The 126,262-nt window shown below is 45.3% G+C and overlaps 4 protein-coding genes and 1 non-coding gene across 7 annotated transcripts; 1 reads left to right on the forward strand and 4 right to left on the reverse strand.

Moving 5' to 3' along the window:
- Nucleotides 1–19,094: 19,094 nt before the first annotated feature.
- TRNAA-UGC (transfer RNA alanine (anticodon UGC)) lies at nucleotides 19,095–19,167 on the reverse strand. Its single transcript has one exon. It is a non-coding gene; the product is annotated as a tRNA-Ala (tRNA).
- A 1,990-nt stretch (nucleotides 19,168–21,157) lies between these two features.
- On the reverse strand, nucleotides 21,158–22,603 carry FAM209A (family with sequence similarity 209 member A). The gene is made up of 2 exons (XM_059898032.1): nucleotides 22,355–22,603; nucleotides 21,158–21,421 (listed from the first exon to the last, which is right to left on the reverse strand). The coding sequence occupies exons 1-2, from the start codon at nucleotides 22,601–22,603 to the stop codon at nucleotides 21,158–21,160; spliced, it is 513 nt and encodes a 170-aa protein (XP_059754015.1).
- A 2,221-nt stretch (nucleotides 22,604–24,824) lies between these two features.
- On the reverse strand, nucleotides 24,825–66,884 carry RTF2 (replication termination factor 2). Of its 2 annotated transcripts, none has more exons than XM_059897734.1 (9): nucleotides 66,727–66,884; nucleotides 62,571–62,665; nucleotides 61,319–61,412; nucleotides 59,451–59,590; nucleotides 55,118–55,196; nucleotides 29,684–29,797; nucleotides 26,448–26,502; nucleotides 26,245–26,340; nucleotides 24,825–25,447 (listed from the first exon to the last, which is right to left on the reverse strand). In XM_059897734.1, the coding sequence occupies exons 1-9, from the start codon at nucleotides 66,793–66,795 to the stop codon at nucleotides 25,272–25,274; spliced, it is 918 nt and encodes a 305-aa protein (XP_059753717.1). In that variant the 5' UTR covers nucleotides 66,796–66,884; the 3' UTR covers nucleotides 24,825–25,271. The 2 variants fall into 2 exon arrangements, with proteins under 2 accessions (XP_059753717.1, XP_059753716.1); XM_059897733.1 differs by having other exon boundaries at nucleotides 24,825–25,450.
- LOC132348771 (beta-1,3-galactosyl-O-glycosyl-glycoprotein beta-1,6-N-acetylglucosaminyltransferase 7) lies at nucleotides 35,245–46,578 on the forward strand. Its single transcript, XM_059896632.1, has 4 exons — nucleotides 35,245–35,332; nucleotides 40,582–41,610; nucleotides 42,550–42,645; nucleotides 46,327–46,578. The coding sequence occupies exons 1-4, from the start codon at nucleotides 35,317–35,319 to the stop codon at nucleotides 46,548–46,550; spliced, it is 1,365 nt and encodes a 454-aa protein (XP_059752615.1). The 5' UTR covers nucleotides 35,245–35,316; the 3' UTR covers nucleotides 46,551–46,578.
- Nucleotides 66,885–74,498: 7,614 nt separating the features above from the next.
- Nucleotides 74,499–118,892, reverse strand: CASS4 (Cas scaffold protein family member 4). Of its 2 annotated transcripts, XM_059896767.1 has the most exons (7): nucleotides 118,766–118,892; nucleotides 96,924–97,346; nucleotides 92,562–92,663; nucleotides 82,481–82,564; nucleotides 79,943–81,250; nucleotides 78,689–78,766; nucleotides 74,499–75,671 (listed from the first exon to the last, which is right to left on the reverse strand). In XM_059896767.1, exons 1-7 carry the CDS (start codon nucleotides 118,799–118,801, stop codon nucleotides 75,261–75,263), a joined length of 2,442 nt encoding a protein of 813 aa, XP_059752750.1. In that variant the 5' UTR covers nucleotides 118,802–118,892; the 3' UTR covers nucleotides 74,499–75,260. The 2 variants fall into 2 exon arrangements, with proteins under 2 accessions (XP_059752750.1, XP_059752749.1); XM_059896766.1 differs by lacking the exon at nucleotides 118,766–118,892 and having other exon boundaries at nucleotides 96,924–97,406.
- Between the last annotated feature and the right edge of the window lie 7,370 nt (nucleotides 118,893–126,262).

A 126,262-nucleotide genomic window follows, 5' to 3' on the forward strand; every position in this document is an offset into this window, starting at 1 on the left:
CATGCTTGGTCTTGTGTGTGTGCTGAAATTAACAGCTGGAGGCCAACAACATGAAACCTGGAACTCTGGTTTGAGAGTGATTTCATTCATTCACTCACTCATTCATTCATCGGTATTGAACCAGCCCCTAGTAGGGGCCAAACACTTGGAATACAACTCATAGTGAGGCCAAGGGGGGTCAAAATATGCTATAGCCAGCCTCCTCCTCCATTTCTCAAGCCATCCTAAGTGACGACGATGATAATTATGATATGAATGAAACAAATCTAGCCAAGGATGTGTTTACAATTCCAGAAGATGGTGTTGTGATTTAATATGTGAAAGGCAGAAGCCAATTCTGTAATCTATCACTGGAATAACTGACCACCCATGTGGAAGAAAAGAACTCGGTTTCTATAAAACCCAGTTAAGTATCTTTTTACGTGAGCAAGGTATACTTTTTATTAATCAAGTCTCTGCTTTTATTTCATTTTCTGATGATCTGTCCCAATCAGCTAATCACATCAGTCACATATCAGGTAAAGATTCGTGTTTTTCTTTAAATATTTATTTATTTATTTATTGGCTGCGTTGGCGCTTAGTTGCGGTGAGCAGGCTTCTCTCTAGTTGTGGTGCATGAGCTCAGTAGTTGTGGCGTGTGGGCTCCAGAGCGCATGGGCTCTGTAGTTGTGGCATGCGGGCTCTGCAGTTGCGGCTCACGTGCTCAGTCATTGTGGCGCGCGGGCTTAGTTGCCCCATGGCACGTGGGATCCTAGTTCCCCAACCAGGGATCAAACCCGTGTCCCCTGCATTGGAAGGTGGATTCTTAACCACTGGACCATCAGGGAAGTCCCAAGATTTGTGTTTTTCTAGTGCTATACAACTGTTTATATTTAGACCTCATTTCTATGAACCTGTAACAAGGAAGGCAAGTAAAAGCGGTGTGCTTGTTGTGCAAACACAGCTTTTGTGATCCCTCCTCAGGGAAGAAAGGAGCTTATGGCTCAGTTTTTAGGTCTGATTTGATTTTGTTTCCTTTGGGGAGGATGAGACAGGGAGGGCTTCCTGGAGGAAGGGACATTTAAGTCAAGCCAGAAGGATGAGTAGGACCTAACCAGAGGTGGGGAGCAGGGTAGGGAAGGGTAGACCAAGAAGGCAGCAGCAAGTGCAAAGGCCTGGAGTGGAAAGAACATTCTGGAACCCGAGAGCCTGTCAGCATATCAGGGACACAGAGTGCACCCTGCGGGGGTGGCCCTGGAGTCGGGACAGGCAGCGAGGGGCCAGGCTCTGAAGGGTTGTGTAAACTGAGTTAAGGCAGTTAGACCTCCCCTCAGAGCCCTAGGGAGCATGAAATGGCTTTAAGCGGGGACTGACCTGATTCGACTTTCGTTCTAGAAAGATGCCAAGGGCAGCAGTGTGAGAAATGAGGGCTGGGGATCATGCAGGAGACTGTCACATCACCCAGGAGGGCATTGACTGTGGCCTGGCCTCAGGTGGCAAAGTGAGGACGAAGAAAGTGGGGTTGGAATTGACAGCCGGTGGCTGATTGGATGGGAGCTTAAGGGAGGAAGAAGAAGAAGAGGCAAGGGTGTCGGCTCGGGCGTCTGGGTTGAAGGGCGGTACCATTCCTGGAGCTGAGGAGGCCTGGGGCGGAAACAGGTGGGGCAGAAGACAACGCGAGGTTTCATTTGGACACGTTCAGTGTGGAAAGCCCACGAGACATCCAAGTAGGGGTGTCAGGTAGGCGATCAATCTGTGAGGTGACAGCAGGACCCGAGGGTAAGTGTGGGAGCCCTCAGCCGCCAGGTCACATTTAAAGCCTTGGCGGTGGATGAGGTCATCCCGTGAGAGCCCAGTGATGAAGTAGACTAGGGCGAGCCATGCGGAACCCAGCATTTAGAGGGCGGGGAGGAGCGGGGCCCATGACAGAGGCTGAGAAACCACAAGCGTGTCACGGAAGGAAGGAAAGGAGGGAGCTTCTGGAAGAAAAAAGTGGTCAGCTGTGTGGAGTGCAGCTACGAAGTCTCATCACATGAGGACATGAGCAGGTCCTTTGTATATTGTAACATGGTTGTAGGTGCCCCTGGTGAGAGAGAAGCCGGGGGTGGGGCAGGGGGCTGGAGAACGGGTGGGAACTGAGGACATGGAGAAAAGTTTGTCTGTGAAGGAAAACAGATAAATGAGGGTGGACGCAGGTGGGGCTCACAGAGGTCAGAGTGCTCTGTTCTCTTTTTAATAAGGAAGCAGTGCCGCAGGCTGATGAGATGCAGGGGGAGAGAGAAATGGAAAATTTGGGAGAATGGAGAGAATAATTAAGGACCTGAAATCCTGGAGAAAGTCACAAAGGGTGGGACCTGGAGCAAGATGGGGGATCGGCCTTAGGTCAGAAGAGCAGGTTGTATGTTTCCTCCATAAACCAGGAGAAACGGAGGAAGAAGGGGACCCAGGAAGGAGCAGGCAGGGATGCCCGCAGGACCGCACCCTTGGGCCCTGCATTTGGGAAGCAGATGTCTCTTGGCAGGACGTGGCTTGTCTCTGAGGTCTGAAGCAACTGGCCCCAGAGATGAGTCGACTTGGCCCCAGAATGGAGACCCAACCCAAGGCGAACGCCCTGGCTCACCCGCTCCGAGGTTGGCGGCTCGCTCCCCGTGAAGGCTGTACACGTGGGAGCTCCACCCAGCCAGAGGCAATCCAAATGAGGCCCCAGAGAAAGTGGTTTCCAGGGGGATTCTTTAGCAACACTTCAGGTCTTGTCTCTGCAGGGAAGAGGAGAAACTCACAAAGGATCTTAATCTTCCCTTAATCCTGCCTAGTGCCTGCGTTCACACTGCCTGTCCTGCTTAGTTAGGTTCTTTTGAAAAGGCATCAACTGACATTGGGAATTTAAAGAAAAAAAGGGGGGAGGGGGAGGGAGGAAGGGAGGAGGGGAGGAGAGAATGAGAGCAAAGGAGGAAGATTCCTTAATGTCAGGCGTTTGAAGGGGAGAAGCTTCCAGAGTGACTTATTCCATCCTTCCATATGCAGCCACGCTGTGTGCAGGCGGGCAGGGACGCTGGCAGCTGCTCCCTGCACAGAACCTCAGCTCAGTCTGGAGATGCAACCAAACCCGAACCCTGGCACCAGGCCCGCTCCAGCTCTAGGTCAGCATAACTATCACAGCTTTCCTCTGGGGTGCACGGAAGCCAGGTGCTTTCATCGCTGCCCAACGACTCCAGAATTACCCTTGTTCTGCAGCTGGAGGACCAAGGCTAAAGAATGGTAAGCACCCCAGCTTGCCTGGTCAGGGAGCTGCAAAGCCAGAATCCAAGCCTCTCTGAAGGCAAGGAGGGCACGATGCTCAAGGTCCTATGACTCTTGCTAACTGTGCAGCCTTAGAAAGGTTGCAAAGGACCTACCTCATAGGGTCATTCTGAGGTTTAAATGAATGTATGCTTATGAAGTACATAGGAAACATCCTATGTGCCGCATGATGTTTGGTTATTATTATTGGGGGATATCGCCCCCCCACCCCATCTCCATCAGCACCCCCATAGCAAGGCAATCCAAATAAGGATACACTCAAAATAAAGAGGGCGCATTCTAAGAAGACACTGCTTCAAGACAAATCCCTCATATTTAAAGTACATTGCCATGCCTAACCCCTCCTTCTCAGAAACTAGCATTTCAGGAACTGTCAGTCTATATTTAAAAAAAACATTTTTATTATTATTTTTTTTGGCCCTCTCCAGGCATCCTACACTTCCAGCACCCCCAGGTGTTCACCAACCCAGAAGGTCTCTGAATCCCATCCTTCAGCCGGTTTTATGGAGGTTCCATTATGTAGGTACGATCGAGTAAATCATTGGCAACCAGGTATTAACTCAACTTCCAGCCCCACTCCCTTCCCCAAAGGCCAGTGGGTGGAGCTGGAAGTTCCATCCCTCTAAAAAGGTGGTTGGTTCCCCTTGGCAACCAACCCCACCCCAGCCTCCCATCCTGAGGCTACCCAGGAGCCCCAGTCACCAGTCATCTCATTAGCATACAAAAAGACATTTTTCACTCCAGAGATTCCAAGGGTTTTAGGAGCTATGTGCCTGGAAATGGGGGGCAGAGACAAAATATGTATTTCTTATTATGTCACAGCATCTTAAAATGAGTAAGGAGGTATTTGGAAGAATCGTTTATTTACCCAGAATTCTCTGGCAGGGGGGCATATTGGGGTTCTCTCTCCTTGTCTCTTCCATGTGACGCAAGCTGAGCCAATCAGAGCCCTTCCCTGGGATTTTTCAACTTGAACTCTTGTAGTTCCTCCCTCCTACCCTTCAGGGAGGAAGACTTACAAATCTAATTGGGTCAAATTCTAAGACACTTGAGTATGATTTACTAATGGGCCAGGTCACTGTCACTTAAAACAGCAGCTCCTGACCCCAGCAGTTCTAGCTTTCAAGTTCTACATCCTTGTTTCTCATCCCTTGGCGTGATTCACCCCTGGTGGCCAGGTGAAGGTTGACTGGCAGTTGGCAGGAGATGAAAGGCTATCCTTTTTCTCCATCTTCACATGTAAGCCAAGAGGTACCCCCCTATTTATCAACAATTAGAGTTCAGTTTATCACCAGAGTTCTGCCAAAAGTCCAGTTAATAATAATGAAGCTGGTCTTCCCTGGTGGTCCAGTGGTTAAGACTTCATGTTTCCACTGCAGGGGGCATGGGTTCTATCCCTGGTTGGGAAACTAAGATCCCACATGCCATGCAGCGCCGGCCAAAATAATAATAATAATAATAAAGCTGACTTTTAATTTGCCTTTGCCTCTTGTAGTGGGTGGACCTTAAGGGGAAGGAGTGGATTGGGCTAAAACAAGACTCAGGCATTCCTGGAATGACATGCCCAGCAGGGGCCCTTGCCACTTCCTTTGGGGAAACACTTCTCCTTGAATCTGTCATATGATTCATCATTGCTGTGAATCACAATATCCCATCCTCTTGGCCATGGAGAAGGGCATAAGTCCCAGATCTGGCCAATCACAGTGTCTCATTTCACTAGCCATAGTGGTTGGTCCAGGAGTGGGACATGTGACCCAAGCAGAGTCAATCAGATTCCTTGACATTGGGGAAGGAGATTTGACTTTGAGGTAGACACTAAAAGGATGGTGAGAAAGGATGTTGACACTCCATATTGATTATCCTGAGTCCTGGCTGTATATAAGAATTACCTCATGGGCTTGTTTAGAAACACAGGTTCCCAGGTGAGATCAACTGAATCAGAATCTCAGGTAAGGAAGGAGGTGGGAATCTATATTTTTTCATCAACAACCTAGGTGACTTTTATGTAGCCCGCCTGGGCTAACCTCAGAATTAGGAATCATTGATTTATGATGCAAAGAAGCCTAGCTATAAAATGAAGAATTTCATCACCTGCCTGAATATCTTTAAGGTACCAATCATCCATATAGTCCAGGATTGGCCAAATTTCCCTCTTGATCTCTTTTTGTTGGACAATTAATTTTAAAATGGTTGCATGGGGGTTGAGTTATGTGTGTATTTCTCCATGTACCTGTTGTAACGACAAACAACAATATTTCTGTTTTTCATTTCTCTTGAAAGACTCTGTCTTTGAACACCACACTGCATGGAGAATGCATGATATGGGGCCCAAGTTCGTCCTACAGGGTTATTCATGTTTACCTCCTTGACCGTGGGCTGGTGGCTATGTTTGTTTGTTTGTTTGCCCAGTCTAAGATTTCCTAATTCTATAATGACCATGTATCATTTTACAACCACAGGGAAAAAAAAAAAGTTTAAAATAAATTTTAAACAAACTCCAAAGCCCCCCATACATTTTTTAAAAAGGCAATGCTATAAATCTGAAAAATGATTATAATGGTTGCCTCTTACTTCTTTCTGGCTTTTCCAATCCATCTAAAAGTTGGTTGGGAGATGACACCTGCATTTGGGATGTTTGACATGATAAATGCAGGGGTATAGCCAAGCTTGAGAGTTTGGGCTTTTCAAACACCACTGTTGGTACAAGAAACACTCTCCTGGCTCAGGAGGGGAAAGGCTCATCTTTTTCAGGTGAAAATGCTATGAGGAAACTTGGCAGAAGTCCAAGGTTATAGGGCCCAAAGACTCTAATTCCTCTTTTATGAAAAAAAGAAATGCCTAAGAGGCAACACTTTCCAAACAATTAACTTGCCCGTGGGCCCCCAGGGGTCCTGGATGACAAAGAGCCCCATGTTCCCTGCAAATCCAGGTAAGGTTTCTACCTAAGAAAAGTAAACCCAGAGGAGAATCTGGAGGGTGCCTGGGAACTAGAAAAACTGGTTCAAGCTTCTGTCTTGAATCCTTGATTGAACCTCCTTGATTCAACAAGAAGACCCCTGCCCAGTTTGATGTATCATGACCCCAGGCAAGCAAGAGATTCTTTAGCACAGCTTAAACTGTAATTAAGGGGGAAAATTTTCAAGGAGCTCCTTGTAAACAGCTTGATGTGGTTGGGACCAGGTTGCAGGGACCTGCAGGGACTGTCCTGGACCATCAGGACAGGGCCCGTGGGTTTCCTGAGTATGTGGCCTACTTTATGGGTTTGCAAAGCCGCAAGTTCTTGAGTCAGGAGACATGCCTGAGAATATGTCCGTTTTTCAGCCCTTCAGAGCTTAGAGACCAGGGCCGGGCCGGGAGAGAAGTCAGGCAGGGCTTTGGGGACACTTGTCCCACTGCTTCTCAAATTCAGGTGTCTTCCTTAACAAACTCATTTTTGAGAACATTTGCCAGGGAAATAAATGTCCTCAGGAGAGCAGCTTTGGAAAAGTCTATGGAAGGGAAGCAAAATGCAGTCACTAAAAATGGTGGTGAGGAAGGGTGTTTACTCACTTGGAAGACGTTCCTAGTATACGACAGGGTTGGCAAACATTTTCTGTAAAGGGCTAGATAGGAATTTTAGAGTCTGCGGTACATATTGTCTCAAAAGCAGCCACAGGCAATATGCGAATGATATGGCTGCTGTCACTACAACAGTGAAGTTGAGCAGATGTGACAGAGACCAGATGGCCCTCAGAGCCCAAAATATTTACTATTTCTGGCCAATTACCGAAAAAGTGTGTGGACCTCTGAGTATGCCGGGTGGATTACAAGTCAATGAAGGAAGGAACTCCGGAGAAGAAGCATTCCTACTCTTTCATTGTCAAGATGAAAGAATTGACTCAAAGATGGAAACCACTGGCCACCATCACCACCTGAGCCAGGCAGCCCACGGAAGCGACTTGCTGTCTCCGGCATGCTGGCTCACATCCTCCACACCGCCCCACCCCCGCCCCCTGCATCTAAGCTGCGAGCACCTCCCTTTGGGCCCTCCCTGATCTGGCCCCAGCTACCCCTGAGCATGAACCCCACCACTCCAGGCTTTCACTTTACATTCTCATATAGACGGTATTTCGTGTCCCTTCCGCATTTTCCATCCGTCCTTCCTCTGGAAACAAGTGCCCCCGCTTTCCTCCATGCCCCTGCTCCCAGCCCACATGTCTCCCCAAGTTGAGCCTCCAGGCCGAGGACGGGGCTTGTGACCTAGGCCTAAGCCAATCAGCACTCTGCTTTCACCTCAGCCAGTGCGATTGGTCAGGGATGGGCAGATGATCTAGAAAGAGCCAATGAGAGGCCATGAGACGTTTGACAAGGAAGCCAAAGGAAAGATCTCCATGGCGGTGGCCTCAGGAGCTCCGGGCAGCCTTTTTGCAAGCACGAGGGAAGGCTGGTCTGAGAATGAAGTCAAGATAATAGAAACTGGGCTTCCCTAGTGGTGCGGTGGTCAAGAATCCGCCTGCCAATGCAGGGGACACGGGTTCGAGCCCTGGTCCGGGAAGATTCCCACATGCCACAGAGCAATGAAGCCCGTGCGCCACAACTACTGAGGCTGTGCTCTAGAGCCCGCGAGCCACAGCTACTGAGCCCATGTGCCACAACTACTGAAGCCCGTGCGCCTAGAGCCCGTGCTCTGCAACAAGAGAAGCCACCGCAATGAGAAGCCTGCACACCGCAACAAAGAGTAGCCCCCGCTCGCCGCAACTAGAGAAAGCATGCGCGCAGCAACGAAGACCCAACGCAGCCAAAAATAAATAAATAAAATAAATTTATTTTTTAAAAAAAGGAAATAAAAATTTCCTTTTCCAGGAAAGAGGGTATATGTGGCAAATTTCCCCCAAATTACAAAAATAAAATAAAATAAAATGCTGAGCAGAGGGTATTATCAGCATCCTCATCTGGGCTAGGAGAGTTGATCACAGCTGGGAACCTCCCTCCATTGGGTAACTGTTGAAACCACCGCATGGCTGGCGTCTCGGCGGAACCCGCAAGTTTCAGGAATCGGTTCCCAGAAGATAGCGGCCGCTCCCACCCCGACTGCCCCCACCCCGCTGCCCCCAACGCACCCATTTCCACCACTTGTCCCAACGTCTCCCCTTTACGTGAAAGGTTCAGAGGAAGATAAAGCTGACGGTGCAGACTCTCAAAGCAGAGGTCGCGGCGGCCAAGGGAAAAGCAGCGTCTCCAGGCCACACCTGGAAACTATGAGAACTTTCTCCTCCCTGCGCTCATGATGCCCTCCCTTCCCAGAGGCCTGACTCAGTGGGAGCAGGTCCAGTTCCAATCACTCATGCATCGCTGTGGGCCAGGCACGCAGCAGTGATTCAGACAAAACTCTGTGCCTGCTTGGAGCTTACAGTGCAGTGAGGGAGGGAGAAAACAAACAGATATGGGTAGATAAGTAGGGTGATGGCGTAATAACGATGAAGGAGGTAAGGTGATATGATTAAGAACGAGAGAGCTAATAGCCCAAAGGTGCAAACAACCCAAATGTCCATCGATGGACAAATGGATAAACCAAATGTGGTCCATCCACGCAATGGAATATTATTCAGCCATGAGAAGGAACATGATACATGCTACAGACAACAAGAGGCTGCACGTGTATGACTCAGTTTATGAGAAATGTCCAGAAGAGGCCAATCCGTAAAGACAGAAAGTAGATTAGTGGTTATCAGTGGCGGGGCAGGGATGGAGAGGGAGTGCTAATGGGTATGGGGCTGGATTTTGAGGCGATGAAAATGTTTAAAGTGGACTGCGGTGACGGTTGCACATGCCTGTGACTCTACAAAACATGCCATTCAGTTGTATGCTGTGAGTGGATTGTATGGGATGTGAATTATACCTCAATAAACTGTTAAAAAGCGTGAATGGGAGTTGAAGGAGAGTCCTCCCTTATCACCTCTCTGTAGAGGTGACCTTACCATTCAAACTGGTCAGAAGGCAAGTACGACTTTCAGGATCTTCTACTTCTCTTTTCCCAAGATTTTTAAAAAAGATTAAAAAAACCTTTTTTTAATTTTTTGGTAGCACCACGCGGCATGCGGGATCTTAGTTCCCTAACCAGGGATCAAACCCGTGCCCCCTGCAGTGGAAGCGTGAAGTCTTAACCACTGGACCACCAGGGAAGTCCCTAAAAAGATTTCTTATTGAAGAATAGTTGATTTAACTTTTTTGCCAAGATTTTGTCTCTTGTGTCCACCAAACACTGGACAAGTCACCATGGGTTGCCTGGTAACATACAAGGTGCCCAGATAAACTTGAATTTCAAATCAACAAAGAATAAAATTTTAGTATAAGTATGTCTCAAATATTGCACGGAATATACTTATACTAAAATTATTCAGGGACTTCACTGGGGGTCCAGTGGTAAAGAATCCGCCTTCCGATGCAGGGGACGCGGGTTCAATCCCTGGTCGGGGAGCTAGGATCCCACATGCTGCGGAAACTAAGCCCGCGCGCCACAACTACTGAGCTCGCGCACCACAACTACTGAGCTCACGTGCCTCAACTAGAGAGCCTGCGTACGGCAAAACTACAGAGCCCATGTGCCCTGGAGCCGCGTGCCACAACTAGAGAAGAGAAAACGCATATGCTGCAACTAGAGAGAAGCCCGCGTGCTGCAATGAAAGATCCTGCATGCCTCAACGAAGATCCCGCGTGCTGCAACTAACACCCAATGCAGCCAAAAATAAATAAATAAATTAATTAATTAATTAATTAAAAAAAATTTTTTAAAAATAAAATTATTCATTGTCATTGTGTGTCTGAAATTCAAATTTAAGGGGGCATCCTGTATTTTTATTTGCTAGATCTGGCACCCCAGGGTGGAAAGCTATTAGAATCTAGAATCAGCCTTTGATTCAAAGCCTCCTCCAAGCTTGCTCCAGGGGTGCTGATGCCATCCCCACCACCCACCATGATTTGGGGCCTACAAGGATGTGAAGAGCAGGTGTGAGGTGCAGGGTGGGTTCCCTCACTCAGGGCCTCCCACTGTCGCCCCCCGTTTCACTGATGAGGAAACGTAAATTCAATAAGGTGGGTCCCAAGTCCAAGTTCCCAGGCAGGACGTCATGGAGCCAGTGGCCCCTGCGTGACTCCAGAGCCCAGAGCTCTTTGCCGGAACAGCTGTGAGGGTCAAATTAATTAGATGAAGTTTGTGAAGCCCCCAGTGAGCCCTGCTTGCAGGAGGGTTCCAGGAAACGGTGACTTTTACCCATGAGTGTTGACGGTCTGTTAATCAGAGGGGAACAGGGGGTGGGGAGGGGAACACCGCGAGGGGTAAAGAGAATGACTTCTGTTGAGCCAGTGTCTGGTGAATAAAATGAGCCCACAGAAGCCTCTGTGGCGTTTCCTTTCCCTCAGGTGTGCACGAACCCCTCCAAAGCTGCCCTCGTCTTTCCCAGACCAGTTTTAGAGGCAGACACAGGTCTGGGGGGCCTCACGGCCTTGGGACGCTGCCGCTGAGAGAGAGGATCCGAGCTGACTTGGAGGAGACTTTGCCAGCACTGGTCACCCGGCTGCAATTCCTGGGCAGCTCCCTGGAACAGCCTAGAATCAGGGCATACCTCCCCCTGTGAAGGTGTCCTCTTCTCCCACGCTAGGAAGAGGAGAGCAACTCACCCCCGGAGGTGGAGGGCTGGCACTGAGATGAGTCTGCGTAAACAACCTCAGCACCATAACCCTTATCTTCCGTTTGTTTCCCCCATAGATTTCCTGGATGCATCCCCATGATCTGTCATCCCTCAAAGCTCAAACCCTCTTTCCTTTGTTAAAATGGTCTATGACTTCCCGAATCTAACCACATCTTTGGGTTTCACTTTTTTTCTTTGAACTGCTGTGCACGTAAGTATTGGTAAAAAATGTATGCCTTTTCTCTTGTTAATTTAGGAGAAAAGGCATACATTTGTTAGTTTAATTCACAGGTCCCCATGGACTGAACCTAAGAGGGTGGAGGAGAAGTTTTTCCTCCATAACATAGATCATACGGTATGTGGTCTTTTGTGTCTTCATTACTTTTTTTTTTTTTTTTTTAAGTCTTTGTTCCTTTTTATGGCTGAATAATATTCCATAGTTTGGGTATTCCACACTATTAATCCATTTACCAGATGATGGACATTTGAGTTTCCACTTTTTGGCTATTATGAATAATGCTGTTATGAACATTCATGTACAAATTTTGTGTGGACGTATGTTTTCATTTTTCTTGGTGGACGCCTAGGAATGGAATTGCTGGGTCATATGGTGAGTCTGTATATGTAACACTTTGAGGACATGCCAGACTTTTTTTCAAAAGTAACTGCATAATTTTACATTTCTGCTGGCAATGTGTAAAGATTCCAATTTCTCCACATCCTCACCAACACCTCCTATTGTCTGCCTTTTTGATGACAGCCATCCTAGTGGGTACAAAGTGGTGTCTCATTGTGGTTTTGATTTGCATCTCCCTGATGACTGATGATGAGCATCTTTTCATGTACTTATAGGCCATTTGTACATTTCTTTGAAGAAATGTCTCTTTAAGTCCTTTGCCCATTTTCAGTTGGGTTTTTTTCTTTTCACTGTTGAGTTGTGAGTTCTTCACGTATGCTTAATACTAGATCCTTGTCAAATATATAATTTACAAATATTTTCTCCCATTCTCTGAGTTGTCTTTTCACTTTCTTATAGTTTCCTTTGGAGCGCAAAAGCTTTTAATTTTGATGAAGTCCAACTTATCTATTTTTCTTTGGTTACTTGTGCTTTGGGTTGCATTGCCTATGTAATCAGAAAAAAAGGAAACATTTTTTATAAAAATAGGCCCAGACACTATGCAGTTTATTTAGTTGACAACATTCTTGTCCTCAAGGAGCTAACACTCGGCTGACATTCCTTGGGACTCACTGTCAGTGGTTAAAAAGCGCTCTGTCTTCATCTTGGGTACTTTTCCAGGTTGCTGGGCAAAGTCTTTCATATTCTGATGAACCAGATGGCCCTTTAAACAGCTCAGAATTTAAGTGGGATGAGTCATCACTTAACTGTACTTAGAAATTCTAAAATAAGTCACGTGTAAGCCACTGCAGGGTTTTTGTTTTCAGTGCCTTGCCTGGCTGTGCTTTCAGTGTTTGCTGACTGTGGAATAAACCCAAACACTGGCAGATGGCGGTTGTACGGCCTGAAGTGGGAAGCATCAAATCCTGCCCAATCTAGGGAAATAGGTACCATATGTGTTCGTAATAACAAAACACTGGAGAGCACCCAGACATCCACCAGCAGGGAACTGGTTAAATTATGGTACATCCAAACTCTAGAATAAGAGGAGCCAAAATCTATTAAAAATAGAGTATTTAAAATGTTGGGGAGAAAAAAAAGGAAAACTAAAATAATAATAATAATAAATAAAGAAAAAAAAAGACAAAAAAATGTTGGGGAGGAAAGCTCTTCCTCTACTCTCTTATGCTCAGTAAATAGGGGTTTATGAATTAAACTAATAAAAGATGAACAGAAGACAATTTTTACTAACATTTGTGTGCACAGGAGTTCACAGAAAAGAAGTGACAATCGAAGAAGCAGGTAGACTCAGGGGCTTATATACCATTTTAACAAAGGAAAGAGGGTTTAGGGTTCAAGGGACAAACTGTGGGGAAGTGACTAGGAAATATATGGGGGAAACTAATGGAAAACAGGACTGTTCTAGTCAGGTCTGTTTATGCAAATGCATCTCGGTTTCGACTCTCAGTCTTTGATGGTAAGAGTCACTGTTCTCCCCCTGGTGTGCGGGGAAGGGGGGCACCTTCCTCAGTGGGAAATTTATGTCCTGCTTTTAGGCAGAAAAGGGGAGGGCGGACAACTCTTCCTGCCTCAACTGCCCTCAGCTCAAAATAATCCTTATGCCAAAGTGGCACATTTGGGGACAGCATATCCGTTAAGGAGCCAATCACAACACAAATGAAGGTATAATTAAGTATGGAGGTCAGCCCTCTGAAGGAAGCGGTGGGTTTCTAGGAGAACCTCAGGCCCTTTGCACTTGCTTTTCCCATCACTGGGTCCTCACCTCACACAGGTTTGTTCAAAGTGTCCTCTGAAAGGTCTTCCCTGACCATCTGGCACAAGAGACCCCTCCTCTGGAGTATTTTTCTTCACAGCACTTAGCCGCTCCTGAATGCTGTTGTATATTTTTATGTGTTTATAGCCATTGTCTGTTTTTCCTAATTGTCTGACAGCCCCTAATAATACTGTAGGATTTGATTACCTTTGCATTCCTGGTGCCCAGAGGGGGCTTGGCCTTTTTGAAGCTGAATAATACTCAACGCATGTATAAGACACATTTTGTTCACCCATTCATCCATCCATGGACACTTAGGTTGCTTCTACTTCTTGGCTGTTGTGAACAACACTGCTATGAGCCTGGGTGTGCAAACATCTCTTCCAGATCCTGCTTTTAATTCTTGGGGGTATATACCCACAAGAGGATTTGCTGGATCACATGGAAATTCTATTTTTAAGTGTTTGGGGAACTTCCATACCGTTCTTCACAGTGGCTGCACCATTTTACAGTCTCTTTCTCGAGAGCAGCCTCTAAGGTGTGTGAGTTGGTTCTCCCTGTGGTCCACGTCCGCTCATCCCTGTATCCTCAGCACCCACTGCCACGTTCGCACAGCGAGATGCTCCTGAGTCCTGGCTGAATGATGAACAGATAAATGACGGAAGGAAGGATGAGCGAGTGAAGGGGAGAGGGTGCTTCTGGAAGAACGAAGTGGCCGGAAGGCACTGGTCCAAGTGAGAGGCAGAGCTCCTGCAGCGTCTGCCGGATGTCTAAGTCCACACACACTGGGGAGGGAAGGGTACTCAGCAGACTCACGGTCTCTTCAAGTTGAAGGAATCCAGAAGTTTGCCCAATAAAGGCAGGCGCTTTCCTGAGGGCGCCAGGAGTGACCTCAAGGCTGGGGAGGCCTCTCTCTCGCCTGCACGGGGAGCGAGGGTCTGGTGGGAGGAGGAGGAGGAGGGGCTCGTAGTGAGACCAGGCTCTGCCCTCAGGAGCTTAGAGCCTCCCCTTTGTCTCCAGGGTGCTACATCTCCCGGGTCACCACCCTCGGGCAGGTCCCCGCTGGGCCCCCTCCCCTGGGTGTCCCTGACACCTAGAGAATGGAAGACAGGAGAGCCTGGGCCGCAGCGGGTCCTCCCACGGCCACTGCCCCCTCCTCTCCATCACATTTCCTTTTTATGGGTTTTCAAGATGGAAGGGAATCTAGTTTCTTCACCTCCTGGGGTAACATGCTAGAGGTGTCTTCATGTCCGCACCATGGCTGAGAAGGGCTCAGGGCAGAGGGAGAGGGAATTTTTGAAGCGGCAGATTCACGACTCATGCAATATAAGACGATCATGTGTCAAAAACGTGACTCAACTCACTGGTTAAGGAGGGGTCAGTAGGACGGTACAGCGGGTTCAGAGGAGGCTTCAAAGGACCGGAAGCCAATGGGAGGACAGACAGACAGATGCAGAGCTGCACAACTAACTGTGTCCCCTACATGAGATCCACCTGCATTTTGATAAACACCGAGGCATCGTGTATTACCCATTTTCTACAGTTTACAGAATTGTTAAGTGGCCCAAAGACAATGGAAGGCAGAGGTCACCCAGCAGGGCCCCTGAAAGGTGCCTCGTCTCCCACAGGAAGCCTCATCTCCCCCCCATCTGTCGTCCCCATGTCCCCCACCCCCAAGGGCCCCTGAAAACAGAGACCAACAAAGCCCAGATCAGGTGCGGCCCGGGCTGGGCCGTTTGGAGACACCTGGAGAATGGGTGCATCTCTGTCTGGGGAGTGGGGGAAGGAGGGTTTCCACAGTCTCCCCACGGCCCTCATCTCTCTAGGAGGGAAACTCGAGTCCTGCCGGTGGCCTCGAGGCACCCGCTCCCTGTGTCCCACCTCATCCCCTCCCTCACTCGGCCCCAAGTACGGGACCCCCAGCAGCTCACCTTGAGGCCTGGCACTCCTGCCTCAGGGCCTTTGCACTTCCCCTTCCCGTCCTCCTCATCTCCTCGCGGGTCCTCAGGGCTGACTCCCTCCAGTAAGGGCTTCTCAGCAGCCGTTCCCCGACCACACTAAGATCCTAAACCAACATTCACTCACTGACCCCCAAACCCTGCTCTCCTTCCTTGTTTTACCTTTCTCTCTAGTACATGGGCCCACCTGACAGCCCACATATTACACTTATGTACGTGTTTCTTGTCTCTCCCCCAGTGGAATGCAAGCTCTGTGCCGGCAAGATGTTTGCTTGCTTGTTTTTATCTCCTCATGCCCAGAGCCTGGAACAGTGCATAGAACAAACACTTGAACGAATGAGTGAATAATCAAACGACAAATGTTCATTGTTAACAAAAAGTAATGTTTTCATTACTACCAGTACAATGAATGCCAGTTGCTAACTGGGATAAAAGTGTTATGACAGCTACTACTTCAACTCACACATGACTGTTATCGAGGGCCCTTGAAAACGAAATCTTCGGGAAACGAGAGCGCTGTTCCCTGTGACGGGCTTTGTCTGCCACCTAGTGGAAATTGTCAGTAACTGCAAGCCATGCAAAGCGTTCTAAGAACGGCATTTCGGGCAGCTGAAAAGCTGTGTTGGCATCCCTGATGAGAACGCAACTCAGCACAGCCCTTCTGGAGAGAAATTTAGCAATGCCTAACAAAACCACACATGCGTTCACCCTTCTCCCCACCAGGCCCACTCCTAGGAACCTACCCTGAAGATACATCTCCAACACCATAAAAATAAGTATGCACAAGGTTATTCACTGCATCATTATTTGTCATTTCAAACTACTGGAAGCTACCTGAATGTCTGCATATAAGACAGGGGCTGAACAAACACAATGGAGCACTCTGCAGCGGGAAAAAAGAATGAGAAAGACCCCCTAAGAGCCACTTTGAAGGGATTTCCAAGAACCTTCTGGTAAGTGGAAAAAGCAAAGCCCCAAAGAATTTGGAAAGCTTGCTGTCCTTCACGTCGGAAAGAAGGGGTATAAGAAATTACACACGCATCTGTTCATTTGTGCAAGAGAAAGACAGGAAGGATAAAACAGAAACCAAAGAGGCTGATCACATCACTACAGGGCTTTGGGGAGGCAGGAGGGTGTGGGATCCGGGTAGGGATGAGGAAAGAGTGGCAGTTCCCCGGGTGTATCTTCTTCTAAATCTTTGACTCTTAGTGGAAGCCAAAACATGCACTTCCCATGTGACCCAGCGACCGCAACCCTGGGCATTTATACCAGAAAGATGAAAATGCGTGTTCACGTAAAAACCTGCACACGATTCTTCGTAGCAGCTCTGTAATTATAACCGAAACCTACAAGAGACCAAAACGTCCCCCACACCGCAGGCAGAGGGTTCCACGGACTCAGCAGCAGACAGGCTGGCACATGAGACTACCTGGATAGATCTGAAGGGCCTTATGTCGAGTGAAAGAAGCCAGCCTCACAGGTCACACACCGTAGGGGACTTCCCTGGCGGTCCAGTGGTTAAGACTCTGAGCTCCCAATGCAGGGGGCTCGGGTTTGATCCTTGGTCAGGGAACTAGATAGATCCTGCATGCCGCAACTAAGAGCCCGCGTGCTGCAACTAAGGAGCTTGTGTGCCGCAACTAAGAACCGGTGCAGCTAAATAAATACATAAATATGAAAAAATAAATAAAAGGTCACACACTATATGATTTCATTCACATAACATTCTTGTAAGGACAAAAATCATAGAGATGGGGACTTCCCTGGTGGCGCAGTGGTTAAGAATCCACCTGCCAATGCAGGGGACACGGGTTCAATCCCTGGTCCAGGAAGATCCCACATGCGCAGAGCAACTAAGCCCGCGAGCCACGACTACTGAGCCCACAAGCCACAACTACTGAAGCCCGCGTGCCTAGAGCTCGTGCTCCACAAAAAGAGAAGCCACTGCAGTGAGAAGCCCGCGCACCGCAATGAAGAGCAGCCCCCACTCGCCGCAACTAGAGAAAAAGCCTGTGCACAGCAACGAAGACCCAACACAGCCAAAAATAAATATAAAATAATAAATAAAATTTTAAAAACATCACAGAGATGGAAACTGATTGGTGGTTGCCAGGGGTTGGGGGTCTCTGCTGGGATGGTGGAGTGGTGGGTCCACGCCTCCACACCCGGGATAAAACAACACAGAACTCCCCACACACATTGTTGCAATGTCAGTCTCCTGGTTTTGTGACTGTACTCAAGTTATGTAAGATGTAACCACTGGGGAAAACCAATGCGGAAAACTAGGCCAAGCGTCTAAGGAGATACTCTGCTACTTTTGCAACTTCCTGTGAATCTACAAATTTCAAAATAAAATGTTAGAGAATATGATTATGGGTCAAACAAACATGCCGGGGTGGGGGGAGGTTTGGTCCCTGAGCCAACACTTTGTAACCTCTGGTTTCAAGGAGCAGGGTATCCCTGTTCGTGATCCTCTGCCAGTATTCCTTTGGTCCCATTCCCCTGGTTCAGAGGCTGGTCACTAGGCCAGAGGGAGCGTGGATGTGTCATCCGAGGCATCAGAAACAGCAGATGGAAAAAGTCTGTGTGTGTGTGTGTGTGTGTGTGTGTGTGTGTGTGTGTGTGCTGTATTGATTTTCTACTGCTGTGTAATAAACTACCACAAAGCCACTTAGTGGCTTCAAACAACACACATTTATTATCTCACAGTTTCTGTGGGTTGGGAGTCTATGTTCTGGTAGGTGGGCTCATATGCTCAGGGTCTCACCAGACTGGGATCCCCTCTGACTCGGGGGCCTCCACCAGGTCACTGGTTGCTGGTGGAGCCCATGTCCTTGCAGTTGTATGGCTGAGATTCCGGGTTTCTTTTCTAGCTGTTGACTGGGGACCATTCTCAGATCCTCAAGGCTGCCCTCACGTCCCTGCCCCACGACCCATCACCTCGCGTATGGCAGCGGCCTCTTCAGGCCCCCAGGAGAGGGTCTTGGCTACGAATTCTGCCAACCACCCGAGTGAACCTCCTCTGACAGAGACAGCAGGTGTAGACAACTACAGCGATCCCGCGGCTACGATCTGCTGAGTCACCGCGGAGTGTGGTAACACTGGGGTTTGAGTTGACACTGGAACAACAGAGGTGAGCAGCTTTGTGGAGCTCCGGCTTCTCCATCTATATCTAACGCATTTTTGCCTGAAAATATTGCATGAAATGGGCTGGGGTGAGGAAACACTGTTTTCCAGGCAACACCGAGGTCTGCAAAGCTCTGTGTTAGGGCGAGGCAAAGACCCGGGACACTATTTTATGGGAATTGCTAAATCCAATTGTACAGCAGATTTCGTTCTCATTTATGTCCTCGATCGAATTGCTATAAGGCATTTTGATGTTTTGCTCTTTCTTAGGATTCCCATCATTAGCTGGTAGTGACCTGGACAAAACTAGACACAAAAACATGATATGAAATTACATTTTTGCCTATCAGACAAAGAGGGGATATTTGTGAAGGTTATTGAATACATTGGTTCTCAATGAACACCTTTTCTGGTTGTTAACATATAAATAAGATTAGCATAAACTAGGATTGGCAAACTTTTCCTGTAAAGGGCTAGTTAGTAAACATTTTCAGCTTTGGGGACATAATGGTTTCTGTGCAGTAATTCAGCTCTGCCACAGAGCACAAAAGCAACCATAGGCAATATGTAAATGGATGCAGCTGTGTTCCAATAAAGATTTATTTATGGTCACTGAAATGTGAATTTCATGTAATTTTTTTTTTGGGCCTCACCTCGTGGCTTGCCGATCTTTGTTCCCTGACCAGGGATCGAACCCAGGCCCTCGGCATTGCAAGTGCCAAGTCCTAATCACTGGACCGCCAGGGAATTCCCGAACTTCATGTAATTTTCATGTCATGAAATACAATTCATCATTTGATTTTTTTCAACCATTTAAAAGTATAAAAACCATTATTAGCTCATGGGCTGTACAAAAACAGGCAGTGGGCTGATCTGGCCCGTGAGCCATGGTTTGGCAACCTTTACATTATCTCTATTCTAATCTAAAATGTGCCCCATGTTGACATCACAGGTTAAAACCAAAGTCTTTTTTCCTTATCTGCATTTCTTCAGAATGTGCTGTGAAAATAACTCACATAGTCCCATTTGCTTGAAAACACCCAGAAAGAGTACGGAAGGCACAAAGGAGGCGTCTCAGCGCCTTCCAGTTTTTCCATATCCTGGAAGTTGAAGTTTCGGCAACAAGTAAAGGGCTCAGGGACCACTTTTCAAAGGTAGCGTCACAGTTATGAGAGGGGAAGAGATGGCCGGCTCTGATCTGAGGTCTCTTCCCGAGCACGTATGTGCGACTGATCCTGAGGACTGTGCCCCAGCGATGAGGATGAACTCTGTGAGCTCTTCGTGGCTGGGAAGGAAGGTGATGGAGAGTCAAGCCCACTTTAATTTGGACTGAAGTGGAAATAAGGGAATTTCCATGGTCTCGCACAGCTGACGTCTCTGCCCAGGCCTGCACCTGCAGGTCTCTTTTTTTTTTTTTTTAAGATTTTTTTTTTGATGTGGACCATTTTTTTAAAAGCCTTTATTGAATTTGTTACAATATTGCTTCTGTTTTATGTTTTTTTTTTTTGCCGCGAGGCGCATGTGGGATCTTAGCTCCCTGACCAGGGATCAAACCCGCACCCCCTGCATTGGAAGGCAAAGTCTTAACCACTGGACTGCCAGGGAAGTCCCTGCACTTCTCTAAAACTACCAGGCTGGCCTAGATTAGGGGTCCTGAGCTAAGAGAACAGCCTGGAGTAAGTGTAGTTTCCATTAGCCATACAAACATGCCAAAATACCCATATTTTAAATAAGTATTATAAAGAATATTCATATTGACCAATTTGGGAACCCTGGTTAGCTCATCTATATATCCAAATTACATTAAAAACATGGTTTGAGGGCTTCCCTGGTGGCGCAGTGGTTGAGAATCTGCCTGCCAATACAGGGGACACGGGTTCGAGCCCTGGTCTGGGAAGATCCCACATGCCGCAGAGCAACTAGACCCGTGAGCCACAACTACTGAGCCTGCGCGTCTGGAGCCTGTGCTCCGCAACAAGAGAGGCCGCGATAGTGAGAGGCCCGCGCACCGCGATGAAGAGTGGCCCCCGCTTGCCGCAACTAGAGAAAGCCCTCGCACAGAAACGAAGACCCAACACAGCCAAAAATAAAATAAATTAATTAATTAATTCAAAAACAAAACAAAACAAAACATGGTTTGATTCTCCATTTTTCTTAATCCACTTAGACACATGTAACTGTTAGTTTTGTAGTAGAAAAGTCAATGCATGGGACCCATGAGACAGTGAATAAGATGACTTTTCTGGTGGTAAGAAAATGAAATGATTCTAGAATCCACCATCCTCTTGACACACACACCTCCTAACAATCATTTTTATCATTTTAAAACCTATAAAGTTGTCCTTTGTAATATATCATAAAGATAAAAAAGGTTCTGTCTTTTGCAAAAATAGCTACTATAAAGATAGTTATTATGACAATAATATCAGCATCTTACCCCAAATTTCCCAAGCCTTATTCTACAAGGGCCATGGCACAGTGGCCAAGAATGTCACCCTACACTAATGTCACTGTCCATACACTTCTCACCACCCTCAGCTCTAGAGGAAGTGAGGGAGGCAAAAACAAAACAATAACTGCTATGGCTACTGGCCTCGCACTTTTTTCAAGCTTAAAAAAAGAGAAAGGAAAAAGGTCCCAAGTTCGAGAATTCTTTTTCTTCAGAATAGTTTTATTAGTTTGCATACGGTTTGTCAACACTCAAATTTTCCTCTCCTACTTTGACACACAAATCCACTCACTCGGAGTCTTCTTCGCCCCATATCTCATATATTGTAATATTATTGTGTGGGTCTGCAGGCACCTCTGAGTTCTGAAACTTGAGGTTACCGCCAGTTGCCATGGCGGCTTTCAGATTCCGCACCTTGGACATGAATTTCACAAGGTCCATCTCGAGCTGGGTTAAGGTATTGAATGCATAGTCTTTGTTGGGGGAAGCATTTTGATTTTTCTTTATTGGAGAGTGAAATGAACAGCCTCGAAGGGCAGGAGGATTCTTCTGCTCCTGTCAAGAAAGATATTCAGGGTGAATAATACTGTTGATGTTGCTGGTTTTGACACAATTCTAAGAGAGCTGGGCTCACCTAAGAGAAGTTGGCTCTAGCATTGATCTAGCCCAGGGATTGGCAAACGATGGCCAAATCCAGCCCACCAGCTTTTTTTGTTAATAAAATTTTATTGGAACACAGCCAGGCTCGTTCATTGGCATATTGTCTATGGCTGCTTTCATGCTCAAACAGCAGAGTTGAGTCCTTGCAACAGAGACTGAATGGGCTGCAAAGCTGAAAATATCAACTATCTGGCCTTTTACAGAAAAGGTTCGCCAACCCCTGCTCCCATCAGTTTGGACACAGAATCCTGAAGCGGTGGGTTTGTCCAGGAGCAAACATGCTGCTGTATTTCTCTCCCTTCCCCTTCTCAGAGCTGTTCAGCCACTTTATGGACAGGCCGTTACCTCTTTACACCTCTGACCCTTTACGACAGGTCTTTTCCTTTACCTGGGATAATGATACCATTTCCATTCAGTTCAGCAACTTGTAATGATTCAAACGCTAGGGAAATTAAAAATCAGGGGCAGTGAATCTGCCTCCATAAATAATGTTGACCTGAAACACGCCAAGTTCTTGAATCTATCCTCAATTTGAAAAATCTGATTTAACAGGATAAATATTGAGCCAAGGTTTTAGTTGCCCAGTAAACAGAAGGTGGTCTTCAACTATGAGTCCCCACGTCTGTGAGTTAAGATCTACCGTCCTCCCTAAGGACACGTCGGGAAATGAGTTAGCCAGCGTTTCTCAGGACCAGAAGTAGGTACTCTGTATTCAAATTCGTTGTACTTAACGGTCTTGCCTGTAACAACCAGAGCATGTGTTCCTCTGAGTCTGAGCTTTCTGAGATGGAATCAATGTGGTGTGAAAAACGGAGCCATCCTTACCTTATCCTTCTCACTATCTCCTCGAAACTTTAGCATCATATACAGCACGACAACGAAAAAAAGCCAGAGCCACTTGCTCCCAAGCCAGCCCTGGGCATGCTCTGGGAGATTCTGCCGAATTCGAAAGTGCCCTCCGCAAGGCACCTTCCCCTGGGGTTCTCTGGCTTTATCCCTCAGAGAAGAAAACATAAAGGCATAGCCACAGGAGAGGCACAGAGGAAAGAACAAGAACCATTTCAGCATCCGCATGGTGAGCAGAGATGGGGGACAAAGTGGCTCATGGTGGGTTGGTCTGCCCTTGCACCCGGAAACTGGGGACCAGGGCTGGGCTGGGCGGTTGGTGATGTCACAGAGGCCCTGAGCCAGAACCAGCTCTGGCCATTGTGATGACTTCAGGGCAGAGGATAAAGAGGCTCGCAGGGGTCGCCTGGGAGTAGGGCTTAAAGGGAAATGGCGAAATTTCCAGCGGGCAATAAAAAGAGAGGCGGGGAGTGATAGAAGGCCATCTCCTTGCCAGTATGTTCTTTCTGACCCTCATGCTCTACTGGGAGAGTCCATCTATTTTTGTTTTTCTATTTGTTGACTGCAGACGCTGTGGTGAGCAGAGCAGACCGGGCATGTGCCCCTGTGGAGCTGAGAGCCTAGTGGGAAGAAAGATATTAAACCAGAGGCTAAAAAAAAAAAAAACCACCAAAAAACCAGAGGCTACAGACTAGGAGCCACTGATGTACTTTGTTTGGCCTATACTCTTTCTGAAAATGATTATTTGCCAATATTTAAATGTCGGTGGGGGGAGGGTTTCACTTTGAAAGGCCAGATTTCAAAGGAAACTAAGTTTCCTTTGAAAAGTATGGACGATCTGGTAACATGGGGGCCCCTCTCTGCTGGAGCTGAGTAGCAACCGCCCCCCTAGGTGGCCATGTTTTCTCCACAGTCCCCACCACTCCCTATCGCCTCACAGTTACGCTCATTGACTTCACCTGAGTGTGCAATGCCTGAGTTAATTAAGAGTATCATTTATTTCATTAAAATTGTGATAAGGGGACTTCCCTAGTGGTCCAGTGGTTAAGACTGCACAGTCCCAATACAGAAGGCACGGGTTCGACCCCTGGTTGGGGAACTAAGATCCTGCATGCTGCACGGTGTGGCCAAAAAAGAAGAAATAACTTTTGTGATAAGAACAGAGAGCTTTAAGAGAACACAAGGGGGCAGCTCTAGGTTGGTTCAGGTAGGAAGGCTTTCCTGAAGAAGACATTCAGGTAGAATGTGAGGGATGATCAGGAGGAGGCGGGATAAAATGGGGACGTGGTTGGCATCAGGCAGGTGTGAAGACTCTGAAGCGAGAGGGGCACAGCCTGCAGGACGACAGAGGCCGCTGCCAGGAGTACAGCCAGGGCTCACTGGCCAGTGCACTTGAAACCATCAGTTTCTAAAAATGACATGAAACAAAAAGTCCTGACTAATGGAACACAGGGCGTGTACCTGTTCTGCTGGGTCACCTGATTCACACTTATTCCCGGGGAATAAATCCTTCTGCTGGATATAACCAAGGGTCCACCGGGTGCCTGCACTGTGCCTCTAACTGTGTTGAGTGATGGAGAAGTTCTGTGAGACGGTTTGAAACCAGGAGGGGAGACGCAGAGTGGGATCCAGCCGCACAGACCGCCCTGGGGCACATGCTCCCCCAGCTTGGGGTGGGGACGTGGGGCTCCCTGCGGAGAGCACCTGTGTAGGGCTTACGGGGGCGTGAGGCCCAAGGGTTGGTTAGGAAATAGGCACGGCTGTTATAACCAGACTTGCCTGTATGTAAATGTATATAAATGCTGATCTGGGAAAGAAAATAGATAATTTTCAGGTTTGTTCTGGAAAAGTCCACAACAGAAATTCACTGACGTTAAGATCATTCTGATTAAAATGCCTCTATATTCACAATGTCAACACGTCCTCGGGTCCAGCCGTCCACCCTGTTGCGGCACAGGACCCGGGACGGAGCAGGCTGCGTCCGGCCTCCACCCCCTCCCCAGAATCCTCCCTCTGAGGCTGCCCCCTCCGGCCTCCGACCTTCCTCTCCCAGCTCCTTTGCCTGCTTTTTTAAAAAAATGTATTTTACTGAAGTACAGCTGACTTACAATGTTGTGTTTCCTTTGCCTGCTTTTTAATGGAAACCAGGGCCCTGGGTCTGGTATAAAGAACCATCTCAATGATACAACTGTCTCCAGAAAGGCAATGTTGAACCTGGATGTTCCTGATTCTTGGTCTCATAGGAGAATTTCATTAATTATTCACTTCAACACACTTTATGGATAAGATACACCAATTTTATGCACAGTTTCCCCCTTTTATAATCTTCTGCTGAGAGGGAAAGTGGAATTGACATGATGTCATAGAACTACTATCGCTATCAGTGCAATGGCCGCAATTTTCTTACTCAACGCTCGGGGAAGAAAGAAGAAAAATACAGAGACGAGAGCAAGAGCAGACTTTAGACTTTATTTTCGTATGAAATCATCGGGTGCCAACTAAATCTCCTCTCTCATCAAGGCGATCTGCAAGGAAGGCCCCTCAGTCCCCTCCCTGGCGCTGAGACGAACCCTCCTACAGCCCTGCAGGCGGAATGCACTTCAAACTCGTCCTTCCTCAAGTTCGGTTTCAGCTGGCTTGTTTAATTAACCGCCGCGAGCAAAACCATGAGAATCTGAGTCAAGATGAGCCAACCACATACCCGTGAGGAATCTGGAGTCTTTAATTATTTTAAGCATAAATAGCGCGGCCAGCGTGCTTTGGCCGGGGAAGGTCCACACGCACAGGGGGAGGCGGTGAGCGGAGAGGGCGACAGGGCGGGGCCGGCGGGGTTACCGAGCCCCCATCTTGCCCTGCCATGCGAGCTCTGAGGTGCGCCGAGGCCGCGCCCCGGGCCTCAGAAGCAGTAGGACGTGTGGGTGACCCAGTGGGCCGACTCCTCCTTGGAGCGCTTGGCGGAGCTGTGGGTTGTGAAAAGGGACTTGTAAGCTTCTGACTCTCCGCTGTCGGCAATGGACCTCTTCATGGCTCCACATGGAGGCTTCCCGGCTTTTCCGGAAGAGCTCCCGTGTGCTGCTGGAAAAATGAAAAGCCCAAAACTTTAAAGCTGGGACTACGTCACATCCTCAAAAGTTCATTAATCCCAGGAATTTCCTTCCTGCTTTCTGGGGATGAATGTTGAAATACGTTATCTCAATCGACAAGTCCTAAAAACAAATGAAGCTACTGTATTTAAAATCACACTAATCACTACTTGCTATACATTCTCGGCACTGGTCCCAGCTCCGGGGATGACGTACATGAGATGCTGAGGCCAGGTGGCTGAGGTGTGTGTCTGGGGGACTGGGACCCATGAACACTCTGGAGGACGATTACACCACAGGATTACACACTCCTTTACCGCATCAATCTGTGCTTTTCTTCTTTGTGAAATAAATACTATTTTCTTTGTTAAAGGCAGTGAGTTTCGGGAGAAAGGCACTAAATTCTGGACTATCCAGCAGATAGAATGGCTCTCGGTCAAGAGCAGGCGGAGGAAGGCCGGCTCGAGTGCACACGTGGTGCACAGCGAGCCCCAGCCTTAAATTAGGGAACGCTCGCGTCAGGCCTCGGCGCCCCGTTAGCCTGGCCCCAAGTGCAGATTCCACAGGGAAACTGGCATTTGCGCCCACACCCCTTCCGTCCCGAGAGGGCTCCTGCTCTAAGGTGAATCAACTGTTTCTTAGTTACCCCCCAAGAGAGCTCAGTGAACTATTTAGAGACACCATTAGGACGACCTTGAGTTCTCGAATTCACGCGAGCAAAACCGTGATGCACCCACGCAGGTTCTCAGCTGTCTAGTGGCCCACTGCCGTCTCAATAGGACCCACCTGCACTTCTGGGAGCCGAGGTGCTTTTCTTCTCTTGAGAATCAAGGCTGGTTTCTTCGGGCTTCCCTGTCTTCATTTTTGATGGTCCTGGGGCTTCTGTGAAAAAACAAAGTAAGCAAAACAAAACAACATCAGGAACTTATTTAGGAAACAGGCCTATGGCCTTATTTTTGCTAAAATAAGGAGCTCTTTTAGCATCTTACCTTCACTGACATCTGATTTTGAGAGAGACTCTGCCACCTTGGGTTTCTTTGTTTTCTGTGAAAAGAAAGGGGAGGGCGGACACGTGCTCAGATGCACTGATTTCGGAGTCAGTGTGGCTCCCGCCAGTCCGGGAGCCCAGAGAGGCCGACACGGGTCACTCAGGCCAGGGCTCCCGCTGAAGACGACTCTGATCCTCTGCCCTAACCTCGGGCCTCCCCACGTGTTTCCAGTTGCGCACTCTCGCCTCACGTGACACACATCCGCAGAGATCCGCTCGGCTGTACAGTTACATTCCCAAACCACCTCCTCAAAACACCTCAACGCAGAGGACAGGTTTCAGTGGGAACAGTCAGCGTTCGCGGTGACGACTGCACACAAGAGGGCGGTTAACTGGATAATAACACAAGTCCAGCCAGTACTGAACCTTAACCCTTCCGGGAAGACTTCTTCAAAGTTGTCCAGCTGCTTTGACATTTGTGTAGTTAACTGTAAGGACTTGAGGCCTGTACTAAAGAACACTTTAGCCGATTCTCCTCAACTCTGGATTACTTGTTAGAATTCGGTCACTCGTAATAGTTAAATTGGTCAGCAAAAATTTAAGAAATGAAACAAACCATTCTAAAACCACACAGCTGATTCAGTCACAGAAAGGACAAACAGGACTTACGTTCACTCAGAGAATTTACTTTAAACGTGCCGTTTTCCTAAGCATGCAAAAGGTGGCGTTAAAGATACGCAGCCTAAACGCTTCAGAAGGCTCCCATCACTAGAAAACATCAAAGACCTTGCTCGGGCAGTGGCCCTGAACCTGTACTATATACATGCTACGTGATCTGTAACACTTGCATAAAACATAAACACGTCCTGCTCATTTCACACATGCAAGACATGCATTCAAATTTGTGAGGGTAACACCTCATTCTTCAAAAAAAAAAAAAATGCAGAAAACTGCTAATTTCTAAGCCCTCCATTCACAGCTGAGGTTATCTGAAAAGCACGAGTAATGAGGCCTTAGACAGGAAATGCTATGCCCTGTCTCCAGCTGCGGGTACATTGGGGAAATATTTTGGTTTCCTGGTAGCCGTCTCTAGGAAGCATTCTTAGAAGGTCCGGGGAGTATTCTGCGGAGAGGGGCATGCTAGTTCCACCAGGCTTTGAACAACTTGGCAGGAAGCCTGGGACAGAGGGGACAACTCACTAAAGTAAGAAGAAGGCTAATGACCACACCAATGTCTCTAGGAGCTTCCGTTACAATACAATTTTTCCCTTTTGTGCTTCTTAAAAACTGAACTTGATCAATAGTAGCAACAGAGAACAAGCAGATCCTTTTCGGTAAATGTCGTCAAAAATATCTCAAACTCCTATTCACTTCTAAACCCGAACTCACCCCTTTAAATGACAGAGCGTCTCTTTATTTCTCATGAATATTGTAATAACCTCGTACAAGACCGCTTCACGGAGTACTTCCACTGGTATTTGATCACAAAAGCTGGGCACAATTCCTTGTACTACAGAACCATTCATACACATTATTTATTTTCCTCAGTGAAGCTTTCAAAGGAGGAAATGCCAGTGGTTTGGCTCTTTCTGAGAACTCTGGACCCATACACAATAACAACACTGCTATCACATTCTCAGCTTTTTAAAGCCTCATGACCATGAATTACATATTATTCCAGGGTGATACGGTCTTGCGCTTTCCTCTATTATGATTTTAAAAAGTGAAAAACCTGGGCTTCCCTGGTGGCGCAGCGGTTGAGAGTCTGCCTGCCAATGCAGGGGACACGGGTTCGAGCCCCGGTCTGGGAAGATCCCACATGCCGCGGAGCAACTAGGCCCGTGAGCCACAACTACTGAGCCTGCGCGTCTGGAGCCTGTGCTCCGCAACAAGAGAGGCCGCGATAGTGAGAGGCCCGCGCACCGCGATGAAGAGTGGCCCCCGCTCTCCGCAACTGGAGAAGGCCCTCGCACAGAAACGAAGACCCAACACAGCCATAAATAAATAAATAAATAAATAAATTTATTAAAAAAAAAAAAAAATGTGAAAAACCTGACAAATCTTTAATTCTTACGTCACTGGTAAATGCACGCCAGTAGCCCAAAACCAGGCAGGCTATTTTTCTTCACAGTTTTATGTCCTCAGGATCCTGAAACTAAGTTTCTAATACTTTAGGCATTCTTTTGCCTTAATTCTGATGACATGAATTTTCTCCCACATTTACCCTGAACCTTTTTTTTTTCTTTTTTTAAAGAATGAAAAAAAGACCATGGCTATCATCTGTAAGTACTCAAGAAAGAACAAAATCTACTACTGGACCCAGAGTCAATGACACACTGAATGGTTTCTCAGCTGATCAACTGTTCTGAGCCTGCTCAGCACATCAGACCATTAAGCACTGATTCCACTGCTTATGGACCTGGGCGCAAAGCAAAGCCTTCACCCCAACACCCCCGACCCAGAGCGCCGGGCACCAGCAAGCATCGCCGGGGCGTCACTCAAAACCGGGGCCAGGGGAGGCTCAGGACGGCCAGGCCGGCGGCTTCCACAGTGGGAAGGCTGCTCGGCTCCTCACTCCAGGGAGTGCAGGGAGGGTGTGTGTGTCTGCGTGTGTGTGTCTGCATGTGTGTGTGTCTGCATGCGTGTGTGTGTCTGCGTGTGTGTCTGCATGCGTGTGTGTGGGTGCGCGTCTGCATCTGCACTCCCAGGAGTGGGTGGGAAGCACAGGCCCCGGGCTCCCCCCAGATCTCTAGGATGTTCAAACCTGGGCCGCACAGACTCTCCAGAGGTGCTGGGGGTGGTGACTTTCACTCCTCCTCAGTTTCACAAGGTGTGACACCGAGCCTCTTACACTCAGTGCCCGCGCAGCAATCGTGGTGGCCGCCTTGCCCTCCGGACGCACTCTGGGCGGACTTCACAGGCCTGAGCTTTTCTACCCTCCTGCCCACACCTGCCCCCTGCAGGTGGCGTCACCCCCCGCCCCCCTTCACCGATGAGGTAGCCGAGCGCAGAGCAGACCACTGAGCCCAACCCAGCGAGGGCGTTAATCTTCTAGAGCCCGGGCCCGCCTGGTCATAAAAACTGCCTCGATCACGGCAAACCCCAAACCAGCGCCAGCAGCACAGCCAGCAGGTTTGCGACGGGCTCTGGAGCAGAGGCCGCAGCTGGGCAGGACCTGCAGACTTGACTCGCGCCCAAACTCGGGAAGGCAAAGAACCGAGCCTGGGACTCCGGTACCTTTCCCAGCTTGGCTCGCAGCCTCCTCGCCTCCATCCTTCTCTCCAGCGTTGCCACGTCCTCCTTGGTGCCATTGAGCACGATGACGTCGTCCTCCTGGAAGGCAGCCCCGCACTGAAGAGGACGAAAGAGAGAAGACAGATTCCGTCACCACGCGGAAAGCAGCTACCCTCAGACCCTCACTCTTAGCCCAACCACTGGTCCTCAAGCTCTTGGGAAATTCCTGTTGTTTCCCCACCTGCACCTTGGCTTGGCCGGTTTTTGACCCCGAGCCCTGCTTGGGAAAGTTTCTGTGTACAGTTAGCATGGCAGGCCTGCCTGCCAGACTGGCCCTGGCTGGTGTCTAGGCACTTGGATTTCTGGAGGGTTCCTCCCACTTCCTAATTGTGTTGGGCTTCTTTGCTTACAGGCCTCCCCACTGGACCCGACCTCCAGGGGCCCCATGCAAAGACCCAAGCACGGGGTGGATGTTTAGGAAACGTCTGTTGAAGGAATCATCAGCAATACTTACTGAACACCTACTGCTGGCTCATCTCATGAGGACTGACTTCATAAGAGCCTGTGACACTCACACACAGCTGAGCCAAGGCTAAAAGCAAGAGGCTGGGGGATCTCACATTCCAGACAGAGGTTTGCAACCTAGACCTTCCATCAGGATCTCCTGGGGGATCCCTGAGACCCACCGCCAATTTCTGATTCAGGAGTTCTAGGGTGGGACCCACTAATTTGCATTTCTAATGTTTTCTCAGGTCATGCAGATGCTGCCTGTGGGGGAACCAGGCTTTGAGAACCACTGTTCTAGAGTTTAGGAAGTTGGCCAATTAGGGTAAATGGGCTAAATCCCAGCAGGAGAGGGGAAGGACCATGCCGGAGGCATGGCCTGCATTTCAGCCCTTTCCTGGGCTGCAGCTGCCCACTGTCATGCCCACAGGGGTGCTGCATTTTCAATTGCTCCCTGGGGAGGCAGCCCTGCTGAGGACAGTGTTTGGGCCAGCATCCATTTCGGGGTTTGTTTCCCTCTTCCTGTGGGTTCCCCAGAGTCCCTCTGCCTAGACCTCGGCCTCAGTCACCGCCTCTGTTAAATGGGGATAAACTGAACTCCCAGCATGATCGGGTTGAGGCAAGAATTAAGGGTAACGCCGTAGAATTAAGGGTAACGCCGTAGGGAATGGAGCCCAGAGCTGGGCACTGAACGCTCAACCATCACCAGTTTTGCATTTTCCTAACACAGATGGAGCTCCAAGTTCCAGCCCTCAGCATCGTGTCTCTAACTAGCTTCCCTAGGCAGAAGCATCGCATAACCTGAGTTCCTCATCCATGGATTCAACCAACTTCAGACAGAAAATATTTGGGAAGAAAAAATTTTCCAGAAAGTTCTAAAAAGCAACACTTGAATACTATGTAAATAGTTGCCACGTACCACTGTAGGGCGCGGCAACTATTTACATAGACCACCAACTATTTACGTAACATTTACACTGTATTTACAACTATTTCCATAGCATTTACATTATATTAGGTATTATAAGTAACCTGAAGATGACTTAAAGTAAAAGGGAAGATGGGTGTCGGTTATATGCAAACGTTACACCATTTTATATAAGGGGCTTGAGCATCTGCGGATTTCAGTATATGCGGGAGTCCTGGGCCAATCCCCCCAGCCCCCCAACCGATAGGGAGGGATGACAGTACGCGCTGCTGCATTTTCCTCGCTGGGAGTCGTGCCCCCTCGTGGAAGGGAGAAAGCGTAAGGAAGCCTCACGCGGATTCCTCTAGACTCTGCCTGGGTCCCTGCCCCTTACCATCTGAGGGCTACACAGCCCTGCTGGGTCACTGGACAAACCTGGGCCGTGAGGACGGCTGTATACCGAGTCCACGCCCAGAATCTCTCTGACAGAAAACATTCTCAGCACAAGAAAAGCCACGCAACTGCTCTTTTTCTTGAAAGTTGACACCGCTTTCCCAGCACCTCCTAACACACAGAGGAGCCGGCCACCGTCTGCTGACTCTCCTTGGCCGCTGCCTTAGCTGGGTTACTTACTGGGGCTCTGTGGACAAAACCTACAGCTCTAGGTCAAAGTCGGAGAACAGAGATGCCGGGAGGCCAGGGGAGGGGAACGGCCCCTCTGCAGGGGACGGCTGCCTGGGAAGCCCCGGGCTGTGGGAGACCGGGGCAGAGCCTTCCCCTGGGGGCTGTCCTCCTTGGAGAGAGAAGGAAAAAGAATCTGCGGGAACAGAATCAGGTGGTAGATAAGGCCCCGTGGGGCTTGGGGCTGGGGCTCTGGCGTCAGTAACCCTCCTCAGCGCATCTGCTGCCCGGCTCCGTCACAGCCCTCGTCCTCCTCCCCCGCGGGCTTTCTGCACCTCTTTCCACCACTCTTGCTGCCCGGGTCTGGCCTATCGTGCCAGCGGTCCGCAGCCTCCTTCCCTGCACACGACTGTTTAGTTGTCTACGTGTGACGGTGGGCCCTGTCTTGTACCCGAGTTGTAGTCCTAGAGTTGAATCAGCTGCTAATAACAACACTGAGCCAGGAACCTTGCACATTAAAACTTGAGATATCTTGCTCTTTGTCTCCAAAATTCAAAAAATCCACTAATACCAAACCCACCCCTCAAGGCCTCAACTGCCTGGACCTGAGCGGGCAGCCCCTGGGGACGGCAGCACGTGGCCCTCCCTCCAGCTACAGGCCCCTCACTTGTTCTGGGATCATGCCTGACCTCACTAGGCTTCTGCTGGAACCCAGGGCCCTACGTGGAGTGGCCCGTCCCTGGAGGCGAGTAAAACCAGGGCAGGAAGCAGGTTTCTGCCACGATGTCAGCTGCCAGACAGGGGCTCTCCTCCGTGGACTAAAGGGCGGGGGGGGGGGGCTTTAGAAAGGGATGGGGGCTGCTGCAAAGGCACAGCGGCCCAAAGGGACTGACCCTCTCTTTGCTTATAAAAGTAACAGGTACACAAAGTAGAAAACACCCGTATTTCCCATTTTTCTATGTGTCCTGTTCCCATACAGGTGAAATCACATATTTATTTTCAGTTTTGCTTCCTTTTATTACTTGTACCTCAGATGTCCAAAAAAGGGGGGAAATGGCTAAATAAATCATAATACATTCCTAAAAAGGAAGAGTATATAGTTATTTTAGGTTTTCGACAACACAGAATATGCTCATTATAGGTTAAAAGGAAAAGCAGACTAGAAGTTGTATATTCACATGACCTCTGGATGTTAATTTTTCTTAAATATTGAAAAAAAAGGCCAGTAGGAAAGTGCTGAAGGAAACAGAATTAAGAGTAATATGCTACTATATCTGTATATTTATATCACAGACAAATGGAATAGTGGTTTCTCAATCTTTGTTCTTACAAATAATAATTGTGATGAACAACTGATTACATGCATCTTTGACCCCCAAATTCCACTTCTGAGACTTGGTTGTTCTCTATCACAGAACCCTGTTTCCTGCATTCATGGCTTATGATAAATGAATGTATGCCTGTATGTGTGTATTGACTTTTAAAATAGGGCCTCCCTCTGTCACTCTGTAATGTCCAAATGGGAAGGTTTTGTCTTTATCTTTCATGGTTGTAGCTGAGTCTTAAGCCCAGGGTCCTGCACACAGTGGATGCTCAGTAAATAATTGCTGAATGAAGGAATGAGAACATGACCTCAAGAAATATTTCAAACCAGGATGAAAGGGAGTGAAATTTTAAAGCCAAATAGCTCTCCTATAAGGTCACATGAACTTTACACTCTTTACAACATGTGAGAATGCCCATCATACCACTTAAAGGAAGGAAAAAAAAACTTACGCTAATCTAAAAAGCAGAAGAAGACAGCTCCTTTTTGGCTTTGATTAAGAAACATAAAACACCCCACTGTATTCACAGCGCCTCTTTTGTAATTTACACGTCTACGCTCTATATCTGTTTTATTTATTAGGATTTTCATCTTTCAAAAATTTTAGTTGAATCACATCAGTATAATGAGCTGATACAGGGCTTCCCTGGTGGCGCAGTGGTTAAGAATCCGCATGCCAGTGCAGGGGACACAGGTTTGAGCCCTGGTCCAGCAAGATCCCACGTGCCGTGGAGCAACTGAGCCCGTGCGCCACAACTAGTGAAGCCCGCGTGCCTAGAGCCTGTGCTCCGCAACAAGAGAAGCGACCGCAATGAGAGGCCTGCGCACCGTAACGAAGAGTAGCCCCCGCTCACCGAAACTAGAGAAAGCCCGCGTGCAGCAACGAAGACCCAATGCAGCCAAAAATAAATAAATTAAAAAAAAAAAAGAAGCTGATACATTAAGCCTGTGTTTTTGTCCATTTATTACAACACTCCGTTCAGCATGGTTGGTTTTACTCTGTGTCTCCCTTAGAGCTATGGGAGTATAAAGCTGCACGCAGGCAACTCTCCGCATCATTTTCTCAGGTTCTTCCACTACTTTTGTCCAGGTTAAGCACGTGAGGTCCAGGTGAAATCCAGCGCTAGTCCTCTTCCCCTAGGGACGGGCCTGCCTGGCCAGTTCAGCAGCACTCACAGGACAATTTAAAACAAGCCCTCGGGGCTGGGGGCAGAGTTGGAGCCACACTTCACCAGCTGGCAGGGTGGCCTTTCCTTTCCTGACTCTCGTCTGATAAAAGTAGTCTCTCAACTCACAGAATGTGAACAACTCCACGCAGACATATACAGGGTCCCCCCACTAAAAGGTTGCGCGGATCTGTTTTTATATAAAAGGCACACATGTCACACGTGCAGCAAGGCTGCATCCCCCTCAGATTAAAGAGACTAGGTTCTACCCGCCTAGTTAAGAAATCTTTCTAGGGCAACGGCAACATCTGTTCTGCAAAAGAGCAACAGGTATCTCGAGTCACTGCAGCAGGGGAAGAAAAGCTGAACTTGGCTGACTAAATAAAGAGCTCAGGTGTCTGGACACCTGAGCGGGTGACAGTCTCTGCGGGGTGTGATTCACGTCTCTTGGCTTCACTATTCCCGACAGACACATCTGGGGTAAACCTAAAGAGAGGTCCAGCGAGCGGGAGGACCTTTTAAACCAGAAAAGGAAGGATGTTAGGAGGAAAAGTATCCATCGGAGGAGAATAACGAAAGGGAGTCGTTACTAACCATGCACAGACGGCCGCGGGAGGACAGGCACGGCAGGGCGCACCTGCCTCCCTGAAGTCAGGCCTCTGGAGAGCCACGCTGAAGCACTCCGAATGCTACTTAGGAATCAAATGAGATTTCTAAATGACTTTTATTTATCCCTTTAATGAAAAAGTGTCCGATAACCAAACTTGGCCTCCTACTTTTAAAAACACTTAAAGAATTTGACCCAGGACTGCCAGGATTTCATCCAGCTTTCAGAATCCAACAATTACCCTGCGCTGCCCTTCACCTGGGCTGGGTGTTTCCTGCTGTTTGTTTTGTAAGGCAGGGGACCAGCCCCTAAGAAATACGCAGGTTCTATTTTCCAACCCATGCGTCAGGATCAACAAGAATAAAATCCTCCAGGGATGAAAGGGTAACAAAACCTGCCAAGCAACTCTGTTCATGTGATTTCAGCCGGAGCCACAGCAAGAGAAGCAACTGAAGGAAAAAAAAAAAGCCAGGCTGGGCGCGGACACGGCCAGGACCTCTACCCCACATGCGAGCCTCTCTCGGTAAGTGCTTCGTTAACTAGGCAGAGATCATGAATGGCACAGGCTGAGCAGGTCTTATAACTAAACTATGTTTTACTGTGCCTCCTCCATGGTTTTAAAATAGAACTATTGGAATATCAGTAATATTTTAAAATGCACAAGTAGCAGGCATCTTTTCCTCTCAAAAAACAGTCCTCTAATAAAAACGTTGTTTTTGTTGTGACTGTTTTAAATGGATATCCTAAAATGTAGTTTTCCCCTTCACATCAAAGTGGCTGAAGAGACGTATACACATTTTAGGAATAAGTATGTTGTGATTAAGACATCTATTTTACTGGACAGCTTTGACGGTCTGAATTCAAAATTAGTCTAACTACTATGATAAAGCTCAAATAGTTCAAGAAAAAACTGTTAACTTGTAGGGTGCTTTGGACATCATTCTGAGCCCAGAGACGACAAAAATAACACACAAAATTTTCATTGCTGCAGCTACAGTGACTTCTTTAGGACAAACATGCAGTAACCGGAGAGAGAACCAACATTCACAGTCTGAGGGTCTCGCTGCTCCGGGGGACTGGCGGTAGCCCCACCGGCTCAAGCACTGAGCACTGCCCCAGGCCAGGCTCAGCGGGAAACACTCAGCCATCTGCCCCACACCCCTAGCCCGCTGTCCTCATGAGGCAGGTACTATCATACACCCCCATCTGCCGTCCAGAAAATAAAGATTAAACTGTTTAATCTGGTTAAGCTAATGTTAATACTCTAAAACAGTAACAGTCTATAGAATATATGGCAAAATATTACAAGTTCATCTTTAAAGATGCCCATTTTCTATTTACTAACAGGAATTACCTTTAAAAAAAACACAAGGGACTTCCCTGGCGGCGCAGTGGTTAAGACTCTGCGCTCCCAATCCAGGGGGCCCGGGTTCGATCCCTGGTCAGGGAACTAGATCCCACATGCATGCCGCAGCTTAGAGTTCACATGCCACAACTAAGGAGCCCGCCTGCCGCAACTAAGACCCGGTGCAACCAAATTAAAAAAAAACAAAAAACCCACAAAGTATAAAAGATTTAGCAAAATAATTAATTTATCCAGGATGTTGCCAACTCCCCCTGAAAAGCCTATATAACAAATTAAATCCCGTCATAACAAATTCAAAATGACTGCCCTTAACTGTTCTAGTGGCAACACATAGTACCAGACCCATATTGCTGACTTCTGTTCTTGGCTGTTAAGGCCTGCAGTAGGGGCGGTGGGAGAGGGGCACTACAGACAGATAAAGAAGGCAGAAAAGAAGAAGGAAAATATGCTCGCCGGCTCTCGTAATTAGGATAGTAATGTATTTTGAAACAACTCTTTGGAAATATTTTATACTTGGACAAAAACATAAATAAAAGGTAAAATAATTCCATTCTGAGAACTATAGCTGGAGATCATTTGTGATTTCCAGTACCACAAAAAGGAAAAAATTTTAACACCATCCTTAACCGTAACTTTGGTAATTACTGCTACTGAAAGATATTCTACAAAATCCCTTAGGTGTCATATGTCCTCAGTCAACTGAACGTGTAATCTTCAAAACATGATTCACTGTCTGGAAGCTATTTAATCCTACTGTACACTCTACATATTTTAATGATGCTACACACCAAAGGCTGCAGATATGAGGAACTAAAAGATCATCAAAATATCTAAGGCCCAGGAAAGATCACTTAAGGAATGACACTATATGAAAAAAGCCTTAAAATGTTCTCTCACGCACACAAAATAATAATTTTAGAGATCATCTGTGATTTCAGTAGTACATGAGGAAATAGAACACTGGAATGGTAAAATAATGGGTCTGGTTTGAACAAAGAACTTTTGTATCTGCTCCATGATATATAATGATAACTGCCACTCTTTCTGAAGTCTTTAAAATAAATAAATATTTAAACTTTTTGTGGAGGAAAAAAAATTGCTCAATAATCAGTAAGACTGCACTTTTATTTAATGGGCTGCATGTTCCTCTCACTTGGAAAATATCACTTACATTTCTTGGAAATTAATTTAGTGATAAAAAGGCACATGTTTAACAATTACAGTTTCATTATGACTACAAAAGCTGATTTCACATCATAGAAACAAAACAACAACAACAAATCACCAGGAACCGAAATGTCTGCAAAGCTGAAAATGATGCTCACCACGATTTAAAAAGGAAAAACTGCCGGGCCCTAAAGAGCTGATTCCTGTGGGAAGTTTCACATTATCCACCAGATGCAGGTTAAAGCCACAGCAAGAACTACGTAAATTCAGCAGCAGCGGAGTCTCCAAAGGCTTCATTACAAGGCTGTCCTGACTACCTGCAAAAGCTTGTACTGAAACAACGAAAATAAAGCTGGTGACCCTTCCCACAACATGGCATTCTAGCCACACCGATTTCTAAATTTCAAAGTGAACCTGAGCCAAAAGGAAGATTTAACTGGGCAACTGTGAGCACTGCACTAACAGAACACGAGGCAGAAAGGCAGCAGATTAACCGTGACCAAGCTCCTGTGCCTGTCTCTCTACAAATAAGGGAGGGAAAGCACTTAGCCCAATGTATTGCCCTGAAGGACAACGGACTACACATGGGACGTGTCTTCACTTAATTATCATAAAACACTGAAAATACCCAATCCCCTGGGCTCTGCCTGGGGTTTAGTCTGTCAGTGAAGTGGGGCTAAATAACATTTCTGTGATGAGACCAGCATATTTTACATTTTGATCATAAGCTTAAAAACAACAACCAAGACAACAAACCAAAAAAACCCCCAAACCCCCTTCCCATGCAAAAGCTAAACACAGGAGAAAATGTAACAAACTATGGTACATGTTTTACCTTTCACCAAAATTCTTAACAGAGAAGCAGTTAAAAGCTTTATTTTCATTTCAAGAAGGTATTTCCGTCCAACTGAATTTGTTTTTATGATACATGTTGTGTCTACTTTAGAGACCAGATATGAAATGTGTTAATTATAATGATGACTGTGCTTGTAAAAGGTATTATGTAATTTATAAAAATGTCTGTAAAATTATGCCATAATGTTTTATGCTTGGGGCAATCAACATTTACTGAACCAGAGTAAAACGTAACCTGACATATTTGGGCAGTGGTTGTTCTATTTTTGAAGCATGATGGGTAAAAAGAAACTATACAATGAAAATAAATACATTTTTAAAATCCACAATCAGCATTTACAGTTTTTATGGGCTCACAGTTTAAGAACACAGGATAACTCAAAATGCTGCCTTGTTAATGCTTTATCCAAATGGCATTTGCAATAATGATGTGGAAAGGTAAGGGACTAATGTCAAATCTGAGATAAACACTGGTCAAAAGTAAATGGGTTTTTAGGGCTTCCCTGGTGGCGCAGTGGTTGAGAATCTGCCTGCCAATGCAGGGGACACGGGTTCGAGCCCTGGTCTGGGAAGATCCCACATGCCGCGGAGCGACTAAGCCCGTGAGCCACAATTGCTGAGCCTGCGCGTCTGGAGCCTGTGCTCCGCAACGGGAGAGGCCACGATAGTGAGAGGCCCGCGCACTGCGATGAAGAGTGGCCCCCACTTGCCGCAACTAGAGAAAGCCCTCACACAGAAACAAAGACCCAACACAGCCATAAATAAATAAAAAAATAAATAAAATGTAAAAAAAAAAAAAAAAGAGTAAATGGGTTTTTAAAAACAGGAAGTAGGGGGACTTCCCTGGTGGTCCAGGGGTTAAGAATCCACCTTCCAATGCAGGCGACGCGAGTTTGATCCCTGGTCGGGGAACTAAGATCCCACACACTGTGGGGCAACTAAGCCTGCATGCTGCAACTATTGAGCCCATGGGCTACAACAGAGAGCCCACGCGCCACAACTACAGAGCCCACGCACTCTGGAGCCCTCGTGCCACACCTAAGACCCGACACAGCCAAAAATAAAACAAATATTTTTTAAAAAATAGGAAGTAGGAACAAGCAATGATATGACTTTTTACAGAAACCTAGAGACAAAATTCATAAACAAGGGAAAAAACTACTAACAATATAGATATTTTACCTGATCAATTTTCTTCCCTAAATTCCGAAGGATGGTCTTTGCATGCCAATAACAATTAATTAATTAAAATACTTATTCATGAATCTCTGTAGAGTTCAAGAGAGGAAACTAAATTATTATCAAATAATTTTATTAGATAAAGATATCTTGTTTTTAATCACTGAAGCCTTCTCTAAAAACAATTCATAAACTCATTTCAGCAAGCTGAATTATGTGATCACAAAATTTCTCTTGATTTGTTGTTTTCTTTATTGGAAAGATATATTCTCATAACATGATACAGAATAATGGCATAAGATAAATTCTGAATAATGCAGAACAGGACAGTATCTATGTCCAAAATAAATATTTGAGATTTTTATCTGCCAAGATAAGGGCAATAACACATGAAAATACAGTCAATATCATTAGTCATCAGGGAAATGCAAAGTTAAACCACAATGAATTACCACTACGCACCTATTAGACTGGTTAAAGTTTTTTAAATTGACCATCCCCAGTGCTGGTGAGGCTGTACAGTAAATGGAGCTCTCGTACACTGCTGGTGGGAATGTAAAACGGCACACCCGCTTTGGGAAAAAACCTGGCAATTTCTTAAGAAGTTAAACATACACCTGTATGCCAGCCAGCCACTTCACTCTTATTTACCCCAGAGACACAAAAACGTAGGTCTGCACAAAGACTCGTGCACAAAATGCTTTCAGCATCTTGTAATATCCTAAAACTAGAAGCAACTTCAGTGTCCTTCAACAGATGAACAGATAGACAGATTGCGGCTCGTCCATTTGATGGAATACTGCTCGGCAATAAAAAGGGGAAAATGGTGATAAATGCAGTGACGTGGATGACATCTTAAACTCATTATCCTAAGTGACAAAAAATCCAGGCAAAAAAGTACATACGTATAACTTTGCTTATATAAAACTGTAGAATACGCCAACTAGTCTACAGTGACAAGAGCCTATGAGTGATTGCCCAGAGACAATGGTGGAAGGAGGATGGAGTAAAAGGGGCCCAAGAAAACTTTTAGGGGTAAAAGAAATGATTGTTATCATGACTGTGGTGACAGTTTCATGAGTATACACATATATAAAAACTGATCAAATTATACACTTTAAATACATGTACGCCAATAGAGTTAGCGGGGGCGGGGGGGGGAATAGAGTTAACAACACCCTAAATTCTGCCTGTTGTTCTTTTAGGAAGCTTAGAGGAAAACATTTCAAACCACGGTAATAAGAAGGCGACTGGAGCTCAAAACATGAGCCAGCTGCGAGCCACAAAGCCAGGTCTTCTCGTGTGCGTAGCCATTTGCATCTTTATTTTTCTTTATTTAAGGAATCCAACTTCTGAGGAACCAGAGGAGGAACCCACCTACCCAGCAGTAGTGGAATGTGGCTTTTATCCAGATGAACTGTGTTCGGCTTTGTTTGAAGGGAAAGAGGTGGCTCCCCAAATTGCAAAATTCTGTAAAAACCCTCATGGATCTGAAATACTTGCTCATTTACACAGACCAGGAAATTGTTCCAGGATATCCCAGGAGTTGCATTTCATAACCAGACCCCTGTCTGCAGAAGAGGGCACCTTCCCTTTGGCATATATTATAACTATTCATAAGGAGCTGGCTATGTTTGTGCAGCTTCTCAGAGCTATTTATGTGCCTCAAAATGTTTACTGTATTCATGTTGATGAAAAGGCCCCCAAGAAGTATAAGACTGCTGTGCAATCCCTGGTTAATTGTTTTGAAAATATTTTTATTTCATCAATGAGAGAGAAAATGGCTTACAGTGGCTTTAGGAGACTACAGGCAGATATTAATTGTATGAAAGATCTAGTCCATTCCAAATTTCAATGGAACTATGTCATTAATCTTTGTGGACAGGATTTTCCAATCAAAACTAACAAGGAAATCATACACTACATCAGAAGCAAATGGAATGATAAAAATATCACTCCTGGGGTAATCCAGCCACCAAACATTAAATCTAAGACAAGTCAAAGCCATCCCAAATTCACCCCTGAAGAAGATATCTATGTATCTCCAAATGAAAGATTCAAAGATGAACCACCCCATAACTTAACAATTTATTTTGGAAGTGCTTACTATGTACTAACAAGGAAGTTTGTAGAGTTTGTACTAACAGACACCCGCGCAAAAGACATGCTTCGGTGGTCTAAAGACATCCACGGCCCAGAGCGACATTACTGGGTAACTCTGAACCGACTGAAAGGTAAGAACAATCCAGCAAAACAGTGTCTGTTCAGGCCAGAGGCAACAACAGGAGAAGTGTATCCTTAACTGAAGATTCTTTCTATTTCAGCTCTGTGGCTTGGTAAACAGCTCTACATTCTGTAAGACCGTCCACTTGGGTAGTCCAGGAGGGTCTTCGCTTTCAGGGATCTGAGGTTTGCGGAGAGAGCGCCAGGTTCCCAAATCAGGCTGGCTGCTTTTGCCCCCTCTCCAGAAGCAAGCACCAGCATTGCACGTCTCCTCAAATAGAGCCTTCTGAAAATTCTGAGCACAGATCTCAGGAAAGTTCTTCCTTTCTTCCTTCACTTATTAGATACTGCTGGATACCTACTAGTGCCAGGTATCGTGCTAGGGGCTTGTTAAGAATGGAAAATATTAAAACTAGCAATTTTGTTTGTGGCTAACATGATACTTCAGATAGGTTTTCTTAGAGGTAGAGGGAAATCTGATGCCCTCCTTTAAATGGGCCTATTTGCTCTTTCTGTAAAGCTGATTGGCTCTTATTGCGAATGTGGCTTCAAGCTTGAACAGCTAAGCGAATCAGTCAGTCCAGGCGACAGTGCAAACAATGAAATCCAGCAGAAATGGGTTAGGAGCTTTTTAAAACCTCTCATATCCACTGAAAATCCTTTCAAATCACCCCCAGAGAGCTGTTGCGGAGAAAACGCGATCCAAAGAGACCCAACATAACATGCTGTCAATACTAGGTGAGTTGCTAGGGATGGAGGAAGGGATGAAAAGTGAAATCTAAGCACAAAGACGCAATACAGGACCTCGCTCCACCCTGATACTACCACCGGTGCAGCACACACCCAGCCCCCAGAAGCGTTAGCCTTTCATCAGATGAGAACATGCATTCTGAATGAGGCTGGGCTTTCCCTCATCTGCTCACTGCATGCCTGCATGTCCTTTCCCTTAGATGCTCCAGGTTCCACCCCAAACACTGGCTGGGAAGGAAACATTCGAGCCATTAAATGGAAAAACAAGGAGGGAACTGTTCATGATGGCTGCAAAGGTAAAAACAAAACCCAAGGGGGTTCCCTGGTGGCCTAGTGGTTAGGATTCTGGGCTTTCACTGCCGCGGCCCGGGTTCAATACCTGGTCTGGGAACTGAGATCCTGCAGGCAGGGCAGCGTGGCCAAAACAAAAACAAAAACAAAACCCAAGCCACAAAACGCGTTCAAATTTTATAAAAACTGTACAACTGCTGCCTCGAAAACAGTGGGAGAAGACTGACGGTCATGTTTACTGCAATCTGGAAGAATTAGTGATGATCCAACTAGCACGGTGTCAAGTTTTTAAAAACTTTTCTTTTAATTATAATATCCAGACAGAGAAGTAGACAAATTCTAAGTATTTGAGCTGATAAATTTTCACAAAGTGAACACACAACAGGGCTGCAACTTTTAAAGTTTTCAGATAAAAACACATGCGCTATCTGGCTTTTCCCACCTGCTCCTAACATTCATTTAAAATGAGCTCTCTGTCTCCCTGGGTCTCTTTACGAGAACAGATGCTTGAATAGCACAGGTACATGCTCCTCGGTGGGGTCAGCCAGCTGCCCCCCATACTTCTTACGCAGTTCTTGCTGAAAAAAGGTCTCTTTGCTTTGCCCTCAGGAGATTCTCCCTGAGGGACAGTAAATTCTTTTGCCCCTTTGTCTTGTGTGCCAGAGGTTTTAGTGGCCAGGGCAGTACACGAAAGCCAGATCTGGGGTGGAGGAGACCACGTCTCTGTTCTGTGGAGTCTGGAAGAGAACTAGCTGGCTGCAGAGCGGCTCTCAGGCGCATCGGTTCGGGGGAAACACCTCCGGAGTCGAAGAGCTAGAACTTGGCTCCTGGGAAGTTATCCGTGCCTCCTCTCTGGGGCTGGCTCTCCGCAGCCCCGAACCCCCAGGCTGAGCAGACAGTCTCAGGGAGGAAACGGTGGATGAGACACAATTCACAGCATGATACGGACGAGTCCAGTAGAAAGATGGCAAGTCCTCTGGTGTACTCCGGGGAAGGAAAACAGGGCGTGCTTGACGTCTCTGGGGCCACAGCTGGTGGTGGACAGAGGACGCGGGAAGACTGGAGCAAAGCCGTGCGTGAAGGCGGCTCCAGCAGAGCACGAGCTCCCCAGGGATACCTGGGCCCTGCACTGTCTGTCTACAAGCAGCTCCCTAACCACCTCGGGAGCTACTGCAGAGATACATAACCTATTTTCACAAGGCATCCGGGTACAGTCCTCGGGTCTGAATACAGTATATCAGATAATGCAAAATAAACTAGGTTCACCCAGTTTCCAAGCTGATTTAAAGACTGACCTAAAAGAAACAGGTTGTGGACAAACAAAAAATGGAAAATCTAATACCAGAACAGTTCAAAGACAAACAATTCCCGCTGCCATGTGCACAGCCATCCTCCTGACGGGTACCAGGTCAGAAGGACTGGAATAATTTTCTAGTATTTTTTAAAAGGTAGATATGATTCAGCTAGGGGGATAGTCACATAGAAAGAAGGTGACAGTTAAACGACAGGCTAACAAACAACCTTGGCCTTTCTTCAGACAGTAAGTGGCTCACTGTCATTACACACGGGTTGACAGGACTGGCGGATAAATGCTCAGAAAAGGAGAGGCTCAGATTCTTCCTGAAAAAGTGATTCACCAATGGTATATAAGATGTCACGAAGGGTTGTGGCTGTCAATGATAAAGTAATGATTCCAAATTCTTAGAGTAGCAAAATCTGAGTATTTTAATAATGTTTGCAAAAAAACCTAGTCACTGCGAGTCTTAACAAGAATCATTATTCCCGGGCTTCCCTGGTGGCGCAGTGGTTGGGAGTCTGCCTGCCGGTGCAGGAGACACGGGTTCGAGCCCTGGTCTGGGAAGATCCCGCATGCCGCGGAGCGGCTGGGCCCGTGAGCCACAACTACTGAGCCTGCGCGTCTGGAGCCTGTGCTCCGCAGCGGGAGAGGCCACGATGGTGAGAGGCCCGCGCACCGCGATGAGGAGTGGCCCCCGCTTGCCGCAACTGGAGAAAGCCCTCGCACAGAAACGGAGACCCAACACAGTCAAAGATAAATAAATAAATTAAAAAAAAAAAAAAAAAAAGAATCATTATTCCCTACAAGTAAACACTTCAGAAAGTTCTTGCCATCACTAGCTTCACTGTGCAAATGGTTCTACTAGCAAAGCAGCACAGGGCCAACCCCGGCCAGCATTCAGCCAGTCCCAACTTAGGCCAAGCACTGTTGTAGGGTCTGTGGTAAACCCTTCTGGAACCCGGCTCTGGGCCTGCCGTCGATGCTCACAGCGATCTGCAGGTAGAAACTATCATTACGCACACTCTACAGACGAGGAACCGCAGACTCCGAGAAGTGAGGTCACTCCCAGTCACAGGACGGGGCAGAGCTGGGTCTCAAACCAGCTGCGGCTGCCTGATGCCGTGCCACTGGGGGAGCATATGGCCCAGCTCTGCGGCCTACACGGCAGGGCCATCCCAGTACCATCAGCAACGAAGAGTTTGGTGATTTTTAATCACCAAGACAGCATTAACGCAACTCTGACAAAGTCCCATTTATTTGTGTTCCCTTCCAGTTCATACGTACATAAACTATAGAGTATGCAGTTACGATCAAGGTGCAGTTGATTCCTCTTTCACTATGTCCTAAGCTCTTCATGCTATCTTCATATTTACACTTTCAACTGGTTAAATGTAATACTATTGAGATTCTGTGACACTGCACCAAGAGTCTATCAGTTAAAAAGATTCTGATCATGATAACAGCTTTCACGTATACAATGCTCACCATGGGCCAGTTCTAGGCCCTTCACTACACGAATGCACGCTTAGCAGGGAAAAGATCCCTTTTGATTTTTTTCAGTCTTACAAACAACACTGGACATTTCTGTGCATGCAGTTCCAACCCTTTTAAATAATATTTCCTTAAGACAGGTTTCTGGAAGTAGGATTACAGCATCAGCAGGGGGGGGAGAGAGCATGGTAGCGCTGAGCAGAGAAAAGAGCAAGGTCTCCAAAATGAACAGAAATTTCCCTTACACGCAAACTAAGCACTCCTGCCTCTGCAAACCGAAGGTGATGACAGAAACCACCTCCCACTGTTGGTGGGAGGATTAAAATAGAGTAGGAAGAGCCAAACACAGTGTCAGACCCATAAAACGCGCTACTGAGTTCACCTCGAAGGAGTCCAATCAGTGCTGGATTCGAACTAGAATTCCAATTTTAATTACTTCTATTTATATCAAACTCACTCTGCAAAACCAATAGAAGGCTGAAGCAATGACTTATTAAAACCAACACAACTCTTATGAACTACCCACAACCGAGGAAAATACTTGAAAAGTTCATGGCACTTAAAACAGCAGCTATCAGAATTTAGGTGTTATCTGGCAAACGATGGCTGTTACTTCTCCCTCGTGCTCATGACTAGCTAAAATTCTACAGTATTCACCTAAAGTAGCCATTAAACATTTCAGAAATCACTAACCAAACGAATGAAAGCTTCCCTTCCATCATGAATTCAAAATTCAACATAAAAGCCCCTGTCAAAGCGATCATGGAAACCCCGTTTAATCTGAACTGGCACGAAGCAGAGAGGCCTTACAGATGACCTTAGAAGTGCGTCACTTTTCCACGTGGATGTAAACTGATGAGGAAACAAAGCCAGCTAAGTTTCTGTGTTCCCTTTGCAGGTCGCTATGTCCAGGACGCCTGTGTGTATGGACCAGGAGACTTGCCCTGGATCATTCAATCACCTTCTTTGTTTGCCAACCAATTTGACTCGACTGAGCCTCTTGTGGTCTCGTGCTTGGAGCGGTGGCACAGACTTAAAGTTCTAGGGCAGGCGGAGGTCCCTGTGGAACCACACTGGCATTTCCAACAGGAGAGTCATTTTAATATGAAATGGAACCGCTGAGCTGGAAGTTATAGAGAATGTTTGCTTTCTTACTGGTATAATTCTGTTTCCCTGACTTGAAATCAGAGAACGCTCAACCAAAAAGAATGGGAAAATAATTCCTTGACACAAGTTAGTCCTGAAATGAGTTTAGAAACGTGCTACCAACAAGACTCTGCTATTGATTATAGGCCACTCTACGGCTTTGAGAAAGAAATCACAAGAGAAAAAATAACTCCAAGTCCCACTGGTGACTGGGTAAGTGACCTGGAGGCTCGACTGCCTCACGTAACAGCTGCTGAAAATCAAAGTCCCCCAAACACTTAGATCCAGGCTCAGGTTAGAATAAGAACATATCCTGTCTTAAAGATATACCACTGTGGATGAGATTCTAAAAAAGAACAAACTCCCACAGAAAATGGGAGAAAATATGCTTATCTCTAACAGTCCTCTCTGGCTGGGAACAATGTAACTTTGTTCCCGAAATCCTAGAAAAACATGGAAGAGTCTATTTCCTTTGGGTAAAATAAAATTCTGGAGTTGAAACACAACTTCCTACAAAGGCCGTCCGCAGCTGTGAGTAGTCTATGTCTGCACAGTCTGATACCAGACACAACCACGGGGAGAGCTGGGCATCTGAAACGTGGCTGCAGTGGCTGATTAAGTGAACCTTAACTTTTAAAATTTTAATTAACTGAAATCTAAATAGTCACATGTGGCTGCTGATTACCATACAGAACAGCACAGGTCAAAGGCATGAATGGTCTGAATTCTCTCTACTCACAGATTCAGGTCTGCCAAAAGTCCACGAATCTTTGCTGTTCTGTCGAGGACTTTTAATATACTCTCTTTCTAAAAAAGAGCTCACGGCGTCATACAAGGCTGGAAATATACAACTATTAAATAGCACAACTTAAAACAACTAAAATAAAGGAAAAGCAGGAACCACAGGAGAGGACACTAAAGAAATAAATGTATAATTCAAGGGCGAAGTATAACCCCTCAGTGAACTGACGCTTCCCAAACAGAGAAATGAAATGAAATCCACTCAATGAAAATAGCCCTTGAAAAGCATGAAAACTACATAGAAGGAAAAGAGGCTCTGAAAGCACAGCCCACAAATCAAACCCGAGCTAACCACGGCATATTCAAATCTCTGTTTAAACAAATATTTCTTCCCCAAAGATACGTAATCCCAGGGAGAACACACAGTAGAGGGTTAAGACCGCCAGAGGAGGGCGTGAGAGCCCCAGACAGCTCGGGGCAGCCTCCCCGCTCACAGGCAGACACACAGCTCATGGCCATGTTCCCACTGGCTGTTCCGAAAGCTCAGGTTCACCACAATCATGTCCCTTACGTTTCATCACAACTCATTTGCAAGTAAGTGCATACCCCATTACATTTTTTAAATTAAATAAAATAAAAAATAAAAGAGAAGCTTAAATCTTTTCAAGTTACTTAAAAGATGAGCCTTCCTTCATCTCATTTCAACGTCAACTCATAGAACCCAAATTCAAACACACACCTGCCCTCAGAGGGCTCAAACATTATACTGGAAGAAGTCACCTCAATGAATCCTTTCAGTAACAGTGAGATAAAATAAAAATAATAAAATAACTTAAAGGCACGGTGGAATGAAGCAGCATGAGGTTCAGGGAAGCACAAGCTGGGTTTCAGTGCAGCGTCAGGGGACAGGCCAGGGACGCCAAGGTAAAGCAGCAGCCTCCGTGGGCATCAGAACCAGCACGAAGCCGCTGCTCTACCCTGACTCAGCCTCTGACTGTACTCACTCATAAAGTAAAAGAACAAAATTAAATCATACGTAAAACATGTCTGAAATACATTGCTACAGACTGCAACTTAAAGGCAATCTTGAGGTTAACAGGGGTCTTGAGATGATTTCTCTAACTTTCTGGGGAACAGAACCTTCTTGCTAACATGCAAGTCTACTGTTCAATTTTTCTATTGTATTTTTCTTTCATGTAGAAGTTTACGGCTGCCTGTGCTGTATATGATTTCTTGAGGCTTAATATTCACAAAGACCATAAAGACAGTAGAAAGGAAAAGCCTGAAGGAGGCTGGGCCCGAAAAGCAGAATTTGCCAACCGCTTTTGAAGAGACCCCCTTCCTTAACCTATTTTCTCCCCTTTCCACTCCAACCCCTCCATGATAAGTACTCAAAACAAACAAACAAACAAAAAAAAGGTATACGAGTGTAAATTTTTGTTTCACTTCTGACCTTAAAACATCCCCACACCACACTCACCCGTCACAAAGCCTAAATAAATGAAGCCAGAAGGCTAGCAAGTCAAATACTGCTGCCCACACCTCTAACACCCAGATCAGCTTCTCAAGCTTTACTGTGCGTACAAATGCCCTGGGGCTCTTGTTAAAATTCGGTTTCTGATTCTGCAGGTCTGGGGAGGGGCCTGGGAGCCTGCATTTCTTAAAAAACAAAAATTAAAAAAAACCCCAGGCGGTGTCAATATTTGCAGGACCATGGACCATGTTTTGAGTAACAACACATCATTTATTTTGCAACCTGTGATTACTCCAGTGTGCTTCCTCTTATTACAAGAAGGGAAGAAGACAGTGGGGAATACAACTAATTTTTCGGCTAGTGCTTTGTGACAGTGAAAACAAAGAAACCTAGCAACTACGTCTCTTTGGACTCTGTTTACTGAAATCAAGGGTGCACACCATGTGTTTTAAACACAGAACCAGAGCTACTTCAAACCCTGGAGTCTCTTCTAGTGACCTGAAAAGCCAGAAGTCGATGGAACTACACAGGGAGAAGCAGAGAATGTGCACACCCTTGGTATCACGGAGGCTCCTGACACTATTCGTTTTTTTTTTTAAATATCACATTCGATCGTGTTTGTTTACTTGTTTATTCCTTTCTGGGGAAGGTGTCTTCCTTTTTTTTTTTTCCTTTGGCCGTGCCGCGCAGCATGCAGGATCTTAGTTCCCTGACCAGGGATTGAACCCGTGCCCCTTGCAGTGGAAGCGCGGAGTCTTAACCACTAGACCGCCAGGGAAGTCCCTGACGCTGTTCTTATGATGCTGGTTCCTCTAAATTTCAGACATTACCTAAAACATGAAAATATTTGCTTTAGACTTTGACACTGTGGCCTTATCTTCCATCGTTCACATTTTCACGATGCACTACAGCTCCTGAAACTGCGCCAACACTCTTCCTTTTGCTAGTTTGGCAGAAGTGGCTCCTGTTCACCTCTTCTTCCTGGGCGTCCAGCTGGACTACAATCCCCAGGCTCCTGCATGTAGCTATGGTCACGTGACTGAGTTCTGGCCAATGGAATGTGAGCAGAAGCATTAAGTAGGCCTGGCCCATAAAAACCTCCTAAGCTAGATGCTTCCTTCTCTGTCCCCATCAGCCAACCGAACGGAGAATACTCTAAACACCAGAGGAGGTCAGACCTACAGGACAGAAGAAGCCTGAGTCCTTGAGTTTCCCTTAAAAGAAAGCTGCCTAACCAGGAGCTCTCACCGTATTAGCCACTGGAATTGGGGGGCTGTTTGTTACAGGACGTAGCCAACCTTGACTGATATACTTAGTATCACTAAACTTTAGAGACTTGAACTTAGAAGTACGAGCTTGATTCCTAACGACAGTATACGAATTTGTCATTTGATTTTTTTCTTCATTTAAAAATGTCATTGTGGGGCTTCCCTGGTGGCGCAGTGGTTGAGAATCTGCCTGCTAATGCAGGGGACACGGGTTCGAGCCCTGGTCTGGGAAGATCCCACATGCCGCAGAGCAACTAGGCCCGTGAGCCACAACTACTGAGCCTGCGCGTCTGGAGCCTGTGCTCCGCAACAAGAGAGGCCGCGATAGTGAGAGGCCCGCGCACTGCGATGAAGAGTGGCCCTCACTTGCCGCAACTAGAGAAAGCCCTCGCACAGAAACGAAGACCCAACATAGCCAAAAATAAATTAATTAATTAAAAAAAAAAAAGTCATTGTTTGGCATTTGGGTCTAAAAGGAAAGCGTCCAAGACTTTACTACAATTCCTTTGTTTTACATACTAGAATCTGAAGCCCAGAGACGTGAAGTGGTTTATGCTCCCAAGCCAGCCCGTGCTGGTGTGTGAACCGAAACTGGTATGTATCAGGCTCTCAATGTCGGTCGTGTGAGTGCCCGAATGAATGACTCCCACTCAAGTGTGCCACTGGCTGACTGTCCCATGCTCTGATTTTCTACATTGTGTAGTGTTATCAGTGGAATTATGCTTCCCCCCCGCCGGCAAATGTTGAGGTCCTAATCCCCAGTATGTTAGAATGTCACCTTCTGCAGATGCAATTAGTTAAGGTGCAGTCACTAGCGTGGGCCCTAATCCAACCCGACTGGTGTCCTTATAAAAAGGGGAAATTTGGACACGGGGACAAACTCCACAGAGGGAAGACCATATGAACAGACACAGGGAGAAGCGGCCATCGACAACTCAGGGAGACAGGTCTGGAACAGATCCTCCCCTCACTGCCCTCAGCAAGAACCAACCCAGCCAACATTGCGACTGCAGACTTCTAGCCTCCAGAACTGTAAGAAAATAAATTTCTGTGACGTCACCCAGTTTGTGGTACCTTGTTATGGCAGCCCTAGCAAACTAATACGCAGAGTATTCAATCTAGCTACATATGCAAAGGCAATTTTTAAGGCGATTATACAAGTGAAAAGAGTAAGATACTACTCTTCTGACAACAGATTTATTTTTAAGAGAATTTTGTCCCTGAGGTGTTCCTGGATTCCAGCCAGGGTCCTGTCTTGACGGCGGGTGGTCTCAACAGCCCTGGCTGCCCCCGTTAGGAGACTGGAGGAGCCAGTGTCCGGTCCTTATCTGGTCTCGGCTTCTTGTGCAATCCTGATGCAGCTGCTTCCCCTTTCCTCCTACTTCCTTCCTTTCCCTTGAAGTGCTCTACGTAGACTTTCAGAAGTTTACTAGCACTTTGTTCCCAGACACCAACAAAATGATTTCAGAGTTCCCTTGTAATGTTGCATTTCCATGAAATAAAATCAACTTCTCTGCAGAGCTGTGAGCAGACACTCCTATTCTGCTGCAAGTCTGTCAAGATGGTTATGGATGTCTGAGGTCAGCCAATGAAGAGGACAACTGCATACCAATCTAAGAGACAGTTATCCCTGTGGGTCGGGGAAAGAAGCCTGACTGCTTTCGATCCCTGAGTCCCCCAAACCTGCCCGCCCCTTAGAATTATTCTGGGAGCTTATATAAAAGTGGAACTCCACGCGGGCTCCACATTAACCCTGAAGATTCTCACGTGGGGTCTGAGGTGGGGAGTGGGAACTCAGCAAACCACTGTGGTGATTCTGCAGTGCAGCCTGGGTTGGGAACCACTGATCCAGGACATTTGGCTGCTTTAATAAATTTCAGCTTCACTTCCCACCTTCTCATATTTATATTCTTTCAAGTAAACTTCCTGAGTGCACCTGCGAATGTGTCTAACACTCAGACAACGCCTCACGCACTATTTGTGAAAACACACACGCACTTGGACACAGAGCAAATGCGAGCGAGGTTCCTTTCCTGCTCGCAGGAAGCCCAGGCCAGCTGAGCTCCCCCTCCTTCACGAGACTTCTCTCTCAGGCTCCTTTTCCTCACCTGCTGTCAGATTCTTGCTCTTGTTCAGTCTCTTCCCTCTGCCCATACTGCACAGACCTACACACCGCTGCTCCCAAGGCACTCTGCTGCTGCTAAGGCATCAGGGGCCGCGCGCTGCACGCCCCCGGAGCTGCTCCTCTGCCTGGCACTCAGAGTTCCCGCCACCGGTCTGACTCACGTCTCTGGCCTCTCCCTGCTCCTGAGCGGCTGGGGCAGGGCTACACCTTGAGGCCCCACCTTCACAGGCTGCCCGGCACTTCCTCCCCTGAGTGTGACGGCTGCTCTCCTCTCCCACGCATTCCCTCTGCCCACAGCGCGCCCACCATCACCAACAAGGGCGTCTCTCAAACTTCAGGCGTTCCCCTGCCTAAGGTACCGTCAGTATCTTAATATTTTTCTTTAAATCTACCCATTGTTTTTACTTAAATTTACCTTAAATGTTGACTTTATATTCATACCATATGTACAGAAATAGTACCCCTTGCCATAAATGTAAAGAAAGCATAAAACTGCAGAGAACACAAACAAGTCTCTCGAGGCCCTGCCTGCCAAAGCTCTGAGCGTTAAGGTGCGCTCTCTCTTGGGAGCTCAGTGAGATGCATTAAAACTATCCCAGGACCAAATGGAGACTTTCTCCGCAAGGCAGGCAGGCACACGGGCAGAAGGTGTGCCAGAATGGGAGCTACCGTCCTGCTGTGCAATGTCTCACAGGGACGTCTGGGGTCCTGTCTGTGGACCCCTCACACCAGCTCACCTACGCCAGCAGCCGTGTCCCACTCTCTGGGAAAGCCTGACCTGTGAGAACATGCTCTGCCTTCAAGGCCTAGAACAAATGTCTCCTCCCATAAAGCCATTTCTCACCAGCACAGCCAGAAAGTTCTCTGGCCCTTCAACTCCAGTAACATCCTTACATCCACTTGGCAACTGGCCTCAAAAAACAAAGCAGAATATGATTTTTCATGTAACCTGATTCCTGCACGACTGCAGTCTCCTTGAGCACAGGGACTGATTCCTTCACGTCCTATCCTCCCTGGGAACACCTGTAACATCGTCTTGAACACAGGAGACATAATAAATACTGGACAATAAATGACATGAATCAATTCCTGAATGCATTCTTTGAATTTCTGTTTTTGGCAAAAGCTTCATGAGACAGATTCCAAATTCTATGATGGCTTGATCTGTAATCACCCCAAACTGGACACAACTCCACGCCCCTCCCTGACTTCTTCACTACCAATCACCTTTGGTCTGTCTTTGAGTCTCAAATAAATGGAATCACATTTGAGCGTATCCTCCTCCACGTCTGACTTCTTTACAGAGAAATCATTCTGAAACTAAAGTACATCCGGCCTGGCCGAAAGCTGCCCCCAGCTTCCCACCGCTCTTAGGGTAAAACCCACAAGCCCCAGCGCGGCCACCTGGGCCCTACAGAAGGTGGCCCCTGCCTGACCCTCGACCTCATCTACTTCTCTCCCGTCCCCACCCTCCACTGCACTTTCTGTTCCTTCAACTAGCGAAGTCCTCCGTCACTTCTGAGCTTTGGCTCACACCTTGCTTGGCTGGCTCCTGCTCACCCTCAGGTCTTAGCTCAAACCTCCAGAGGTGCCTCTGCTGACCACCACTGAGGAGGCCTCTCTCCCTCCGGTACCTCACCCGCTGCGTTTCCTTCCTGGCAGCTGTCACAATCGGTCCTGCCTTGCTCGGTTACCTGAGTGTCTCTCTCTCCACCTGGAATGCGGGTTCCATGAAGGCAGGGACTGGATCAATCTTATCTACAATGTACGCCACCCCACATGCCTAGGACGGGGCTGGCCCATGACAGCGGTTCCACGATAGCTACTGGATCAAAGAATAATTCACAACAGGGATAAACAGTACCGGACGCCTAAGGAAATCCAAGCAGAATTAATGTGGGTGAAAGTGCAGCCAGGAGTCACCGGTGTCCATGACATTAAAGTAAATGCCAGGCTCTCCACAGACCGGCAGAACACCCAGACACAGATGTCCTGGGCTGCAGCAGCAACCCCGTGAGGGCGAAGTCCTCCGCACCTCCCTCACGTGAGCTGGGCAGGCGCGCCCTCACGTGATGGGTTTGCTCACCCCCGGGGGCGTCTACTGAGGACGTGCGACCTGCCCCGGGGAGAACAAGGCCGGCGGGGTGAAGAGGTGGACGAGCTTTGCCCTCGCTCTCAAACACTCACAGGCAGAGCACAGGGGATCACGAGGGCAGCGAAGATACACCACGTGAGGCTATAATGATGGATACACATCATTATACACTTGTCCAAGCCCACAGAATGTACAGCCCCACGAGTGAACCCTAATGTAAAAGGGATGTGGGTGATGATGGGGTGTCAACGTAGGCTCACTACCTGGAACGAGAACACCGCTCTCGGGGGGATGCTGATAATGGGGGAGGCACGTGTGAAGGTACAGGGGAAACCCCTTACTTTCCTCTTAATTTTGCTGTGCACCTAAAGCTGCTCAAAAAAAAATAAAGTCTTAAAAAAAAAAAAAAAAGAGTTAGAAGAAGAAACCCTCATGGTCCAGCAGGGAAAGCACCACCTAACTAGCAATTACACTGTGGTGAGATCAGTGGGATAATAAGGTGCCCAGGGAGCAGGGAAGGAGACTGAGCGACAAGGTTCACACAGAAAGCAATGGCTCCGGAACTAAGGTTCGGCGAGCAGGACCCCTCCCGCTGGCAGGTCACGGTGGATGATGGCACAGGAGAGGACAAGCGGGCAGGGACACGTCACAAGAGGTGGTCTGAGTCTCTACTTCCGGCAAGGACAGGAGTAGAAAGGTTTTAAGCAGAGAAGCAACTAATTAGATCCATGTTTCAGAAAGAATTGAAAGATGCTGAAATGACACATGGAGGGGGGACCCCAAACCATCTGATTTCTTCAGCTACTGGGAAGGAACAAATGATGCATGTCAACAACTCACCGTGTGACAAACTTCTGTTTTTATCTCTTTCAGGGCTCGTTCAGAAAACACGCAACCACAGCCCCGCAGAAAACAAAACCTGGCGAAATAATCCAACAGGGAGAATGACTTAAATAACAATTTAAAAATTATTACCCATGTTATCAATTAACATTTGTTCTGTTTACACAAAGGCCAAGAACCACTAAGAAAAAAATGGTTATATTTAATTCCATTAAGAAAAAAAAAAATCAGTGTGTCCTAAATAAATAAAGTACTTAAAACACACACACACACACCCCGCTTTCTGAAAGTTTGCTTTACGCCACTTCATTTTTACGAAAGACCTACATTAGTACCTATTTTCGCTAACGGAAAGAAATCCAAAGTGGATTTCTGCTTCCATGAAAAATGGCAAAAACTAAAAACTGGCATTCAGCATTTGTTTTGCAGCGCGCTGTTGTACAGGTAGCTTGCACCCCAAGCTCCTTCTAGAGGAACTACACTCAAGATCTCAGTGTCAAGCTGCCATAGCTTTGAACTGTGCCCATGACCATCTGTGCTTTATCCCTATTTATTTTGTGCATCTGCTAGCAAGATGTGTCTTAAGGGTAACTGCTTCTTCAATTTATGCCATTTCAGCTTAGGAAAGTTTTCTTAGTCACTTAGGAAAAGCTCTACTTTTCAGAGAGAGGAGAAACTTGTGTGTTGAAATTAAAACCACAAACATAGGCCAAAGTTCCACTCCTACCCCCTTGCAATAATCCTTTGGAAAAAAGACTCTATCAATAAAAATAAATAGAGGCATTTTTAAAAAACACCACAAAAAGTCAAAAGACAGAATAGGAACTCAGGGAGATAATATTTTAAACACATATGAGGTTCAGAGTTTATGAATATTCAAAGAGATCTTTAAAAGCAACAGTACACAATATAGAAAAATGGGCAAAGGGCATTAACATGCAGTTGACAAGAGAAATATAAATGGCCAAAGCACATAAAAGATGCTTAACCCCTACTGTTAATTACAGAAATGCATTTCAAACAAAGACATACAGTGTTTTACCTATCAGGCAATAATGAAAGAGTCTGAAGGTATCCAGTTGGAAACTGTCTGAGGAAACAGGCACGTTTGTTGATGTGTGGGTACAACACGGTACAACATTTCAGGAGGACAATTGGCAGTAGTATCAGGTAAAGCATCACTCTGCAGACTTTCTCCTACAGAATCATGCCCACAAGTGTGCACATGCACAAGTATGTATTTATGAAGCTGTGCAGTACAGCAAGGAAGAAGAGGAAGCCACCTAAATGCCCATCAACAGAGGACTGGTTAAATAAATATGAACTCTTATACAGCTATTAAAAAGAATAAGGTGGGGACTTCCCTGGTGGCGCAGTGGTTGAGAATCCGCCTGCCAATGCTAGGGGGACACGGGTTCGAGCCCTGGTCTGGGAAGATCCCACATGCCGCGGAGCAGCTAAGCCCGTGCGCCACAACTACTGAGCCTGCGCTCTAGAGCCTGTGCTCTGCAACAAGAGAAGCCACCACAATGAGAAGCCCGCGCACAGCAACGAAGAGTAGCCCCCGCTCTCCGCAACTAGAGAAAGCCTGCGCACAGCAACGAAGACCCAACATAGCCAAAAATAAATTAAATAAATAAATAAATAAATAAATTTATTAAAAAAAAAAAAAAAAAAAAGAATAAGGTGGGACTTCCCTGGTGGCACAGTGGTTAAGACTCCATACTCCCAAGGCAGGGGCCCCGGGTTCGATCCCTGGTCCGGGAACTGGATCCCACATGATGCTGCAACTAGGAGTTTGCGTGCCACAGCTGGGGAGCCCGCGAGCCACAACTGAGGACCCTGCCTGCCGCAACTAAGAGCCCACGTGCTGCAACTAAGGAGCCGGCGAGTTGCAACTAAGGAGCCCGCCTGCCGCAACTAAGACTTGACGCAACCAAATAAATTAAAAAAAAAAAAAAAAGAATAAGGAATAAGGAAAAGAATAAGTGTTATGTATGGCCAAGAAAATGTTTAAATTAGACAGAGTAGACAGAGAAGTAGAAAAAAATAAGGTTACAAAATATGTGTAATATGATTCCGTGCCGGTGGGAAGCATACGTGTCTATCTGTGTCTCTCTTGCAGAGGTGCAGGGAAGTGTGTTGTCTGTGTTGGTGTTGCAGAGGTCTGTAGAAGGCGTTAGACACCGAACAGCTAACAGTGCTGTCACTGGAGGCTAGGATGCGGCAAAGGTGCAAAAAGCACTTTCACAATTTACTTCTTTTTAATTTACTTACTTATTTATTTATTTATTTGGCTGTGCTGGGTCTTAGTTGCAGCATGTGGGATCTTCACTGCGGCATGCGAAGTCTTCAGTGCAGCATGTGGGATCTAGTTCCCCAACCAGGGATCAAACCCGGGCCCCCTGCACTGGGAGCGTGGAGTCTTAGCCACTGGACCACCAGGGAAGTCCCTCACATTTACTTCTTATGTTCCTCTAAAAAATGCCACCATAGAAACTTTCTCCAAGCTTTTCACCATAGAAACTTTCTCCAATTTCTCCATAGAAACTTTTAATCTCAGGGATTATAGCAGATGCAGATTGCTCTAACGAAAACCAAATTAATAACATCGTACTAATATTCATTAAATGTTTAGGACTAAAAAAAAACCCTGCTTTATGAATGCTTACTAAGTATTAATGATTTAGGAAATGGTTTTTCTTTAAACAAAGGCTAAATGTTTTTATTATACCAATAACCTATTTCTATTTTTCTATACACTTAAATCTTTATTATACAAATGTTATTAAATATACAAACTAACCCCAAAATCAATTTTCTAGTGTGGAGGCCCTATTAACAGCAAGCGGGCAAAGCCAAAACAGGCAAAGCTCAATTAACTGAGAAGAGAAAAAGGAGAAGAGATTAACCAGCAAATGAAAGGGAAAAAACTAGGGGAAGCCACAATCGGAGCAACAGGCTAGAGGTAACCCCTGCTCAAGACGCCAGAGTTGAGTCTGTTTCTGCTAAGTTCCTCTTTTGGGGGTGAACCATGGTTTTCTTAAAAAGAAGTGGGAAGCCAGATACAAAAGGTCACATATTGTGTGATTCTATTTATATGAAATATTCAGACTAGGTAAACCCACTGGACAGAAAGCAGATTGTCTGCTGCTAGGGGCTGGGGGGAGGGGGCATGGGAAGGGACTGCTTAATGGGTAGGGGGTTTTACTTTGGGGTGATGAAAATGTTTCAGAACTAGATGGAGGTGATGGTTGCACAACACTGAGAATGCACTAAACGCCACTGAAACATACACTTTAAAAAGATTGTGAATGTTAGGACTTTCACCTCAAAATAATGTGTACGTACACACACACACACACAAGTAGGACAAGGTTAGGTACATGAATCTCATTCCCCAGAATATTTCTCTTGTGAACTTTAGCCTTTCATTTGGGCATGAAATGAAAGGCTTTTTTCAGCCTTATTTGGGTATAATTGACAAACAGGAATTGTATATATTGAAAGTGTACAACTTGATGATCTGCTCTATGTAGAAATCGTAAGACGATCTTCACAGTCAAGCTCATTATCATACCCATCACCTCACAGGATCACCACTAAACGGTAAACTTTAAGAGAGGCCTAAATGATTTCCTTTCAACACGTAATATGTTAGATGGAAGATTCCAGATGACAGTATGGACTACCAGCTACTAAAGGTATTTCTAAATGGTGGGAAAAAAGTTTAAAGCTTTGGCAAAGTGAGACATCCTATAAAAAGGCACCCTACTAATCCACTCGACATTCATATTTTTTAAGGGGGAAATATACTTGCTTACTTGCATTTGCTATATACATCTCAAGCTTAAGATTTCTGGTGCTCTAGCCAGAGGACCTGTTAGCTACAAATTCAAAGCAAGTTATCCTCATCAACCGGGCCTTTCACTGACCGATCAACCACACGTTCTGTAAGATCGTTTTCCACTGCAGAGTTTTTAGCAATTGTAAGGAAATGGGATTTGTTTGATGGAAAATATCTGTCCTTTACTTTCTTTCCCATAGGAGAAGACCAAAGAACTCAACTCAAGTCTCTTAAGTGTCCCAAGACAAATTTTTAAACTCCCTCTTTACTTTAGGCTCTCCTAACCTCAAGAATAGAAAGCTGCAGACAACAAAGAGGCCATGTTACACGTGGCTGGTAGGGAATGAACATGGTCTTGTGCACTACCCAAACCAAAAGACACCTTAAGGAAATCCGTGTGATTATTAAGCTTTGGCACAGATCCTAACAGCACTGGGATCACTCACCCAGACTCCACATCATCTGCCCACATCCATTACTGACCTGTGTCGGCCATTCATCTCCAAGCCCACGACGGGGCAGATGAAACGTGCCCGCTGGAGGTCATCGTGTTTGTCACCTTTAGTGTTTCCTTTATCTCCTTCCCAGGCGGGGTTATCAGAAAGCCTCAGTTCTGTCACATTCTGTGAAAAAAACATGAATATTTTAAGAGTTCCTTTGACAAATGGAACATCTTTAGCCTTAATTATTATTCTAGTCCCTTCCCGTCCAAACCTCTTTTTCTACTTTCCTTTAACATCAATTAACATGGATATAAAATTAAACCATAAGTTGTGATAGAAAACAAAATTTTTTAAATGCACTGTCTAGCAAATAATTAATTTCTATTTTACAAGCATTTTGCTATATAAGGCAAAGTAACTTCAGACATGAAAATTTACCCCACTAAGAGAAGAAAGCTTTGTATTAGTTTCATCCAGAAAGGAACACTTTCTTTCCTGGCTGATGAAGCCTCACTGAGGCTATTCATATTACTGACAAGCCACGTTTATTTAACAGCTAAATAGACGGTAAAATCTGTGAGGCCATGGTCTAATGAGTCCAAGGCAGAATATTAGCCAGAGATTACTGTCATACTCCAAGATCCAGGTGTTCCGGTTTTCAAAATTCAGTTTTACAAGGAGTGACTTAACAGCCCCACTTTAGCATTTGAAGCATTTCCTCATATTTAACTGCACCATTTGATTTCAACACTCCAGAGAGCAGCTGAGCACCTTGAAAGGAAAAAGCCACCACACACGGGGTCGGCTTCCTGCTTGTGTATTCATCAAGTTCTCTGCTCAGAGTATCTGTGGACTATTAACTGCAGTAATAATAACCTTTGCATTGTTTTATGTGAATCCTTTTATCTTTACAGTTGTGATTTCTTGGAAAAAAAATTTTTGCATTAAAATTAAAAGTTCACCACATACATTATATATTGTGTTTTAAGTGTAGACTTGTATAAGTTAATTTCAGTGATAATCACATTTTTGAGATAAGATAATTATGCTACTATGGGTTTTTGAGAAATGAGTTCTCTTCCCAAGGAAACGATGACGACAATCAGCGTGGTTACCTCTACAGCACTACCAACAGCTACATCTCAGAATTACTAATTTGTCTGAAATAAATATTACCCCAAGAACTCAAACAAAAAGCCTATTATAACAATAAAAAAATTTAAAAAGAAAAAGAAGGAGGAAAAAACTCAAAGCCTTAGCCTGGGAGTCAGGGGCTCTGGATCTAGTTTAAGCACCCCACTGACTAGCCATGAGGCCTCAACATGTCATACACAGTGAGTGTTTTCACCTGTCAAGCTTGGTGGTTCTCAAATTCTTCACTACTTTGATTTTTCTCCCACTGACCAGATTTGAAAGATTCTGTCCTCTCAACAAACTTCCTTTACTAAAAAACTTGCTTTTCCACTTTTATGAAAGAACTTTCAGAACCTCTAATCAGTAGGAGATAACCACAATGATTGAATAGTTATCTACCTATAAAAATCTCTAATTCTATAAAAGTGTCTTCCAAACCAAAATTCGAGTGGCTGAGTTTTAACTATAAAAATAATGCTTCCCAACATTTATACAGCACAATATACAAGTTTCGAAGTTTTGAAACTTGTATACTACAGTTTTGAAGTTCTTTCACTCATATGAACTCACAACAGATTTATAATCCAGGAAGTATGGGTGTGGGGACTTCTGGTTTGAACTTCAAGTGACCTGCCCCAAATCACACCTTTATTAGGTGGCTGGGTGGGACTGGAATTCCAAATTTCCAAGTTCAGTCTAAAATGTACATGAATTCTATAAAATAAAACCCTAACCACTGAAACCCCCGGAGCACTTCCGAATCACCTGTCTTACCTTAATGCTTTTAATGTGAGAGGCTGCCTTCCCAAGAGCCTTTTCGGAAGACTTGTCCAATAGAAACTCAATGATGGCATCTTTGTTGTAAAGTCTGCAACAATAAAGATCAGTCAAAACATTCTGGCAATAATCAACCTTCACCCAAAGGAAGAAGACTAAACTGAGTACAATCCAAAGTCATTTACGGCTGATAACAGAAATGCCCTGCACTCCTAAAAAAAAAAGTAAATTTAATCCTGTACCAACCATTTCCAAAGCATACAAAGAAAGAAACTAGTTTAAATAAAAGGCTACAAACTGGCAGCCTGAGGACTAAATGTGACCTGATCAAGGCTTTTTCTAAATTGGGAGATTTAATACAAAAGTACACATTTTCAGGCTTCCCTGGTGGTGCAGTGGTTGAGAATTTGCCTGCCAATGCAGGGGACACAGGTTCGAGCCCTGGTCTGGGAAGATCCCACATGCCGCGGAGCAACTAGGCCCGTGAGCCACAGTTACTGAGCCTGCGCGTCTGGAGCCTGTGCTCCGCAACAGGAGAGGCCGCGACGGTGAGAGGCCAGCGCACCGCGATGAAGAGTGGCCCCCGCTCGCCGCAGATGGAGAGAGCCCGCGCACAGAAACGAAGACCCAACACAGCCAAAAATAAATAAATTAATTAATTAATTTTTTTAAAAAAGTACACATTTTCAACTTCCCCTGAAAAAAAGAAAGAAAAAAAAATCAGAAAAATGTTCTGGACTCAGTCTACATTCTTGAACTGTAACAGCAGGCTGGAACTGAAGAGCAGCTACCCCGTAATTTGCCTTTTTTGCCGGCCGTGCAGCACAGCTTGTGGGACCTTAGTTCTCCAACCAGGGATTGAACCTGGGCCCTCGGCAGTGAGAGCACGGAGTCAGTCCTAACCACTGGACTACCAGGGAACTCCTGCAGCTACCCCTTAGACAGGACATGAACTCTCCAGTTTCCCCCAGTCCTCACCGTTCCCTACTGACCCCACATGGGTCCTTCATGCATTTATCTTTATAACTTAACTCCTAATGGCCCCTGAGTTTTCAACCCATGGATTAAATAAACCAAACTGAATAGAAAAGTGCAGAAGTATGTTTTGAGACAGAGAATGATAACCCAGGCTTCACAAATTTGCTGGAGATCATTCACATTTGATGAATCAAGAACAGCAATTATACATTAAAATTCTTTTTAAGATCATTTAATAAAAACTCGTCTCCGTTAAGTAAAGGAACCATACCTGCCAAGTTCACAGGCAACTATTGGTCGTCTTAATATTTCTTGACTTAGAGTACAATAGTTCCACTGGGCCACTAACTCAGCATCCTTGTCAACCTGAGAAAAGAAAAAAAAATCCTGTCAATTAATTTTCACCTCTGAAAGACACATGGTCTACAGTTCCACATATAAAGGCTTATTCAGTAATACCACACTGTGACAATTTTTTTGTTTCTTTGTTTTTAAAATATTTATTTATTTATTTATTTATTTGGTTGTGCCGGGTCTTAGTTGTAGCTCACCGGCTCCTTAGTTGTGGCATGCGAACCCTTAGTTGCGGCATGCACGTGGGATCTAGTTCCTTGACCAGGGATTGAACCCAGGATCCCTGCATTGGGAGTGCGGAGTCTTAACCAGTGCACCACCAGGGAAGTCCCACGATTTTTGTTTTTTAAATCAAAGATAGTGACACACGAAGTCGGGATTTAAAAAGTCACAAGTAACCGACACTATGTCAAATAAAGGCCTCTCTATACATGACATGTACAAAGAAACAGTTTACATCAAGTCATTATATTGCTTATGCTAGTTACATATTAATATCTGTATCTTAACAGTAAGTTAGGAAGGCCATACAGAAAAATCAAGCAGTACAGGTTAATTCCTAACAATGGGAAAGGCTCCAAAGTTGTAGCAGAATTTAAGGACAAAGAATTGAGAAGATAGGCATTTTTTTAAAAAAACAGGTCAGGGCTTCCCTGGTGGCGCAGTGGTTAAGAATCTGCCTGCTAATGCAGGGGACACGGGTTCGAGCCCTGCTCTGGGAAGATCCCACATGCCGCGGAGCAACTAAGCCCGTGCGCCACAACTACTGAGCCTGAGCTGTAGAGCCCGCGAGCCACAACTACTGAGCCCACGTGCCACAACTACTGAAGCCCACGTGCCTAGAGCCCGTGCTCCACAACAAGAGAAGCCACCGCAATGAGAAGCCTGCGCAACACAACGAAGAGTAGCTCCCGCTTGCCACAACTAGAGAAAGCCAGCGCGCAGCAACAAAAGACCCAACTCAGCCAAAAATAAATAAATAAATAGATTAAAAAACAAACAAACAAAAAAAACAGGTCAGCACAAAGACTGTATAATTCTTTATAAAATCAGCAATTTAACAGAAGTGTTTTTTGCCAACTGCTCACTATGTGGCATATCAGGCCATTATCCACAGTATAAAGATCCAGATCTGAGACCTTCCATAGCCCTCAAATGATATTTTCACCTATTTAATATTCCATGTCCCACTCTTTCCTCTTCCTAAAATGTCAAACCTGAATAATGTAACAGGATGGCACATTTGAAAGAAAACAGGAAGAAAAAATTTTTAATTCCCTTAAATTTAGTTTTTGCAGGAACAAGTACGTAAGTGTTTACTGCGCGCCAGGCACTGTGCTGAGCAGTTTCAGTGACTTGTCCTTTAGCCCTCATAAAACCTTCTGCGTTAGGATTTTTACCTTTGTAGTTGAGAAAACTGACATACCAAGAAGTTAAGTTACATGTCAAGGTCACAAACAGGCAAGCAGACAAAGGAGCTAGGATAAAAAGCCAGGCAGGGGACTTCACTGGTGGCACAATCGTTAAGAATCCGCCTGCCAATGCAGGAGACACGGGTTCGATCCCTGGTCCAGGAAGATCCCACGTGCCACGGGGCAACTAGGCCTGTGCACCACAACTACTGAGCCTGCGCTCTAGAGCCCATGCTCTGCAACTAAAGAAGTCACCGGAATGAGAAACCCGCGCACCGCAACAAAGAGTAGCCCCCGCTCACCGCTCACCGCAACTAGAGAAAGCCTGCGCGCAGCAACGAAGACCCAACGCAGCTAACAAAAAATCAATTTAAAAAAATAAAAAATAAAAAAAATAAAAAGCCACGTTCAGCAAGTTTAGGATCTACTTTCTAGATTACTCCTTGCCTGGGAATTTAAAAATTGGTCCCCCCAAAACTTCTGAAAACATTTTTTCTAGGGTCACTCTTTTCACGGCAAGGTCTCAAATTTGAGTAATGTTTTGGGTCAGACCCAACATACCATATGAGTGATCAAAAAATGTTATTATTTACCTATTTGAAAATGTAAGCTCTACAAGGGCTGGACTCTGTTTCCTGCTGCATCCTCAGGGCCTAGAATGGTGTATACGGTAAGCACTTAATAATTATTTGTTGAGTGAATAAGGATAATAAAAATCCATCCTGCTTGGGCACTCTAGTTGTTTCAGATCACCCTTTTTTCTTTTCTATCCCCTTCTGACACCTATTCTTTGCCAAGTCTTTCATTAAGCTACTTCTTCAGCTCTGGGCACAAGTTAACAAAACTGAGCTGAATACTCTTTGGGTAAAAGCTCTCGCACACAAGTGGTAACTACCCAGCATTAATCTCTGCACATGTAGGTATGATTAGAGGGTACGCTCCATCCTCCTGGGTGTTCATTCATTCTCAAATTCCACATATTTGTTGTGTGTCTACTGTGTGGCAGACACATCATAGGGATCACAGAAATAAGACGTACAAGGACCCTGTCCATATAGGAAATAGACAAGAACAAATATAGTGATAAGCACTATAAAGAAAAGTAGGGACTTCCCTGGTGGTCCAGTGGGTAAGACTCCACGCTCCCCACACAGGGGGCCCGGGTTCGATCCCTGGTCAGGGAACTAGATCCCGCATGCATGCTGCAACTAAGAGTCCACATGCTGCAACTAAGACCCGGTGCAGCCAAAATAAATAAATAATAAATAAATAAAAATTTTTTTTAAAAGAAAGAAAAATACAGCAGCAGAAGAGGATAGAGTGATCAGAAGTGAGATGTATTTTGGCTACAGTGGACTGAGATAACATTTGAGTAAAGAATTGATTGATGTTAAAAAAAAAAAAACCCAAATGATATATGACTATCTCAGTGAAGAACATATCAGGTTGAGGAAATTATACTCCAGATTGAGGAACAAGGCCTGTGTAGCTGGAACAGAATGAAAGGGCTGGAGAAGGCCAGAAGGTGAGGTAATTACATCAGATCCTGTCTGACCACACAGGGTCTTGTGGGATTCTTTTTCTTAATACAATGGGAAGCCACTGGAGTGGTTTAAATACAGTTGATATGTGGAATTTATCTTTAAAAAAGACTTCTCTGGCTGCTGAATGGAGACTCATATGGACCATCCACAATGTGCCAGCCACTTGTATTAGGTGCTTTACACACCTTCTATTATTAAAAAGTAATTCCTAGTGCTAACTTTGAAATCCTGAATAACTGGATGGGAATCCTGGCTTCATTACCTACCAGTTGCATGATCTTGGTCACGTTACTGACTCAATTTCCCTGTTAGCAGCATGGAAATTATAATACATAATTTGCCGAATTACTGGTGAGAATTAGGGATTATCCACTCATTCATTTATCCACTATATTTACTGCACCAGGAGCTGTGCTAGTTGTAGAGGGGAGAAAAGGTGCAGGCTCTGCCACCAGGAGCTTACCATCCTCTGAGATCAACATTAATCAACCTGGAAGCAGTGTACATGGTTGTTAGATAGTTTTTAAGAGGAGAACCTGGGGACTTCCCTCGCGGTCTAGTGCTTAGGGCTCCGCGCTTCCACTGCAGGGGGCACGGGTTCCATCCCTGGTCGGGGAACTAAAATCCCACATGCCTCGCAGCGCAGCAGAAAAAAAAAAAAAAAAAGAGGAGGACCTGATCTCATAGGTAACGGTTTGAGAAGACCTCACTGAGAAAACGAAGTTACTATGTACAAAACTCAACAAACAGCAGCCATTTGTATCATTGTTACTAGCAGCAGACAGACTTCAAATCCTGGTTCTGCCACTTACTAGCTTTGCAACTTTCTCTTCCTGAGCCTCAATTTCCATGTCTTTTGACAGTATGTACCCGTAGAGCTGTTTTGGGAATTACATGAGATACCCCATATTACGCGTACTGCCGGGTGAATAACAACAGCACGCACTCAATAAAGGTCCGTTATTAATACTGTGGTTAATCTTGAGTTCTCTGAAAGGGATAAATGAGCACACTTGCGTGTGGAAACCCGCTGGCTCCCCCTCCCACCCCCTTTCGCTCCCTGGGGGCGTCCGCGTGCCCCACTACCCCCGGGCCCCACTGGGCCCATTTCACTGACCTTCTCAACCTTCTTCGGCCCCTTCACCAGTTCATGCCTCTTGGGAATTGTTCCCCCGTCGCAACCCATCGCAAGCTGGGAGTCAGAGTCCAAAGCAATCCCCTACAGCCGCAACTTCCGGGCTGCCTAGCGACTGTAGCAGTCACTTCCGGCGCGCCGCAGTGACGCAAAACGCCCGTCGCAACGCGACGGGGTGGGATGGGGCGGGGCGGGGCGGGGCTTTTGCCCAGCCCTGGTTGCCATGGAGAGTATCGCTAGGCGCTGGGCGTGACCCCGCGGCGGGAGCTGCTGCAAAGTGCTTACTGGGCTTCGCGTGCCAAGCAGGGTGCGGAGCGTTCTTCCACTCCACCGCGGCAGCCCGTCCCTTTGTCTTTCGGGTGGGCGCTGGCTTTCTGCTGCACCCGCGTAATCGCCTCCCCACCGTCCGGGGGCGGGGTCCGGGGGGGCGGCGCGGGTGGGCGTGACTCAGGAGCACCCGCGGCTTTTGGGCCTCGTCCCACCCCAGCCTGACTCTGGGCAGACATCCCTAGGCTGGGGAGCACGTGGAGGGAAGTGCTGCATTTTATTCGTGCAATTAGTGATGAATATGGATGGATCTGTTATTTCAATTAACGTTCATGTGTTCAAAAAGAGAACGTATCTTTTTACTGAGCGTCAGTTGTGACCTAAGCACTCACAACAAATCCTTTGAAGTGATATTATATAAGATTATGGGGGAGTAAGATTCTCTAAGGCCTGAAACTTTCTGATACTGCCATGTATATTTTATACATATGAAATAGTGCACACAGTTTGTACATGTATGCATTTCATTCACAGCATCCTGAAGCCCAGGCAAAAATATTTTACTTATTAAAACGCAGGTATATAAAAAAAATTAAAAATTAAAAATAAAGGAAAAAGGAGGTATAATTAACAGACTCAGGTATAGTTATAAAACATACACTGATGTTTCCATGCCTTTTCCAAGAGACAGGCTGTATCATATCTATAATGAGAACACAAATCCCTTGCAAAACCCGTGTTAAAATCCATGATTGTCTGCTTTCATGCTCTTGACCATCTCTCCATTTGTTCCTTTAATTATTATAAATATTAGGGGAAAGCTTATCCACTGCGAGTAAAGCCGACCATTTATGATTGGATGTTACCACGTTGACCAAAGTGAAACAAAAAAACAAAATATTCCCCACTTGGAAACAGGAAATAAAGTGTATGTGGATACGAAAATTTCAAGGGCTATAAGATTGGGTTATCTGTTACTGCAATTAATGAGAATTAAAAGAAAATAAACCCTTTAATCAGCTGGTCTCTCACTGGCTTATGATTTATTTTTATGCCCATCACAAGAATTGTAAACTCCCTAGGGACTTTGATTTATTCCCTGTTGCATCCTCAGCGCCTAGAAGAGTCTTTGGCACACTCACTATTCAGTACTCAATAAACCAAAAGAAAGTACAGACTCATTCAGAGAGGGGTGACAAGCAGCCCCTAAAACTGATGAGTACACCTAGAATCTCATTTCCAGGGGAGGAAACAGAAGGCTGGAAAGATCGAAGCACTCGTCCACGGTCAGACAGCTAGTCAGTGACAGCTGGGAATGGGTTCTAAGATTAGTTTTCTCTTACAGCAATGGACAGAAAATCAGGCAGAGAATAGCAAAAACTCAAGGATCTTTAGACAGACTCTCAAACCAGTGCTATTTTCTGACAAGTAAATCTACCCCTCACTGAATTCATTTGGGGCAGAAAAAACAAAAATAGCTGCTCTTTATCAAACCATGATTCTACCTACACTGGGAGATTTGGAAACATTCTTTCCTTCTGTCCTCACCACCTTAGTAGGGGGTGTAATGCCTTCTGTTTCCCAAAAGACAAAACTGAGGCTCAGATATCCAAGGTGTCTTGGGTCAGGGGCACACATCAAGGAAGTAGAAGGAGTAGGAGGTGAGGGAGGGGCGTTCTCAAATGAGGCCCATCTAACCACAGATGCCAGGATCCTTGACCTCTCCCCCCAAAGCTGCTGATGACACCCAGTGGTGATGACTGTGAGGGCATTAAAGTTCAGGCAGCTGGATGTTTTTTCTCTTCCTCCTTGGTTTCTTTTTTTAGAGTATTGGTCTCTAAGGTACTTCTTGTTGCAGACTATACACAGCTGAGTTGATTATTATCATCAGTAGCAACTAATTTGTGTTGAGAGCTGTCAGGCATTGTATTCCGTGCTTTATTTGATTTGAGCCATTTCATTTCCAGCCGCACTGGGAAGCAGGTTCGTTATCTGCTGCTTCTTCCCACTGCCTTTGTTGAATGAACCAGTAAAGGATATTCCCTTATGAGGATCCTTGGTGACAACTTTGATCCTTGGATCAAACTGTGAACTTGAAGGTCAGGAGAGGAATGAAGTTGTGAAAGAGAAAACCATTACCCTCTAGCAAAATCAGTATTCCTTAACCTTCCTGGGGTCATTGGACCTGTTGGAGAATTTGATGAAAACTTTGGATTTATTCTGCAGAAAAATATCCATAAGCACGTAGGAAGTTTTGCTACAGTTTATACATGTATGTATTTCATTCATGGCTTCCCGAGGCCCAGGCTAAGAACCAATACTTTAAATGCTTCTACTACGTGTTACTGTAGTTCCCAAATATTGCAGACTTCTAAACTGTTGAGGGTTTGATTTCCTGTTAGCTCTGCCCATGTGCTCTCCAGAGGTGCAGTTTTAAATTCTGTCTGGAGGGACTTCCCTGGTGGCGCAGTGGTTAAGAATCCGCCTGCCAATACAGGGGACACAGGTTCGAGCCCTGGTCCGGGAAGATCCCACATGCTGCGGAGCAATTAAGCCCGTGCGCCACAACTTCTGAACCTGCGCTCTAGAGCCCGCGAGCCACAACTACTGAAGCCCGCGTGCCTGAAGCCCGTGCTCCGCAACAAGAGAAGCCACCACAATGAGAAGCGCGCGCACCGCAACGAAGAGTAGCACCCACTCGCCGCAACTAGAGAAAGCCCGTGCGCAGCAATGAAGACCCAACACAGCCAAAAATAAAAAAATAAAAAAATAATAAAAATTCTGTCTGGAAAAAGTTGATATGCAGAGTAACTCATTTTAAGAGTTAGCATGAAAAAAAAACCCAACAACTATGTGCTAGGATTTTTCAAGAATTTCACAGCCTCATTTAAGGTTACACTTGGGAGGATAAACCAAAGACGGTTAAAATAAAATAAAGTAGAAAATGGAACTGATTGCTGAGATAACTCAGGACGAAAATTACTTTTTGTTTGCAGTTTTAGTGAAATATTAAAAATATTCTAGGGGGGACTTCCCTGGCGGTCTAGTGGTTAAGACTCCGAGCTTCCACTGCAGGGCGTGCGGGTTTGATCCCTGGTTGGGGAACTGAGATCCCACAGGTCGCGCGGTGCGGCCGAAAAAAAAATATTCCAGGACTATATGGGCCTTACATGAAGTGGCCCCTGGCTACTCCTTTCAGCTCACGTCACTCTCTTTTCTTTCCCTCACTCCGTTCCAGCCTCACGGGCATCCTCCTCTCCAGGTGTACGTCTCCTCTGGGCACTCACCTTGCTGTTCCCTTTCCAGAACACTCTTCCCCATGTTTGCCAGGCCAGCTTCCTTCAGTGATGCATCACTCGGCTCCTGGTCCCCTCTTCGGAGCCATCTTCCCAGACCTCTCCATCTAAAAGAGCACGTCTCCTCCATCACGCTACCCCCTACCTTGATTTAATTTCTTCCTTGCACTTCCCACCACTGATACCATGTTATAAATTTAAATTTTGATATCTCGTTCACCATGGATTTTTGGTATTGATTTAGATTTTTAAAATATGGCATCAAAGTATAATTTATCTTGATTACTAAGTTTTGGGGGAGCCCCCCTTACATTTTCCATCCAAAGAGAGTGCCTCACTCGCCTCACCCTCGTTCTGGCCCTGGTTTTCCATCTCCTTCGGCTGGGATGAAAGCTGCATGATGCAGAGCCTTTGCTTTGTCCCCTGCAGCACCTCTAGTGATAAGCAGAGGCCTGGGCAGATAGGAGGTGCTCAATAAATATCTGTTGAATGAATGAAAGGAAAAGGGCATTAGCAAATAACCTACATAAATGGGCAACTTTTGCAAAGGGGCAGCTTCAGGAGACATGGGGTGCATCCCTGGGGAGAACATAAAGTTTTTAAAAGATGCTTTGTTAAGAAAAATAGTTGCCACTGGGTGCTTGGGTCCACAGAGCTTATCACACTAGGAGATCTCTAAACAAGGCTTCTTACCGCTTCCATCCGCCTGATGAAATTGAACTTAATTGAGGTCAAGTTGCTACCACCACCATCGCCACCATACCACCCATCATTTCCTCTTCCTACCTGGAAAGGAAACAGTACACAAGACAGGGCATTAGAGAAAAATAGCCAAAAGTTGCTGAAAGCTAAAAAATATGATTTTATCCTACTTTACAGTTTTTTTTCAGAAGTAATCATCCTATTGAATTAATCAGTGGAAACTCATCCCGTAACTGCTCTCTTTTAAAAAAAAGGAAGGAAACACATTTAGCTAAGAGCAGCAGTTTTCATTATTTTAAACCCAATGGTTTTGTACTTTGTTGACAAAGGTCCTTGGATTGAACTCTTCTCAAAAAAAGAAATATATATATATATATAGATATAGCTCCAGATCTGTGTGTGTGTGTGTGTTTCTCTGTCTTTCTCTCTCTCTTTGGCTCTATCTCTCCATCGCTTGATCTCTCCACTCACATACATACATACATAGTATTCTGAAACCATTTGGGACCTGTTCATTACCTATTGGAGACTATGTCACTTATAAAGGACTAAATGAGTTAAAACATCTAAAGCATTAGAACAGTGTCTGGAATGTAGTAATACCTTAATAGATACATCCTGTTGTTATCACTCATGTGTAAAACATCATTTTGCCCCCTGGAGTAAACACTTATTGGTGTCTCCCTGGAGCAACCCCTCCTCCTTCTAATGCCATTGCTAACTTTGCTAGGGGCTCCAGCTGGGACACAGCGCTCCAAGGGTCTCTCGTGTTTCTGCACGTCTTCTGAGCAGAGGCATTGACTTGACATTTTTTTCTAGACTATCTTTTCCAGGATGTTTGTAACAAACTCCCTTGGAAGACAGAGATAACCTCTCCCTCCAGAGCAGAAGGGCAGGATTGTTTGCTGTCCAGTATTGTAAAGATAAGTTCTCCCTCTGAGGCAAATCTTGGTCAGGTTTACACAGATACTATAAAAGATTGGGGCTTCCTATGTTCAGGGTTTTTTTTTTTTGGCTTTGATGCAAACCCATTGTGTGCACAGCATCACATGCGCCCACCTTTGCTTTGCCCCTGGGACTTGAGGGATGTGAGGAAATGATGCAAAGGTGAAACATAAGCTGCTTGCGAGGCTGTAAGAAAAGCCCCTTGACTCTGTGCAGGAGAGTTGACATAACAGGCCTGACTAATCTCCCTAGAAAGGCCTGCTTGCAAGGCTGGCTTTGGTGGTTGGCTAGGAATTTGGATTTGAGGAGGGTTTTCACCATCCCCAGAGTTGGTAAGAATGGTGCAGGGCCTAAACTGTTTGTACAAATGATGTGATTCATGCTGGGTGCCTGCTTTCCTTTGGAGAGTCTGGAATTTTGGTCCACGCCACACAGAGGCTGCCTGCAGGATCAGCCCCAGTGAAGACCCTGGGGGCCAGGCTCTCAAGAGTTTCCCTAACCGGCAACATTGCCCAGGTGTTTGTCACAGCTCACTGCTGGAGGAATTAAGGGTGTCCCGTGTGACCTCTGGGAGGGGCCTCTCAGCAGCTTGAGCCTGGTTTCCCTGCTACTTCACCCCCCCCCCGCCCCGTGCGCTTTCCCTTTGTCGATTTTGCTTTGTCTCCTTTCACCGTGATGGCTCAGAGCTGTGAGCGCAACTATATGTGGGGACCTGTGAATCCTCCTATCGAATCACTGGACCTTGGGGTGCTCTTGGCGACCCCGACATAGTCTCTGACCCCAGAGTCTCGTGTCTTCTCTCAGCATTCATGAAATTGCGACAGGCTAACTTGTGAATTTGAAGTAGGAGAAAATCTCAGACATGTCACAGTTCTTATCAGATCCATCCCCTTACCTCTCTCGGGACACATGGGAGTGTGTGTGTGTGTGCGTGTGTGTGTAGGGGTGAATTCCAGGTCTAGGACAACTTGGGTATTACATGCCCCTCTCATCATGGAGCTTTCAGGGGCAGGCATCTGATCTAAACTAGTCCAAGCAAAAATCAAGACTCTTTCTTCCCCTCTGGCCACAAACCAAGAAGGACATAACTCAGGGCAGCCACCTTGCCACCATGAGAGTTAACGCAGAGAAAGTGGGACTGAGAAACTGGGCCTTGATGATTCTGCTGGAGGACCCAAACCCAGCTGTTCTTTTTTTAAATTTTTTTAAGTTAAAAAAAATTTTTATACAGCAGGTTCTTATTAGTTATCTATTTTATACATATTAGTGTATACATGTCAATCCGAGTCTCCCAATTCATCACACCACCACCCAACCCCACTCCCGCCACTTTCCCCCCTTGGTGTCCATACATTTGTTCTCTACATCTGTGTCTCTATTTCTGCCTTGCAAACCGGTTCATCTGGACCATTTTTCTAGATTCCACATACATGCGTTAATATACGATATTTGTTTTTCTCTTTCTGACTTACTTCACTCTGTATAACAGTCTCTAAGTCCATCCACGTCTCTGCAAATGACCCAATTTCGTTCCTTTTTATGGCTGAGTAATATTCCATCGTATATATGTACCACATCTTCTTTATCCATTCGTCTGTCAGTGGGCGTTTAGGTTGCTTCCATGACCTGGCTATTGTAAATAGTGCTCCAATGAACATTGGGGTTCCTGTGTCTTTTTGAATTATGGTTTTCTCTGGGTATATGCCCAGTAGTGGGATTGCTAAAACCAGCTGTTCTTGAAGCCAGCTTGCCCCTGGATTATTTTAATATACTTGAGTCAATAAATTCCCTTTATTGCTTAAGAGAGTGTGGATATGGTTTTTGATCCCTTGTAACAGAAGGAGTCCTAGCTGATGCAGATCACAGCTGCTCCCAGAATGTGGATCTCTCCATTCTAGTGTAGGCAACCAAGCCTCACAAAGATGGGATCCTTCTTTAGGGACCCTGAGACTAACTCAATGAAAATAATTAGTCTTTTGGCAGTCAACAATTTAAAAGCGCTTACTAAGTAGCAGATAGGAACCGGAGCTGGTACCATTTCAGGTGATTTCCAGCCTGGAGACGCTTAGTGGCTTAGGTGCACGTAGGAGACATGAAGACTTGAAGTGATGATGTAACCAGAGCAATGTAAGCTAAAGCCCCAGCTGCAAGGAGAGGAAGAGGAGGTGGTTTGACTTGCAGGGGTGGCGGGGGGAGCTCTGGGCCACTCTCAGATCTGTGCCCGGTGATAGGGATCCTGTTTATACCACACTTCCTGGCTGTGCTTTTCCTGAGCTAGCCTTGCGCATGCAAACTTGGCCTCTTCTGTAGCTCCTTGAACACTTTGGGGAGAAGCGTTTAAATGACACAAGTAAACATGTTGCTTTGGTACCAGAACCCAAGTGACACGGATCAAAGACTTTTCCAAAGAAAAGATTGCTACAAAGGATGTTGCAATTCATGACTGTATTTACATAATATTATAAATGATAACACATTTGAGACCGCTGAGGTATAAACCTTTTATGATCCAACATACTGAATTTATCAACACAGAACCTATAATGTACAAAATAAATTAATAGGGAACCCAACAGAACATGTTATGTTGCAAATTTACTGCTACTGATAACATGCCTGTTTTACTAGGTTCAGATAAAATAGCAATATATATATATATTTTTTTTTTTTTTTGGTGTGAGATGCAGATACATAATTTGTACCAATCTCACAGAATTAGTTTAATCCAAAATGAAAAACTTATTACATTTTCTAGCAGATGCAACAGAAATTAATCGCTTGAAAATAATCTCTCGCCGCTTCTCCTACTTATTTTCTCCCTAGCACCTAATACATTGTGTACATTGTGTATGTATTTCTTCATCATTTGTCTGTCTCCCCATTCGACTGTAAGCTCCTTGAGGGCAAAGCCTCAGTCTGATTCAGTGCTATATGCCCAGCACCTAGAATTTGACATATAATAGGTACCCAATAAGTAAGTACTGAATGAATGAGTTTAAAACAGGCACACATTTAGCCCATATAAAAATTGATTTCTATAACTTCATTTCACACACTGGCCCTACATGATAGGCTAAAAACTTAGGTCCTTAGTTCACACCTGATTCTCTTCCCTGACTCTCTGTGGGATAAGCCAATGTCCTGGGGTTGCTCAGCCACTTGGTAATACCGGGTTTGGGCACCACGGCTGTTGCCACCCCTTGGTGTATCCCCAGGCTGGCTTTTCCCAGAGCACAGACTTGCACAGGCTGTGGGTGTGAAGCTGAAGCGAAGAGGTTAACAGGGAGAAGGAGGGAGGAAGGAGGCTCATTCCAACGTCCCCCTGAATTGCTGCGTGTGCCGCTCCAGCTTCTTGGCCTCGGCCTGGAGGTGCCCCAGGGCGGTGGGGCTGGGATGCTGGAGTACGGCGTGCTTGGTGGCCAGCGCCAGGTCCTTGAGCAGGCTGCAGAGGCGGCTGCTGCCACGCAAGATCTCGTTGCGCACGTCCCTCTCCTGGGTCTCCTGGCACAGCGTGTCCACCAGCTTCTGCCCGACCATGATGACCAGCTTGCTCTGCGTGATGAAGATCTCGGGGGGCTGGCTGTTGCCGAGACTGCTGTTCAACACGCCGATGGCTTTGAAGAGCGCCCCGAAATAGAGGCGGCAGTGCTCAGAGAGGCGGATTTTCTTCTCAGGGTTCTGCTGACTCAAAGGTCGGGTGCTAAGGGAGCTAGGATTCTAGAGAAGGTAAAGGAAACGATGGATAAGAGAGAGATTCGATCGACAGGCTGTGGTTGTCTCTCTTTTCCTGTTTTTGCTCAATTTGCTAGATGTTTTGTAAGAAAAAGTACAGTTTTGTTTGGGAAGCCCCACAGTATAACATTTGCCTAATAAATTAATGTTAAGGTTTTCAAAGCACTGTTACATATAAATTATCTCTCAGGTATATAATTTTATATATTGCATTATATATATAAAATCATTCATATTAGATACATATAAAATTGTATTCAATCCTGTTAGAAACCCATTCTAAGAAACTCGTTGACAATGACTAAATTTATAACCTTAAAAAAAAATGCAAAAAAAAAAATGCAGAAAACTTGATGGTGAGATTTAAAAACTTACTTAAAGAACAGGTTTTAAAGCATTTTAAAAAACCCTTCCTAGTTCCAGTATCAGAGGTAAATCTGAATCCCCCAAATTTCCAGAAGAAATAAAAATATACTGACTTATCTGCTTTAAGATTAAAATATTTATCTTACTTGCTAATTAAAGTTTTATTTAGAATTTTACTTTCGTGAATTTTATTTTCTGGAATGTGGAACCAAAGCCTATTCACTGCTGAAAGATTCTCAGCATCAAACTTAGTGGAAATCCTATTCCAGGTAACAATCAAACACACTGCTATATTTAAATTGGATAACCAACAAGGACCTACTGTACAGCACGGGGAACTCTGCTCAATATTATATAACAACCTAAATGGGAAAAGAATTTGAAAAAGAATAGATACATGTATATGTCTAACTGAATCACTTTGTGTACACCTGAAACTAACACAACATTGTTAATCAACTATACTCTAATATAAAATAAAAAGTTTAAAAAACAAAAGGCCCTTTGTTAGGTTATAGGTGAGGAGACTGAGGCTTCCGGAAGAGAAGAGGCTGCCTAGGGTCACTATATTAGCAAAATAAAGATCTGGAGCTCTTAGCCTAGTCAGCAAGTCTGAAACTCTCATTCTTTCTATTAAACTGTGCACTCTTATCAACATACGATCTTAAAATGCCCAGCTCAGAAGCACTCAAACAGTGTTATAGTCTGACTGTCTCCCCAAAATTCATATCATGAAACTCTACCCCTCAGTGTGAAGTTATTGGGAGATGGGACCTTTGGGAGGTGATCAGCATTAGATAAGGTCATGTGGGTGGGGCCCCCAGGAATGGGGTTAGTGCTCTTACAAGAGTTGCCCGAGAGCTTGCTTCCACCCTCTGCTCTCTGCCAGGTGAGGATACAATGAGAAGTGGGCAGTCTGCAGCCTGGAAGAGGGCCCTCACCAGAATCTGACCCTGCTAGCACCCTGCTCTTGGATTCCTAGCCTCTAGGACTGTGAGAAATAAATTTCTGTTGTTTATAAGCCACCCAGCCTATGGTACTTTGTTGTAGCAGCACAAACAGATTAAGATAGACAGGTAAAGGGAAGAAAAGACTGAGGTGTTGGTTGAGATGGACTCTCGGGGGGGCAGGGAGCATGAGAAGAATGCATCAGAGGCTAGAAATGAGGAGCAATCATCTGGACATTGGAATGCTGGCATCTTAGCTTGGGAGTATTACCTGTAGGTAAACAAAAATGTACTATGATTTTTATTCTGGGCTGTTGGAAATCTCTGGAGGTATTTTTGGTTGTCACGTTGACCAGGGAACACTACAGGCTACCAGTGGACAGGGGGTTAGGGATGCTGAACAGTCCATCCCACGCAATGAAGAACTGTCCACCTGATGGTCAGTGGTCCTCCTGCCACCCCCCACTGAGAAGCAGTCAGTCTAAAGCAGGGTTTTTCCAAGGGTGATCCTTGGACCTCCAGCACCTGGGAACTTGTTAGAAAAGAAAATTCTCAGGCCCTTCCCTACACCTACTGAATCAGAAACGCTGGGGTTGGGTCCAGCCCTCTGGGTTTTAACAAGCCCTATAGGAAACTATGACACACTCTCAGGTTTTAGAACCACTGGTCCAAGGCATACTTCATGTTGAACAAAATAGCATGACTTGTAGCAATCTGACAGGCCCCAAGTTTTGGGTTTGGGGTTTGCAGAACGAAGCATCAGGACGCCTGGGTTATTACCTTAGTTGGCCTCTGAGAAGGCAAACAATCTTTTCCACATCATTGGATATCTCTGTCCCTTCTCTCCCACGCTGCCCTCCCCACCCCCACATCAGCCAGGAAGTTGAATGGGTTCACTGGTTCCCAGGCTTCAGTTATTCAAAGAAAACCTTCACACATTATGCCCTTTCTACCTTCCTCTTAACTTCAATCAGCTTCATCTTTGTCTTTAAGTGATCAGCTGTTTTTACTTAAGTTAAAACTTTTAAAATTTGTAAATGGAAAACTACTATCATTTGCCACTAATAGGAGGTAACCAATGAAAAATAAGTACAATGATAACATTTTTGATTTAAAAAAAAAAGGAAGAATATCAAATGTCAAAGAGGTGTTGAAGATACACAGGCCCCAAACCAAAATGGTTTTTCTGTTGTAATCAGAAATATTAAAAGGGAATGTCAAACAGATACACGCACAGAGGGAAGATCAAGTGAAGACACAGGGAGAAGACAACCATGTACAAGCCAAGGAAAGACACGTCAGAAGAAACGAACCCTGATCTTGGATTTCTAGCCTCCAGAATTGTGAGAAAATAAATTTCTATTGTTTAAGCCAAAGGGGGAAAAATGTCAGCAAGAATGTGAGTCCGTGTGACTTCATGCCATGTCATTATCTCCTGTGATAAACTTGCAGAGCACCTAGAATTATTTCACTGATGGTTAAAGGACCATGATCCACATTTTGGGGATCACTGGACTTGCTCATCTCCAGGGTTCCTTCTACTGCAAAAAAGGAAGAACTGTCACAAAACCAAGTCTCCTCCCATGTGGGTCAGGGCTGTAATGCTGAATTATTCACAGCAGGAAACATCTCTGGGGATAAAGCCTATCCGTCAATCAGAAGTATTGAAGAGTCAGCATCATCGCTTACCTGTGTTTCTAAGTCTTTGTTTTCATCCAACCTTTGTTCCAAGATGGGTTTTTCTTTCTCTTCTAGGCTAGGCAACTCCTGAAACATAAAATCCCTTCAAATTACCAACTAGAATGGTCTTTATACTATTATATAGCTGTTTAAGTCCACTTTAAAACTTGAGCATTCCTCTTTATGTTTTTGTTGATGGTTCTACCTAGTGATGACTTTTTCCAACAAAGGAGACTTCAGCAGCCCGAGGGCTGAATTTTGCCTACCAACATGGCCTAATATAATGACATACAATTTTATTGGGAAATGAAAAATATCCAAATTTCCAGCTTCTCTAGAGTGTGTTAAAGCTCTTGCACCTCCAGGCATGTCAGCAGAAAACCAAGACTGGGGCTGAAAGCACTGAGTTATCTCCCTGACACAGGCCCCAGGTTACCTGCTGCATTTCTTGCAACTTGCAATTCTTTTTTTTTTTTGGCTGCGTTGGGTCTTCCTTGCCACACGCGGGCTTTCTCTAGTTGCGGCAAGTGGGGGGCTACTCTTCGTTGAGGTGCACAGGCTTCTCACTGCAGTGGCTTGTTGCGGAGCACGGGCTCTTGGTGCGTGGGCTCTAGAGGGCAGGCTCAGTAGTTGTGGCGCACAGACTTAGTTGCTCTGAGGCATGTGGGATCTTCCCAGACCAAGGCTCGAACCCGTGTCTCCTGCACTGGCAGGCTGATTCTTAACCACTGTGCCACCAGGGAAACCCTGCAACTTGCAATTCTTGAACTAAAGGTCTCTTTCTATAGTGTCTAGACTCAGGGAGCAAAGTATTCCTAAGAGTAACTAGAGTCTGGAGGCTGCTAGGACCATGCACAATTTGGAAGAGTGTTTACAGTTCCTCTCCTGTTTCTAAGAAACACACTGACAATGACTAAATTTATAACTTTCAAAAATGCAAAGAAACTTGATGGTGAGATGAAAAATTTTGTTCAAAGAACAGGTTTCACAAGGTTTTCAAAATCCGTTCTAATCCTAGCATCAGAGGTAAGCCCGAAACCCCCAAATTTCCAGAAGACATCCTGTCTGCCTTAATATTAAGATACGTATCTTACTTCTTACTAAGAGCTCATCTAGAATTTTACTTCCATGAATTTTATTTTCTGGAAAATGGAACCCTTGTCTCCCCAAAGACGATAAAACAGATTCTCATCGTCTAACTTACTGGTGACCAGTCCAGATAAAAATGGAAAGTCCCCTTATAGTATACCACTCTGAACTCACCTGTTCACAAATATTTGTCCTATTTTTCTTTAATAGTTCAGTAGGGTGTTCGCTTTCCCTTTGTTTCTGAAAAGGAGCATTCCTTTGGTATGATTCAATCTCCTTTTGGGGAAGCTGGACGGATTTTGCAAGCTTAAATTCGGCATTTGGGGTCAATTGCGCGGGGTCTTCCTTTTCACAGTTCGGCTTGAAAAGGAGCCTCCCATTGGCAATGACGAGGGAGGCGAACCTCTTGATGTCTTCTGGAACCATCCGCGCCGTCAGGACAAATCTCTCCAGGTCATCCAGGCTGTTTAGGACTTTGTTGGTCACAAGGACTTCCAGGGACCAATCGCAGCTCTCCAGACTTTCCTTTGTTTCAAGCAGGATTTGGTAGGAGTTGGAGATTGTCTGTAGCTGATCCCTAATTTTGGCCTGAAGTTTACTGTCGGTGAGGTTACAGGCGGTCGCACGGACGCCGCAGGCAAAATCCAGAAATTCTCTCAAGGACTCCTCTATGCAGTCAGCAGCCCTGCGGATCGCGTGGATATTGGCCTCCAGGTAGTCTCTGAACCTCCACCGCCTGCTGACGAAGAGCATCAGGCCCGCGACAGAGCTGTCCACCTTGTGCTGCAGAGCTGTGGCTGTCTCTTTGGCTGAGTCCGGGTCCAAGGGGAGCTCTCTGGCTGACTCCTCCGAGAAGGAGCTAGAAGAGTGGCTGGACGTGGAGGAGGAGGAGGAAAGGACGCTGGCTCTGCTGCCAGAGCTGGAAACGGATAAGCCGTCGGGTTCGGGAGACAGCGACGCTGCCCGTCCGGAGAACCACGAGGAATTACGGTCCATGGAATTCTCTGAAGGCCCATCGGCTTTTGCCAGCTCTTTCCCAGCCTGGGGGACGCTTGGCGTCGCTTTAGGGACATCGTAAATGTTCAGCTTGGTGTTCTGCTCTTCCACTCGGGAGATCAGAAAGCTTGAAGGGACCTGGTAGCTGGCACCTTCATCCAAAGGGAATGCAACCCTGGGTGGTGGAAAGCTATAAGAAGGAATCTCTGGAAGGCTGAGTTTTTTCTGCATGGGCACATTTTTCCGCGGGTGTGGACTGAGGGTCGTTGCTCTGCTGTTCTGAGGGCTGTGAAAACCGGACATGTACCTGGGGAGAGTACGGTGCCCCGAGTTTTCCACAAAGCTGCTTAGAGATGCGTTTCTTACATCAGCCTTTTCCAGAGACACTGGCGTGTCATAAATCCATTCGGATTTCTGAGGGCTTGGGAGCGTGTTGCAGCTGCCTCTCCTTAAGGCAATGCTTGACATCAGAGGAACACTCTGCCCCTGTGAAAAACCACACAAAGTCACCCAGTTTAGGAGCAATAAAAAGACAGTATGAGCGACGCAGGTGACACATGTGTATTATACTGAGGACCCACCAAGTGCTGGGCACTGTGCTTCTTAAAAATCGGATCGACACTCCCCTACTCAAGCTTCTTCTGTGGCTCCCCGCTGCTGTTATCACTCAAGCCCTTCACAGTCGGGCTCCAACCTCCTTTTGAGCCTCCTTGCTCTCTGCTTCTGCCACCACCCTCCTTAAAGGTCCAGCTACTCTTGCTGTTTACCTTCCCCTGAACACAGAATGCTCTCTTGAACCACTATATTTAACTTTGCCCAAACTGGTTCCTCTGCTCTAAATGTCCTCCCAACCCCTTGCTTTCCGTCTAACAAACTCCTATGCATCCCTCGTGACACTGCTGAGTTGCCACCTTGGGCACAGGTATATTTACTTCTACATGTGACAGAATCCAATGATGAACATGGATTACAGATTTCAAATTAAGGCACCTCCCCTTTATACAAATAAAAACCTACCTTGATGCAACATGTCTCCAAGGTATACAATAAGAAGAAGCATTTATCTAAAGTCTACTGAGCTCATGGGACTTCCCTGGTGGTGCAGTGGTTAAGGATTCGCCTGCCAATGCAGGGGACACAGGTTTGAGCCCTGGTCCGGGAAGATCCCACATGCCGCGGAGCAACTAAGCCCGTGCGCCACAACTACTGAGCCTGCACTCTAGAGCCCGCGAGCCACAACTACTGAGCCCGCACGCCTAGAGCCCGTGCTCCACAACAAGAGAAGCCACCGCAGTGAGAAGCCCACTTACCGCAGCGAAGAGTAGCCCCCGCTCAGCACAATTAGAGAAAGCCCGCCTGCAGCAATAACGACCCAACGCAGCCATTAATTAATTAATTAAAATAAATAAATAAAATAAAATAAAGTCTACTGAGCTCTTGCTCTGTGCCAAGCACTGTACTAGGTCCTTTGCAGGGATTATGTCAATTCTCACATAAGTTTGTGATAAGAAACGGAGGCATATGGAAGTCAAAGGATGTATCTAAACCACATAGCTTGTTCTGTTCCTGAACACCATTGCAGTTACAAGTTTTGCCTCCAGTAAAGTAAGTTCTGCTATGAGGGATTTGTATTCCTAATTTTGACCAAGCAAACAACATTTCCCAGAGGCCGTTCAGGTTTGCATAGCATCGGATCTCAGCGCCCATCATACTTACGTTTGGTTGGCTGGCAGGGGGACCAAGTGCTGCTTTTTGGGGTCTGGGGGGGATGTCATATAGCTGTTGCTGCTTCCCTGGCTCCTGGGGAAAGACCACAAAGAAGGACAACTTGAATTTTTCCCTCCTGATGGCTGCACATCACAAACTCTCTCCACTCCAGTGTTTTTTTTTTTTCCAAATGAAAACACAAATCACTGAAGACCTGGGGGATTTCAGTCATAATGCTTTTATGGTGGAAGTGTGTGCTCTACTGGGTATATTTTCAACAATGGACTCTGTGCTTTAGAAAAGGCGACTTCTCAATTGAAAGTGGGGACAAACTACAGAGAGAATTAGCTGCAGTTGCAGTTAAAAACGGTAGTTCATTTCCTCCTGTTAGTTCACCTTAAGATTGAATTGAAGAAGAATAAATATAAGATTGGGACTTACTATGTCTTTTACCTTTCTTGTTTTTCTCAGTAGAAATTTTCCTGTGCTTGTAACTCATGTATTCATCCTGCAAATATTTACTGAGTGCCTACTAACGACTAGACACTGAACTGTATGACATATATACACCCAGTAATGAGCAAAAGACATGGCGCCTCTACAGATAATAGGCTTTTTTTTGGTGCAACAATTAGGAAATACATATTTTAGGATAAGAAAAATAGGTTCGATATTCCAAAGCGAGGTGAGAGAGCACCAAAACAGGTTTTGCAAAGAAAGAGAGAAAAAGCTGGAATTTGGGGAGGGGGTTTCTTTGGAGCGAGTTGGGCTGTGAGTGTCCTGCTGTCCCCTTCTCAGTGGGGGGAGGAAAGCATGCTTTTCTCTCTCTTCAAGCAAAGTGGAAAGTACCCCACGGGACCTTCCGAGATTTGAGCTGTGCCACCTGAGCTTGGGGTCATAGTGCACAGTGTCTAACTCTGCTTGAGAAAAGTTAAAGGTGAGAATCTTCTGACAAAGCACAGGGCGGTGGCTGGGCTGAGGGGGTCTGTTCTCAGGGCGGGGACCAGGGGGAGCAAAGGGAAGCCCCTGCCTTGGCATAACATTTAAAGGTGCACCAACAAACTCAGTGTCTAAGGTAAATAATATTTTAATGCAATATACTTTAAAATCGCAATTGATGTGAAAAAAATCGTGATGAACAAAATATCAACATTTTGAATAAAGAAATGATCCACAGGGCCGGGACGAGGGTGAGGCAAGTGAAGTGAGTTTTGCGAATGTGTCTTTGTTTAAAACTTTAGGGGAGAAAGTGCCCCATTCTCCATTCCCCGCCTGCCCCCCTGTCCTGGCCCTGGGGTCCATTGCGGCTGAGGGAGCCCGTGCGTTCTCTGTGGACCAGACGTGGGCTGCATGGGAACTGGAGCAGGGTCCAGGCCGAGAGAGTGAGAGCATCTCAGGAGGGTGAGGCTGGAGACGACCGGCTGCCTGGAGCTCAGGGAGGAACCTTCAGCCACCAGTCGGAGGAGAAGCATCTGCCCACCCTGTGCAACTTGCAGGTAAGAGATACCCAGCATGGGACTTCCCTGGTGGTCCAATAATTAGGACTCCAGACTCTCACTGCTGAGAGCCCAGGTTCAATCCCTGGTTGGGAACTAAGATCTCACAAGCCATGCAGCCAAAAAAAAAAAAAGAGAGAGAGAGAGAGAGATACCCGGCAATCGGGGGAGGCGGGGAGGGGTTGGCACTTGCGGAAATGTCCCCGAAGAGAAAGAATCAGCCTGCAGTGCTCACTACCTCCATGGGGTAACATTGCGACATCCCTCCCACATAACCAGGCATGCGGGACCTTTCCACCTCTGCCCTCCCCCGCTGCTTCCCCTCAGCCCCGCAGGAGCCTGAGGTCACCCAGTGAGAAGGAACCCGAGGTAGGGAACTAGCAGAGAATCCAGCCAGCCCTCCATCCCTGCGGCAGGAGCCCAGGCCCTGCAAACTTGCTGAGAGAGCAGGAGCTTTCGCTTTAAATATAGTAGGAACTTTGGGTATTGCCTGCACTGAACATTAAATTTCTCCATTGAGACTTCTTATTACCTGTCAGTGACCAGGAAGTTACAGAGCAGGCCTGAATTTTTATTTAGACTAGAGCTGTGGCCTTTAGCCCTGGCTGTGCTCCAGAACCATCTCGGAGCTCTAACATTACTGCTGCCCAGGGCCCACCCAGACCTCAAACATCAGTGCCTCTGGGTGTGGTTCCAGGAAACCCATGCCATTCCATGTGCATTGATGGGCAGGGGAGAACACAGCCACGGGGCAATTTTGATGGGCTAAGAAGTGAGTGAAGTTGTTTTCTGATTACACGAAGCATGGCTTACAGAAGTGATGTACCAGTAACATTCAAATAAGTTTAAAAAAACCCCAAAACCTAAAATTTCCTCCCCCAGAGATAATCAATGTTAAGATAACCAATGATAATGTTAAGACTGTGATGTGGGACTTCCCTGATGGCACAATGGCTAAGAATCCACCTGCCAGTGCAGGGGACACGGGTTCGAGCCCTGGTCCAAGAAGATCCCACATGCCACGGAGCAGCTAAGCCCCTGTGCCACAACTACTGAAGCCCACACACTCTAGGGCACGTGTGCCGCAACTAATGAGCCCGCGTGCTGCAACTACTGAAGTCCACATGCCTGGAGCCCGTGCTCCGCAACAAGAGAAGCCCCTGCTCACCGCAATTAGAGAAGGGCTGTGCGCAGCAACGAAGACCCAATGCAGCCAAAAAACAAAAAAAAAGATGCATATCCTTCATGATATTATTACTTTTAAAAAGTGCAGGGGGGCGGAGTCAAGATGGCAGTGCGGGAAGACACCAAGTTAGCGTCTCCCCACAACTAGGGCGCCTGCCGGCTGCTGGTGTGGGACCCTGACGCCCAAGGAGACGGGAGGAACCCCCAAGTGAACTGGTAGGACATGGGGGGACTGAGGTGGGAGAAGAAACGGGGGCCAGACAGGATTGGTGCCCCTGAGGCCGGGAAGATCAGGAGAGGCAGGCGGGAGGGACTCTCCAGGAAGAGCGGGAGGGGAGTGAACGGCGATTGCCCCGCCCACTGGGGCTGGGGAGCCTGCTGAGCTCCCAGGCTGGTAGCCCCCCACCAAAGCCCCCTCCAGGCCACATGGGTCCTGGGGGCAGAGGAGGGAGGCCGGGGAGATCAGGAGAGGCAGGCAGGAGGGGCCCTCCAGGAGGAGAGGGAGAGGAGCGGAGGGCGATTGTCCCACCTACTCGAGCCCAGGAAGCCTGCTGGGCTCCCAGGTGAGGTCCCCTGCCCTCTGAGACCAGGGGTGGGGGGCACACCTGGGCCCCTTCTGTTCCTTGAGCCTAAGCCCCACCCCCCACAGCCCTCAGGGCCTTTTCCAGCCCTGTGGGTCCTGAGCATAGGCCCCGCCCACCACCCAAAACCACCCTTGCTTAGGCCCCGCCCTCCACAGCCAAGGCCTTCTCCCCCCTTTTTTTTCTTTTTTCCTTTCCTTTTTTTTCTTTTTTCTTTTCCCTCCTCCTCTTTTTTACTATTGTGGTACTGATGTACCTTCCAGTTGCTGATTCATGTATATTTTTATTTTTATGTTCTTTCTAACACATCTGTTAGTTTCCTAGTCTAATTTTATTTTTTACTATGTTATTGTTCTTTTTTTTTTTTGTCACCACATGTGGCTTGTGGGATCTTGATTCACGAACTGCGGGTGGGGCAGAGCTCCTGTGGTGGCAGCTCCAAGTCCGAACCACTGGACTAACAGAGAACCTCAGACCCCAGGAAATATTCATCGGAGTAAAGTCTCACGGAGGTCCTCATCTCAGCACCAAGACCCAGCTCTACCCAACAGCCTACAAACTCCAGTGTTGGAAGCCTCAGGCCAAACAACCAGTAAGAAAGGAACACAATCCCACTCCTAAAAAATAAAAAAAAATTTTTTTTAAATGAGACGGCAAAAAAATATGTCAAATATGTCACAGATGAAGGAACAATGTAAAAACCTACAAGACCAAATAAATGAAGAGAAAATAGGCAATCTACCTGAAAAAGAATTCAGAGTAATGATAGTAAAGATGATTCAGAATCTTGGAAATAGAATGGAGGCATGGACTGAGAAAATACAAGAAATGTTTAACAAAGATCTAGAAGAACTAAAGAACAAACAGAGATGAACAACACAATAACTGAAATGAAAAATACACTAGAAGGAATCAATAACAGAATAATGGAGGCAGAAGAACAAATAAGTGAGCTGGAAGACAAAATGGTGGAAATAACTGCCGAGGAGCGGCATAAAGAAAAAAGAATGAAAAGAATTGAAGACAATCCCAGAGACCTCTGGGACGACACTAAACACACCAACATTCAAATTATAGGGGTCCCAGAAAAAGAAGAGAAAAAGAAAAAGGCTGAGAAAATATTTGAAGAGATTATAGTGGAAAACTTCCCTAACATGGGAAATGAAATAGTCACCCAAGTCCAGGAAGCACAGAGAGTCCCATACAGGATAAACCCTAGGAGAAACAGACCAAGACACATATTAATCAAACTAACAAATGTTAAATTCAAAGAAAAAACATTAAAAGCAGCAAGGGAAAAACAAAAAATAACACACAAAGGAATCCCCATAAGGTTATCAGCTGATTTTTCAGCAGAAACTCTGCAGGTCAGAAGGGAGTGGCAGGATATACTTAAAGTAATGAAAGAGAAAAACCTACAACCAAGATTACTCTACCCAGCAAGGATCTCATTCAGATTCGATGGAGAAATCAAAAGCTTTTCAGATAAGCAGAAGCTAAGAGAATTCAGCACCACAAAAACAGCTTTACAACAAATGCTAAAGAAACTTCTCTAGGCAGGAAACACAAGAGAAGAAAAAGACCCACAAAAACAAACCCAAAACAATTAAGAAAATGGTAATAGGAACATACATATTGATAATAACCTTGAATGTAAATGGATTAAATGCTCCAACCAAAAGACACAGACTGGCTGAATGGATACCAAAACAAGACCCATCTATACGCTGTCTACAATAGACTCACTTCAGACCTAGGGACACATACAGACTGAAAGTGAAGGAATGGAAAAAGATATTCCATGCAAATGGAAATCAAAAGAAACCTGGAGTAGCAATAATCATATCAGATAAAATAGACTTTAAAATAAAGACTGTTACAAGAGATAAGGAGAGACACTACATCAAGGGATCAATCCAAGAAGAAGATATAACAATTATAAATGTTTATGCACCCAACAAAGGAGCACCTCAGTACATAAGGCAAATGCTAACAACCATGAAGGGAGAATTTGACAGTAACACAATAAGAGTAGGAAACTTTAACACCCCACTTACACCAATGGACCGATCATCCAAACAGAAAATAAATAACAAAACACAAGCTTTAAATGACACAATAGACCTGATAGATTTAATTGATATTTACAGAACACCCAAAAGTGGCAGAATACACTTTCTTCTCAAGTGCACATGCAACATTCTCCAGGATAGATCACATCTTGGGTCACAAATCAAGCCTCGGAAAATTTAAGAAAATTGAAATTGTATCAAGCATCTTTTCTGAACACAACGCTATGAGATTGGAAATCAATTACAGGAAAAAAAACTATAAAAAACACAAATACATGGAGGCTAAACAGTGTACTACTAAATAACCAAGAGGTCACTGAAGAAATCAAAGAAGAAATTAAAAAATACATAGAAACAAATGACAACAAAAACACAATGACCCAAAACCTATGGGATGCAGCAAAAGCAGTTCTAAGAGGGAAGTTTATAGCAATTCAACCTCACCTCAAGAAACAAGAAAAATCTCAAATAAACAATCTAACCCTACACTTAAAACAACTAGAGAAAGAAGAACAAAGAAAACCCAAAGTCAGTAGAAGGAAAGAAATCGTAAAGCTCAGAGAGGAAATAAATGAAATAGAAATGAAGAAAACACTAGCAAAGATCAATAAAACTAAAAGCTTGTTCTTTGAGAAGATAAACAAAATTGATAAACCCTTAGCCAGACTCATCAAGAAAAAAAGGGAGAGGACGCAAATCAATAAAATTAGAAATGAAAAAGGAGAAGTTACAATGGACACCACAGAAATACAAAGTATCCTAAGAGACTACTACAATCGACTCTTTGCCAATAAAATGGACAACCTGGAAGAAATGGACAAATTCTTAGAAAGGTATAACCTTCCAAGACCGAACCAGGAAGAAACAGAAAATATGAACAGACCAATCACAAGCAATGAAATTGGAACCGTAATTAAAAATCTTCCAACAAACAAAAGTCCTGGACCAGATGGCTTCACAAGTGAATTCTATCAACCATTTAGAGAAGAGCTAATACCGATCCTTCTCAAACTCTTCCAAAAAATTGCAGAGAGAGAAACACTCCCAAATTCATTCTATGAAGCCAACATCACCCTGATACCAAAACCAGAAAATGATATCACAAAAAAAGAAAATTATAGACCAATATCACTGATGAACATAGATGCAAAAATCCTGAACAAAATACTAGCAAACAGAATCCAACAAAACAGTAAAAGGATCACACACCATGATCAAGTGGGATTTATCCCAGGGATGCAAGGATTCTTCAATAACACAAATCAATCAATGTGATACACCACATTAACAAATTAAGGAATAGAAACCATATGATCATCTCAATAGATGCAGAAAAAGCTTTTGAAAAAAATTCAACACCCATTCATGATAAAAACTCTCCAGAAAATGGGCATAGAGGGAACCTATCTCAACATAATAAAGGCCATATATGACAAACCCACAGCAAGCATCATACTCAAAGGTGAAAAACTGAAAGCATTTCCACTAAGATCAGGAAAAAGACAAGGATGTCCACTCTTGCCACTCTTATTCAACATAGTTTTGGAAGTCCTAGCCACAGCAATCAGAGAAGAAAAAGAAATAAAAGGAATACAAATTGGAAAAGAAGAAGTAAAATTGTCACTATTTGCAGATGACATGACACTATACATAGAAAATCCTAAAGATGCCACCAGAAAACTACTAGAACTAATCAATGAATTTGGTAAGGTTGCAGGATACAAAATTAATGCACAGAAATCTCTGGCATTCCTATACACCAACAATGAAAAATCAGAAAGAGAAATTAAAGAAACACTCCCATTTACCATTGCAACAAAAAGAATAAAATACCTAGGAATAAACCTGCCTAAGGAGGCGAAAGACTTGTACTCAGAAACCTATAAAACACTGATGAGGGGCTTCCCTGGTGGCACAGTGGTTAAGAATCCGCCTGCCAGTGCAGGGGACCCGGGTTCAATCCTTGGTCTGGGAAGATCCCACATGCCGTGGAGCAACAAAGCCCGTGCGCCACAACTACTGAGTCTGTGCTCTAGAGCCTGCGAGGCACAACTACTGAGCCCGCATGCCACAATTACTGAAGCCTGCGCACTCTAGGGCCCGTGCTACGCAACAAGAAAAGCCACCGCAATGAGAAGCCCGCGTGCAGCAACGAAGACCCAACACAGCCAAAAATAAATAAATTTAAAAAAAAAACAACACTGATGAATGAAATCAAAGATGACATAAACAGATAGAGAAATATACTATGTTCTTGGATTGGAGGAATCAATATTGTGAAAATGACTATACTACCCAAAGCAATCTACAGATTCAATGCAATCCCTATCAAACTACCAATGGCATTCTTCACAGAATTAGAACAAAAAATTTTACAATTCGTGTGGAAACACAAAAGACCCCAAATAGCCAAGGCCATCTTGAGAAAGAAAAACGTAGTTGGAGGGATCAGGCTCCCCGACCTCAAACTATACCACAAAGCTACAGTAATCAAGACAGTATGGTACTGGCACAAAACAGAAATATAGATCAATGGTACAAGATAGAATGCCCAGAGATAAACCCACGCACATATGGGCACCTAATTTATGACAAAGGAGGCAAGAACATACCATGGAGAAAAGACAGCCTCTTCAATAAGTGGTGCTGGGAAAACTGGATAGCTATGTGTAAAAGAATGAAATTAGAACACTACCTAACACCACACACAAAAATAAACTCCAAATGGATTAAAGACTTAAATGTAAAACCAGACACTATAAAACTCTCAGAGGAAAACATAGGAAAAACACTCTTTGACATAAATCACAGCAAGATCTTTTTTGACCCACCTCCTAGAGTCACAGAAAGAAAAACAGAAATAAACAAATGGGACTTAATTAAACTTAAAAGCTTTTTCACAGCAAAGGAAACCATAAACAAGATGAAAAGACAACCCTCAGAATGGGAGAAAATATTTGCAAATGAAACAACAGACAAAGGATTAATCTCCAAAATATACAAACAGCTCATGGAGCTCAATATCAAAAAGACAAACAATCCAGTTAAAAAACGGGTGGAAGGGCTTCCCTGGTGGTGCAGTGGTTGAGAGTCTGCCTGCTGATGCAGGGGACACGGGTTCGAGCCCTGGTCTGGGAAGATTCCGCATGCCGCGGAGCAACTGGACCCATGGGCCACAACTGCTGAGCCTGCGCGTCTGGAGCCTGTGCTCTGCAGCAAGAGAGGCCGTGATAGTGAGGGGGCCCACGCACCGCGATGAAGAGTGGCCCCCGCTTGCCGCAACTAGAGGAAGCCCTTGCGCAGAAACGAAGACCCAACAGAGCCAGAAATAAATATAAAAATAAATAAATAAATAAAAGAGCCTTCCCTAAAAATTAAAAAAAAAAAAAATGGGTGGAAGACCTAAATAGACTTTTCACCGAGGAAGACATACAGATGGCCAAGAGACACATGGAAAGATTCTCAACATCACTAATTATTAGAGAAATGCAAATCAAAACTACAATGAGGTATCACCTCACACCGGTCAAAATGGCCATTATCAAAAAATCTAGAAACAATAAATGCTGGAAAGAGTGTGGTGAAAAGGGTACCCTCCTGCACTGTTGGTGGGAATGTAAATTGATACAGCCACTATGGAAAACAGTATGGAGGTTCCTTACAAAACTAAAAATAGAACTACCATACGACCCAGCAATCCCACTACTGGGCATATACCCTCAGAAAACCATAATTCAAAAAGAGACACGTACCACAATATTCATTGCAGCACTATTTACAATAGCCAGGACATGGAATCAACCTAAATGTCCATTGACAGATGAATGGATAAAGAAGATGTGGCACATATATACAATGGAATATTACTCAGCCATAAAAGGAAACGAAATTGAGTTATTTGTAGTGAGGTGGATGGACCTAGAGTCTGTCATACAGAGTGAAGTAAGTCAGAAAGAGAAAAGCAAATACCGTATGCTAACACATATATGTGGAATCTAAAAAAAAAAAAAAAATGGTACTGATGAACCTAGTTACAGGGCAGGAATAAAGATGTAGATATAGAGGATGGACTTGAGGACACGGAGTGGGAGGGCAAAGCTGGGGTGAAGTGAGAGTAGCATCGACATATATACACTACCGAATGTAAAATAGTTAGGTAGTGGGAAGCAGCAGCATAGCACATGGAGATCGGCTTGGTGCTTTGCAATGACCTAGAGGGGTGGGATAGGGAGGGTGGGAGGGAGGCTCTAGAAGGAGGGGATATGGGGACATATGCATGCATATGTCTGATTCACTTTGTTGTACAACAGAACTAACACAGTATTGTGAAGCAATTATACTCCAATAAAGATGTATTTAAAAAAAAAAAAAAAAGACTCCGCACTCCCACTGCAAGGGAAGTAAGATCGCACCTGCCAAAATAAAATAAAAGTGCTTTGGAAACTGAAAAAAAAACCAAAAAGTGCAGATATGTGTATGTGTATGTTTGTGTGCGTGGATATAAAGTATCTATTACAAATGAAAAGTAAAAGAATTTTAAATATTCAGAATTCAAATAGTAGTAATGTTCTCCTGAGCAGGTCTGGGTTCCCTGGGCACACAGCTGGTTTCTGAGTGGTGATATGTCCTTTGGAATCAGGACTGATGCTCCAGGAGATATCTCAGTGGTAAAGCTGAAACGCAGGGTCTGCGTGACCCTGAGACCTCACGATGGATGGAGAGGTGTGGGAAGATCAGGGCCACGGCTGAGGCTCACCTTTAGGGCTGGGAGGCACCGGCTCTGGGCAGGCACATCATACACCTGGCAAGGCAGAGCTGGCAACGAGGTCCGAGCAGGTCTGGGAATTGTGAAGAGGGCCTTGGGGAGAAAAAGAAGAGTGGAGGGAAAGAAACGTCACCGCTGAGTCCACGGGTCATGAGACAGCAAAGGCAGCTCTGACACACTGGGACGTTCTCTGGGCACCTCTAACTGGAGGCCCTTCGTTCTGAGACTGGGAACAGTGGGACGCTGTTGGGGAGGTCCATGGTGGAGGGCAGTCTTCCTCACGTGCTGGCCCATAGCTGCTTGCATCAGCCTCACCTGGGAAGCAGGTTGGAATGCAGATTCCTGGGCTCCGAGTCCGTTGTACGGAATTTCTGAGTCTTGACGGAGAAACTGAAAAACTGCAGTATCATCAAGTTTCCCGGGTGATTCTGATGTTCTCTAGGGATCCCAGGCTGTGATTCGAATGCTGGATTATTAATGTTTGTCTAATGATGCTGAGGATGCAGCCGTGAATGAGGCAGGCGGGGGGGCTTTACAGGTGCTGCCTGATCCTCCGTTCTGTGATCCCTTCACTGCTGCAGGTTAGTAAACCGGACTTGGTCCCTGCTGGTCTTCGGTTGCTCTGTCTAGGACAAACTCAGGACTGGTTCCCCATTACGCTCTGGGTTAATTCCAAGCTCCTTGCAGCCCATGCCCTGCCCAACCCCAGGGACTATGCATGGTGTGTCCCCAGTTGTCAGCCATCACCTTCCTTCCTCCCGGCCCACCCCCCTCCTTATTGGAACACACCAAGCTCTCTCCCACCCCAGAGCCTGTCCAAATGCGGTTCCACTGCCTACCACTCTCCAATCACCACAGGTCCATTTTATTTATGCAGCTGACTTTGTGGGTCACACTTGCCCAAGAGACAACCTACAGACTACAAGGGGACTTTCCTGTGTTTGGAATTTTAGGTGGAAAGACGTCAGTTCAAAAATACCCAGTATTTCTTGGAAAATGTAGATGGCAATCAGTTAAGGAACCTGTTTTGAGAAACGTGGTTTTGAAAGGTTTGGAGGACAGAAGGTAACTCCAGTTCAAGAACTAGAGGGTCTAAAAGCAATTTCATCAGGAAATCTAACCTTTTTACTTGAAATACAAAAGATTACCCTCTCTGAATTTAAACCAAAATCAAATACCTTCTTTGTATGGACATTTTATTTTATTATTTTTTTAAGAGAGGCTGGCATGTTATATTAAGGAAGTTGGAATAAAAAGTAAAACAAAGCTCAAGACAGTGGTTACCCTGGGGGGAAGTGGCTGGGAGAGGTGGGAGGGGGCTTCTGGGATGCTAGTTTTGTTCTTTTTCTAGATTCGGATACTAGCGACTGAACTCTGTACCCTTAGGATCTATAGGTTAAACTTCAATAAGACAAAATAGATAGCGTCAGCCACAGAGCCAGGTGAACAAGATCAAGGGCAGGCCAAGGGGTGTAGACAGAGACAGACACAACAAAGAAACTGTGGTCTCTGGTATTCATCAGGGTGTGACCCTGGATGGCCCTTTCACCTCCCTGGGAATCAACTTCCTCATTTGTAAAGCGAAGAGTTGTTCTAATCTACACGGGTCTCTTCCAGCTAGAAAGACGGAGAATCTCTTATTAGGACAACTTGAGACAAGTGACATATTTCCACCTTCTTGGTTTTTAATTTTTGGCCAACCTTAATCTAGAGATACTCAACCCGGGGAATCTCTGAAATGGGTCCCCCGGGCCATGTGCCAACCCTGTGAACTGCCCGTCGGAAAACAGCTCAAAGCTAGTGGCGGGCCGTGCTCGGTTTTACCAATGTCCGCTTCTGCTTAGAATGTAATATTTTCTCGGCGGTCTCAGACTCAAGGCTCACCGCTAGGTTGCCCGAACGGGGAGAAGATGTCTGCCTTTTCTGTGAATCAGAAGATTCTTAACTGATTATCATCTTGCATTCTTCCAGCTCCTTCCTTCTTGTAGTAGAGGAAGAAGCAAAGTTATTCAGAATCACCAAAAGATACAACTTGAGGTGAACTTAGAAACGATGGAGCCCCACCCTCTCTTGATACAGAGCAAGAAGGAGAAGTACAGAGCGGTGCTGGGATGTTTCCAGTCACCCAGCATAGCTGTGGCTGCCCCAAAAGCCAAGTGAACCTGGACTCCTGATTTCTAAGCCACACATGGCATCTCTTGCTTTAAAAGACCCCACAGCACAGAGAAGGCAAGAAAAAAGGGAGGCGGGAGGGAGCAAAAATATAGACAGGGCAGCGATGGAGGGAACTTAAGCAGGAATGAGAGGCAGGAAAGTGCCCCAGGTGTTTCACTGGGGCCACAGCAAGACCTGCTTGAGTGGTGAGGGGTCCCTCGCCTCTAAATTCCCCTTTGGCAGCCTGGCTTCTGTCCACGGCCGCAGCCTGCACCAGCGAGAGCTCCACGCTTCATGTCAAGGACAAATGTTACAGCTAATGCCCTGGCCCTTTTCTGAGTTAGGATGGTAAACTCATCTCTCCTTTCATACCACTGTCAGTCTAGAAGTTGACAGTGAGTCCACGGTTGTGAAGCCTTAGGTTGGATCTGGTCGTTTCATTCATTCCGTAAATGTTTACGGAGCACCTTGCAGGAGCCTGGCACTGTGCTGGGGGTTTGGGAGCCCCCGGGGAACAGTGGACATTGCCGCTGCTGTCCTTTTAGGGGGTCTTTGATTCTTTTTGTTTCTTTTAGTGGCTTTGAAAAGCAACTCAGTTAACTTCAGCCCAGGCCACTTGTTGTTCTCAGAGAAGCCAGCACCGAGTCAGCTGCTCAGATGACAGCTGAGTGTGCCAGGCCTAGATCTGGGCCAGTTGTTCCCGAAAAGTGACTTGGGGTCCACCTCACGGATGGCTGCTGGAGACTCAGCTGCCTCCTTCTGGTGTTTGCAGCCAGTGCCTACGAGTGGCAGCTGTTCTGTGTAACAGCTGGTTCTCTGCCTGGCAGCCCCGGGGAGCTAGGAAATCTGAAGTACTCAAAATCTCTTAAGGAAGCAACACCTTCTTGTTTGTTTGAAGAAGCTAGTGTGGAGGAGGCCTGCATGGTAGGTGGGATGTTGCTCGGGGGGCTGGGGGGTGGGGGCCGGCACATACATGGGAGGAGTGGCCTTTCCTGGACACGGACCTCGTTGGGACTTCCATGCAGAGCTGGGGCCGGGTGGGATGTGTCATCTGAGCTGAAAGCAAAGTGTGTGATGGCAGGAAATGCCTGCAGTGACTGAAGACCATGCAAATCTGTTCTACATTCATAACACTCCATGAAGGCCAGGGCTTGGGGAAAAACAGTACATTATTTTTCTCTTCTTTTAATTCCTTTCCTTCTTTTTTTTAAAAAAAAAGTTTCATTCTGCATTTACTGAGCGCTTCTTTTCTGCTGTTTTTTAAAAATTGTTATTTGAAAAAATTACAGATGTAACACATGCTCTACATAACGCACAAATCAACTTCCTAGTCTCTTTGTTCATCAAATATTTATCAAGTACCCACCCCATGCCAGGCATGGTCCCAGATGCTGGGGACACAGCAGCGAATAAAATAAAGGTCCCTGCTTAATGCCTTCTTTCACTTTCTCCTTAACCAGTTCCACTTCCTAAGGGTAACCGCTGTTGGTGTGTATTCATTTCAATGCACACATACACGCACAATTTTTTTTTTGAGTTTTTCTTTGTTAGGTTGGTTTTTATTTAAATGGTTCTTTCTCCCCACTTATACCTTATAGGACTGCTTCATCTTTTTTTCACAACTGCATAGTAGCTTATCATAGGGTTATGCCAAAATTTATGTAACAAATACCCCATGAATACACATTTAGGCATCTTGGATTTTTCCCTATAACAAATAATGCTATAGTGGCTATGGCCTCCTCATCCAGATCTATTTCTGCCTTCTTGTATATTTCTGCAGCAATTCTGAAAGTAAAGTTTCTGGATTGAAAGGAATACATATTTTAAATCTGATGAGTGATTTCTTGCCTTTGACCCATGGAAATTCAACCCCTCCATTTACCACTAGCCATCCTAGTGTTCCTAGTATAAAAAAAGACCACCATGAATGTTGAGAGGCTTTCACACACAGCTTGACTAAGCATTTAGTTTCCTGCAAAGTGTGGGTGTCTTGGCGAGCCAGGAACCGCCAAGGTACCCAGAGTGTTAATAACAACCAAAGTGGGTGCCAAACACAAGCTCACCCACTCACCCCAACCATCTGCTTCCCATCTTGTACGTCTGATCTCCTGATGGACACCCACGATTCAAGGGTAGTTAAGCCCCTGGGTGCTACCTACCCCTTGACCTATTTTTTCTGTCTGGAAACAGGCTTACCTGTTTTGGAAAGCATAGAGTCTTTTCACAGACGATTCTGGCGCTGGCAGGTGGGTCAGGGACTTCATAGACTTGGACTGTGGGAGGCGGAGGCCCCTCCACCCAGCTCTTCATCTGCTCGTACACAGGGCCTGGAGATGAGGGGTTGAGCAGGGTGGGCACTTCATAGGTCTCCTGGGAGCTGGTGGAAGCATCTTCCGGGCCTCTCAGGAAAGGGGGACAGGGCCTGTCGGCGGGGGCCTCCACGAGGATTTCAAGGCGGTTGGCAGGGGCCAGGCCTTGCCTCCCGTGAAGCAAACACTTCCACCAGCCCTCGCTTTCCGGCACATTTTGTTCCAGAATGGTCAGGATGTCTCCCCGGCAGAAAGCCAGCTCGTCGGCACAGTCGGGGTGGTTGTCATAAAGTGCCCTGGCCAAGAACATCTGGGGGCGGGGGAGAAAGAATTCACGGTCGTTATCATCGCCAATGACCACTGCAGCCATACTGCTCGCTTAGCACCCAGTCACAGCTGCTCATTTATCTTGTCTCCTCGACCCCAGAGGCCCTTGTCCCTGCTGTTTGCCTGATTTATTTCCACCCATCCTTGGGGAGTGTGGGGCGTGGTCTCAGGTGAAATGTCAGATCCTCCGGGAAGTATTACTTCCACCCTGAGACCAGGTCCAGTCTCTCCCCTCTCACGGTCCTCATTTAATTTATGACCCCCCTAGTTATATGGTAGAGGGCAGCCTAGCACAGAGTTGGGTTGAAATCCTGACTCTGTGACTTCCTAGCTGTGTGCCCTCGAGTAAATTAGTTACTCTCTTTGGGCCTCAGTTTCCTTGTCTGTAAAATGGGAATAATAGTACTATCTACCTGATGGAGTTATTGTGAGAATTAAATGGGTTGGTAAGTGTAGAAAGCTCATTGAGCAGTGCCTGGCATTTGCTAAGTGCTCAGTAAAACTTGGCTGTAAGGTGTCAAAATGATTCTACTGCTCTTTGCCTGGTTGTTATTTTTCTCCTGACTGGACCTGAAAATTCCATGACTTCTGGGACCAGATCTCGCTCGATTTGCTGCTCTCTCCCCAGCATCAAGCACGGACCCAGGCGCATAGGCGAGGCTCCATCAATGTTCATTTATTCACGTGCAATGAAACAAAGACGCAGGGGGTGAGAGACTAGTCTATACAGCCAGGATCAAAACACGGGCAGTCGGGCTTCCCTGGTGGCGCAGTGGTTGAGAATCTGCCTGCCAATGCAGGGCACACGGGTTAGAGCCCTGGTCCGGGAAGATCCCACATGCCGCGGAGCAACTGGGCCCGTGAGCCACAACTACTGAGCCTGCGCGTCTGGAGCCTGTGCTCCGCAACAAGAGAAGCCGCGACAGTGAGAGGCCTGCGTGCCGCCATGAAGAGTGGCCCCCGCTTGCCGCAACTAGAGAAAGCCCTCGCACAGAAACGAAGACCCAACACAGCCAAAAATAAAATAAATTAATTAATTAAAAAAACAAACAAAACAGAACAAAAAAAAACCACGGGCAGTCTCCTAATTCTCAGACCCATGCTCTTTCTGTAAGCCACACAGTCCTCCAAAAAAAGAAAAACCACCTGTTGTAACGAGAGCAATGGTAAAGCCCCTTCTTACTGGAATTTTCTGCTGTAAACAAATGAATGCAACTTGTTTCTGTGGGTTTTAAAGTAATCGCCTCCTTCCCTTATTATATCAATGCATTACAGAAAAATTAGGAAATGTAGAGAAGCCAAAAGAAGAAAATGAAAATTACCTACAATCCCACCACTCAGAGGTAACTATTTACATCATTTTGGTATTCATCCTTCCTGCTGCCTTTTTAAAAAGAATCAAATTTAGTTAATTATACTTTTTATACCCACTAGTCCCTAATATATACAGTTTATAAATAAAGCAAAAACGACCAACCCTCCCATTACATTGGTTGAGAACTGATGCGTTTTTTTTTTTGCATAATAATATTTTTTTTTTCTGTCACAAAAATGGAATTGGATGGCCAACTGCTGAAAAATACCATCTTAAACCCACAATCAGGTCTGTGGATTTGGGGAAACACATGCATGTATATCTGAGAAGACTAAGTAGAATCAAATCCTCCTTGCAGGCAAATAGGCACTGAAAATCCTCCATAAAATCTACAGCAGCTGAGATCCTAGGAGATCATGCATATTTTTGTACATGAACCTTTTTTTCCTTGCTACAAAAGCGATGAAAGTTCATAAACGAAAGAATACAAAATAATGATAAGAAAACAGAAAAAACCAAAAACACCTACAGTGCCACCAACCATAGGTCACTACTGTTACTTCTTTGGTTGTGTCTTTCCAGACCTTTTCTTGAACCTACATGTTCACATACATACCTAGAGTAACAATTATATTTTAACCTAGGGGCAGGACAGGAATAAAGACGCAGACATAGAGAATGGATTTAAGGACACGGGGAGGGGCAAGGGTAAGCTGGGACAAAGTGAGAGAGTGGCATGGACATATATACACTACCGAATGTAAAATAGATAGCTAGGGGGAAGCAGCCGCGTAGCACAGCGAGACCAGCTTGGTGCTTTGTGTCCAGCTAGAGGGGTGGGATAGGGAGGGTGGGAGGGAGATGCAAGAGGGAAGAGATATGGGGATATATGTATACATATAGCTGATTCACTTTGTTATACAGCAGCAACTAACACATCACTGTAAAGCAATTATACTCCAATAAAGATGTTTAAAAAAAACATAATAAGAATCTATGATACATACAGTTTTATAATCTGCTCTTCCCCACTTAAAAATAGATTGTGAACATCTTCCTTGGCCTATAAACAGTTTTCTTCACTATCCTTTTAAATAGCAGAATGGTTTTCCATTGTATGAATGACCCATATTCGAACTTCCTGATTTGGGGACATTTTAGCTAATTCCAGTTTTTAGCGATTACAAACAATGCTGAAATGATTACCTTGATAGCCAACTATCTGCAACTCCCCCTGTTATTTCCACAGACACATTTGTGGGAGGGGAGTTGCAGGTGGAAATCATTAGGGCTCCCCCTTCTGTGCTGCTCACGGCCCTCCAGCGAGGTCTGACTCATTTCCACATCTGCCCACCCTGACCCTTGAATGAAACTGCCCATTTCCTTGCACCCTAACATACCCTGTGCATTAGCTCTTTGTTGGATGGCGCATTCGTTTTAAAATCTTTGTCAAGAAAACTTGAAATGTTTTTGCAATTTGGGAAGGGCGTTACCTCCCTGAGGCATCTCCACTGTTAACTCATTTTTCAAAGAAGGAAGAAGGCCCTGAAGAGTTACGGGCTGGTGTACAGTGAGGGTCATTGCTGCCTGTGGAGATTTTCTCTTTCATCCATGGTGAACCACAGATCCTCAGCTAGAGGGATGGTATGAAGCCTTACTTGTCTGAGGTTGAGTGAGTTTATGAGATTAAATTGGAAAGCAAAGAGTTGAGTTAGAGCTAACAGCCAGAGATCCTGAGAAGCATTCCCTCGGGTCAGTCCTGTGTTCCTTCACGAATTCAGCCAACGTTTACTGAGTGTTTACCAGCACTGTTCCCAGTGCTGGACTTTCCAGGAACACAAATTTTGATCGTGTCATTCCTCACCCTACGGCCCTTCGATGGCTCCCCAGTGCCCTTCGGATGAAGCCCCAACTCTGCCAAATCTTCCAGGCCCCTGCTCTCCTGTCCAGCCTCGGGGCCTCACTTCCTCACCAGCCACTCAGGAGCGCCACCCTTTTGGGGTCCTCGAATCCTTCACACAAGCTGTTCCCTCTACCCAAAACAGTTAGCACCTTCCCCCACTGCTCCCCGTGAAATCCCACTCATCCTTCCAGATTAATTTAAAGTGTCCTTTCCTTGAAAGATGATGCCCTGTTACCCATATTCCTCCAGACTAAGCTAGTTCTCCCCATTTTTTTTTTCTTAACACCTTTCCATATCAGGATTTATGACCTTTGTATTTAATTCATTAAGTGGGAGATCATCTATTTGGTATCTGTCTCCCTGCAGAGCATAAGGTCCAGGAGAGCAGGGACCACACTTTCCTGCTCTTACTGTACCCCCAGATTCCAGCACACAGTAGGTGCTCACTGGCTACTTGGTGAGTAAGTGGGTGGATAAGGATGAGTGATGCGATGCCTTATGTTCAAGTCTTTGGAAGGTAAAGAGACGCACAGCACCAAGGTGAGAGTTCCTATTTCTGTCTAAGAAGAAGGAAGCTCTCTGACTCTCTGGCCACTCTCTTTGATGGCTTTCAGTAAGAATGACCCCTGACATGTCCAGAAGATGGACCTCGAGGCCTGGCTAGTCTGCCCACTCTAGTACTGTCCCTTCAATGTGCTGTCAGCTGGTTTCACATGAATATTGGTGCTCAGCTTTGGAGAACTGAGCAGAGCTGAAGCATTTAGAGGGAAGAGAGGTTTAGAATCTTATAAAGGGTATTTATGAAAGGTCCAGACTTAGTAAAGTTACTTGCTACTTTGTGGTTTTTTTTTTCCAGTTAAAGAAGCCAGTAACTTCTGTTCAGTAAGAAAAGATAACCTGAAATGTTAATGGTTTATTATCTTGTTGGTTGGATTTTAACCAGATTTGTGTCTAGCCCTGCAATCCTAGCCTAATATTCCTGTATTGAATTGTCTCCAGATACCTAGATCCCAAAATGCTCTTTGACCTGATTTTAACTTTTTTTCTGGTTCCTTCATTAATTACTCAGTTTAATAAAATCTTTGACATGAGTTCATTTTATATTCACATGAGAGTCATGATTTTACCTTCCTTTATGAAAATGATACTTTAACTGTTCACACTGGGAAGAAATGGGAAAACAAAACAGTCTCCAACCCATCATCACAATTCCCATGAAATACATCTAACATAGTCTGAAAAGAAAAAGCCCATCATCTGAAACGTGCTTGCACTTGTCTAGAAATAAGATAGTGTGTATCTTTAGACAGAGCAGTTGCTTCAACATGGCAGTTGCTTTGAAGTGCCCAGATTGACATCAGCTTAGCTGGTGGCTTTGCCTGTTGCAAAAGGCGGGGATGCTTGTCCAGAGAACAATGGGCTTGTGTGATCACCCACCCCATCGGGCACCCACATCTGTCCAAAATGGAGACACAGTTTACTTTGCACTTACAGCCTGAAGACTTCAGAGCAGCAGCCAACATCTTAAAGGATGTAAAGTCCCAGCGAAGGAAAATCCTAAATATGTTGCTATAACATGATTCCCTTCAGAATAGTATTTCATTATAATTGGTCCAGAGACATCTCCTGCAGTCAATTAATGTCTTAGAGTTTTAATAACAAAGACTATCAAAATTTGTGTCATAAAAGAATTTTTAAAATGTGAGAAATCTTGGGGAGTTCCTCTCCCAGAAAAGGTAGGTAACAGTGGACTATATTGAATGGGGACTTGTTTTGTGTTGGGGGCACTGAAGCCATTATATCACTTAATTTTCAACTGCCTCAGAGGTAGGTTTTCTTATTCCCATCTTACAGATGAGGAAATGGAGGGTCAGAGAGATCAAATGACTTGTCCGAGGTCACGTGAACTCTAAGACTTCTCCTCACATCCGTTATTGCACGCTTCCCCTTACAGTTCAGTCTCTAGACACCAGCCAGAATGATATTTTGTATGATATTTGTCTTTCTCTGTCTGGCTTACTTCACTTGGTATGATAATCTCTAGGTCCATCCGTGTTGCTGCAAATGGCATTATTTCATTCTTTTTATGGCTCTGAGTAATAATCCACTGTATAATATATATGTACCACATCTTCTTTATCCATTCCTCTGTCAATGGACATTTAGGGTGCTTCCATGTCTTGGCTATTGTAAATAGTGCTGCAGTGAGTATTGTGGTGCCTGTATCTTTTCAAAGTATGGTTTTCTCCAGATATATGCCCAGGAGTGGGATTGGTGGATCACATGGTAGCACTATTTTTAGTTTTTTGAGGAACCTACATACTGTTTTCCATAGTGACTACATCAATCTACATTCCCACCAACAGCGTAGGAAGGTTCCCTTTTCTCCAACCCTCTCCAGCATTTATTAATTGTAGACTTTTTGATGATGGCCATTCTGACCAGTGTGAAGTGATACCTCACTGTAGTTTTGATTTGCATAGAATGGTATTTTATACACATAAATCAGACTTTTGGTCTCTTGTTTAAAAATGTCCAGTTGCTTAGAACCCCATTTAGAACAAAAACGTAAGCTCGCTACCAGATTGCCCTGCCTGATCGGGCAGTAGTGCCTGGGCCGCTACTACTGCCGTTAATTTCCCTCCAGCTGCATCGTTTTCTTACTCTTCTCTGATGTGCTAAGCTTGCTTCCACCTCAGGACCTTTGCCCTTGCTAGTCCTCCTGCCCTGAACACTCTTCTGCCAGATCTCTGCATGAATGACTCATCCTCTTTCAGATCTCAGCTCGAGTCACCTCCTGAAGAGAATGTCCCTGACCACACGCTGGAGGCTGGGCTCCTACGCCGCATGCATCCACGGGACTTGGAGATGATGACCCTCTAGGCATGTTCAAGAAACAATCCAGTTGGGGCAACCCAGGCTTTTACGGACGGGCTGGCAGTGTGGGGAGAACAAGAAATAGCAACTGCAGCAAACAGTCATCGTGAACCCATGCCCCGGCACTACGCTAAACGCTTTACAGACAACAGATGGAAGGGACTGACGAGGGCTGCAAAGCAGCCTGATAACAACTGCAGTTGCACTGAGGCCACTCCCAAGTTATTTTTTAACAGGGTGATAATTTGGAAACATTCGTGTAGATATTTAAGAGATGAAAGAGGGCATATGTTTATATTTTTATTCTCTTTGGGCACAAAGACAGTTAGGTTCTAGGTACAACGGAAGAAACCTTCTTAACCAATTTCCAAAAAGGACATTTCCCCCAAATGCCCATCTTCATACAACAGTTGGGAGAAGGGAAAGGAGACTGGGGAAACGAAGGCAAATAAGAGATTCCCTCTCTGGGGAGACGTTCACACAATGGCCAGATGCAATGTGCTAATCTATACTGAATCAGCAATGAGACGTGGGAGTAATTAGCTAGCTTCATTCATTCATTCATTCAATCAATCATGCATCAAGATTGTATTGAGCGTCGATTATATGCCCAGCACTCTGCTAGAGATAGAGCAGTGAACAAAATAGTTCCTGATCTCATGCCGGTGTACGTCCTAGCAGAGGAGACACATTCCAGTCACATCAGAAATAAACGTAGGGTTTCTACTTCTCTTAAGTGCAATGAAGGAAGATACAGAAATTTATGAGGAATTACGAGTGCAGTTGGGAAGTGGGGATGGATGAGGGCTTAGGGAACATTCCCTTGAGAAACGGGCCATGGAAGTTGCAATCTGGGAGTGAGTAGAAGTTAGTCAGATCAAGAAAGGGGGACAAATCATCCAGGCAGAAGAAGAGAAGTGGGTGAGGGAGGGAGGGAGTGAATTTGTGTGTCTATGCGAAATGCATTGTGAGTCGGGGAAACTGAAAGATGACCAGGTTGTCTGGAGAGAAGTAAACAAAAACCTGGGGCTTGGTTTCCATATTGGTTGATGTTTATCTCTGATTGCTGGGTGGAAAGGGGATTCCACGGAGCCAGTGTGAAGCCAAAGAGGCTCATCAAAGCCAGTGGTCCAGTCCAGGCGGGAGATGCCTGAGACTCAGATGAGGGTGGCAGTTGGCTCTAGCAGTGCTGCCAGGAGGAGTTGGCGAGGGATTGCGGGCAACCCTGAGGTGAGTCTTGGAAGAAGGGCAGGATTGTAACTGCCAGAGAAGGGAAGAGAGGCACGCTGTGGACCAGGGGAAGTAAGATGCAGAGAGACAGATTTGGTTCTCATACTTTGTCTTCTGCAGTGATGTGAAGAGCCAGCAGCTACAGTTCTAAGCAGAACCACATTAGATGAGCCTGTAGAAATGCCACCTGCTGAAGCTTCTTTTTGGGCTTCTGCATCACTCCCACTGCCAGGATGGTCATCCCCTCTCTGGGCCAGGAGGGTGGGCACAGCTCCCCAGTGACTGCCCCATGCTGGCTCTCCAAGAGCCTGGCTTGCCTTCCTGCTTTATTTTCCACTTTTTTTCAGTTCACTTGAAAGAGCAAAGCTGCAGAAACTCAGAGTGTTCGAGCTGGATGGGGTTGGCGGTGGGGGGGCTCATTTGCTGTGTTGGCCTCATTTTAGAGCTTTACGGTGCCCGAGACTAGGAGAGGTTAAGGTCACACAGCAGCAGCCAGTAGAGTGGGGATTCAAACTCGAGTCTGTTGGACTCTGAAGCCTACTATTGCCAATTCAGTGCACAGCCTCCCCGAGTCCAAGTCAATTTCCTGCTCTAATCTGCTAAAGTCTAGATGCACGTAAGCTTAGAAGGAGCTGGGTTAATGACATCTATAGGCAGCAGCGGCAAACTCAAATGGTTGTAGGAGCCGGGCAAGCAGTATACGTCAGGGAGGCAGGCCAGGTGTCAGACGTTTGGGAGTGGTGGAGACTGCGGCATGCCCAGGCAGATTTCAAAAGATGACTACTTGGGCCAAATGAAGTACTCTGCAGCTGAGCCCAGCCCACTGCTGGGCTCTTAGAGGCCCCACACTGGTTTCCTTTGCAAACTGGAAGTTAACAAGCAGGGGCTGGAGCATTTCTGCCCAGTGCAGGACTCCTCTAATGGGCAATCTGTTCTGAAGCCCCCTGTCACCACCACCCCCCATTATGTTATCTAAGACTATGTGCAAAATGCTCACAGTCTGAGGTTCTCTCTACCCTCCCCTGCTTGCTCCCCTCTTTCCCTTCACAAGGGTCAGATCAGCATCACAACCCAATCCTGCTTTCTCCTCGCTTTATCCTTCACAAGTGCTTCCCCCACCCCCAGACTCTTGTATTCTTGAAATTACAGAGTTAGTGGCCAGGGGATAGGAGAGTAGAGATCCTGGAATGTTTTCCATTAAAGTAGCCAGAAAATCTTCATTTCCTTGGGAAGGTAAATCATAGCACAGGGTCACCAGCTCACGGCAGGAAGTAGTAAATAAATAAGTGTCCCAGACAGGAAGAGATAGAGATCATAAATGTGGAAGGAACCCTGAGCAGCAAGCTGTTGCTGGGTCCCTGCTCTGTACGACATCATGGAACCCCATTAACAAGACGGGCATTTTTCTTCTACTAAAATCCTTCTTTGAAAAGCATCCATGTTTAGCATTTTAGCTTCCTTCTCACAGATTCCATGACTTACTTCCAAGAATTCTTAGTTAGTTTTAGGGGAAGGTGATGGAAGGATTGATCCTCCCCCTCTGAGGGCCATGAGAGAGAACAGTTATACATAAGCCACAATTTTTTTTAAATGCATGCACTGTAAATATTTCAAATCCTGTGATGTATGGGAAATGTGAACCCCTGAAGTTCATGAAGGTTTTCCCTGGATGTAGGAACTTTTTCTTTGAGATCAATGAGATATTCTCTTATACATCTTTTATGAGGCTGCTGAGCCCAGACTCAGAACATCAGGAGTAAATGCAGAACGGAGAAAGCTCTTTGATCATATTTAAAGACAAAGGTCTCCTCAATGTACTTGGAAGTATTTCATATTATATAAATACATAGATAGGCTTAGAAAGATCAAAGCAGAGAGAATGGTGCTATCTGTTGGCTCGTGAATGTTTATTTTCCATCATATTTTAAAGCGCATTAAACAAAATAGAGAGAGGAGAGAGAGAAAAGTTTCCAGGAGCGTAAGAAAAATCCCCTCACCACCTCCATTTTCCCTTTCCCACCCACATTCTCCAAAAAGGGAAGAAAGACAGAGGAAGGAGGACAACCCTGAGGAAGAAACAAAGTATCCACATGACACTTTTTTAACGAGAGATGTGGATGGGTGACAGCATTCTGCAAGGCAATCTCGGGAGAGATAAGGGAGGGGTCAATAGGCGTTTAAGGAATCACAGCAAGGACTATCTGGGAAGGCTCCCCACTTTGCAAACCCCACATAACAACGCAGGCTTCTTACACACTGTATGTGTCAACTAATATTAAGTTCCCATAATTAATCAAAGAGAAAAAAAATCCTCTCTAATCTTTCGGATGCATATTGAGTCACGTTTGTATTGTTGTTCACTACGTAGCCAATGCCTCATTAATAAGGATTGCTCACAGCTTTTCAACTCTGTTCCAGGCACTGGGATAAGTAATTAGCATTGATTATCTCACTTGATAGTAACAATCCCATAAAACAGGGACTGTTACTAATGTCCCATTTAAGAGATGAAAAGTTAAGGCACAGAGAGGGTGAGTGAGTTAGCCTAAGGTTGCTTGGAGGGCAACGAATAGAACCAAGATCGGCACACAGGCAGTTCTGACCCTGGCGTCTGCCCTTTTAGCCTACAAATCATCGTGCTTAGTATGCTATCCTTCATGAGATGGCATGTGCATTTCGATGGATGAGCAAATGACAGAGCGTGCCTCTGGAGAGAGGCATGGTAAGCTGATAAAAACATTTTTAACTCAGTTGGGTAAGTTGTATGGTTAGAGGATCAGAATTAGATTCCCCATTAAGAATTTGGGAAATGGCTTCAATGTAATTACTGGCAAATAATGACACATTTGTATAATGGAATACTATACAGCCATTAGAAAGAATGAGGTAGAGTTTAAATGAGCCGAAATGGAACATTCTCTAAAATAGAGTATTAATTTTTTTTTTTTTTTTTTTTTTTTTTTGGCCACATCACGTGGCTTGTGGGATCTTAGTTCCCCGACCAGGGATTGAACCTGGGCCCTGGACAGTGAAAGTGTAGAGTCCTAACCACTGGACCACCAGGGAATTCCCAAGGATTAATATTTTAAAAAGCAAGATGAGAAACTGTGCAGACAGTATGTCCCCATGTATGCTTTTATGAGTACAGCATCTTTCTGGAAGATGACTTAAGTCATCGGGGCTCCCCCCTCTGGCTAGCTGAACCAGAGACCAGGAAACTATAGAGCTCTGGGATTAAAAGAAAACATGCTTTCAGTCCATGTTCATTGGTACAGTTTGAATTTTTAAAGCCATATGTACATGTTTTGCTTTTTCAATATAAAAATCTAGTGTTTAAAGAAGATTCTATTCTGTTGGAAGAGAATTGCTTCTGCATTGGTGAACCTGAACTCCTGCTTGCCACGATCACTTAAGCTTGTTCTACTCCCAGATTTGATAGACGGGAACCTTGACCCAGTCAGTCTTCATCTCAGCCAAAAGCATTTTGCCACACAAAAGCATCTGGCATCTGGGGAAACCCTCTGTGTACTTCCGGGATAACTCACACCATCGATGGAACTCTCATTGCCCATCCATCAGAGGGCCCTTTACAGCATGAAAAATGCTGAGAAGTGCTTGGACAGTTGTTGAGAACCAGCTGATTTTGTGAGTGTTTCTTTCTCCCCAGCTCCTTGAGAGTAGGGCCACAGAAGACACCCAGAGAAGGCAACAAAAACCTACCACTTAAATGCAACAGGGTCTAACCGCAGGTGTGTTAAGAATCACACAAGTTTAGGCGGGGCGAAGCTTTAAGGGTTTTTCTCGCCTGGCCCAGGCAAAGTTAGAGAGGCATTGAATAAGTCTCCAGGTAAACGGGGGAGGCTGGGTGCCTTTGCCACCACTACGCCCCCTCCCCGGTGGTCAGCTGCAGAATGACATGGTCCTGGGCACAAACACCTGGGCCAGGTGGGAGGGCCCCCCATGAGGGGACTGTCCCCAAGACCAGAAATTAGGACCAGCAGCCACAGGACACCATAGCTGTGCCTTGCACTTGCCTAACACTGGGGAAGGCGTTGGCATAACCATTTGCTGCTTTCCTTCCACATGGAGTTGTATCATGAGGTCTGCAGCTGAGATGGGCCACCAGGCCATCAGGCCTCCTCCTCTTTCTCTTCTCTAAGTTAACTTTTCTTTCCTTTCATGAATTTCAGTAGCTTTCCATTGCCACATTTACATTGAAAAGTAAAATTCCACAAGTTACAGGGAACTGAGAGTCACTTAACATAGCAAAATGGTATATTTCACAACCAGAACTTGCCTTGCGATTTGCAACTATATTAAATTATTTCCTTTTAATGTGTCATGCCTAACATGGTGCTGTAGAGCTTGACACAGCTCGGCTGCAATGATCTGCATTTCATTTTCAGAAATACTTAGAATTTTTTTTTAAATGAGGTGACAGCTAAGTAATTTCTTGCATCATCCCACAGCATAAAGAAGAGTTGCTTCTCTTGGAGCTATCTTTTTTTAAAAACTTAGCAAAGCAGTTAAATGAGAGAGGCTGAGGGAAAACTGCTGTCTTTCTTGTGGTTAATATTAATTTGCCAGATAGGCTAGAAAATAACTGAGTTTTAGCTTCAGCTCCGCTTTTGAAAAAGTTGAAAAGTTCTGGACTAAAAGGCTCCAGAATGTGTAGAAAGTGATCTGAAGTCATTTAACTGAGATACTGAAATGCCCTTTTCCAGATTACTTTTATATTTAGAGTTACCTTTAAGCTTAAAAAAAAAAAACTTAACTGAGTAGAATAGAGCTTTCTAAACAAAACTCGATTTCTCCCTTTTTTGCTTCAAAACGTGGGACATGAAACAACTTTTGATAATTTCCACTGATGGGATAGTTGCTTGGGAAACATCATTACCTACTTCCTTAACTTAGTGGAAAAAATGCAGAATAACAAGTAATGGATGCATTTACACAGTTCACTCTGAGCCCTAAGCAATTGAACTCTTGCAGGAAATGGATTCCAGAAGAGAGAAACTCAGATACTCACATTCACCTTCGTCTTGATCCTTTAAAGAAATTATTTTTAAAGGTGATTAGTCCATACCCTGGAAAACACTGGCAGAAATCACTTCAGAAGGGAACTCCTTCTGTAGTAGTTGGTACTGGCATGCTGTGAGGTTTGGGGTCTAGAACACTTGTGCCTGAGTACTGCTCTTTCTGCAACTGTCCCTACCGGGGGTGGGGTGGGAGATCTGGGCTGAAACCAACAGCCATGGGTGGGAAAGGTTGGGGCCGGTTACATAACACATCTAACACATCGGTTCCCTTCCACCCATCTGGATGCAAATAGCCATTGTCTCCGGCTTAGCTGTGGGCACTGGGGACTAAGAAGGGAATAAACCTGGTGAACTTGGAAATGAGAAGGGATATAAGAGAAAAAGAAAAACTTCAATAAAAGAAGGATTCCTTGTTTTCCCAACACCTCTAAAATGATCCTGACCATGGCTTAGTCTGTGAACACGCACAAACCTTAACTGATTTCTCCATGATAACGTTGAACCCTGATCCTTCCAGCTTTGAATTCTTCCTAATGGTTCAGATGAAAAGGCCTCTCGCCACGGGGACTTGGGTAGCCGCAGAAGGCACTGCCGACTAATGAGACTTTGAGGAAGAGGCTGTGGTCAGAAAAAAATTCCAAAGCCACCCAGTGGAAATGAAACATTTTCTTCCCTGATGCCTGAATACTGTGGTTTCCAATAGGTTTGGGTCCTACTGGAAGGTATATTGTTTGAATATACTTCCCCTATTCATGGGACTCTTGCTAAAATGCACTTTTCGTGCTTCACTGATTTGGCAGTTATTTATTAAGCACCTACTGTATGTCTGACAACATGTGCTGGGGGGAGGAAGGTGAACAAGGTTCTGTTAGTCTAAGCTCAGGGTTGAAATGATGCAACAATAAAGATCTCCCAGGTCTTCTAAGTAATTGATATTTTTGGGTGTGGCCCAAGACAGGTCCATGTTATACCAAACTGTTTCTGTAGCTTGTAGTGCCCTAGAGATCCAGCATATTTATTCATCCATCCCCCAAACCCCCTCCCCACCTCCAAGTTCACTCCTTGCTAGACAAGTCTCTGGATTCTTGTTTAAGATATTTGCTTTGGGGAAAAGAGGAGTTGAGAGCAGTTTTGGGCCAAGGTAAGTGGTTGAGAATTCAGCCCTCTCCTGTGAGAAACACATGGAGGGAGGAGGGCAAGTAGCTGAGAATTTTCCTGGGCCTCAGTATCCTCATCTGAAAGTGTAGGGTCCCCAACCAGCTGCAACCCCCTGCATTTTGCATGGTTTCTTGTCTTGCTCTTATCTCCTACTTCATGAAAGCCATCAGAGGGATTAAAGAAAATGACAGGTGGGATCTTTTCCTTTCTCATCTTTTCCTTCCTTCCCTTTTTCTTGTTTTGAAGCGTAAAGGGGACCAAAGGCATGGAGACGAAAGAAGGTGTTTCGTGTCCTTTGATTGGTCTTAAGCAATTATACCACCGCCAGTTAGGTGAAAGCTTTGTGTAAGACTGTGTTTCTTAAACTTCGTGTGTCTATTAACTGCATGCTTCCTGTCATATCCATGTGCTGTCTGTACATTTCTAACTTCAAGGAAAATATTAAATTAAGCCAATTTAAAAAAAAAAGTCTCCCAAAGCAATATGACCTATGAAATTACAAGTTTGTTGAGCTAGTTTTAGTTTTCTCCAATGCACATTAAAATACAGAGCTAACATTAAAAAATGTTCTACCTGTGTACCACACCTAAAATCATCTTGTATGAATGAGGTCAAAGTCCCTGCAGGGTGTGATTATTTTCCATTTGATTGATCAGGAAGAATTCAAAACTGGTCCAAGCTGTTTAATGGATCACAGAGAAATGAGTGAAAGTTCATACTTGTTCACCGAATTCTCCATTTGCTAGGGTCACTTTTAGGGGTGTTAGGAAAGCAACGAGCCACCTGTTGTTTAAGTTCTTCTCTCAGTCTGTTGGTGGGCATTTATTCCAGTTCACTGGGTTTATTCATTTTGTTGTCAATAATGAGCCACAGATAAACCCATCGCTAGCCTTACACGAGATACCACAAGGAAGGTTATAGAGAGTGTGCTCTGTAACTGTCCCTGTTGATTTCCCCAGGGCTGTTGATCCCCTCCATGTTGGGAAACATCCCTGTAGGACAGAAGCAACTTGATGTTCTCGCTGTTAGTGATTGACTCTCGTGCCCTTTCAGCCTCCTCTGAGTTAAAATTGTGAACCCAAGAGAACATTCCACAGGCACTTTTTACTTTTTGTTAACCAGATGGCAAGCGTCTCCAAGGGAGAGGCACCCTACTGCTTTCTTACCCCAATTCTCACCCCCTCCAAGCCCCAAAAGACAAGCTGCCTGTAACAAATGTGTAACAAACAAAACTGCTCTTGATTCTAAGGAGAAGCAACGGGTTTAAAGAAAAAGAACAATCGATTCACCCTGGAGTGAGTGGGCCGATGCAGAGCCCAGACTTGACCAGGAATAACATTTCCTAGAGGAGTTTTAAGAGCTGGCAAAGCCTTCCCGCAAAGAGCCAGGAGATGCCGCCCCAGGCGCAGACGTGTACCCTGCCTTCTTGTTCCTATCTCTGTCCTCGCCATGTGCATACAGGAGCCCTCTTCCATTCCAACAAACACATGGTTTATGGGCAATACGTTTGGAAATGGTTCCTAAAATACTTATTCCCCCTTTTTGCAACTCATGTTGGAGTCTTCGAATATCACTTGTAGTGGTATCTTTTTTTTTCTTTGTTACCAGCCTCCCACCTTCCTCCTTTGAAGTCATTTCCCCTCCAGGCTCTTGTCATTTCCCCCCTGAGTCATCACGGTTCCAATATGACCACACACGTTTCTACGGTCGCTTCCTCATTTCATTATCATGCAGGCCACTCTCCTTTGAAAAGTCTCCTGGCAACTTTTTTAACTTGTAGTATAAGCAGTTGGTGTTTTGTCTGGCCTTTTTCCCTCCCCACCCCCAAAGTGAGCTCTATAGCAAATACAATGTTAAGAGAATAAAGGTTATGGACTTCCCTGGTGGCACAGTGGTTAAGAATCCACCTGCCAATGCAGGGGACACCGGTTCGAACCCTGGTCCGGGAAGATCCCACATGCCGCGGAGCAACTGAGTCTGTGCGCCACAACTACTGAGCCTACGCTCTAGAGCCCACGAGCCACAACTACTGAGCCCGTGCGCCTAGAGTCCGTGCTCTGCAACGAGAGAAGCCACCGCAATGAGAAGCCTGCGCACCGCAACGAAGAGTAGCCCCTGCTCGCTGCAACTAGAGAAAGCCCGCATGCAGCAATGAAGACCCAACACAGCCAAAAATAAATAAATAAAAATAAAATAAATTTATAAAAAAAAAAGAGAATAAAGGTTATCGAACAGGGGAAAGAATAATAGAATGTAATGGATTTTTAATGCTAATGACAGTTTATTAAATATTGAGAAAAGGGACTAGACTTTTGTCTTCTGTGGCATTTAGAGCAGCGTCTGGCTCAATATATTTGTGGAATGAATGAGAGAAAATGGAAATAAAGTTGGTGGAAAATAAACATCCGTTTCTTAAAAAAATAAAGCATATAGCACATGTAGCTCAATAAAAGCTATTTATATCTTTATTTACTCTTCTTTCTGCTCACATCTCCTGACACTCTCAAACACCAAACGTTTTATTTTTTTCAAAAGACAGAGCAAACGGTTCTTCTCCATGTGCGTTGAGAACAGCACGGTACCATCCAAAATGGAAAACGAAGCCCTGGCCCTGTCTCCTGACTCACCTCCCCGCTTCTGCTCTTTCCTACTGACTGTCTGCGTGTGCACAGCAGCCTTAAGATGTCTTAAAAGACGTAAATCAGCCCATGTTATCTCCTACTTTACACAGGCCAGTGGCTTGTGTAAAGTAGCAGTCTGAATGCAGTTAGAGCGCATTCTGCAGTTAGAATGCACGTCAAGGTTCTTACAGCGTCGACGAGGCCCTATGTGAACAGACCCTGCTTACCCCTCAAATCTTGTTCTGACACTTTCTCCCCTTGTTAACTCTGCTCTGACAACACTGGCGTTTTCATGGATGCTCTGCTCTGCTGAATTCATTCCTGCCCTTGCATTTGCTGTTCCCTCTGCCTGGAAAGCTTTTCCCATCATTCTGGTTTCCAGAGAGGCCCTTTCTGTGGATCACCTCTATCAGGTCACCCTGTTTTCTTTTTTTTTTTTTTTTTTTTTTTTATACTAATTTTTTTAAAAATAAATTTATTTATTTATTTATTTATTTTTGGCAGCGTTGGGTCTTTGTTGCTGCACGCGGGCTTTCTCTAGTTGCGGCGAGCGGGGGCTACTCTTTGTTGCAGTGCACGGGCTTTTCTCATTGCTGTGGATTCTCTTGTTGCAGAGCACGGGCTCTAGGCACACAGGCTTCAGTAGTTGTGGCACATGGGCTCAGTAGTTGTGGCTCACGGGCTCTAGAGCGCAGGCTCAGTAGTTGTGGAGCATGGGCTTAGTTGCTCCGCGGCATGTGGGATCTTCCCGGACCAGGGATCGAACCCATGTCCCCTGCATTGGCAGGCGGATTCTTAACCACTGTGCCACCGGGAAGCCCTGTTTTCTTTGCTTTAGGGCAGTTGTCAGCACCCGAGGTCACTGTGTCCATTTACTCATTTACCGACTGTCTGATCCCACAGGAATGTCGGCTCTGTGTTGATCGCCCAAACCCCCAGAGCTCAATGACTCTGTCTTGGGTTAGAGGCTAAACAGTGGACCATGAGTTGTGTTTTCACGCTGCGTGCTGTGGCTACTTGTTTTGCTCTGGGAGGCAGGTGAAGGGATGAGGCTTTTGGATGAGGTCAGAGGGAGACCACAGGTCCTTGTGGCCGTGACTTCAATTGCACAGGCTCAGATCTAAGGCAACATCTGACCATGGGAGAAGGAGGGGGGTAATTCTCAAGCATCTAGGTTGAGAGGCGGGTCAGGATGGGGCCAGGTAGGGGTTAGAAGAGCTGAGAGTCAGGGGTGACCTCTGTTCCCAGACATCTGGTAAGCAGGAAGTACCATTCCTGTCCTCGTGGCCATGTTGCAAGGGCTCTATCTGCACTCCCGGTAACCTCCCATTCATTCACACACGCACACCGACCAAAGTGTTTCTTGAACACCTACTATGTGCAGGCATTGCTGTAGGCACTAAAGATGCAGCACTGAATAAGAAAGGCCAGATCTGTCCCTCATGGAGCCGACTTTCCAGAGGGCGAAACAAAGGCAAGACAATTTCCAATCTTGATAAGTGAGGCTGAGATGGAGGATGAGAATGATGGGATGGGTGTGGAAAGGGAGGTGGTTTAGATAGGGTGGTCCAGAGAGGCCTCTGGATGGGGAGATGCTTGAGAGGAGGACCCAGTGGTCAAGCCACAGGGAGAGAGGAGCATTCGCAGGTCGGGAACAGCAGGGGAGAAGGGGAAGGAACTGAGGTGATGGGAGCTGGTGGGAGTGGGACGCGGCAGGGCCTGGTGGGTGATGGTGAGTTCCCTGCCGTGATCGCACTTGCCCTTCTTCGACAAAGGCTGAGTTTAAATGTCTTGCTTACCATCTGAGAGCTTCTGAAGGTACAAGGAGAGCCTGAAATTGTTCCTCACTCACAAACGAAGCCTCACCAAGCATTCTTGCCCAGCAGCACCAGAGCAGAAGAGTCTTGGCTAGCGGCAGATTCATCCGATGCCACTGCAGCCTGTCAGGGTCTAAACTGACCCTGGGAGTGTTGGTGATTTTTTTTTTTTTTAATTCTAAGTCTCTACCTAGACCCTCCTTGAGTGAATCTAGAACCATCCCACTCACAGTTGAGATGGAAGAGGACCACAGGATATTTGCTTTTTAACTGAAGTTGAGTCTGAAATGTTGAGAACATTTCAGGACATTTAAACGTTCTTAAAACATAAATATTACTTTGATCAGTTCTCTGGAACATCCACCCTTCAGTAACATGACAAAGACACTTGGTTTGAAAACTCCCTTCAGAAAACCAAGTGAGCAAACAGCCTATGGCTCTATTTAGAAAAGACAGAAAATATAGATTGTAGAGAAAATACTATGGACACTAAGTTTTCAAATTTTAGAAGTTCTCAGAAAGTGATGGAAAACAAATACCATGCTTATTTGACCCAGGATTCCTCTTTCAATTCCTGGCCATTCACTCCAGGGAGACAAAGATGCCTGTACACAAAGATGCTAATTTCAGCATCACCTCTAATGGTGTGGACATGTGCACGCACACACAGACACATACGCTCAGAAGTAAACACAATGTGCAACAAACAGGACCGAATCACTAAAATACAGGCAGACTCTGTTTTCATAAATAAGGCACTTTTGAAACAACCAAAAATCCAAAGCAAGGACTTACATATAGTAAAACCAGTTATTCACCTTGTCTTGCAGACCTAATTTTCCAGCATCTCATGAATGGAGTTGAACATGGAGTCAATCAGCTACAGTCCAATGAGATGTTGGATTTACCACCTTGGCAACACACAACGGTCTCTACCTTTTGCAATTACACTCTTTGAGACCAGCGTTTCCTAGTTCTAATATCATCATGTTTATTTTTCAGTTTTCTCTTCATTTTATAAGACAGTTTGCAGAAACCTAATAAAAGTCAGACAATTACACAAAATCTGCTGTGCACAAAGGTGAAATTCTACTGACGAGGAACTCTTGGTTGTTTGTCAAGCAGCAACACTGGGGAACAGCCTGAAAGGGCAGGCACAGTTCACCACCTGACGTACACAGGCTGACCTCAGGGCATGAAAGGAGTCTGGGTGCCCCTAAGTGAAAGTCAGGGTTGCTTTAAAGTCAGATGCACCAATGCTGAGAACCACTCACATGGTATGACTCCTTCAAGCACTGTGTTACCATTTAATCAAAAGCACCTAAATGACAACGTAGGCATTGAAAATACTGAGGTAGGTCAGTGGTGCTAAAACAGATGGAGCTCTAATATGTACTGTTCACTGTAAAAGACAAGAAGCTCAACAGTTGTTCAGTTACTGCTCCTGTTCTTGAAAAACCTTTAAAAAAAAAATCATTATCTTATATGTGCATTGGCAGTTCTGTAGGGATACCCAAGAAAGAATGAACTGAGGTTGCCTCTGGGCTAGGAATGGAAGATTTGGGTTCTTGCCCTGGTGCTGCTGTTACTGGGTAGGGGGGACATCCGTACGAGCTGAGACATCATTCATCTAAGACTTGGGTCGGCAAACTAGGACCTGTGGGCCAAATCCACATGACCAGTCCAAGAGTTAAGAATGATTTCATATTTTTAAAGGGTTGTAAAAACAAAAAAGAATATGCACCAGAGGGACTTCCCTGGCAGTCCAGTGGTTAGGACTTTGATCTTCCACAGCAGGGGGCACAGGTTTGATCCCTGGTCCAGGAACTAAGATCCCGAAACCTGAGGTGTGGCCAGAAATAAAAAATAAAAACAAGACTATGCACCAGAGATCAGAGGTGGACCACAGAGCATAAAATACTAGCTGGCTCTTTATGAAAAAAAGACTGCGGACCTCTGGCCTAAGGGTCAGCATATAGTGAGCTGGTTAAGTCTGGGTCTGCGTCAGTCTGTCTGGGTTTGGTTCCTGGCATTCCACTTACTAGCAAATGACCTTGGCAAGTCAATGAACCCTACTTTCCTCATCTGTCAAATGGGGATAAGAGTAACACGTCTACCTTATGGAGATGTCAAGAGGATGTAATGAGAAAAAGCAAGAAGAGCACTCAGCACCAGGCCTGACAGATGGACAGTCAGTAAGGGTCATCTGTTATTATCTGTATAATATCGATAATAGAAAGTCATGGGGATGCTGGGACTATCAAATATATGTTATATGTATATATACATGTTAATTACACATATACATGTTACAATTACACATTGTAAAGTGCTATAGAAATTGGGCAGAATAAGTGACCCATTAAAAAAAAAGTATAAATCATAAAAAAATCTGGATATTCGTAGAGAATGTCAGTGTTATGAAAGAAATAAAAAAGTAGTGGACTGTTCTAGATTAAGGATGACAGAGACCTAACAAACAAAATGTGTGATCCTGGAATGAGTCCTGGGTTGGGAAAAAAAAACAAATAAACATGCAAAGAAATAATAACAGCCAAAAAAGCTAGAAAGGATGTTTTTGGATTTTTGGAAAATGTGAATGTAGCCTGTGTCTAAATATATACAAATAGATGCACACAAATGTGACAAAGTGCCAGGAATCGGTGAATCTATGTAAAGGATATGCACAGGTTGATGAATTTTTTTTTTCTATTTTCCCAAAGGTTTAAAATTTTTCAAAGAAAATAGTCGGGTACAAAATTCTAGGGTAGCAATCTACATAAGAGAGACTGTCATGGGTTGTTCAGCTGTACATTCCACCAGTGACACCTATTGTTATTATTATAATAATAAATAACATATTTAATCATATAAGCAAGCTCCCCATTTCATAATTGTTTCATTTTTTTTCCTGTTCTACTTAAAATTTTAAAAAGATGTAGCAAAATAACCCTGACCTTCACTTTTCCTTGTGTCCAAGCAGTTTTCTTTTAGCAGCCATTTCAACATTCTAAACAGCAAATCCTTTTTGATTCCTGTCACAGACTTGAGCTCCACTCATGCAAGTCAGTACAGAAGGTAACGTGAAAACAGCACGAGGAAGGCCCACTGAGGACTCAGGGCTGGGGCAGAGACCCATGTCTCGCTCAGAAGTTTGTTAGAAGGTGAATGGACACAAAGGGATGGGCTGTGTTATCAACCTCGTAAACTAGGTTTTGCTAGAAAGTAATTTGCAACCATCTCTGAGTCAGACTGGTCAGGAGCTTTACGGCACATATAGTTTCTATACTTAAAACTCACGTGAAACTTTCTCCTCTCAAACTTAGATGTTAGTGGTATTCATCTTTGACTTCATCAGAAACTCAGCCCTGAAATCGGCCGCTGCCCTTAACCCAAACAGGCAGCTCCATCTCCTGCCCCTGCAGACAGCCCCGCCACTCACCTTGGGCGCCCCGTCCGTGATGCTAGCTCCTTTCATGTTGCTGGTGTGAAACGGCTCCTTTGAGCTCCACGGCTGATATCTCTGACTTCAGAGGTGGTTACGCAATGTCACTGCATGCCTCTGGCTGGTTCTCAGAAACTGAATTCTATGGAGCTGACAGCACAGGAAATTGTCAGAATGATTCTCCCAGCAGGCAAACTTTCTGGAAAGGAGGAGAAGAAAAGAGGTGAAGGAAGGGAGACCAGAAATCCAGGCCACACTCACTCCTCAATGTGTGATGTCTATAAGTATAAATTGTCACACATTTGCTACAAGAAACCACAAAAGGAAAAAAAAAAAAACTCTTCTGCTTTATAGGGTGAAGTTCCTACTTATGAACGCACGGCATCCTCACCCCTTGAACGTTTGTGGAACAACTCCCCCTGGACAGACCAAGCATATTTCTCTGATTAGAGGTCGCCAGGACAAATTTGTGATAGCGGTCAGTGTTTCTTCCTTCCTGCCCCCTAAAATTTACCCTGCAACAGCCGGAGAAAACGAGTTCAGCGGGGGCGGGGGGGCGTGCCCAAGGGATCTCGTCCCACATCTTTCCCCATCAGGTGCACTCTTCCACTTCCACCTGCTCTGACGCCCATACTCAGCCCTGGTCTTTGACTGCTGGCTCTGCAGCAGGGCTATGCTGAGCACTTACCAATACGTTATCTCTCAGATCTCACCGACCCACCCACTTGATGCCACACGGTTCAGGACGACTTGCTAAGTCTTTCCACTTTCCTTAAATTCAGACTAAACATCCAGAGAGGACCTACAGGAGAGCAGATTCCTTGCTAGGCATGTTCGCACTTTTATTTCACATCAACAAACTGGTACCCATCCTTCCCAGCGGGGCTCAGCTTCCACCTCCAATGGGCTGTCTCTCTCATCGCTCTCCTGTGATGACAGCACTTGCTGTCTTGTCTGCTGGCTGTCCCGCATGTAGCCCCTACAAGTCTGAGCACCAGGAAGGATTTACAGGTGGAAACAGCTGACTGATTTCTGGCTGAGACAACCTATATTTTATTTTATTTATTTATTTTTAAAAATATTTATTTAGCTGTGTCAGGTCTTAGTTGCAGCATGCAGGATCTTTTAGTTGCAGCATGCGAACTCTTAGTTGTGGCATGTGGGATCTAGTCCCCTGACCAGGGATTGAACCTGGGCCCCCTGCATTGGCAGTGTAGAGTCTTAGCCACCTGACCACTAGGGAAGTCCCCATGATTTAAATTTTAAATTGTTACCAGTGTAGCAAGTTAACTTGCAGTGCCAAGTAATTGACATGTTGTTGATGGAAGCAGATAACAGGGAGGGAACAGTGACCGCAGGGAACAATCACAAACTGACTTGGCAACAAGTTCAAGGTGGAGATCCATAGAGAGGAGGACAGAGATGGGAGAGTGGGGGAGTAATTTAGGGAAGGCTTCAGGAGGAAGGCAAGGTACGAGAAGCAGGGGCAGAGCAGTATAGAGCCTGGACTAACAGAAGTATTTTATCCTGTTAGTCTTTACAGATGAGACAAATCATTAAGTAGTACCACTGCAAAAATGCATATAACAGGTGATATTTGTGAGGCAAAGGCCGCTGCAAAATAGCAGGTGATTTCCACGTTGTTAAATGTGAATCTGGGTGTTTCTCTTGGGTGCACCTCTTCCCTCCTGCTTTTTCTTCCGGCTCTAGCAGCTCCTCTGTGTCAGTGGCCATGGGCCGTGCAGCACCTCAGATGAGGAAGAGGCAAGCCCTGTCCAGCTAAGACTGAAGTTCATGTTTCCAGAATGGGAATTTATTAAACCAAGATTCAATGTTTCCACATATATATTGAGACGGAACAATGTTATGACTGCATTTTAAAAAGTCCTTATCTCTCAGAGATATATACTGAAATATTTACAGATAAAATTTGAAAATTCAAAATAATTCAAGGGGAAAGTAGATAGAGGTATAGGTAGAACAATACTGGGCATGAGTTGAAAACTGGGGAGTCTGAGTGATGATTCCATGGGGATTCATTGTACTGTACTGCTGATAGTGAATTAAAAAAAACAGCTTTATTAAGATATAATTCACATACCACAAAAGTATGATTCAGGGTTTTTTAGTATATTCAGAGTTGTGCAACCATCACCACTAATTCCAGAACGTTTTCGTCACCCCAGTGAGAAAGCCCGCACCCATCAGCTGTCATTCCTTGTTCTCCTCTCCCCCCGCCCCTGGGAACCCTTGTTTCTACTGTATTATTGACTTTCGTATATATTTGAAAAAAAGTAAAAAGAAAGGATGGACATACTCGCTCAAGGTCACACAGTGACAAACAAAAAAAAGACAACAGACAGATTTCACACCAATTCAAGTTTGGACGGTTCCTATCACCTTCTCAAACTCCAGAGAGTAATTCTTCCCTGTACTGAAGGGCTGACCTCAAAGGTCCCTATACAGATTAGAATGCTGTAATTTGCATGTCTTTTAAAAAATTTTATTTCATTTATTTATTTATTTTTGGCTGTGTTGGGTCTTCGTTGCTGTGCATGGGCTTTCTCTAGCGCGGTGCACGGGCTTCTCATCGCAGTGGCTTTGTTTTGCAGCACGGGCTCTAGGCACGCGGGCTTCAGTAATTGTGGCACAGGCTTCAGTAGTTGTGGCGCACGGGCTTAGTTGCTCTGCGGCATGTGGGATCTTCCCAGATCAGGGATCGAACCCGTGTCCCCTGCATTGGCAGGCGGATTCTTTTTTTTTTTTTTTTTTTTTTTTTTTTTTTTTTTTAAATTTTATTTATTTATTTATTTGTGGCTGTGTTGGGTCTCCGTTTCTGTGCGAGGGCTTTCTCTAGTTGCGGCTAGCGGGGGCCACTCTTCATCGCGGTGCGCGGGCCTCTCACTATCGTGGCCTCTCTTGCTGCGGAGCACAGGCTCCAGACGCGCAGGCTCAGTAGTTGTGGCTCACGGGCCTAGTTGCTCCGCGGCATGTGGGATCTTCCCAGACCAGGGCTCGAACCCGTGTCCCCTGCATTGGCAGGCGGATTCTCAACCACTGCGCCACCTGGGAAGCCCAACAGGCGGATTCTTGATCACTGCGCCACCAGGGAAGTCCGTGCATGTCTTTTTAAGGAAAAACAATCAGAACCAAAATCCAAGACACAAAAGTAATAGGATTTGGCCCTGAAATTAAATACTCACCCCTACATAGATATTTAGTGTAGTATTTTGTGAACAAGGGGCTTGAGTTCTCAGACTCCTATTTGACCCTGCTATGATTTTTCTGAATGAAAGCCTGTAGACATTTTGCTGCAATCCATTCATATTTACATCTTAAGGCAAATGAGTCTCTTACGTGCACAAATATTGCGAGAGTTGATCATCCTAGAAAATTGGGTGGTTTTCGCAATATACTGCAGGCAGAAGTTTGAAACAGAATTCAAAAGAACCAAGTGAGACAGCTTCTAATAAGGTAATTTCCACCCCTCCTCTTTTAACTAATGTACCACTGAGAACAGTATTTTTTTTTTTTTTTTTTTGGTTGCGCGGCACACGGGATCTTAGTTCCCCAACCAGGGATTGAACCTAGGCCCTCGGCAGTGAAAGCGCAGAGTTCTGTCTTAACCACTGGACCGCCAGGGAATTCCCGAGAACAGTATCTTTGAATTGATTTTCTTTTCAGAACCTAGGGAGTCAGATCACCTTCACAGCTCCCAATAAATGTGCAAGAAGGCAGGGACTTCCCTGGTGGTCCAGTGGCTAAAACGCCATGCTCCCAATGCAGGGGGCCTGGGTTTGATACCTGGTCAGGGAACTAGATCCCATGTGCCGCAACTAAAGATCCCGCTTGCCTCAACTAAGACCCGGCACTGCCAAATAAATAAATTAAAAATAAATAAATAAATAAATGTGCAAGAAGGCAGATGGCTTTTGCGTACTGCTCTTTATATGCTTTCATACTGTTTTTGTGTGGACTTTCAGCCATTCAGCTCCATGAGTGGTAGTTCAATACCTGACTTATTAAAGTCCAGCCAAACACCACTCAGAATGTCCAAAGCCTTAAAGGCCTGGCAGGACATTTCAGACTGTGCTGCTTTAAAATCACCTTATTATCTGGCAGATTTTTAACCTCATGAACATAACTCAAAACAGCTCCTTTGGTCAAAGTAGGATTTCATAAATTGCCAACAAATTCATCTAAATACCCTGGTATAGGGATAATACAGGGAGGAGTGGGATTCTACGCTACTATAATTATTAGTGAGAACTCAGCTTAAGAGCCTGAATTTTGATCCCAAGTTTGAGAGGGAAAAAGAATCAGAGCAAGACTTGGAAAAAAGGATGCAAAGGAAACACTGCAGGTGGAGAGGGGGTGTAAAGCTGGAGGAAAAGGCTGAATGCAGACAGGGAGATCAAGAAAAACCGGGGCAGAAAATGACACCACAGGCCAGTAGTCATTGTGGGTGAGCAGCCAGGAAGAGAAGAGTAAATTGGCCAGAAAACGACTGGGAAAGAGGCTTTATAGATGAAAACACCCACTAAAGGAGTAGGAAGGCAAAGGCAAAGGCTCCAGAAAAAGGGCAAAAACATGAGGTACGAAAGCTACGGACGTGTTGAATGTTTTATAGTTTTTGTTGTTCAAACCCACTTGGTTACTTTTGACGTCTCTTTATCCTTGGCCCCATTTTAGTTATTGTTTTAGTTCTTCAAACTTATTCTACATATATTTTGTGCATCTGCTAATTCCACTAAGTCTGACTCGTTTCTGATTTTCATCACAGTGGCTGTTTCCTACGTTCACTTGTGAACACGTGATTCTTAGCGCTTTCTCTGGGAGAAGGAATAATTGAGGCCTGGTGTTAAGATGTGCTCATCCATAGAGAACTGGTGCTGGCCTGTCTGGCACTCATGGCCACTACCAGCTGGAGTTGCTTCAAATTCTCAGCTTGCTTTTCTCCAAACCACACAGGTAGTGTGGATTGGTTCAACCTTGCTTGTGGATGGGATTCTCGAAGACCCTCCCCTGTGCCAACACCCCAGACCCTTCCTTGCAAACCTGAGCCTGCAGTGTCAGGCCGGATTCCTCTTTCTCTGAGGTGGGGATTTTGTCCAGTTCACCCTTTTGCTGAGGGGGCCACCTTTTGGGTTCTGGGTTTTCTTTCTGGGTCTTGATCAAAGTTCCTAACCCCGTGAAGACTCAGAGCCCAGAAATCTTTAGGCTACAAGGGACTGACAAATGTCCTTGGTGCAACCGGCAGCTCTGTCACTGTTAATCCACTGGATTGGTGCTTTGTGTGGGGTCTGCCTCAGAAACCCCCTTTCTTGCTAGCTCAGCTATCTACTTAGTGATTAAAAACAAATTCTATCCAGGTTCGTACTGAAAGGGTTCTCAGAGTGTCTGGCCTGCTGTTTTTTTCAGTAGCAGAAGTGTCCCCCAAGAAGTAAATATTTCCCCCCCAATTCTGTTTATATCATGTGTTTTTTAAAAAGGAGGTTCAGTGATTGAAGTGCATGTTGGGGATGATTTTGATAAAGTTCTTCAATCACAGAAAAGGAAGCTATCGCCTGGAAATGACTTGCCTCAACAGATCTGAGACTTAGATAACCCCAACATCTCCTTTCCTAAGAGAAACCAAAGCTTAAGGCAAAACCCAGATTTCTCTGAATGATCTAAAGAAATAGATTATACTAGGGCTTCCTTGGTGGCGCAGTGGTTGAGAATCTGCCTGCCAATTCAGGGGACACAGGTTCGAGCCCTGGTCTGGGAAGATCCCACATGCCGCGGAGCAACTAGGCCTGTGAGCCACAACTACTGAGCCTGCACATCTGGAGCCTGTGCTCCGCAACAAGAGAGGCCGCGATAGTGAGAGGCCCGCGCACCGCGATGAAGAGTGGCCCCCCACTTGCTGCAACTAGAGAAAGCCCTCACACAGAAACGAAGACCCAACACAGCCAAAAATAAATAATAAATAAATAATAATAAATTTAAAAAAATTTAAAAAAAACAAAAAAACTTCCATTAAAAAAAAAAAGAAACAATTATACTAAAAATTTTACATTCGTAGAAGAGCAAAGATATACAGCTAAAGGTGATTAAGCTACGAAAATCTGGCTTCTAGAACAAAGCACTAAAGAAACAGTGTGAAAAGTGTCAGTCCAAAGTCACAACTGCTGTTCGAGAGCTTATGTTCAAATACAGAAACATTCACGGCAAGCTCCAAAAAAAAAAAAAAAAAAAAAAAACACTAGCTTTAAATTACCATTATATACAAAAAGTTTATTTTAGAAATCACGTCTTTAAAAAATAACATAGAAGTTATAAGTTCTTATCTTAACTGGATATCACTCACCATCTGAATGTCAGGGTGTTATGTGGGATAATTAAGTGGTACAATTAATGATGTGATGAAACCAAGTCCATGTAATATCCCTGGCATTTACACCAGTTTCAAACATTAATGGGATTTTTAAAAGAAAAAAATTAAAAAAGAAGTCTATTTTGGAAACACACAAAAGCATCTTGATCTTGTAAACAGAAGTCCTGAAACTACAGCTCTATTGCTGAGACTGTTCCAAAAGCTGGAAGAAGTAGGCAGTATCATCTGAATTCATGAGCAGTTAAAAAGGTCCAATGGAACTTGTATCAGGAGTGCAGTGTGGTCATCCCAGTGCATGTGCCAGAGAGAACAAGCAGAAAAGCTGAACCTTTGCTTTACAGTTTCATAGGCTGAAAGTTGGAACACGTGGGTAGTTTTGGTTGGTATTTTTGGGGTAGAACTGGTTATCCTTGTTTCTATTCAATAGGTTTCTTTCGATCGTACAAGAACAGCACCCACAGATGGCCAAGCTCAAATACCGCAGAATGAGAACACAAAATAAATTTAAACTCACTACGGACCAAATAATATAGCTCTTTGGAAGTCTGAACTAAAACCTGTGACTTAACATGTTAAGAATGCTGAAAATGGTTTTATAGACCAGAGTTAAAATGATCCTTAAGGATGATGTCTAAAGCACAATTTTTATATAATAAACTTCAGAAGACTATAAAATTCCTGTAACATAAACCAATTACTTTAATATATTTAATATCTTTATCAAATGATCTCAGACTGTCTTTCTAGGTACTCCTACCCAGACCATGAGGTATTTGTAGTGGGAGATAATGATAAACCAAAGTTTCTCTCTGTAAGGGGAGCTCAGGGCTCTCTGACCTAGCTAAGAGTTGAATCCAGAGAACTACTGTCACTGCCTAAAAAGTTTCAAGAACAAGAAAACCTGTATTAGTTCGTTAATTGCAAAAAATCTTCTGAGAATGCAGCTGCTGGGTGTATCCACGATGAGTAGCTATGGCTCATGCTGAAGGGAACTGAAAAATAAGATTTAAAATTACCTAAGAACAAAGTCAATCGATAGTCATCATTCCTGATGATGAGAGCAACAGCGGGCTCACCGAATTGTGATTACACTGGATGTATTTTCAATGTTTCCT

This window comes from Balaenoptera ricei, chromosome 15 (assembly GCF_028023285.1).
Source record: "Balaenoptera ricei isolate mBalRic1 chromosome 15, mBalRic1.hap2, whole genome shotgun sequence".
Classification (NCBI taxonomy): Eukaryota; Metazoa; Chordata; class Mammalia; order Artiodactyla; family Balaenopteridae; genus Balaenoptera; species Balaenoptera ricei.

Bases quoted from the DNA above. Each gene is read 5' to 3' on its own strand.
- FAM209A (XM_059898032.1), bottom strand. From the start codon at position 22,603: ATGCGGATGCTGAAATGGTTCTTGTTCTTTCCTCTGTGCCTCTCCTGT. The intron at 21,422-22,354 runs GTAAGGATGGCT...TCTTGACAGGAG, and splicing joins GAGATAGTGAGAAGGATAAG to CAGAAGAATCCTCCTGCCCT.
- LOC132348771 (XM_059896632.1), top strand. The intron at 41,611-42,549 runs GTAAGAACAATC...CCTTTCCCTTAG, and splicing joins AACTCTGAACCGACTGAAAG to ATGCTCCAGGTTCCACCCCA. The intron at 42,646-46,326 runs GTAAAAACAAAA...TTCCCTTTGCAG, and splicing joins TGTTCATGATGGCTGCAAAG to GTCGCTATGTCCAGGACGCC.
- RTF2 (XM_059897733.1), bottom strand. From the start codon at position 66,795: ATGGGTTGCGACGGGGGAACAATTCCCAAGAGGCATGAACTGGTGAAG. The intron at 26,503-29,683 runs GTACCGGAGTCC...TTCTTTTCACAG, and splicing joins TGCGAGCCAAGCTGGGAAAG to AAAACAAAGAAACCCAAGGT. The intron at 25,451-26,244 runs GTGGGTCCTATT...TCATTTTTCCAG, and splicing joins CTCGGCTCCCAGAAGTGCAG to CAGCACACGGGAGCTCTTCC.
- CASS4 (XM_059896766.1), bottom strand. From the start codon at position 97,406: ATGGCTGCAGTGGTCATTGGCGATGATAACGACCGTGAATTCTTTCTC. The intron at 92,664-96,923 runs GTAAGCCTGTTT...TTTCTCCCCAAG, and splicing joins CTCTATGCTTTCCAAAACAG to GCCCTCTTCACAATTCCCAG. The intron at 78,767-79,942 runs GTGAGTTCAGAG...TTTATGTTTCAG, and splicing joins GGACAAATATTTGTGAACAG to GAGTTGCCTAGCCTAGAAGA.